The following is a 114,942-nucleotide window of genomic DNA, read 5'->3' as shown; positions in this document are numbered from 1 at the left end:
GTGCTTTCCTGGCCTTTAAGAATATTATTGCTTTTTAGAGGGAGTGGGAGGGAGAACATAGACAGCAATAGGGCCACTTTCCCATCAAAGGTGGGGGACCAGAAGAGATGGATTTTTTAATACTGGTCAGTATAACAGGAAAAATAGTCACTATCACCATATGGATTTACTCCTATATTAAGTCATTTTACAAATAATTTACAAAAGAAAGGGATAGTGAAAAACAACTTTACAAATTTTAACAAGTATTAGCAGAACTCTACTAAAAACCACTGAATTATACTTTTCACATGGGTGAATTTTATGGTATGTTAATTATATCTCAAAGTCATTCATATATATATATGTATATATATGTAATACATATATCTCTGTATATGCATACAAATAGATGAATTAAAACAGCAAACAATTTCAAAATTTTCCTTGTCTTGAAAGTGTATGTACCCAAAATGGGCAGCTTCCCTTCAATGCAATGAAATGCTCAACAGCTGCTTTGTGTGAAGCTGGAACTTAACTCATGAACTATGATTGCAGACTTCAAATACATCTCTAATAGGCTCTAGCTTATCGTCGTGTCGGGGGGTTTTCTGGTTTACTGTTTTTTTTGCACTTGCATTGTCAGCATGTAATATTTTTGATGGCTCGTAATTTTGTGGAAGAACAGCCATTTTCTTTCTCCATAATTTTAAAACATTTTCATTTTTAGATTTATAAGAATGACCAAGCCAATGAATTAAAAATTTTTTTTAATAGCATCTGTTTCCCTCCAGTCACCTTTTTTACTCAACTGTCTTCAGCATGTCTCCACTTGTGAAATGTAACAAACTGTATCAAGTAAATTTGGGGACATAAGCATCATAAAAGATGAAAGAATATTGTCACACCACCTTTTAGCAAAACAGGATGATCCAGGTTTTTGTCATAAATATTTTGTGTGATGAAATCCTTCCCGTTGAATGACTTTACTAAATAATGACTTAAAATACCATATTTCATTTCTGTTTTTAGAAATATATTGTTCATTTACCAATTCTGGAATTCGAAAAAATTCATCTAGGAAAAATTTTGCTAATGTGACCAATTTCCCCATCATCCTTAGAGGCTAGAGTGCTGCTGTGTGCCTCTGCATTCATTTTCTAATTTGTAATAAGTGAAATGTCTTCTGTCAGTTTTCTTCTCTTTAGTCATTATGGGTGGAAAATGAAAAATCCTGAATTCTTAACTGATGTCTCTAGACTTCTTTTATACCTTCTTGAAAGATGATAATCAGTATTTTGGGCAATGCAATGTGGAAACTGAAGGATGATATAATGGCGATATTTGTTTCATTGTATCTTTTAGGCAATACCATCATTCTTCCTTTCTTAGTATTGTTTGGCATAGTTGGGAATAATTGATGAGTAATGAAATAATTTTTAGGATGATGAAATAGCAAAGTTTTTCAAGATATAGGAAAAATTAATTCATCAAGATCTCATAATGTATTTTAGATTTATGAAAGAATCCAATGAATGTATGTGGTGATTGCAAGATAGAATGAGTTTTATTCTATTTTTAAAAAAAATAAGTATATTTCCTCATTGGTCCTTGGAAGCCCATTAAGAAAGAATAACAGTCATCAAATATTGATCCTTACAATTAGAATTATTCAAAGAAACTCAAAAGACCAAATTTGGCTTCTAAGGCTTCTGATGGTATATCAAGAATTAAGTTTTTGTTCTGCAAACCTGTGTGGCTAAGGGGCCGTGCTCAGGGTTAGTGCTCTGGACTTATGGTCAGGCTGCCGGGGTGGGGATGGGGCAGCAGTGGACGAGGAGCCAGGGCGACCTTCCACATATGGACTATTAGTTAAACCAAGAGACGAATGTATTAGTCTAAACAGTAGTCCTAGAGAATTAGGACATGTGGGGTGTCACCTTTTATGTTCCTGCGAGCTTCACTCACCAGGGATGTGAACTATGTCTCCCCTCATCTAAGGAGGCCCCTAATGGCAGGACAATATCCTTTCAGGCTGGGATTTCCCTTGGTGAAAATGATGTATCTCCTGCTTCTAAACAACTCCTGTGCTTCACTCAACTGATTCACTTTCTCAGATTATCGTGTTTCCCCAAAAATAAGACCTAACTGAACAGTCAGCTCTAATACATTTTTTGGAGCAAAAATTAATAAGACTCAGTCTTATATATTATATATGACCCGGTCTTATTTTACTATATAGTAAAATTTACTTAATTTACTTATAGTAAAATAAGACTGGGTCTTATATTAATTTTTGGTCCAAAAGACGCATTAGAGCTGATTGTCCGGCTAGGTCTTATTTTCGGAGAAACGGTAGCAGCGCCTGGGTGCATGGAATGAGCAGGCTTTGGAGGTAGCTGGACCCAGGTTTGGAGATAGCTCGAATCCTGGCCCTGCCGCCACTCACCAGCAAGTGACTTAGTAAGCAAGTCACTTCACAACTCAGAGTCTCTGTCCTCATTTATAAAGGGTGGGCGGGGTGATAGTATCAACTCACCGGTGTATTAGGAGGTAGAAACCAGGAAACTTAAGATTTAATGTATGTAGTGAGAGGCTTTGTTCTGGGCCCTGGGGGGGACACAGATGAAAATGACACTTCTGCCTCAGAGGGCATCCTGTGTGTATGTCGGGAGACTGGAGAACCTGAACCACTGGGCCTCCACCTCACAGAATAAAGGCCTGACCATGCATCAGGTGATAGAAGGGGGACAGATGAGGAAGGGACACAAGGAGCGAGTGGTCAACCTGGGGTGGAGGATGTCAGGTCTACCCAGATAGACAGTAGGAAAGGGCATTGGGGGACATGAGTGATCATCATGGGGTAGCTGCTTGGCACACAGGAAGTGCCAAGCCCAGATGAGGCGCCCATGTCCTTAGGGAGAGCTTGCTCCTATTTTTCCTACTCGGGCTTTTGCCAGGATAGGCGTGTAATACAGCCACCGTAGCTGTGTCATGGGTATTATCCATGGGGTGGGGGCAGGCAGGCTCTGAGGGGCTGGGCCTCCACCCCACTCCCCTCCCCCCCTCTGCTATTATCAGCTGTGTCCAGATGGTCACAGTCTCCTTAATCTGCGCTAATCGGAGGGTAGGGGCTCAGCTGGGACGTGGGCCTTTGTGCTGGGCTGTGAAGGGCCAGCCAGCCCCAGCTGAAAAGACCGCAACACAGACAGGGCCCTGGGGCTTTGGAAAATGGGAGGGGCGTGGGGCTGGCTCTGTGTTGGAGGAGATGCAAGGAGCACATGAGAACTCTTCAGAAGGCAATCTGAGTGCAAATGAGAGGAAGCCCCAGATGGGGTCCGGCCAGCTCCTCTGTCCTCCAGGCCTTGGAAACACAGGCACAGAACCTGAACCACTGGGCCTCCACCTCAGAATCTGTGGCACCTTTTGTTTCCTCTCTTCCTCTGAGCTCACCCCTCGATTAGACACAGGAGCCTAAAAAGGCATTTGTACTGTCCTAGTTCTTCAGGTGGTAGGAGCACAGATATTTTATTATTCTTAAAACAACAAAAATAAAATAATCTTTTATGCACGAAATATTTCATAATTTTTTTAAAAAAAAATGTCCACGCTGCTATTATGAAGATAAATGAGGTAAAATAGGTGTTTTATAGAGTCAAAGCAGGGGGCAGCTACTTCTCCAGACAAAGGAGGCTTGAGCTGGAACACAGACCCAACCTTTGAATGAGGTTTTATTTCTACAAGAAAGGGAGGCAATAAGTGAAGAAGCTATTTACATGGAGGTGCCACGAGGGAAGCAGAATAGTGAGTGTCCCTTCTCTCTGCCTCCCGACTCAGGTCGTCCCACTGTGAGTCACCTGCCCAGGCTCTGGACAATGGTGACGCAGCCATGGGAGCTGGTGCAGCGCTGCAGGGACGGCTGGGCCTCCACCTGCCCACTGCTGGGGTCAAAGGTGAAGACCCTGGCGGTGCTTTCCCCATGCTCATCCCGCCCACCAAGGATGTGGACCTTCCCGTCACACACAGTCACGCCACAGCTCTCCTGGGTGAACAAACAGAAAGACAATCGGCTATGGGGTCCAGCCTCTGTGCCTAGCCAGCCAGACCAGACAATAAAACCCACAGAATACGAGCAGGCACTCCGAATGGTAGACAGGAAACTGGATGGAAGGCAGGAAGCTCTGATTTGACCCTTACTAAATGAATAGCCTCAGACAAGTCCCCTAACCTCTCTAGGCCTCAGTTTCTTCATCTGCAAAATGAGAACAATAGTACCTTCAAAAAGTTCCTTTAACAGTTAATGGGGTTAAGCATGGAAAGCATTTTACTTAGTGCCTGGGATGCCGGAAGCACTCCAGTAACAACAATTAGCACCACCGCCACCATCTTAAGATCTCAGACTCAGAGAAGCCAGAAATCTCAGGCTCTTAGGATCACCGAAGGTCGGAAGGGGAAGGGCCCACCCTTGCAAACACAGCCCTACATAGTTTTTGTAGAGTTTCAGGAGAGGTGACAGGTGGGAGAGGTGAGGAATACAGGGGCCAGAGCATCCAGAACATGGGCCTCCCTTCTCTGATGTCACTGGGGCAGGGGAACTTACCAAGTCCCTTCTCCTCGCCCCCCAGCCCCCCACAATAGGCTACCAACTGGTGGCCTTTAGGACAGGAGAGAGTGCAGGGTCATTCAGAATAAGCCACCCATCTGCGGCTACAGCACTTGGGGCTGGGGTTCCAGGCTCTGCATTAATGTAACTGGTAGCCTTGGGCTGGGGCCTCAATCTCTCTAAGGTTAGTCTCCTTACCTGTGAAATGCAAGGCTGGCTGTCATTGTGAGGACAAAGCTAGAGAACTGGAAAACCACCTGGCATGGAGTTAAGACACAGGACTCACTACCTCAGAAGTGCTCTTCCCTCTCCCGAATGGAACCAGTGCCAGGGCCATGCCCAGGAGCCTCCACTCACCACAGGGCTGGGGAGGACAGCTGCCTCCCTCCAGACGTCTGCACCAGGGTCATAGGTGAAGATTTTGCTCAGGAGGCCCCCTACCACGTAGATGGTATCCTCCAGGCAGACGGCATCAAGACAGCGCTGTGAGAAGGGGGCTGGCGACCGTAGGCTCCACCGGTCCTTCTTGGGGTCAAAGCACTGCACCTGAGGGGCAGGAGGACCAGCAGTGGTGAAAACCCACCCCCCAACTGTCCTGCTCATGCACTCCCACCTCTCTGTCAGGGGGACTCGCTGAACACGACGTGTGCCTGTGCCTGCCAGGCCTGACAGCACTAGTCTGGGAGGGTATGACGGAGAGACTCACTGTCCCTGGCCTCGACTTGCTCAGTCTAGTTCCACCTTCTGTCCTATACTCCTGAACTCCCTGTGTCGAAAGCTTCCTCGTCTTCCGAAGTCCAGTGGGAGGTCTCCAACCCAGGAGATGGCGATACCATCTGCATTAGTGCTACAGAGGGACCTCAGAGCAGGTCCCCGTGGAGATGTGTTCCCGGCTGCACACACTGTCAGTCAACCATCTTCCCGCTGCTCTAAGGGCATGACAGGATTCCAGCTGGCGTGTCGCAGCTCCCATTCCCACAGCTGGTTAAGACACCTTTCACAATTCCTGAGGGTTCATACCTGTACCTGCCTGCTTGCCATGACTTCCTGTGTCAATTATTTCTTTGGAGACCCCCAAAATGGCCTATAGCAAGTCAGTGCTGCATGAAAGGGTACTGAATGGGGGCAGTTCCCCAGCCAGCCCCAGGCGGGTGTGCAGGAAGAATGGAAGCAGGATAAGGAGGGGCAAGTGATCCTGGGTTGGAAAGATTCAAATCCCAGGGCCACAGGCCTGTGAGGCCGGCAGGGGAGGGAGAGAGCTGCCATGACGAAGATCAATTTTTACTCACAAAAAAGCCTAAATGTCCAACAGAAAATTGGGTTAGTAGACTAGTTCACCCACCCAGTGGCCTATTATAGACTCAAATGATGGCTGTGAAGAGTTGCTAAGCATGTGGCGTGTTTCTACTTAAAGGAGAATAAAAGCACAACGCAAAATTTTACTAACAACACAAAACTAAAACAAAAGCAAAAGTCAGTTCAGAGGAACCCTGGAGGCAATACACCAAAATATTAATAGTAGTTATCCTTAGGTGGGGGGATTATGGGTGATTTTTATTTTTCGGTTTCTCTGTATTCTAATCTTTCAGTAATGAATGTATTTTTTGTTTTGAATGGTGGAAAAACATTTTCATCCCCCTCTTGCCCTGGCTTAATTTTTAATCAGTGAAACCATATGGCACCAGTCCACACTTTCGGGCCCAGCTGTGCAGCTGACCCGCTGTGTGACCTTGGGGTAGTCTCAGAACTCATTTCCTTGCCTCAAACATGAGGCTTACTCCTCAGAGATGTTGACTGGACTGAGAAAATGGACAAAAACAGGAAAGCGCCGGTTCAGGGCCCACGCACAGCAGGCTTTCCAGCACCCTCTCCACGCCCACCTTGTCCGTGCTGACGCCGTCCTGCCCCGCACCCCCGATCACGTAGAGCTGCCCGGCGCAGGCTGCCACGGCTGCTGAGCTCACGGCCTCCGGGAGGGGCGCCGCGGCCGCCCAGGTGTTGCAGAAGGGGTCGTAACGCTCCACGCTGCGCAGGCGCTGCAGGCCGTCGAAGCCGCCCACCGCGAACAGCTGTGGGTGAGCAGAAGCCGGGGTGCCCCCCAGGAGTCAGGGCTGGCTGCGTCGGGGGCCCACCGCTTTGGGATGTGTGCGATGAGCTATTCCACCGCAGCCTTAGGGCCAGGCCTCCCTAGGACAAATCCTACTGCTGCCACTACCCTGTTTCTGAGCCAACCTTAGCAGATTTCCTCTCATTAGTCAGGGATAATGAGATTGCTCTCTAGTAGGATGAGTACTGAATGCGGAATTGATCTGTAAAATACTTGGCACCAAGCTGATGCTTAATAACAATAGCTAGGAATTAAAGGTTTACCACCTTAACTGAGTCTAAGGAGCACTTTGATTGGCATTTCTGAATTGGGGATGTAACTTACAAAGATAATTGGCAATGTCTTGTGGTTTCTTTGGTCTTAAGTGGCACAATCAAGATGAAAACCTAGGCTATTTGGCCCCAGAGCCCACACCCTTGACCGCTAGGCTATATACTATTACAGTAATTACTATCAGCATTGGCATTATTATGTGTGACCTTGGGCAAGTCCTTTCCTTTCCGAGGCCTCAGATCCCTTCTTACAAAGACAGGGTCTTAGAGGCCTTCCCTAAGGGCGCCCGTAGATGTGCACCTCGGTCCCCAAGGCAGCAGCTCCTGCATGCCCCTACCTGCCCCTGCACGACCGCCATCTTGTGCCTCCACCTGCCCTTGTGCAGTGAGGCCACCTTGATCCACGTGTGCAGATGGGAGCTAAACATCCACACATCACGGCTGTTGATGTGGCCTCCTAGGGAAAGAGAAGCAGCTGTTGCCCCAGAGCCAAAGGCAGGGCTAAGGGGAGATAGCAGGAAGGACTTCCTCCTGGGCTGGTGTGAGACTTCGGGCCTGTGACCCAGACAGTATGCTTTGAACACGAGGTGGGGAGGTCTGAGTTAAGAAAACAGGCAGGGACTCCTGAGGGGAGACGCCCAAGAGATTCAGGGAGAAGGAACTAAGCACTGGGCACCCTGTGGTGGCACCCAGGCTCTGTGCTCAGGGAAGCAGAGAGGGGGGGACTTTAGAATTCTTCTGAAGGTAAGAGTGTAAAGGATACCCAAGACAAACATCAACAATGTGCTGGGGCGGAGAGAAAGCAGGGCCACCAGCTCTGGGAGGGAGGGGTAGAGGGTAACCCAATAATCATGGCTCACGTCTGCTTTCACCTCCATGACAGCAAACTCAAAGAGGCTTAAGAGACCAGGAAGGATCCGTTGAAGGTCACATGGCCTTCACTGCAAGAACACTGATTAGAGCCAGAGCTTCCAGCCCCCAAGCCCAGCATTGGTGCTCATGACAGGCACAGCACGTGCCACGGGGCCAGGCACTGGGGATGCAGGCTGTGGACTCTCCCTCCCCTCGTCTTGCTGCCCTGGGGTTCCTGACCAGGGTCTCATCTCTCAGGAGTAGCCTCCCCAGGGACAATCCTGACAGCACCCCTCAGCCTGAGCCACATCCGTTTTGTAGCCCTTGCCTCTGTATTTCCGGCGGCACCCAGCAGCGGCGGCACCCGGCAGCGGCCCCACATGTTGCTCAAAGGCAATCAGTGGTCAGTGATAAATGGCCTGGAGGTCTCTGAGGCCTTCCTGGCTCATTCTCATCCTTCCCAGGCACCCACAGCTCCCTACAATATCCAGCGCAGTCTACCTAGGCCTGGAGTCAAAGCCTCCCTGAACTGACTCCAGACTCCCTTTCCTGCCTCATCTACCATGGCTTCCTGTCCTGTCCCAGATATACTCAACCTGCACTTCAGAGCCCTGGGGATCCCAGATTCCTTTCTGCACTTTCCTACCTTTGTTTATTATGCTAGTCCCTCCGAGTTGGGCCACATTCCCTGAGTGGAATTCCCCACAGAATTCTGCCTGGTCATAAAGTGAAGTCCATTCCCCCTCTCCAGGGTATTTCAGGGGAGCAGGGACTGTGTTTTATTCTGAGTCTCCAGGGCCTGAATTTCAGGGAGGACACAGTCTGTGGTATCAAGCAGATACAGTATATGTTTTTTCTAGGTCGCCAATTTTGAGACAATGGGGAAATTCTTAACCTCTTTGAGCCTGTTTTCTCATGTGTGAAATGGGGTTATGGAGAGAATTAAATGATAAGGTGCTTAGCATAATTCAGGGCACACAGTAGGCTAAAGAGACGTGATTAACACTAATATGAATTGAAGCTGTCTTTACTGAATAAAGGGCAGAATCACACCAGTGATTGGTTCTGCAGAACTACATACCATTTCAGCCAATACAACTAGGTAATCAGGAAAAATACCACCCTCATCTCCCAGTTGGAGGAAGAAACAAAGGGCGGTTGGAGGGAGGGGATGAGCCAATCCCATGGGGCTCCCACTTCAGCCCTGCCCTCACCGGAGATGTAGATGTCATTGCGGAGAGCACAGGCGGCGAACTCTGAGCGCATGTAGCCGGGCAGGCTGGGCAGTGGGGTCCAGTGCCGGCTTTCTGGGTGGTAGGAGTCTGCGAAGGGCAGCTTTAGGAGCCCCGTGCGGTCACAGCCACCGATGACCACGATTACTTCAGCGAGGTCCATGAATCTGGCACGGGGATAAGCCCAGTACTTTTTGATCCACACCCACGTTTTGGCCCTCTCTCACCCTCTCATTGACCACATACGGGCCTACTGCTCTTCCATGCCCTTCTGCCTCCCTCCTAACCCCCATGCTGGATTCCGTCACCTCCAACCTTTCCTCTGGCTATTGACGGGACGAGGGTCACTAATCCTCACCCCATTCTACTCACCTCTAAGTGACAGAAAAATAATCTTGACATAGTCCTTAACCTTAACTAGAAAAATCACCTGGTTTAATCTTTATGCAAGCTCTACTAGGCAGGGATTATTATTCCCTTTACAGAGGAGGAAACTGAGGCTCACAAACTTTAGCTTGCCCGAAGTCTTGCAAGCCAGTAAGTGAAAGAGTGAGAATTCAAGCTCAGGTTTATCTGACGCTAACCCATTCTCTTCACCCTTTTGTGACCTCCGCTCTAATGCTGCTGCCTCTCTCCGCCTATAACCATCTAAATGTATACCCTAATCACTAATCCTTCTGAACCAGGCTACACACCCTTTCCGCAAAGCATTTTGCCCTCCCACTGAACCCTCAGGCTTCTGACCCCACCAGAAGTCCCAAACCCTTTCATTTTAGAAACCCATTGGTTTCCTACCTAACTGCTTTGACAAATATTAAACACCTTCTTTGTACCAGGCCCTGTACTTAATTGGAGATAAAGTGGTAAGACCGAGGAGTCCTCGTCTTCTATCCCTGGAAGGATGACAGACCATCTTGGACTGCTCCACCCAAAGTCTCCCAGTGTGTTCCAGGCTGCCTATTTATATACCTTACTAATCTGAGCTCCCGGAACATATAGAGTGTTTCCAAATCACTCTAGAGGCCCAGGCACGCAGCACAAGACCTGCACAGGGAGCACTCAGAATTATGAATGAATGAGCAAAAGAAAGAATGTGCGTAGGGTGTGAGATCCCTGCACCTCCCTATTGGACTGTTAACTCTTCAAGGACAAAATGTCCAACACTAAGCCTAAAAAATATTTGTTGAATGAATAACTGCATCTCATTTAAGAGGTACTATTAAGTCATTGAATTAAAGGATGATGAGTGGTTGAAGAAAGCGGGAATAACGATGGGCGAGAGGCAAGAGGGCTGGGGGGCATACCTCCGAGGCCGGGCCCGCAGTGCACAGGTCTCTCGGCCCAGGATGAAGCAGGCACGGGCCTCGAGCAGCAGCGGACGGCACTCGCCGCAGGCCTGCAGCAGCTCGTCAGCCTCCACCTTTTCCAGGAAGTATTCCGGCGCCAGGAGGGGCAAGCGCACGTGCTCCAGCAGGCGTCGCAGCTGCCCGCATCGGGCCGGCGCGTCGTGACGCACCCAGCGCATGGCCGCCTCGAACACGGCCTCCTCGCGCGCCACGCCCAGCGCCGGGTCGGCCAGCAGCGCTGCCACCTCGTCAGGCGCCAGCTCCAGGAAGTCGGCGTGGTGCGCCACCTCGGTGAAGGCCTGGCGCAGCACGTGGCCGCAGCGCTCCGCCAGCGAGGCGAGCGAGAAGGCCGCGGCCACGCGGTGCAGAGCCAAACTATTGGCTGCGCGCAGACGGCCCTCGAGGAAGCGTGCACAGGCCTCGCGCAGGCCCGCCACGCCCAGCCGCTCAGCCAGCGCCAGCACGGCGGCCGCCTCCTCCTCGGCGCGCAGCCGCACGCCCGCGCCGTACACGTAGTCTAGCACCACAGCCAGCGCCGCCGCCGTCCCCGCTGGTCTCGTGCCCGGTGTCTCGGGCACCACGGGCACCACGGCCAGGCCGCGCTCCAGGCGCCCGGCCGCGAACAGGCTGTGGAAGTAGGCGCTGCCCGCGCTGAGCGCAGCTCGGTGGCACGGAAAGTCGCGGCCGCCAGCGCGCAGCACCACGTCGGTGAGGGTGCCGCTCCGCCGGTACGCGTTGAGGGTCTGCAGGACGCGCTGCGCGTGGCAGGAGCCCGCGCACGGTGCCTCGGTGCCGAGCTCTGGCTCCTCCCGCACCCGGCCCTCCAGCATCCTGCTGGGTAGAGTACACAGACAGCATCGGGAAATCCACGTGGTTGGGGCCTGACAGAAGGCAGGCGGCCCCTCATCACAGGCTGCGTGAACGTTAGTGGTGTGCTTGCATTCATTCAACGGCTCTTCCTTCCAGCCACCCACCCAGATCCTAATGGCTGCAAGGATCTCGTTTCTGCCCACCTGAGGGGCGAGGCACTGCCTTAGCTGGAGCACCTTCTCCCTCGCTTATCCCACTTCAGCCACATTACCCTTCCTAGTCTTCAAACTTGCTAAGCTGTTTCCAATTAGTATTGACAGGAGACAGATGGCACACTCTCAACTGGGGTCATCTGAGGGGAATCTAATAAAGGAATGGTTTGCAAAAGCATAGACAGTGTTTAGGGACTCCTACCAGGGATGGAGCAGTGCCACATGGCTACCAACGCTAGGGAGCCTTTACCTCTCCAGGGTCTGAACGGGGAGGATTGGGAGGCTACTAGAACCTGCACAAAACATCTGTATAGGGAGAGCCCCTTAGAGGAACTGCAGCCTTTGGTAAAGGGATTCAGGCTACCCAGGGAGACAGAGTGTAGGTCGCGCGCGGTATAACTACCTCCTCCTCCTCCTCACCCATCCTGTCTCCTGCGGATCTCCCGTGGGTGCTCCCCATTGCCAAACCCTGATCAGTCCTTCTGTTTAATACCTGCCCCTCCCCCAGCAGCACAGTGGTCAGTACCTATTCAAGGTCGAGTGAATGTATTAAACAAGTATTTGTTGAGAGCCTTTTCTGTACCAGGCAGTGGTCCCTTTCCTCCTGGAGTTCACAGCTTGGCGGGGGTCCCATGGGAAGTACAGAGTATTATGGGAGCGCTTAGAAGATGCACTAAACCCAGGTGGAGGGGAGTCAGGCAAGGCATCCTTGAGGAGGATAGGTACAATTAGCCAGGTGAAGGGAGGGAAGTGGCGGGAGGGTCTCCAGCTGAGAGAACAGCCTGTGCAAAGGCCCAGGGGGATGGAGGGCAGGAGGTTAGAGCTCCCGCTGAGACGGAAGTCCAGCCATGTCTGTTTTCAAGGAAGCACCGTGGGGAGGTAGAAAGAGCCTGGCTCTCAGCACTGATCCAGGTTCTAATTCTGCCTCTAACACGGCCTCTCCGTGACCTGTGCAAATCATTCCTCTTCCCTGTCTTCATCTGAAATGGGCTCATAATGCCTACCTCACAGGGTTGTTGTGACTTTGACTCTTAAATGGAATGTATGAAGAGTGCTAGGTGCATTAGCACCAACTCAACAAACGGTCCTTACATTGTTCTTACTCAAGAGGAAGGGAGCACACCTAGTTCCTTTCTTGTATATAATTTCATTTGATCCTCACAACCTGAAAAGTTTCTTTAGAGCCCCACCCTCTTCTTTTTTAAGTTTGTCACGAGGAAACAAGTACACAGAAGGAACCTGCCCTTCAGAGGTTGGTGTGAGGCTTAAAGGAGGAGTGTTTGTGAAATCTCTCTACACACTAAAGGGCTGTACCGTGCCCTGTCATGATTTGACCATTATGAACATACAGCCTCCGCTTGCACACCTCCAGGGACAGGGAGCTTACTCTTTATGTGGCAACATACTCTAGGGGAGCACAGCTCTGGCCTCTGCCCCTTGTCTCTCCCTCTGTTCTCATCCCAGCTGCTCTGCCTGCTCTGAGACTGCTCTGCCCTGGAGGTCAGATCTTGCCCAGGGTCACCCTGGCTTTCACTGCTCACGCTGAGGTCCTCCGGGGTGGTGGGTCCCCTGCCTCAGAATCTCAGCACATGAGCATCCTGGTGGGCAGGGTCCCTGGAAGTTAACAGCTTTGCCCAAGTAGAGGGGACAGGCACTGCGCCTGGCTCCAGACGGCATGCCTAGCCGCTCAGCCGCATTGCTAGAGTGGGAGTGTGTTGCACGCAGCAGCCCAGGACCAGTGGAGGGAGGTGAAGGAGGTCATCAGAGCGTGCTGCCTCATTCTGTCCTCTCAGGACTGAGAAAGCAGCCCCCCTTTGAGCTGAGATCCAAGAGAGCAGGTCTCATCAGCGTAAGGAGGGACTTCTCCCTGCAGAGATGTGCCACGGCAAAAGGAGCTGTCTGGGGTGATGAGGACATCGCCTTCTGGGAAGTGCACGAGTACTGTTCCATTCATTTTATGGCTGTCTACTGCTCTGGGCCCCGGACACAGGGACAGCAAACCCAGTTTCCGCCCTGGGCATTCCCAGTCTGGGGGCTGGAGGGCACCTAGTTGGAACACGCAAGGTAGGGATTCCAGGCAGCGCTCCATCTGGCATTGTCCCATCCCTCCTCAAGTCATAGGTCCGGATGCAGACTCAGGGACCCGGCCCCTAAAAGTTGACATGCCACCCTGTCTTTTTCTCATACCCACACCCTCGCCAACATGCTCAGCTTTATAGACACCACAGCCAGGACAGCCCTGGGTCCTAAGTCCCACCCTGGATGTTGCTGTCACTTACCTGGCCACACCCTCTCCCAAGTGCCCCCACAGCTGCTGCTCCTGCACGGGCCACTCCTGTCCTGCCCTTGTACCTCTGGCAGCCGTGGTCCAATGTCCCTGCCACTCTGCTCAGACTGCCGCTCAGGCTCAGCTGTAGGAGGACAAAGGCACTGGACGCCAGACGGGAGAGGAGAGGGGGAGGGGAGGAGGGGACACTGGGCTTTTGTTCCACTCTGGGACCAGCCCTGGAAGGGAGGGAAAGGGAGAAGGCAGGACTAAGCATGGGATTGACGGCGTGCAACTCCAGGTCCGTGTGCCTGGATTGGGGTGAGTGGGCACTGGCTGTGCCCCTGACTGAGGCACAGGTATGAGGGTGTGTTTGTGTGTGTGCAGGGGAGTGCCTGCCCTGGGGAGACGGTGTGCAAACGGGGGGTTGTGAGCACGCAGGTGATCTCGGGTACCTGTGTGAGTGTGGACGTGCATGGGACTCGGCCACGGCGTAGCACTGGGGTGGGTGTGGAACCGTGTAGTGGCAGATGTGACCCAGAATGTGACTGCATGGCTTAGAGGCCTAGGTTTCCTTCTGCCCTGTGTGACACTGTGCTGTGTCTGTGTTCCTGCTGATCGCAGACGGGTCACTGTGGGACCGTGCATCTGCTATGCCTCGCGTGTCCCTGCCTCTTTTTCTCTGATTGTTCGTTTCTGTGTCTGACTGGAGTCTCTCTGTGGACAGTGGTCTGTGCATGGACAGTGTGGTCCTTTGTGGTATGGGCTACGTCGAGGTGGTTTTCACTCAACAGTGCACCTGCTGTGGAGGGGGCGCAGTGGGACAGGAGTGTCCCACAGTGGCGTCCTGGGCAGGCCTGGTTGGGGTGGAGAGAACGAGGCAGCTCTGGGCTGGCCTGGCCTCCTGGAGCTGGAGGGAAGCGACTCCATAGGCTGGTGCTGCTGGATCATTTGCTGCCTCTACAAAGGGCCTCAGGGCCTGGTATCCGTGGAGTGGGTGAGGGGATCTGGCTTCATGCAGGAAGACAGTATTTTGGGGGGAGATTGCTTTGCCAAGAGCCCGCATTGGCCTGGGGCACCTATGGCCCATTCTTGGCACTGGCTTGACACACCCCACGGCCCTGGGCAGATCATTGCCACCCCCGTGGCCCGAGTTTCATGTCGGCAGGAGGGCTAATAGAGATTCCTGCTCTAACTGCCATGTGAATATACCAAGAGCAAGGTATATTCTTCCACTTATTTGTGTGTTCTTCAATTTTTCTTCAGTGTCTTGTAGTTTTCTGAGTACAGGTCTTTTACCTCGTTGGTTAAATTTATTCCTAGGTATTTTGTATTCTTTTTGATGCAATTGTAAATGAGATTGTTTTCTTAATTTCTCTTACTGATAGTTTGTTATTGGTGTATAAAAATGCAACCAATTTCTGCACATTAATTTTGTTTCCTGCTACTTTACTGAATTAATTTATTAGTTCTAATAGTTTCTTGGTGGGATCTTTAGGGTTCTCTCTATATAGTATGTCATCTGCAACTAATGAGAGTTTTACTTCTTTTCCAATTTGAATGCCTTTTATTTCTTCTCTGATTGCTGTGGTTAGGACTTCTCAGATGATGCTGAATAAAAGTGGTGAGTGGACATCCTGGTCTTGTTCCTGAGCTGAAAGAAAAAGCTGTCAGCCTTTCACCATTATAATGTTAGCTGTGGATTTGTCATATATGGCCTTGTTGAAGTATGTTCCTCCTATCCCTACTTAGCTGAGAGTTTTTATCATAAATGGATGTTGGATTTTGTCAAATGCTTTTTCTGCATCTATTGATATGACCATGTGAATTTTATCCTTCATTTTGTTTATATGGTGTATTATGTTAATTGATTTGCGGATATTGATCCAGACTTGCATCCTGGGGAAAAATCCTACTTGATATGGTGTATGTATGATCTTTTTAATGTATTGCTGAATTTGGTTTGCTAATATTTTGTTGAGGATTTTTGTATCTATGTTCATCAGGGCTATTGGCCTGTAGTTTCCTTTTTTTTGTAGTGTCTTTGTCTGGTATTGGTATCAGAGTAATGCTGGCCTCATAAAATGAATTTGGGAGCTTTCCCTTCTCGTGAATTTTTTGTAATAGTTTGAGAAGGATAGGTGTTAATTCTTCTTTGAATGTTTGGTAAAATTCACCTGTGAAGCCATCTGATCCAGGACTTTTGTTTGTTCGGAGTTTTTTGATTACTGATTCGATTTCATTAGTTATTATTGGTCTGTTCAGATTTTGTTTTTTCCTGATTCAGTCTTGGGAGATTGTATGTTTCTAGGAATTTATCCATTTCTTCCGAGTTGTCCAATTTGTTCAATGTCATTGTTTGTAGTATTTTCTTATAATCCTTTGTATCGCTCTGGTGTCAGTTGTCACTTCTCCTCTTTTATTTCTGATTTTATTTATTTGGGCCCTCTTTTTTTCTTGATGAGTCTGGCTAAAGTTTTGTCAATTTTGTTTATCTTTTCAAAGAACCAGCTTTTGGTTTCATTGAACTTTTCTATTGTATTTTTAGCCGCTATTTCATTTATTTCTGCTCTAATATTTATCATTTCCTTCCTTCTACTCACTTTGGGCTTGGTTCTTTTTCTAGTTCTTTTAGGTGTAAGGTTAGATTGTTTGAGATTTTTCTTGTTTTTTGAAGTATGCCTGTATTGCTATGAATTTTCTTCTTAGAACTGCTTTGGCTGTGTCCCATATATTTTTGGGTCATTGTGTTTTCATTTTCATTTGTCTCAAGGCATCTTTTGATTTGCTCCTTGATCTCATTGTTAACCCATTCATTGTTTAGTGGCATGTTATTTAGCCTCCACGTGTTTGTGTGTTTTTCAGTTTTTTTCTTGTAATTCTAGTTTCATACAATTGTGATCAGAGAAGATGCTTGATATGATTTCAATCTCCTTAAATTTATTGAGACTTGTTTTGTTGCTGAACAGATAGTCTGTCCTGGAAAATGTTCCATGTACACTTGAAAAGAATGTATATCCTGCTGCTTTTGGGTGAAGTGTTTAAAAAATATATCAATTAAATCCATCTGGCTTAATGTCATTTAAGGCCACTGTTTCTTTATTGATTTCACTTTCAGTCTGTATGTGTCTTTTGATTTGAAGTGAGTTATTTTGTAAGCAGCATATAGGTGGGTCATGTTTTTTAATCCATTCAGCCACCCTGTGTCTTTTTATTGGAGCACTTAATCCATTTACATCTAAAATAATTATTGATATGTATTTATTGCCATTTTGTTTATTGTTTTTGGTTGTTTTTATAGTTCTCTGCTCCTATTGATCTTTTCCCTTGTGGTTTACTGTTTTTAGTATTTTATTTGGTTCCTTTCTCTTTGCTCTTTGTATATCTTTTGTCGGTTTTTGGTTTGTGGCAGCCATGAGGTTTATGTATGTCATTCTGTATCTATAGCAGTCTATTTTAAGTTGAAAGGCATTTAAGTTCAACTATATTCTGTAAAGACGACATTTTTACTCATCTCCTCCATGCTTTATGTTTTTGACATCACGTTTTAGATTTTTTTGTGTTGTGTATCTCCTAACTACTTATTGTAATTTGAGTTTGATACTTTCATCTTTTGACCTTTGTAGTAGCTTTTTAAATGTCTCATTTCCTGTATTAAGTTTTCACCTGTGAGATATTCCCCTTTCTAATATTTTCTTATTTCTGGTTATGGCCTTTCCTTTTCTGTTTAATGAAAACCCTTTAACATTTATTGTAAAACTGGTTTAATGGTGACAAACTCCTTTAGTTTTTGCTTGTCTGGAAAACTCTTTATCTATCTTTCAATTGTGAATGAGAATCTTGCTGGGTAAATTATTCTAGGTTGCTAGTTCCTTTCTTTCAGTATTTTAAAGATGTCCTGCTGCTCCCTTCTGGTCTATAAAGTTGCTGCTGAGAAATCAGCTGATAACCTTAGGTGGTTTCCTTTGTATGTTACTCATTTCTCTCTTGATTCTTTCAAGAGTATCTGTTTAACTTTTGCCATTTTAATTACAATATGTTTTGGTGTGGGTCTCTTTGGTTTCATTTTGTTTGGAACTCTCTATATTTCCTGGACCTGGATGTCTGTTATCTTTTCCAGGTTAGGAAAGTTTCCCGCCATTACTGTTTTTCCCTGAAAATAAGACCAGGTCTTATATTAATTTTTGCCCCATTAGGGCTTATTTTCAGGGGATGTCTTATTTTTTCATGTACAACAATCTACCTTTATTCACATACAGTCACGTCATCATTTTCTGGAACATCGTCATAACGTACTAAATGCGTCTGTCTGTCAGATCTTAACTGGGGCTTATTTTTGGGGTAGGTCTTGTTTTGGGGGAAACACAGTATTTCTTTAAATAAAGTTTCTGTCCCTTCTCTCTTGTCTTTCTGAGGTCCCTATAATGTGAACGTTTGAGTACTTAATGTTATCCCAGAGGTCCCTTAAACCATTCCTCATTTTTAATATTTTTTTATTTTTGCTGTTCTGATTGATTTCCACTAGCCTGTCTTCTGGGTCACTGATCTGTTCTTCTGTGTTAGCTAATCTGCTGTTGATTCCTTCTAATGTGTTTTTCATTCCCATTATAGTATTCTTTATCTCTGATTCGTTCTTTATTATACTTTCTATAGTTCTCCCTGAGCTCCTCCATTCCACTCTCAAGTTTGCTGAGCATCCTTATGACTGTTTGAATTTTTATTGGGCAAATTACTTATCTCCGTTTCCTTAGTCCACCCCCCACCAACCACCCCGGGGATTTTTCTTGTTTCTTCATTGATATTCTTTCTTTTCATTTTGTTTGACTTCTGTTTGTTTATATGAATTAAACAAAATAACTCTCCTACTCTTGAAGAAGTGGCCTTACGTAGTAGAGACCTCTGTGCAGGCTGTATGTGCCGGTGGTTTTGGCAGCCTGGTAGGAGCCGAGCGAGAGTCTCTGGCATGGAGACCCTGGCCTCCTGAGAGGAGTGGTTCCAGGTGGGGAGGCCAGGTGTGTGTAGTAATATCCTGTTGGTTGTGCTTGCTCCTTTGTTCAGGGCCGAAATGCGCTTGGGTGATGCGTCTGGGAACACACTGAAGTGACCTGGCAGGAGGCCAGAGCACCTGAGTACAGCCGCCACCCTATCAATGTGGACAGGGACACAAACAATGGTGCTCATAGGTTCCTCTGGCCGGGAGAGTTCTTGCAGCTCCCGCAAAGTCCTGCGGCTTCCTAGCCTTCTCTATTCCATCTTCTCCTGTTTGTTGTTCAGATGCTGTTTGTGGAGTCCTCAGTTGTCTCGTAGGAGTAATTGCTTTCTATGTACACGTGTATGTTTGACTTTGCTCATGGGAAAGGGTGAGCAAAAAGGGAGTTTAGCATCGTCCTGTGCTGCCACCATCTTGGATCTCTAGATTCGGGCACCTTTGTCTCTGTAATTGGGAAGGAGGGGCTGAAAGTTCACGCAGGGCCCTGGAGGCAGTGGAGGGTGGGCTCAGCCTGGAGGAGGGCTCACCTGCTGAGGTCCCAAGGAGGAAGGAAGGAGTCTACAGGGTATGCTGGCAGGGGAGGAGACCCGTTTCCTGTTTCCCTGTGAGTGGGCAGTCAGGCTGTCCTTTGTAGACAAGGGGAGGATGGCAGGAAGGTGGGGTTCTCAGTAATCCTGCAGGTCAAGGGGCAGGGCCTTTCCACTCAGAGCTCCCAACTCCCTCTATCCCCTCCTGAAGACTCGACTCAACTTGCACAAGTCTGAACAGGAGCCGGGGCCATGTTGGCCAGGGGTGATGACTGCACAGGAAGCGTCTGGCATGAAAGGTCAAACCCATTCTCCTAATGTGCCTGCCAAGGCTGGAGAGGAGGTTGTGGGGCATTTTGGGTAGGGCAGTGTACTCCACCCCTGACTCAGCTGTTCCAGGTTTCACTTATACTCCCTTGTGCCCAGGGAGAGGCGGGAGCTGACCTCTGCCCCAGGAGGGGAAGCACTTGGCAGATGCTCAGTAGGGGAAAGGAGGGATGACTCTGTCACAGTACTAGAGGTTAATATGGGGGGCCCAGTCTGGGTTCTGACATTTGGGAGGGGTTTCTCTTCCTTTCCTCCAAGAAGGGGCCATAATCACTCAGATCCCAAGAATTCTATCCAGAAGCCAAACTCCTACTTGGCAAAGAGACACATCCCTTGGCTCCCAGAAAGCACTGCATTTATTTAATGCAGGCTGGTGCTAGGGTTGAGTTCCCTACCCCCGCCTCCCCTCTTAGGACACACCCAAGATCACACAGACTCTTAGGCCAAAGATGGGAATTATAGACCTGCACTGACTCCATTGCTGCCCTCCTTCACGGAGGGCAGAGGCCAAGGACTGAAAGACAGGAAGGGACATCTGTGGCTCCAGGGGCTATTTGGGTTTTCAGCCCAGGTCCCCCATGGTGCCACTCTTCAGTCAGGTCCAAATCTCTGAGATGTCCAAGCCCAACCTCTGCCATGGGGGGAAGGCATCTCCCAGCTGAAGGCCTGTCCATCCGGCTGTCGGCCAGGGAGCTCAGAAAGCCTCCACGTGGCTGTGAGGGGACCTCCTCGTCCCACTGCCCATCGCTGCATCGGGTGCAGGAGCCCGTCCCATCTGCCATGCCATGCTCACCCGGTTACGGATGGCATGCACACACTCTGGGCGAGGCCGGGTAGGACGCTGGCTCTGCCTATTCTAAGCTATGTGGCCTTGGATGGTCACTTTACTCCTCCAAGACCGTCTCCCCCAGCACTATGTGGGGATACTGGTCCCCAACACCAGGCTATTAAGGAACCCCCGGAGCCCTGGTGAGGTGGGAGAGGGACTCACCCATCCTGCCACCCTCCTGCTCATTTCTGAGAATGGCTCCTCCTCAAATCATGGGGGCTGAATCCTAAACCTAGCGAGCTCTGCTCCCACCCTCCCAATGGCAATTCAGAGATGACGTGTCAAGATGGCAGCTTTAATCACTGTGGCCTAGGCCCCTCACACTCCCTCCACTGTAGGCCACCAAGGCCACACGCCCACCCATGACCATACCCAGGACACTTTTCCCCAGTGGCCACTGATGTGAGAACTGAGGTTGTGTCAGTGCATCTCCTGGGCCACTCTGCCCCAGGGGTCTGCTGGACACTTGGCCGTGTTCTTCTGGCCATCTCCAGCTGCTCCTGGGGGCCATGGCTCAGGCCTTCTCCTGGGGCAGGGCCAGCAGCAGTGGGGGCTGGGAGGCTGGTCAGGAGGAGTGTCTCAGCAGGCTTTCCTCCTGAGCTGAATCTCCTTGTGCTTTGAGACTGACGGAAGAGCAGAGCTGCTGGGGGCAGAGGCCTAGCCCAGGCCCTTGAGGCAGGAGAAACTCGGAGAAATCAGCTGCCTCCTCACAGCACGGACAGGACAGTCATGCGTGGGCATCCACATCCTTCATTGCCACAGGGGCATGGCCTGGCCCAGCGACCCATCAAAGCTTGCAGACCAGGGTGTGAGGGAGGGTCTCAGAGGAGGACTGGGCCCCCTACTTTCCAGAAGAAGGAGCCCCAGGCCCGCAGGGGCACCTGAGAGGCTGGAGTCCTGGCCCGACTGGGCTCAGGGGCGAGGAGCGCCCCCTCCAGGAGAGTCCATGGTAGACAAGGGCTGGAGCCCACGAGGCGGCTGTGGAGCCAGCTCCCAGAGCACCCCGAGTCCAGACGCTTCTGCCAGCTCTCCGGGTTCCTTGATCTCCATCTTAGGCACAGCCTGGGAAGAAAGGTCTTCAGCTAATGGCCACTCTGGTCTATGAGCGTCTTGGCACGGCTGCCAGTCCCTCGGGGGCCCACAGGGGTGGTGGCGCTGTTGGCATACGTGTCGTAACTGTTGTCTGAACACACAGAGAGCTCATCGGACACCTCTATGCCGTCGCTGATCTCTGTTGGGCCAGAGGGAGGGAGAGTGTGAGCGGGGGCAGGAGAGGGGTGGACCGGGATGGCTGGCATCATTCGTGGGAAGGGGAACCGCAATGACCCACGTACTTGGAAGCTGATGAAATCACTGCGTTCAGGTTTGGTATTGAACTTGGTATCCAAGGCCGTCCTGGGTGTCTAGTCTCCCCTGCACGCCACCTTCTAGCCACAGAAACCCATCTGCACCCTCCTGAGCATGGCACCCAGGTGTTTCCTTTCCTCAGGGCCTTTGCATACTGGTCCCTCTCTTGGGAGTGACCCCCGATCAACCCCTCCTGGTCTTAAAATCTGGCTTCCTTCCTCTCATCTCTGTTCCTGCAGCCTCCTGAAAGCACCCCTGGCTCCCCCCAGGCTGGGATGACCCTGCCTGTTTCCCCTGCCCCATCATATCCTATACTGTCACCGTGTGTGGCCCCCAGCATCTGGAGCACTTCAAGGACAGGGGCGAGGTCTGGGCATGTGTGTTCCCAGTACCTGGCATAGCACTGGACATACAACAGAAGCTCAGGAAAGGTCTGCTGAGGAGGGCTGACCGCACCCAGAGGAGATGCAGGTGGCTTGATGGGGTGCAGGGGCCCTGGAGAGGAGCTCTCAGCCTGGGGGGAAGATCGTGGCTGACTCCCCGGAGCCTCCACTCAGAAGGCGCTCAGCGAGTGGCCTTGGGGACTGTAAGGGGGCGGGTCTGGGTGGGCAGAACCGCCCTGACCTGGGGGTGGCCTCCTGCCTTCCATTCCTTCCACCTGCCCCTCCCGACTGCTCTGGGCCACGCACAGTGCAGGGGCTTGGGGACTCACCCCTCCTTCATGAGTTCCCTAGTGTGGCCAGAGGGCTATGGGGCTCGGGGAGGCGCTCCAACAAAGCCTCGGTGCACAGGGAAGGCTCTCTGGAGAAGGTGGGTTTTCGAGCAAAGGTAGGAGGAATGTAAGTGCCCCACAGGCAAGAATCTGTACCCCAAGCACCTAAAACAGTACCTGGCATTCATCTCTTGGAGGAATAAGCGAAGGAAGGAGTGACAGTAGATGGTTACACTATCCTTGATCCTTGGAGCCAGCCCCACCAAAACCAGTCACCGCATGGGGCTCTCTTTCGTGCAGAGTTTACCAAGCACCTCTGGGCCCAGTGTGGGCTAAACCTCACAGGTACCCGGTGATGCGGTGCTAGCCCATTACAGACGAGGAGTCCGACGCCGAGGGAGGTGAGACAGTGTACTCTGGTTCCCACAGCTAGTTAGGGATACAGCTGGGATTGGAATGCAAGGGCATCGGCTCCTAAATACTCTAAATCTCTCCTGTTTCCATGTCCACATCTATCACCTGAATTTCTGAGATACATTCTGGGAAAACGCCGTGTGAACGTCTGGGAAAGGACTGACCACATCCGTTCCTCACGGCCCTGCTGACAACCTTGATTGTGGACTTCCCAATGAACTACTGTTTAAGCCACCCACTTTGGGGTACTTTGTTATAGCCCTACCACAAACGTGGCCAAAGACAAATCTGCCACGACCCTCCCCTGCTGTCAGAATGAAGCCCGAGCCCCCCGTCCCCCCACAAGCTGTAGGGAGTGATATTTAGTTCTTGGTGCCCTTGCAAGCAGTGTTCCCTCACTACCTCCGAACACGTGCTGTCTGCCTAGAATGCCCTTCCCTCCCTCTGCACCCGTCACCCACGCCTCTCCTAGCCATCATTTCCATTTCAGCTATGTCACCTCCTTGCAAAGTGGGTTCCAAAACCTTCCTCATTGTCCCAGGGAGCTCTGACTCTCTCTCCTTCTTTGTACCCCCATTCTGGTTCAGCACCATCTGTTCAAGGTCTAGGGACACCCAATTTTCCATGTATTTGCTTATATAGCTGCCTCCTCCATCAGACTAGGGCTGGCAACAACAGGGGTGAAATCTGTATGTGGGGTCCCTGTATGAACAAGGCAAAGGGGGATGGGCCTTCAAAGCAGACTCCTCCCCTCACGCCACCCCTGCCCACCACCCTGGGGGCTGACAGTGAGCTGCAGGATCTGCAGTGGATGACTGTCCGTGGAGGGTGTGCCTCCGTGTGTGTGGATGTCTGTATATCCGTGTCGTGTCCCTGCATGTGTGTGCACGTGTGGGGTGAGTGCAGGGCGCGGAGCCCAGTGCCAGCCTCGGCCTGTGTGTGGCTGCGTACCCGAGAAGATGAGCTTCTCCTTCATGATGCTGACGTCCCGGCTGGCCCGGCGCACGGCTGCGCTCAGCATGATCTGCTCAGGGTTGTAGCTTCGTATGCCACCCAGGCGCCACCTGCAGAGACGGCCCTGTGAGCACTGGGTCCTTCCCTACCCTTCCCTGGGGCAGGGACCTGCCCACTTCCAGCCTCTCTGGATCTGGCCTGAGAGACCAGCAGGACTCTTGTCTGACTATGCAGATGGGAAAACTGAGGCCCAGCGATGGGCAGAGCTGGGCCTTGAATCAGATCAGAGTCTGCTGACTCTCAGCCAGGGTTCTCCTGCTTCCCTCTAACGTCCAGAACCCGAGGTCAGCTCCCCTTTGCCCAGGAAGACGTTTTGGGGTTGGTTAGTTCTGTCTCAGGTGCCCCCAATTATGTACCTGATCCTCTTTGGCAGGGATAAATTTGGGGTGGGGGATGGCTTAGCAGGAATGACTGATGACCTGCCCTGGGTACACCCCAATCTTGGGGAGTCCCAGGTCCTGTCTCCTACGGCTCCACCATCATGACCAGGCTGAGCAGAGCCAGAGGAAAATCCCAGAGAGGACATGAAGGAAAGCAGGGAGGTGAGGGGAGATGGCAAGGGGCCTGGCTCAGAGCTGGTCTTCACAGGTTGAGAGGCAAGGGTGTTACAGAGACTTGGGGTGAGGTCTGCTGCTACTTTGTTCTAACAACCCTAGAAGAGTGGGGTGCATGATCCCTAACGGGAGGCACAAGCTGGGGTGTTGATCCCTCTGATGGCCAAGGCAGGGGCCAGGCGCAAGTGTGGGTGTGGGGGTGTAAACTGAAGTGGACGGAGAGGTGGGGCTGCACAGGGCATGCAGAGGCCAGGCAGAGCCGGCACGATTTTTCCTGTTGTTCCTCTGAACTAGCCCCAAATCCCTGGCTCCTGAATTAGAGACTTTTTCTGTGACCTGGACAGAAGGATTCACTGGACCCCCCCCCCCACCCAACCCCCACCAAGAGAAGCGGGGGGTCAGCTTGGAAACAAGAACCCAACACCCCAGGGCACTGAGCCCTGCTGGGGTGGATGGAGGGAGCCCAGACTCCACAAGAAATCACTTGTTTCCAGATGGGGTCAGCGCAGCAGAAATGGACAGATGGACAGGCAGATGGGTGGGTGAACGCTGCAGACAGACGAGGGGAAAGCAGGAGGCAGAGGGGAAGGCGGCCTGCTCTCTGGCTGGGCTGGTGCCCTCCGTGTCCTTGTGGGCAGTGAGCCAGTCTCTTATTTACCACTGTGTCTCCGACAGCCAACCTCAATACCTGCTTGTGGGGGGCGGGGGGCCCTAAATACCTGTTGAGTGAATGAGTGGAAGAATGAGGCCCACAGGAAGTGCTCTTTCCCCCAGGCTCCCCCTCCATCAGGCCTCTCACCTCCAGGAAGACAGTGATCCTGCCTTGACTATGTTGAGCGGGCCCAGCACTTCCGTGCCAGCACCTGGGCCATCATGGCCACCTCCCCAGCATACGGGGCTGTGTGCCACGGCCTGACTCCTTGCTCAGGCCCAGCACAGCACCTGCCAGCCCGTGTGGATGTGTGCCTACTGAGAATGGGGGAGGGTTGCGTAAATCCCCTTCACTGAGCTCGTCCCACAGCTGGGGAGCACAGAATTTCTCCTGGAAGCAGGTCAGTGAAGCCCCCTGACCACCCAGGAGGTCCCAAGGCATTTGACCTCTGAGACCTAGGTCTCATTTTGGAAGTTAACATTAACCCCAGGAGGGAAGCAGCAGGCGAGGGTCTCTGCAGCCAGGCACATCTAGGACACTGTGAGACCCTCCCCAGGGAAAGTGGGGGAGGTTGTGTGTATGGGGGGGGAGTCAGAGACAAAGTGAAAAATAGATGAGAGAGACACAGAAAGATAAACAGAGAGTGAGCTATGGGAGAGGCAAACCCAGAGGTGGGGAAGGCGACAGACAAGAAAGGCGAAATGGACTTGGTAGTGTGCGTGCTGGGCAGTGGTGATGGCCCTGCAAGTGACGGGGACGTGGGGTGCCCAGGCAGAGCCCCTTCCCAGAGGAAGACCCTTTGGAACAGAGAGAGGCCAGGTCAACAACCTGCAAGGAAACACTGGTTCCCCATCTGCAGAAACAGCAGGAGGAACGGAGAGCAGAGGGGTACACAAGGCGAGATGGGAAAAGAAGGGAGGCTGAGGGAGGATGGCTCGGGAGGGACGGAGGTGTCTGGGAGGGTGATGGTGAGGGAGCCTGACCCAGGCACAGCGCTCAGTGCAGGTTTTCAGAGGAACTGGAGAAAGCGGTGGCGAGGAAGAGGGAGGAAAAGGAACAGCAGGAGGGAGACCACACCAGAATTACCTGATCAAGTGATAGCTGTGAGATGCCAGAGTGCAGCAGAGGGGGAGGTTGGGGAGAGAGAGGAGGGACATGCGCCGGGTCAGAGCGGTATGGGACAGAGAGAGAACATCAGTCAAGAATAAAACCCCTTCCCATTGGTTCATGGCTGGTTGGGACCCCAGGCTGGCCCTCAGCCCTCCCCTGGGCCACCTCCCCCTCCCCACTGCAAGCACCATCCCAGCTGTTGTCCTGAGGGGTCGGGAGTCTCCAGCATGGCATGACCAAGTGCTGAGTGCTGGTGGGAACCCAGGCCTTGGGTACCAGGTGAGGAGACAAACCAGAGAGGAGCCACCAAAATGCATCAGAGTCCACACAGCAACTCACAGCAGAGGCTGGCTCTGGGCTCCCAGCTGGGTGCTCATTCCAGAAGCCACCCAGCTCTGGGGCACTGGGAGTCCTCCTTCTCCCCCGCACAGGTTATCTGGTCAGGCCTTCTCCTGGCCCAGGGCTCAGGAGGAGGGTCACCTGTCTGGGGTGGGAGCTGGGCCTGTCTGGGGGCAGGGAAGGCCATGGAATGTGGTCAGAGCCTACTCACTTCTGGAGCACGAAGATGCCGACGATGAACGTGAAGGAGATCAGGTCGGCGGTGACCCACATGAGACAGTACTCGTCCGGGGGCTGTAGACAGATGGCCCGAGGCCAGCCTCTAGTTATGGCCGGTCCACACCAGGCTCCAGACTGAGGGCCCACGGGCAGGAGGACCTGTCACCATTGGGGTGGGGCAGGGGAAGACCTGGAGGAGTGGGCGCTGTGGGCCTTGGTGTGTGTGTGTGCATGAGTGCACACGTACAGGAGCAAAGAGATCTGCGTGGTGTGCAGGGTGGAGCGTCTGTGTGCTTAAGGAGGCTCAAAGCAAGAGGTGAATAATGGAAGACAAAGGGCAGCCGGTTGGTGCAGTTGGTTAGAGCGCGGTGCTCTTAACAACAAGGTTGCCGGTTCGATTCCCACATGGGCCCCTGTGAGCTGCGCCCTCCACAACTAGATTGAAACAACTACTTGACTTGGAACTGATGGGTCCTGGAAAAGCACACTTAAAAAAAAAAAAAAGTTTAAAAATAAAACAAAATAATTAAAGACAAATAGATGAGTCGAGGGTGCAAGGTGACTGCAGGTGTGAGTGTGTGTGTCTCTGTGTGGGTGTAAGAGCACATGTATCACTGCAGGGTGGGGAGAGTGGGCGCTTCCCTTCTAGGGCGAGTGGAGAGGGTGCCAGGAGCGCAATCTGGACCTCAGGCAACTGGAGGAGAGGTGGGGCAGGGGCACTTCCTGCTGTTGGTCAACTTCTGTGACCCCAAAATTCAAGTGTGCTCATTGCTACTGCTGCCACAGTGTTATTGAATCTCATTCTGTGTTGAGCCTTTGGAGGTTTTTAAGGACAATGGGCAGGCAGATGGACTGGCCCCTCCATAACCTGGATCTGATTTACTGACCCTGCCTTAGCGGTAACGAGACCCTCCATCTGCCTGCACCGCCTCAGAGGGCGGCAGTGGGAGCACAGGGAAGCCGAGGGCTCCCCAACGCCCCCAGTGGCCGAGCTGGGACTGGCAGTCAGCTCCATCAAGCAACTGAAAACTGGTTCCATTCGCTGTAATCTCAGGACATTTTTAAATGTTCTCCATTCTTGTCTTATTACCCTTTTTCTAATGCCTTCCCTTCCTTTAAAACAAAATATAATAAACAACACCCCAAACCAAAAGACCCAAGTAGTTGGGCAAGACTACTCTAGGGGTCTTAGGTGATATTTTCTCCCTGTGGGCCGGGCCCAGGTTCCTCCCACCTCCCAGCACCCCAGGGCAGACCCCGGAGGCCATGAAAATCCTCCTCGTGCCTCAAGCCTGTACCCCTCCCAGCACTCCCCCCACCCTGAGACCTCACCAGAGCCCAAAGTGTGGAGCCTGCCCCCCCCCCCAGGCCTGGGTGCTCCCCCCAGGTGCATACTGGCCCCCAAGAATCCTCCAACTCACCATGATCCAGAGGGGGTTAGGCACCTGGGACAGGGCATGGGAGTTGTCAGAGGTGACGGATGGGACGCCCGCGCACCACATCAGGGAGAAGAGCCACGGTGCGTTGACCGTGTAGAGGTTCACACTCAGGTTCCAGGATGCGTAGTCCCTGTGAAGCAGGCGGCAGGCTGGGTGCTATGCAGCCCTGGGCCTCTGGCCCAGTGGGGAAGCTGGTAAAGCAGGGCCCCTTCACAACCTAATGCCAGCCTCACAACTGTCCCCAGAGGAAGGATTCTCCACTCACTCCCAGAAGGGCAAGCTCAGAAACAAACCCAGGTCTGCCCGACGCTCTGGACCTCTGCTCTGACCCAGGAGCTCCTGTGTGTCTACCCCTCTGCCCGTGTGTGTGTGTGTGTGTGTGTGTGTGTGTGTGTGTGTGTGTGTGTATGAGACAGGAATGAAGGAACTCAGTCCTGCCTCCTCTGGGTGAGCGGGGGCAGGTGGGATGGGCACCTGAGCTCCTGGCGGGACACCTGAGTGTAGCGCAGGTTCAGCCACTGGATGTGGCCTTTCTGCAGGCTGGTCACTGCCTCCTTGGAGCCTGACGTCTGCTGGAAGCCAGGAGCCACCTTCCGCACAAAGGGCCTCTGCCTGCTAGGGAGCCACATGACCTGCAGGCAGAGATGGGGCAGCCTCAGGTTTCCCATCTGTAAAATGGGGTTAGTGTGTGTACCCCTCCTCAGAGCACCTGGAAGGTTTAAGAGACGGGACCTGGCACACGGTGAGAGCTTACATGTAACAGTCATCCCCCAGGGGACGTGGTCCCAGCCACGCCTGTGAATTGCTTTGGCAACAAGCCAGGGAGCTTCCCCTCTAGACCCTTGTTATGATGAGACTGATGACCTAAATGTCAGTTACTGTGCACGTGGCCACCAGCATCTAGTGTGCGTCACAAGTTGGCATGGGATTCCTCTAATCTACAAATATTACACAACAAGAATGTGGGCAATGCTTCGCGGAAATAACTGTTTGGGAGAACCTGGACCTGCTCCTGCCCTTTGTACGTTTTAAAGGACTTTCTTGTTCCCCTCCTGTCCCCACGATGACCCCACCAGAGAGGGGAGGGGCATGCTACCCCCATTTTCCAAATGTGGACTCTGAATTCTGGAGAGGGGACCCAGTGAGTCTCCGCTGATGTCCTGCTCCAGCCAGGTCTGGGCTCCCAGGCAGGGCCGGGCCTCACCTGGTGCTGGGGGAAGCCTGAGCGCAGCAAGGCCTCCAGAGTGATGTTCAGGAAGCTGCCATGGAAGGGGTGCTCCCGCGGAGGGTCACGCAGGCTGAGCAGCAGCGTGGCATTGCCCTTGGCCAACTCCAGGAGCTCCACGAGGCTGCAGATGGACTGGTTCTGGACCTCCCTGTGGTCGGAGGGTGACAGGGAGCTGGCCGTCCAGAAGGGGTCCGTCTGGCGGAGACAAGGACACACATGGCTGCCTCACCAACCCTGTGGGGGCCTCCATGTGCCTTCCTGGCCACTAAGCATGGAGACCCCCGAGCTGCCAGTGTGTGTGCATGTCAGGCTGACTGATGGCTGCGGCCCTGTGGGGCTTTAGGACACCCCAACCCTAACCTCTCTACCCCACACCCTGCTTCCCAAAAGAATGATTTGCTTGGAACATAGCCCAGCTCCCAGCACATTTCTCCTTTAGTATTAATAGCATTTCAGAACAGAGAACCAACCTCCCTTTAGAGTTTTACAGAGCTCACAATTTTAACTGTGGACTATTGTCACCATCCACTTTCTCTGGTGGGGGACACAGAGCCAGCACAAGCAGTGACAACCATGCTATGAGGGCTACAGTGGCAGGAGTCCCAGGAGGCTGCCAGCCAGCCTGGCTGTGAGGGAAGCTCGGGCAGTGGGGGTCACCTGAGCTGATGGCCGCCCTGGCCCTCTACTCCATGGGGTCCCCGCCCGTGCTTTCCATGCCTAGGACTGGGACAGGTGCAGCCAGACCTTCAGGAACCACTGGCCAGCATTGAGCCTCTGCAGGACAGTCCAGTTGAGCATGGAGGCGGGCCTGCGGGCGAGCTCTGGGAACTCGTCCTCCACGTTGGTGGTACGCCGCAGAGTGGCATCGTGCATGAGGAAGGGCACGCCGTCCAGGCTGTAGGAAGGTGGGGCCACTGAGTCACTGCCCATCCAGGTCCCCCACCTGCCCACAATAATCACCCCCACACACACACACACGCACACTCCTCCCGCCCACTTACACCAACGCACCCCGGAGCCCAGGCAGGCCCCGCCCCTCTCGGCCTCAGGTTCCCTGTCTGCACAGGGAGGGCACTGGACGGATGGGTGACTCCATCAAGCTTTCTATGAGGGGCAGATGGGGTGGGGACTGCTGAGGACGGAGGGCTGGGCCTGATCTCTTAGCAACCTTGGAAGGTAAGTGCCACCTCATTTGATAACGGGGAAAAGGAGGCTGGAAAAGGGAAGTACCCAGCTCAAGGCCCACAAGCCCGTAAGCAGTGGAACCTGGCTTAGAACCCAGCCCATGTGACGCCATAATGAGAACAGTGCAAATGCAGGCCCCTTTGACACTGTATTCCACCATCGTCCTGGTCTACTCCACTGCAGCTGCCAATAGCCTGTATGGTACCCTAGTGTGAAACAGTAAAAGGCACCTGTGCCCCACCTCCTCAGGGTATGTTACCACCATCTACTAGAAAGTTTTGATAAATCTATAATTCGATGATCTACACTGGGAAAGCGTCCTCACCTATGTGGTGCCCTTGTTCAGTACCCAACCTGTGCAACTATACATGGCAGCCCTGCCCCTCTCCCCTTTTCAGAGATAATCTGTTAGATTGGTGTGGATTCTTCCTGCCCTTGCTACTATCACACATATATCTACTTGTAGAAAATGTATAAATCATTTTCATGTGGTCTTTTAAAATATAATTGACATCACAGTGAATGTATTGCCCTTCAATGTGCTTATTTCACTTATCAGAGTGTTTGAGCTCCATCTTTCTGAGCCCCGCAGATCTAGTCTTGTTTTCATATGGAGAAGTCCCAACCTGCTAACCCTGCTTGAACCAAGAGCATCTGTTCTTTCCTGTATTTTATGTCCTGGAGTTTGGTACAGATTCATTTTCACAAACAGGGTGCCTGTTCTGCAGTGGATAATCGAAGCCTCTGCCCTCCCATCTCCGAGGCTCTGGGACCTGAGGTTTCTCCCGCAGAAACCCGGATGTGGATGCAGTGGGGTTGGGAAGCAGTGCCGTCCTCCCAGCCCAAACACCTACCTGATGGTGACATCAGCTTGTAACCCATACAGCTTCTGCTCTAGGGCTTTTCGGAAGGACATCAGTGTGTGCTCTGGGGCCAGCTGGGGGGAAAGGAGGTGGTGATGGAGGAGCTGAGATTTAGCTGACGTACACCCACTTTCCCAGCCAATGGAAAATCTTCCATGTTGGGCCTGGTTCTAATTCCAACTCCTCCAAGCAGTAGCTTTGTGACCTGGGCACCCACACAGCTTCTCTGAAGCTCAGTTTCCTCGTATGTGAAATCATGCCTGCCTCACAGCATTTGTTAGGGGGACAGGGCGGCAGGGGTGGTTAGAGTTAATGTACACAAAGGTGGGGTGGGAGGGCTTTTTTTTCACAGTCCTCTGCCTTATGGCAGTCTTGGGCTGGGGCTGAACACCAGGTTTTCCCCTTGTTCTACCCTGAGTTCAGCTGGAGATCCCGGAGGGAGAGGACACGGTAGATAGGATGGCAAGATGTCAAAGGGGTAACCATTTTCTTCATCTATTCAGTCATGACAAGACCACCTCTGAGACTGTTGCCTGGATTAAAAGCCCTTAGCATGCTGTCTGCTATACAATAAGTGCTTAATAAATGACAGTTGCTCGCCCTACAGCATATATGTCAGAAGATTCTGGTTCTAGCCCTGACTCTGCCATTAACCAGATTTGTGACCTTGGGTGCATCTTTCTCCTACAGACCTCAGTTTCTGCATTTTCCCCTTGGGAGCATGTATTCAGTGTTCACTGAGGGTTCTTCAGTTGGGAGAGCTGCAGTTCTGTCTCCCTGGTTCTGTCTGGTGTGAGGACCCTGTCATACCCTTTGCTGCCGCTGGGGGTCAGCACCATACCAAGGATTGGGCTAGGACCAGGAAACCAGGGAGGGAGGACTCCTGACAGTGAAGGGGTGGGGTGGAAAGGGTCCCCATAGCTGATCTCATTCCCAAGACATGCTCATTCCCATCCTCTCTCCCTGTGGCCAGGCTGTTCCCCAACATGTAACACACGCCCCTCCTCTGGGAGGCAGCCTGGCATGGCAAGGGCTTTGGAGCTGAGAAGAAGCAATTCCATTTCCCAGTCACTGACCTGGGCCATGACCTCATTTTGGAACCTCAGTTTCTTTAGCTATAAAATGGGCTAATGTTATCATAGGTGAGATAACACATCAGCGGTCTGTCTAACATGAGTTCCATTTTTCCCGTTTCCCTGATTCAGAGCAGCTTTGGGGAACATGCTGCCTGTCTCCCAGTCAAGTGGGCTGTGCGAGGTCCCACCTAGAGGTAGAGCGGGACAAAGAGGCATCTAGAGAGAGGCATGGATTCAGCGGAGTTCCCACCCATCTCATCTCTGTCCTTTGGCCAGCCTCCCATGAGTGACCACCCAAGGTGCTTTCACTCTCTCCTGCCTGGGCTGGGGCTGCAAAAAGGTAGGGGCAAAGTCTCTTTCTAAAGGCTTTTGTCAACTCAGGTCTCCTTGGGTTAGGAGCTGGCCTCCTAGAGAGAGCCACGGGAAGTTGGCCCTCTCTGGCCAGCCTTGGGAGTCCAGGAGGACGCCAAGAAGCATGCAGGATTCCAGGGTGACTTCTTAACCCTATCTCAGGGCTCCCACTGCCTCGGGCCTAAGCCCATGTGTGGTTCTGCTGTCAGGAGTGTGTGAGTGTGTGTGTGTGTGTGTGTGTGTGTGTGTGTGTGTGCTCGTGGGGTGGGGGTTGTCACAGTCAGGTGGGCAGGCCACTGTGGTTAAGAGTCTAAGCTTTGGAGTCGGTACGACCTAATATTACTGCGCACGTGAATGTCCGTGCGTGCACATAGCACCCAAGGGCGCACGGACAGCACCCCCAAGACAGACGTGCACGGGGCTCCCCACAGATGTGTGGGCCCAGAATCAGAATCTCCCACACGGAGGGCGTTCCGGGGACCAATGCGCAGCTACACACCGGTACAGACAGACACACGTGCCATCACAGTGACACGTGGCGGAGTCGTGGCAGATACCTTTGCCAGCCCCTCAGAAAATACAGGAATGCAATCAGCCAGATGCACAATGTGTGAGATTCTACAGGACAAGTGATTGTTTCTTCAACAAATAAACAGCACGCAGAACACAAGGAAGGGGGCTGTTACTTAGAAGACATGATTTGTAACAAGTCAATTCTAGAAGGATATTTTGGAGACGATAAAGGAAAACTGAACACGGATTCAATGTTAGGTAATACTAAGGAGTTATTCATTTGGTTGGGTGTAATAAAAACGTGGTTGTGCTTATGTCCTAAGAAAGTCCTCACGTGTTAGAGATACATCCTGAAGTACGTACGGGTGAAATGATCCGATGGCTGAGATTTGCTTTAAAGTATGACAGCAGAAAAAAAAAAGTAGGGCGATAAATGAAACAAGAATGGCAAGAGGCTGATAGATGTTGAAGGTGGTATTGGGCCTTACTAATGCTATTCTTCACTAGACTCTCTTTCCATTTCTGTGATTGTTTGAAATTTTTGTACCAAGAAAAGAATCCATGCTGGGCCACCTCACTCCTTCCCTTGCCCCTCGTTCCCCACCTCAGCACACCCGCAGGTGCCCTCCTCCAGCCTCCAGAGCAGGGGGGTGGGGATCTGGGTCATGGACGGATGGAACAGGAGCTCTCATCTTGGGCCCCGCTGCCTGGGATGGCTGTGCTTCTAATTACCCTCACTATAGACAGGGGCGTGAGGCTCAGGGGACAGGTGACCCCCAAGACATACAGGCAGCATATAGCAAACCTGGACCCCAAATCCACATCCCACCAATGTCAAAGCCATGGCCTTTCCAGCTGGTTGCCTCCAGGAGGTGCCGGGACCAGCAGCAGTGTGCTGGGAGGGCACCAGGCTCCAGCTCAGGGGCACAGGTCTCTGAGTTTTATCTAGAAAAGGGGCACAATAATGCCCACCACATACAGTGGGGGAGAACTTAGGGTGATTCGCAGTCCTGTCAGACTCAACACCTCCTTTTAAAAGTTACTTTGTGTGGCCACCTAGACTACTCTAAAATTGAACGACACGCGTGGAACTCCCAATCATTGTGACAACAAAGAAAAGCTCTCCCAAAGTCCACACGCGCCCCCTGAGGGAGAGGAGTTGTACGGCCTCTCACTCAGAACCGACAGGTTCAAGGACAGGAAGACCAGGACCTGAGAAGGGGGCAGGTCTGTCCAAGGTACCAGGAGGGTCTCCCAGGCCCGTAGCTGCACGCTTCACATGTGCTAAGTCCTGCTCCACAGGGCCCTCTTGTGAAGGGCCCACGGGCAGACACTCGGGCACTCTCCTTATCCCAGGGTACAAGATGAGGAAAGCAGCACAGAGAAGATAGAATGGGTCCGGGCTCCCACAGCTGCCAAGGGGCCAAAGGAGCCTGGCTCTGGAGAATGCCCTCTCCAGGGCCGGGTCTACTGTGGGGTCACAGGGGTGTCGGTGGACAAGCACGTCTCTTACTTTCACTCCTTCTTCTCTCCATTTCAACCCAGTTCAACTGTCTTCCCTTTAGCAGTGGGCTCTGAGCTACGCCCTGCCTCCCCTGCCCCCCATAGCCAGGCGGGTTCTCCTCCTGCCTGGCCATCGCCTGTGGGCCCTGCTCTTCCCCCTACATCCAGCAGCTCTCTTTTTCCTGGGCCTTCCTAACCCACAACCTGGCAGTGTCTGGAAAACCCTCCTGTCTTTCCAGCGCCCTCTTGATAAAAGTTACATCGTTTTTAGCAAGATGCCTTCTGGGGTCTTCAGGGTTAGAACCCATCTAAGTTCTCCAGCGTTTTCATCAAACCTTCCCACAAACTTCCCAAAAGGGCTAAAAATTGTTGCTATTCTTATATTACATGTATTATATGCATTTCCCTACAAGGTCTTCCAAGGAGATAGGTCTTTGCTTACCTCCCCCTAGAATGGCAGCTCTGTTCCTCCCACCCCAATCTGTTAGGGCCCTCCGTGGCACTCACCATGGGGGCCCCGCGATGGCCAATGAGGGCAGGCTTGGGGCCCAGGTCCTTTTTCTCCATGATGCAGGGGGAGGAGATGGTGAGAGGGGCCAGGTAGAGGGCAAACACCACGGCAAAGAAGGTGCACAGGATGGCCACCTGGGAGGCTGCAGACACAGGCTGTGAGCACTGTCTGCCCAGCGTTGGGCTCCCACCAAGCCCCACCATGAGCCCTGGGCGGGGGGTGGGGCAGGACCCCTCTTCCCTCCACATGTCCTGACCCAGATGCTCTGAGGGGAGCGCCATGGGAAGCCCCCATCCTTGCTGGGAAGGCGACCCTGGCCTCTAACTCACATAAACACACCAGGATGCAGAAGAGGAAGCAGGAAAGGCTGACGGAGGCTGCAGCCCCCCCATGGAACCCAAGGGCCACGCTGAACGAAACTCCCCACATTGAGAGCGAGGGCCCCACCTCATCTGCAGGACGCCCAGGTAAAGTCTAGGTGCAGGCAGGACAAGCTGGCCTGGGACTTGAAGGGCATGGAGAGGGCAGGTCCTGCCCAGTTGTACTTACAGGACCGCTCTGCCCGGGCGAACTGTCCCGCCACGATCCAGGAGAGGGCAGTGATGGCAGCCAGGGCCCCTATGTGCAGGAACGGTGCTGCGCCCTTGTGTGGGAAGGGACAAGAGGGACCGCTGACGCCCAGCCATGCCAGACCCTTTGGTCACCAACATCCCGATGGCCCATCTCTATCCATGGAGCAGGCAACTCTGTCTAGGAGGAAACTGGGAGTCTGGGGACTCTGGACGATAGCACCCTCCCTTGCTCCCTCTGGGCTTTGGTCTGAAGAGATGGGAGTGATAAAAAGGCAGTGCCTTGTTCTGAGGGTTTGGGGGGAGCAGCTGCGACAGCCCCAACTCACCTGCAGGGAGATGAGCAGCACCTCCCACTCGTCCTCCCACAGCTGGGTCACGGCCGACATGGCTACCACTGTGGACACCAGGATGGCCACCAGTGCTATCTGGAAGGGGGAGAGCCAGCAGACAGGGGGTCAGAGCAGGGGTGGCTGGACAGCCCGCAGGTCCCCAGTGTGTCTGAGAGGGGAGCAGAGGTAGAGAGGCAGAGGGAGAGACCGAGAGACGGACGCAAGAGAGGTGAACAAAGCAGGGAAGGGGGGAAGAGGGAAGAGACAGGCACAGACTGAAAGAAGCCAGAGAGCCAGAGACAGCAGTGAGAGGCAGGAGGAGGCAGGCAGACCCAGTGAGGGAGGACCAGAACGCAAGAGAAACAAGGGAGAATAGAGAGCATACCAGGTGGGAGGGAGCTGGGCGGGGCTCAGCCCCAAGGGTGTGAGGAAGGAGGTCACCCAGCCAATGGGGGGAGGGCGCTCTCCAGCAGGTCACATCCAAGGCCTTGCCCAGCCCTGCCAGCAATTTGCAGGGAAAGGCTGACTTGCCTAGACCTCAGGGGCAGGAGGCTGAGGAGCCAGGTCTCCTGCAGTGGCCTGATACCCAGCACAGCCCTACACAGGCTCACAGGGGCTCTTCAGGCTCCAGCAAGCCAAGGTAGGGGGCAGGGCTTCTGTCCCACCTATGCCATTGCCAAGGCTTGCTCTCAGCCCCAGCTTCCAAGGTTCTAGCTTCTAATGTATCATGGGGGCTGCCCTTGCAACCACCTCCTGGAGAAAGCAAGCACAGCTCTGATGGAAGACTAGATGGGACCTTCACAGGACAGAGATCTCTGGGGACGGGTGGGATCTCAAACAGCTAATGCAACGCCAGATGCTCCCCAAAAGTGAAGCCTGGTTTCTGGCTCCTCAGCCCACCCCCGACCCCCGCCTTGAGCCCTGGCTCTTACCTTCCCCACACTGCCAGGCAGGCCTTCCTAACACCCAGGTCACACCTCTGTCCCAAAGCCCCTAGCCTGCTCCACAACGGGCCAGCCAAGGCCAGCACACTGTGCCCTGACTGACCCTAGGGCATGCCCGAAGCTGTTCCATCTGCCAGTCAGGCCCTGTCCCTCTCTCTCTTCCTGCAGTGCCCCCTCTCAGCAGCATCCTGAGAACCTGCCAATGACGATGGAACAAGCTCTTAATTGAGTTTCCAGGTAGTGAGGGCAGAGACGGGCCGATCCATCTCGATTTCCTGCCAGGCAGGGAAGATGCCTTCTTGTCTGGGAGGAAGTTTGCCTTTGCAGGTTTGCCATGCCAGCCTATCTGCCTGGGAACAAATGTTCCACTAGGAAACAGTAACAAGGCTGAGATGGGGAGGGAGGGGCTTTTCGGCTGTGACATACCACCCAGGGTGGAGGGTAGAAATGCAGGTCAAGGTACAGAGGGCCCACAGGTGCCTAGGAGTGGGGAGGCCCTTCCTGTTTTCTTCATGTTTATACTCCTAATGTCCCAGGTGAGGTATTATCACCTTCATTTTAAGCATAGGGAAACGGGGCTCAGAGCACAGGGTTTGCTTGGTCATGTACTTTGAGGGGGCAGATCTGGACCCAAACCCCATCCCGCCAGTCTCAGAGGTCGTGCTCTTTCTGGGCTGTGCTGTTGCAGTGACGGGAGACCAAGCAGTGTCCTAACCGTCCACTGGAATCCCCCCAGTGTGCAGGCTCCCTGCCCCCTGCCAAGCAGGCCCAGGGCACAGCAAGCACCTCTGAAGGGACGTTTCTGAGAGCATCTTATGGCAATATTTAATTGCTAGTGGAACTACTTGCAATAAAACTAATTCCCCATAACCCTAATGCAATTAAACATTTTGTTCTGAATTTTGCAGTTAAGCATAATGGTGTAGTGGCACCATTATGCTCAGCAGCATTGCTGCAAGTCTGTGGGATTCCCCGCCCCCCACATGTCCACCCTGCATCCCGACCATGTGACCACCATTGCTCAGATCTGACTGGACAGGAGGAACCCCACCCAGAAGGCCCACCCACTGTCCTCTGAGTAGGCCTGTGATGCCAGAGGCAGGGATGGGGACACAGGAGGTACACCCGTGTGTTCAGTGAGCCTTGCCTGGGTGCTGGGACTCGAAGAGTTGGAACCCAGCCTTACAGAGGTGCCACAGGTTGGCTTGTTGGGGGTGCCTGGAATCTGGGTCCTGCGGTCCAAATGGCAGATGGTTGGCCAAGGCTCAGGGCCACATGTGAGTCATATCCATCAGTCAAATCTCAGCTCTGCTGCCAACGGGGATGGGGTGGGGTGGGGGGCGTTAACCTCTCAGAGCATGATTCCTGAGAGGTGAAATGCGGAGAGGGCCTGCCTACCTGAGCGGGGATTGGGGAAGATAAAGGAGAACGTGCAAGGGAAGTGCGTAGCACAGTGGTCGGCCCCCAGATAGCAAGTGCTCACTAAACGTTAGTGGTATAAATTTTTTAAGTGGGCACCACATCGGAGGAACAGGATTATTACAAGGAATAAATGAAGTACGATGTAACGTGCCTGACACATCGTCAGTGCCCAGGAGGGATGGTCATGACGAGCACAGAGCCTGACGATTCCTGGGCACCTCCGTCCGCCAGCCTCCCCTCCTCAGGACTCGGGGGAACCAGACTCTCAAGATGAAGATCTTGACGAAAACATAGTACAAAACTGCACTATTTAAAGCAGTATGATACTCGTATAAGACCAGAGAGATAAACGAAAGTAAATAAAAAGCTCAGAAACAGATCTAAATACATAAAAAAATCAGAATATGACAAAAGTGGCATCTCAAATTAGAGGGAAAAGGATGGATTCCTCAATGGAGAGTTGGAAACAGTGGGAAGCCATCTAAGGAGAACAAAGTTCGATCACACTATATCCCAAAATAACTTCCAAAGAAACAAAAAATTTAAATGTTAAAAAGAAGTAGAAACATAGAATTACCAATGCTACCGAGTTTTTTGTAATCTTGGAATGGGAAAGACTTTCTTGACACAAAATCCAGGAGCCATAAAAAGAGATGACAGATTCACATTCCTAAGAATAAAATATATTCCTATGGCAAAAATACAACAAGCAAAGTCAAGTGATGAGTGACAAACTAGAAAGAATTACTTGCAGTTCATCAGCCAAAGGGCCAATTTTCTGAATCTATAAAGAGCTCCTGCAAATTAATAAGCAAAAAGGGGAAAAGATTTGAAAAGACAGTTTATAAAAAAGAAAGTACAAATGACTTAAGTACATGAAAGACTGACTCAAACTCATCATCCGGGAAATGCAAATCACAAGTACTGAAGCACCATTTTTCACCCATCGATTGTCACAAGTCAAGAAATCTGCAAACACTACAGGGGCAAGGGTGGTTTTATAAGCACAGTTATAGATTGCCCAGGGAGCACGAAATGGTGGCGCTTGGTGGCAAGGAGGCCATTTGGCAAGAACTATCCCAATTCCCGAAGGACATCCTTTATCCAGAATTCCCCACCCAGGGCACTGCTACATTGTCCTGGCACTGAACTGAAAGCAGCTGGGATGTCACTGGGCCCATCAACAGGGGCTGGCTAAATACCTCAAGACCCAGGGATTAGATGGGGGTGGGGGGTGGGGTGGGGGATGGGAGCAGGGGTGGGAAGTCGATGGGAATCTCTCAGTGTACTGAGGGGAAGGCGTTCCAGGAGTTTTATTACGGTGCAGAATGGAGGATATAAGTAGGCTTGTATTTAAAGAAGAATAAAAAGTAATGTGTATCCTGGCATATACTTAAAATATCTCCGGAAAGATAATAGGGAGATTTACACTGCGTACTTTTTTGTACCTTTTAAATTTTGAACCATGTCAATGTAGTAGATGGTCAAAAATTGGTTAAAATAAAAAGAGGATAAGGAGTCCTTAGAATCTTTATATCAGATGATAGAATCCTGGAAACGGAATGGTAGAGCCAGCCCCTACTTGAATGCTCTGACCCCAGGGTGCTCCCTCCCTCCTGGCACAATGGGTCCAGCTTCGCATCAGCGCTGCCTGGAAGGACTTTCCTCGTGCTGAGATCTCAGGGCAGGGGGTAGAGGGGAGAGGAAGGCAGGGCTGGCACCCAGAGCTGGCCCCAGCACAGATGAAGGATCTGGTCCCCGCCCCCCAGGAAAAGAGTCCCTGCAGTGCTGTGCCACCCGGCTGGCTCAGTGCCTCTCTACCAGGATCAAGCAGTGGTGACCCAGCCTGCTGAGAACCAGGCATGACCCAGAGGAGGTGACCAGGGTGAGTGCCAGCCCAACCACGGCTGCCAGCTGGTACAGTTCTTTCAAGTGTCAGCTTTGCAGCCAGGAGAAGAAAGGGCCTCACAGAGGGGACTCCACAAGCCCAGAGGAGACCTCCGGATATAGTGACAAGGGCGGGGGACCCCAGGGTTGCTGGCTGCTCTTCATCCCTGCAGGACTTCAGTCCCAGGGTCTGATTCCTTAGTTTCTGACCTCGAAGGTCCCCCGGATGCCCACAGGCACCTCCCACTCCACACAGGACAACTTGAGCTTCCTATGTCTTTCTTCGGGTTTCTGCTCCATGACCCCGTTTTAGCTGGAAGTGAACCCCTCCCCTCAGAGTCACTCTGGATCCATCTCGTTGGCTCATGGTTATTTCTGGAGTTTCTGCCCCTTCTTAAAACAGCATGCCCACTGTCAGTCAGGCACCGGGAAAGAAAAGATGGCCCAGCCTTCCCTGAAGGCCCAGGTGCTCCTGGAGGAAGGGGCTCGCTCTTGGCCAGCTCTGTGCCACCCCTGCGCCCACTGGGGCCTCCAGAAGAGTAGGTATCAGGCACATATATTCAGCACCATGTGTGCAATGAACAGGAAGAACGCTGCAGCTTAGACTGTATGAAGCCTTCCTGCTTTGGGCCCAGCCCGGAGGAAGGGGCAGTGGGACACAGAGATGGGCAAAGCCAATTCTGACCTGCAAGCAGCTCCCAGACTGGGGAGGGTTGGGGTCAGGGAGCCCGATGGAAATGGACAACACAGATGCTTGGGACTGTGGTAGGCAGCTTGCGGGGCTGGTGGAACCCACGCAGCCTGTGGGGTGGGGTGGGGGGGACACTAAGGAAGGGTCCAAAGGAGAGAGAAAGGGAGGCAAGAGTGAAGAGAGAAAATAGAGAAGAGGCAGACATGCTGGCCGGGCATGAGTTGTCTCCTGTGGCAGAAGCAAGTGGTGACCTTCCCATGACGGCAGCAGGGACACAGCAGCAGGGGCCAGGCATGTAGGGCTTGACGCTGGGTGCGGGAGTTTGGATCAGCCAGGGAGCAATGGGAGTGGTGGAAAGGACTTTAAGCTGGGAATATCACTGGATCGGGGTTTAGAATGAGCTCACTGAAGAATGAAGAGAGGGTGAGACCCGAGGCAGAGCCCAACCAGAGGCAGGAGCTGTAATCCGTGCTGGTTAATTGCACGTTACAGGGTTAGGATCCTGGATCGCCCACGTATTAAGCGGGAGATCTTGGGCAAGTTACTTAACCTCTTTGTACCTCAGTTTTCCCAACTGAAAAGTGGGATGACATTGCCCACATCATAGGCCTACTATGAGGGTGAAATGAGTTAACACCGGCCGGGCTGCGAGAAGAGCTCCAGGCACACAGTGAATGCTCAGTGCTAGCTCCTAAGCAGTTCTAATCACGACCCAGAGGACCCAGGCTCCTCTCTGCTTTCCAGCCACCGTGGAGGCAGCCCTTACCTTGTGCAGCCAGTGCAGGTTCATCTGCTGCCCCACAGCGATGTGACACAGTGCCAGGACCTGCAAAGGGGGGGCCTACAGTCAGGCATCATGTGTGACTCAGGGGTTTCCGCCACTTCCCCAGACACCTGTCTCCCCACTGCTGCTCTGGGCCTGGCCCCGAGCAGTCAGCAAACCCTCCTAGCCGGCCATGGGACTGGCCGCCCAAACCCAAACCTGGTCTCCCCCCAGAGTATCCCAGGTCTCCAGGCTCCTCCTCCTTTAGGATTTCTCCCTTAAGAGGTCACTGGGCCCTGCGGTACTTGGACTGCTCACTTAATGTTTGGGGAGTTCCAGGCCTCAGGAAGCTGAAGCAGATTTGAGCCTCGCCCCCAAGGAGACCCCAGTCCAACATGGGACTGAGCTGAGTCTGAGGGCGTAGAATACTGGGAACAGGAGCCAAAGCAGAAGTTCCCAGAAGAGGAAGTCTGCAGTGGGTCCTAATAGCGGGATGGCTCTCGCCGGGTCAGAGGAAAACACTCAAGAATGGGGCAAAAGCAAAGTGACCTCCTGAACCTTGAAGGAACCAAGGCCCAGAGGTGCAGCAGCCCCAGAGGCCCAGGTAAAAGCCACTTTAGAACAGCGTGGGCCCCTCCATCAGCCAGCACGGGCCAAGCCTCCCTTCACGAGAGCAGGGCCACCTGCCCTCTCAGACAGCGCCATTACCAGGAGGCCCGCGATGTAAGTGAAGGCGGCGGCTGTCGTCATGAGGATGGGCACAGACCAGTCACTCCAGTAACCCATGCGGTTATAGAGGTACCTGCAGGAGGAGAAGGGGCCGGGCTCAGACCTCTGCCCACCGGGAACAAGGACGGAAGTTCCCTTGGGCCGGGCCCAGGGCCCTGCCCACTCCGTAAGGATATCACTGTGCCCCTGGTCATCAGCCAGGCCTGTTCAGGGATCGTGGTGGGCACCTGGGCATGCCAAGGGCACAAAGAAGAAGACAAATCCCCATAGACACAACAGTTCCACTGCCCAGACCGTGGCCGATGCTTCCAGTGGGCTTCCTCCCTGTGTTTATCTATTTGTACACACAGCAAAGTTGGCACCTGCTGCCTAGGGCGTAGTGGTCAGAGTTTGGGCTGGGGAGGGAGGTGCACGCAGATTCGAATCCCCACTCTAGGAGGCAGGGACCCTGTGCAGGTGACAGTTCTAAGATGCCACGGATTGTGACATTCATCTCCATTTCAATATTAAAATGTGAAAATAAGGGGTTTTAGAATTAATAAAATGCCCTTCACAGGGTTTCCTGAGGATGGGGAGGGGCACGTGCCAAGTACTCAATCAATTCTCTTCTTCTAACAACACAAGCATTTACTGCCATCAGAAAAGTCCTAAGGAAACGTGATTTGTTTAACAGCTGCGTGGTCTTCTATTGAATTAATGTACCATATGTAGCCAATCTCCTACTAACAGCAATTAATTGTTTCCAATTATTCACTATTATAAGTTAACACCAAGAAAGAAAAATGTGCACGTATCTTTCTGTATTAGTAATTATTTCCTTAGGATAGACTCCTAACAAATAGAACTATAGAACCAGAGGGAATGAACTTTTAAAGGCGCCTGGTAGATACCACCTTGTTGCTCTCCAGAGAGATTGAATCACCACAACCTCCCTGTACAACTGGGGAAACTGAGGCTCAGAGAAGGCAGCAACTTGCTCAGGGTCATCAGAGAATCTGAGCTGGTGCCAGCTGGGCAGTTTCAGGACTGCTGCCATTTTGAGCCTTGGCAGAGGGCCGGGGGCAGGGGGACAGCAGGAGGACACCGTGGGGCATCTGCCTTCCTCTGTGCCCTTCCCTGGCCGCCACCCTCAGATTCCAGGGGAAACTCTACCGCCGGGAAGATCACTGAGTGTACTCTTCTTACTGTATAGTTGGGGAAACTGAGGACCAGAGAGGGGTAGTTCCTGGTAACTGCTCCTGAAAGATGTTTGGGCTCCACTTGTTTCTCACTTTTGCAAAGGAGCTCTCCTGGACAGCAGCAGCCCAGATGGCCCCGTCCTGGCTTTTGGCATCCGGCCCTGACCACATGGGTCACTCACATCTTCTCACTGCGCGAACGATCCCCAGAGACTCCGGAGACCGTGAGGGCTGGCCCAGGCTCTCCTGAATCCCAGCACTGACTGCAAGAAACTGAGGTGACAGGCTGAGGGAGCTGCAGTGTTCAGGCCATGCTTAAGTCCCAGACAGGCCTTCCTTCTGCAGTCTTCCCGACAGAGCCAGCACCCATCCTCCGTTTGAGCCACCCAGCAACAGGGAGCTCACTCTCTGGGAGAGTGGGATGGCTCTGTGCGCAGCATGATACAGTCAGTCAGGCTTACGTCCCTGTCCTAGAACTGTGTGCATTTCGCTGTGTGACTTTGGAAAGGCCACTCGACCACTCTGAGCCTTGGTCTCCTCAGACTGTCCTCAATATGTCTTTTTGGTACTAACTGGTTGTGTGGCCACAGGTGAGTCCTGCCCCTCTCTGAGCCTTAGTTTCCCCATCTGTACATGACAGGGGTGGACCCATTGATCTCCCAGGCAGCAGACCTCCAGTTTGGCAGAACTAGCCAGGGCTGCCGTGGAGGGCTAGCTAGCAAGGAATGTTCCTGTACACCCACAACAGTGCCTGGGCTGTGGATACCTGCAAGGATGAATAATTGATTTACGGCATTTAATAAAAGCCAGAGGCCACCTCTGGGACTCAGCGGGGGCTCAGGCTCATCTGCCAGGCTGCCGTGGGACAGCAGCACGTCCTTTACTCTCTCACAAATAACAGAGGCACAGCCCAGGGCCATGCAGCGGGGAGTGGACACCTGACTCCACGAGCAGAATCTCCAGATCGTCACAGAATCCTAGAACCATGGCCCACCAGTACCCACCCCAAAGTCCTAGGAATCACCAAGTCCAACATCATGGCCCCGTTGCAGGCCGGTCTCCCAGGAAGCAGCCCTCAGGCTTCTGTCGAGCTTTGAGCCCTCTCAAGTGCATCATCTCATTTCATCCTCAGAGAGGCCTGAGGAGGTGGGAGGCACCCTATTTTACAGAAGAGGACACGAAGCCTCGGAGAGAACTGGAGACTGGCTCCCAGTCACACTGAGCTGAGGCTCTGACCAAAGGAAGACACAGCACTGAATGGGGAGTGAGGACGTATGGCTTCTGAGCCCCAGCTCTGCCCCCAGTTGACTGTGTGACCTTGGGCCTTAGTTTCTACACTTGTCAATGGAGGAGTTCCCACGAGAATTCCAGGTCCTTCACCCCCTCCCATGGCCTTTCACTGTTTGACAAAGGCAGGCAGTGGCGGTTGGGGGTGAGATAGAAACAAGTGCTCTCCTGTATCGGCATCGCACTCTGACAGCCCTGCCCTCGGACCTGGGGCTGGCGCTCCCAGAACCATAGCATCTGCCAGCCCTGCCCAAGGCCCCGTTCAGAGAGTTTCGGGGTCCAGGGTCCGGGGCCATGTCGTCTGCTGAGGCCCTGGGCTCTCTGGGCCTTGGGGTCCTTGTGTACCAAGTGGGCCTCTGGCTGAGCCCCCGGCTGAGCCCTGTCCCAGCCTTCCATTCCTATTTTCCAGGACAGCCGCCCCACGAAGGAGTTCCCTGCTCTTCCCAGCTGGCCTCAGCTCCTGCTAGGCTTTGTCCTTCCCAAAGCCACAGAGAGCGAGCGGATGGCAGAGCTCTGAGGGCCGGCCTGGGAGAGAGGCTCACACCCAGGCCCCCATCCCTCCCCCACTCACCAGTTGAATTCGTCGTAGTCATTGCGGACTTGCCACCAGAAGTAGAGCCAGCTGAGTGTGAGGCCAAAGGTGACCGTGAGGAGCAGGAACCAGAGGCGTTCCCACTGGAAGAGCAGAGCAGAGAGGGGTCAAGGGGGGTCAGGGGCCGGCCTTCCAGGCCACCTCCCACCCACATGTGCCCGTTTCTCCCCCTTGGTAGCCAAACCTGCCTGGTAGGCATTGCTGCCCTCTCCATACTAGTGGGGGGGATCTGTGGCTCAGAGAGGGGCAGTGACCTGTCCAACATCACAGAGTCACTAAATGACGGGGAGTTAGGAGCAGGGTCAGGGGTCTATCCCAGAGCTGGGCCCTTTCCGCTGCAGCCTGAGGCCTTTGCAGTGTGTGCCAGTCTCCTCATTCTGGCGATGGTCCCGGGAGCAAAGGCCACGTCTGCCCTGAGCTTTCCACTGGCAGAGTGATCAGCAGTCTGTGAGGTCACATCCCTCACCCGCTTCCCTCCTCACATAGGCTACAAAGCAGGTATTGTTCTTACCCACCTCCAACCAGTGCTGCTGATAAAACCACTGAGGCCCAGAGAGGCAAAGCAACTTGCCCAAGTTACACAGCATGTTAGGATTAAATACCCCACCCCACCCCCGTATTTGAGGAAATACACTAGCCCCTCAAGGCGAGGCCCATCTGTCTCTTGCAGAGGTGGAGGTGGGGGCATCTGACCCTCTATGGCTGCTTCCCAAAGGGCCAGCTTAGAGGTCTGCAGGCGCTTCCGCTGAGCCCTTGGGTTTATCCTTGCTTTCATCCGCCCCCTTATCTCAGAAGCACAACAAGCTTGGACATCCTGCTCTCTGGGAAAACTGCTGAAATCATCAGAACAAACCAACAGCCCTTAAGGGGAAGTCAGTGCTGGAGAGAAGCAAGACCACCTTCCCTTGAGGGGCTGGAGGCCTTGGAGCTGCCAGGCATCTCTCACGTGGGCACACTGCCCAGGAGGCTCCTTGCCGGGCTCCCTGTAGTTCACCTCCACCCTCACAGGATAGCCAGCTCTGAGCTACAGTTCTAGCCCCATCTACCATCTTGATGGCGCCTCACTGCTTAGCCAAGCAGGAGCCCCCTCTGGGGATGCCCCCTCATCCCTCCAGCTTCATATCCCCTACCAGTTCCTTCACTCTGGAAGGGCCACTACCCCCGGGGTCTGGTCACCTAACATTCCCATTCATCTTTCAAGTCAGCGCAAGTGTCAGCTCCTCTGTGAAGCCTTCCTGGACTGCGCGCTTGCCGCCCACGCACCCTCTTTGGTGCTCCCACAGCATCAGTGTCCCTGTCTGTAAACTCACACTCGGTACACCGTGAACCTCTCACATGACCATGTCTCCGAGACGACAGCCCTGCATCCCCTTGGGTTCTGTGAGGACTGCCTCCATCTACTCCCTTAGCATTACGGCTGTGAAAAGAGGAGGACACCTCCACCCTGCGCTGCCAAGAAGACCACAGTGGAGTGGTTACGCGTAGTATCTGGAGCCAGACTCTCTGTCCACGACTTACTAGCTGTATGACCTCGGGCACTGCAAGCTGATGCAACCTCTCTGTGCCTCAGTTTCCCCCTCTGTGAAATGAGGACAATAATAGTACTGATCCATGGGGCTGGTGTGAGAATTAAACGAGATAATACAAGCCAAGTACTCAGAACCATGCCTGGCAAGCAGTCAGCATTCTATCAGCATATCTGTAAGTATGTTCCACCCTCCCCCAGCATGCAGGAAAGACCCTCAAACTCTGATGACTCATGACTACATACACTGAGCACTGCTCCGGATGTCGCCCTGGGAAGGAGGGCTTGAGCTTGGGTGACAATTAAGCAGCTTCCTCCACTCACTGTTATGTGAGAAGCCAGGCCACCTTGCTTGGCCCCACTTTGTATGTAAACAGACATGAAGGTGACAACACTCTGAAACTGTCTTTCCGGCAGGTGGAGGGGGCTGGCTTCTCAGAGAGTAGGCCACTGGTGTCTGCCCCACCCAGACACATAATGGCATAAGCCCCGGCTCTAGGCCCAGCCTTGCTCAGGAATGCAGGGCAAGCCACGTGCACTCCAGGAGCAACGGATCCTTGGCAGCCACCAGCCAGAGAATGGCTGGGATTGTCTGGGGGAGCAGAGAAGGGCCACAGTTCAGTCCCGCTTCCTGTGGCTGGGTCACGGGACCCTGGCGCCAAAGGGGCTGGCCTACACTGCCATGTCTGAGCCAGCACCCCCACCCTGGCTGGTCTAGCATTCCGCCCCCCGACTCACTTTAGTCCTTGTAAGAGTCCCTCTTTCTGCCTCCAATTCTTATTTGCTCACAATGTGTTTGCCCCCATTTCCTGCAGAGTGCAGCTGGTGGGTCTCAGGCCAGCTTGAACACCTGGGTCTTGCAAGACTGATCCACCTCTTCTCATGTCATGCTCCAGCCCAAGAGCCCCCCTGGCCTGAGCCCAGGACCCCCTCTGCCCCACACATGTACTTCTGCATGCCACGCACCAGATCACCCACAGTCTCCCAGACAGGCGCTTTCTAGCCCCAGGCCTTTGCACAAGCCATACCCTCACATCTAGAAAGCAACCTGGTCCACGGGCAAACCCCCTGCTGCCTGGGGCCTTCCTTATGCCCACAGGGAGCGCTCCCGTGCCCCATGTCTGCAGGGCAGACACCCTGTAGCTCTACAACAGTCTCTGTGTGTCAGTCCCCCTGCTGTACTGTAAGCTCCTTGAAGAGCTGGGTGGTCTTCATATTCCCAGGGTTGGGTGGGAACTTAAGAAAGATTTGATAATGAAACAGTCAGTGAGGAAACACCCTTTCTCCTACCCCCACATGAGACCACCCACGCAGGAGAGGTTTTACTGGGGGCTTACCACCCGACCCCCACACAGGAGCGCTTAGTCTTCTGTGGACCCCGAGCTGGCAGTGGCGAGAGGCCCTCTGCCCAGAGATCGCTCTACCTCAGCAGGGGCAAGGCCACCGAGCCTTTGGCCAGTGCACAAGGTTCTGCGGGGGCCTGCGCGAGGGGTGCGCCTCGGCCTGTGATGGGCCTGTCCCAGGCAAGCAGCTAGGAGATGGACAGGTGGTGGCACCAGGGCCCTGGGACAGGGGTAGTGTCACAGGTGTTGGGAGATCTCCTGTGGCGAGGTGCGATGTAGGAGCCAGGGGCAACGCTGGCAGGTAGCCAGGAAGACTGCAGGTGTCAGGAGGGCCCACAGCAGACAGGGGTCTTGTGCACTAAGAACCACTGCCCTCCCTTGGCTAGATCCTGAGAGGAGGGCAGGAATGAGGGGCTGCCCCGCCCTGCCCCTGGGAACCAGCCAGGGTGACAAGATTAGAAGTGACAAGTGAGTGAGGCACCCAGGGCATGGCAGGATGAGGGCAGGGCCTAAGCCATAAGGAAGTAGAAACCCCATTATCAGAATTGGGAACGAGTTGGGGTTGGAGGCCACCTAGGGATGACAGTCCTGGGAGCTGCAAGCCAGAGGCTCCTTGGCCACAGGGAACCCATTGACGGGGATGAAGAGGCCCCAACGCAGTGGGGAGGGAGAAGCAGTGGGGAGGGAGACAGCGGGTGACTCTAAGAACAATCAGAGGAAAAAACTGAATGGCAGGGGCTGGAAGAGGGGGAGGGGAAGGCAGGGACCTGCGGGAGGAAGTGGCCCAGAGAGCAGCTCCACTGACAGAGAGGCTCCAAATGGCACTAAGGGTCCTTGTCAGGGCGCGTTACAGGAGGGGCCTGAGCCTGCTCTGCCATTACCCAGCCAGCCTGGCCCTGCTCCCAGGGGACCTGGGCTCAGGAGTCAGGAGAGGGCCGGTTGGCCCACTGGCGCTCTGTCACCTCTCACAGTGCCTGGGGGGATTTATTCATGGGTGTTTATCCCCAGCTGAGAGCAGAGGAAGACACTGAGCCTCAGAGAAGGGCCACCATGCACAGCTGAGCAAGTTGTGGACCCCAACACTAAAAAGTGCCACTCATATTCACCATCAGTGTGCGCATGTGTCATGACGATTTTCCAGCAGATGTTGGTCAAGAGTCCTGGTGAAGGGGTGCCTTTTGCTAATTTGCACAAAGGCTCAATCTGGGTGAGTAGAGGTGACTCAGCGGTTGAGCAATGTACCCAAAGTCACCAAGTGGGGGAGGAGTAGAGGTGGGATTGAACCCAGATGTCTTGACAGGAGGCCGTCTCTGCACAGTTCTCCCCAAAGCCCACCCTTGCCCACTGGGACCAGTACGGCCACCCCAGGCCCAGCTCAGCTTGCTGGGATTCCCCTCTCTCTGGGTCCAGCCCCTCCGACCCCCCCAGGGGCAAACCTCTCTCTCCTTTGTGGAAGCCCTCTCATTGCTCCAGCCCCCAAAGATTGCCTTTCCCTGACTGCTTCTGCACAGACTCTTGTGACCCACCAGTTTGACCCTCAACCACATTCTGAATTGTAGAGATGGAGAGAGCCCAGGCTCAAGAGACAGACAGACCTGGCTCTGCTATTTGGGCAACTTATTCAGCCCCTCTGAGCCTCAGTTTCCTCACCTATAAAACGGGAATGATAACGCCTACCTTCGAGGGTTTATATTAAACGAGGCGATGTATGCCAAGTGGCACACAGTAGGAGCATAATAAGGAACAGCTCACTGGGCTGTGGACTCCTTCAGGGCACATGGTGGTGCTCAGATATGGTGTGAGAACGGAAGCTGTGAATGTGACCGTCTCCCAGGGAGGCTTTAGGGCCACCAGTGGACAAAGCCATCATCCAGCCCCAGAATTAACCTCAGGCTGAGCCTGGGAGCCCCAGGGAACCAAGGGAAGGTGCTCCTGTGACACCCCAGCCTCCTTCAGAGCCTTGCAGCTGCTTGGGAGCAGGACAGAGGGCAGGCAGTTTGTAAGCTGGTGGGTGGAGTAGGCACGAGGAGGGGCTCCGAGCAGCTGGGGAGGGGACGGGCCCCGGCCAAGGATGGGCTAGGATGCTCCCTCACTGCTCCACAGGTGGCTGACAGCATCCCAGAGGCCCCAGCCCCAGAGGCTGCGGGCATTCAGCTCCACACCCTCTGCCTCACCGCCTCCCGTTCTTGCCCCGACCCTCTAGGAAGACGAGCCCCTCCATCCTGTGCCCAGCAAGTGTGCCAGTTTCCCCAAGGCCACTGCTTTCCTCACTGTCTCATGCTGATTGTACGTCTTCTCACCCTTCTTTTCCTCTTTCCCACCCACTCCAGAGCCTTCTGTGTTCAGAGAGAAACGTGTGCGGCAAGAGCTTCTCAGCAGCTGGGGCTCACTCAGTCACCCAGACGGCTGCAGCCATACACCCAGGACCTACACAGGAAGCACGGGCACAGGTCCTGCTGCTGCCGTTGCTGCCCCAGACTGTGGCCCCAGACATTGCTCCCACTGCTGGGGACCCCGCAGGGTCTGGAACACCTCCCCTCGGTCCCCACACAGAACCTGCGTCGGGACAGCACCTGAGCAGCAGCCACCACCCCAGCCTGGCACCAGCACAGACTTCAGATTCACAGAGTCGCAAAGCCAAAGCTGTCTGGCTGGACTCCTGTTTCCTGTCTGTCACCCCTGGGAAAAAACTGCCTCTGCAGCCTCCAGGGCAGGAGTTCACCCTGTTTCTGCTCCCACAGCTCCAGGGATGGGCACTCCCCCTCTGGATGCTGCCCGCTCCTCCTCTGGACCAAAGGTTGTAAGACAGAAGCCAGATAGGGGCAGGCTGCATGTGGGAGTCCAGCAACAGTGGGTTTGAGTCCCAGAGTGACCACCTACTGAATGGGTGACCTTGGAGAAGACAGTCATGTATCTTCTGTGAGTGCCAGTGTCCTGCTCTGTAAAATGGGGGCAGCAGTATTGGCGTCCCGCGCAGAGCGGGCCAGGAGGACCTGCAAAGGGTCTGGCGACTGGAGGGCAGGAGGAGTTATTTCTCTTTCCTCTGCCCCTCCCTGAGGCGCATCTGAAATCTGCCTCCTTGACCGCCACTCTTCAGCTGGTTCTCTCATACCACACAGAACAAGTCCCACAAAAAGGCAAGAAATATTGAAGTCAAATGACCAGATCGGCCCTTCTCCCCACTAGCCGCGTGGCTGTGGGCCAATCAAGACCTCAAGCCTCAGCTTCCTCTGTTCACGGGGATGACATCACTTCTACCTCACGGGAAGGCTGCCAGGCCCGAATCAGATTACAGATGGAAGCTGTAAGTCGCCAAATCCACGATCGTTCCTGTAATTATCATCTCGCGTCTGACAGACCTTTAATTATGTGAAGACAGTGATCAAGGCTTCCCCCGCCCCCTGCTCCGCATCAAAATTTTCTGGCTGCTGAGGACAGCCAGTAGATGGCCCATTCTCGGCCCAGGGTGTGTGCCGCGGTCAACAGAGGCAGAGGTCAGGTCTGGCTCTGCAGGAGCCGACGTGGATGGAGGAAGAAGACCCTGGCATGGCAGCCACCCCATCTCATCTCACAGCCCTGCAGCGCTGGCTATGGAGGACAGAGCCCTACGTGAGCGCTTCACAGAGCTGGGGCGTACTCCTCAGAGCCCTCTACTTGCCCCAGTTCATCTCATCCTCTCTAAGCTCTGCAAAGCAGGCAGGATAGTTAGAGGAAACCAGGGTTCAGAGAGGAGAAGTGACTCGCCCAAGGTCATAAAGGGCAAACATAATGGTGGAGCCAGAATTCATACCTAGCTCTGGGTGTCTCCAGTCCCCAACTGTGCCAAATCAACAAAGAGCAGGACGTGTAATTATCCTTGTGTGACAGAGGAAATAGGCTCAGGAGGCCTTGCCCAAGGTCACACAGCAAGACACAGGCAGTGCCAAGGAGGCATCCCTGATTTTCAGATTTAGAAAAGATTTCAGAGATCATCTTGCCTTGTCCTCGAAAGGTCCAATTAAGAAATGGAGAAACTGAGACCCAAAGAAGGGGACTGGCCTAGAAGCATGGACACAGGACTTGTACATGGTAAACTGGTACAGAAATGACAGAGAACCCAACAGAGGCTGTTGGGACATCTGGACATCCATTTGGTAAAACATATCATTAGACCCCTACCTCACACCCACTACCAAGCTAAATGCCAGTGTCTCCCCACCACACTGCTTTCTTCCAGGCATTCTACATACGTGTGCTGACCCTGGGATATAAATCAGGCCTGGACTCCACTCTGAGCAACCCTCACAGATGACTGACCAGCCAATAGGCAGTTCCATTACTAGGAGCGAGTGTGACAAACAGGAATGCATGGGCTGCTTAGAGCACACCGCTGCTTATGGGAGGACGGAAAGTCTAGAGGGCTTCCAGGAAGAGGGGATGCCTGCAACAGAGCTGAACAAAATGGGCTTGCTGGGATGACAAGGTTAGGGAGCCTTGATTCAGGCAGAGGGAGGGAACGGAAGGTGCAAAGGCGCAGAGCCAGGAAGGTTTTGTTTGGGGGAACTGGCTTCTTTTCTTATGGGCTTATAAAGGCTTTCTCTACGTAAGACTGCTAACTTTCATGTATAGTGTATATTTTTTCTTATTTTATCAGTTGACTTTCATTTTACTTATCATGCTTTTTGTATAAAAATTTAAATTTTTATGCAGTCAAATGTATCTTTTCCTTTATAGGTTTTGCCTTTGGTATCATGTTTAAGGAATGTGGCCCAAGGTTATATATCTAACTCATATTTTATACTGGTAATTTCCTGGCTTCATTGTCTACGTTTAAATCTCTAACCCATCTATCTAGTATATCCATCTGTCTAGAGCTCCAAATGGATGTCTACGTGTGTGGAGAGAGAATTGAAAGTCTTATTACTAAAGCATTAAGATTAGAATTTCTTTTACTTTACATCTTCCCAAGTTGCTTGAATTTTCTCAACAAATGTGTGCTTCCTAAATAGAAAAGAAGTTTAAGAATAGGAAAAAAAGCAACACATTTTAATCCATCTGGGATTTATTTTGGTTTGAGGTAAGAGGCAGGGATCTAATTTTACTTTCACCAAATGGATCCTTCGGCTGTGCCTACACCACTTGTGATATTTGCAATAACTCTCACGTGCGTTTAGTACACAGCACATTCTCAGATGTGTGTGGATTGTTTCTAGGTTGTCTGGTCTGCCCGGAGGCAGCCCTCTCCCCACGTGACGACTCTGGCTGGCACGGCCCCTTTCGTCTGGCTAAGCTCTGGCCTGAGACACCCCTGTGGTCTTGGCTCTGTTTCGAGGTCCCTGAGTCTAACTGTGCCCTCAGTACCACACAGCCCTGCAGAGAATGGAGCGTGAAATTGAGGGGTACCTAACAGGTCTGCCCACCTGCGGGCCAGATCTCAGGTACCCAGTTCCTCCAATCACCAGCCTGTTTCACCCTCATCAAGTTCCAAATGGGAGGACTGTTGCACAGAAAAAGCTTAGGAAATGTCAGCTGGGAAGGGTACAGGGAGCTCCTGGAAGGGAAGGATGGGCAGGTCCCAGCAGGAATTACTTTGGCCCTGACACGGGAGATTTGGGGGAGGGGAGGTGTGAGGAGGTTTGAGATGTATGACAGCATTAGGGCTGAGCAGGCAAAGGGATTAGATCCATACCCCAGCCAGCTCCTGACAGCCTAAGAGGCTGGATTTATTTTTCTGGGCTCCAGACAGCAGGGCACTTAGGAGTCTGTCTGCCCTTCTTCTGTTGGGGGGCAGTCAGAGCCACCATTAGGCAGGATAATGGAAGCAGGCCCAGCCTGGGACACCCTGTCTCTCCGCCCATCCTGTGGGTGGCACCGGCCCTCAGGAAGACCTGAGCAAGGTGCTGGAGGCCCTTAGGAGCATTACCCCAGAGCTCCTCAGAGGGCCCTGCCGAGGCCACAGGGCGGGGGGGCCACAGCCCCTGCTGATCCCCCACCAAGCTGTGCCACCGACACTACCCAAGCAGCTGCTCAAGGTGGCCATGAGTGTCATGAACGAGGCTTAGCCGCTTCCCCTGGAGCATGAATGGCCATGCCAGGTACCCTCAGCACCATTGAGAGAGGAGCTGGGTGGGGTGTGGGGGTTTCTGAAGACCAGAGATGGCCTGGTTTTATCACAGAGATAAATCCTCAGCTTTCCGCGCGGCAGCTATCCCGGGCTCTGCCAGCCTCTCCTCTCTCTCTCATAGATGCAATAATGTCATCTCCCGTTTTCTCATCCTCTTAGCAACCCTGTAAGGTTTAAAGGATAAAATGGGGTGTTATCACCCCCATTTCAGAAGTGGAAAAACTGAAGCTCAGAGGGCACCTCTCTGACATGTTGGGCCCCTTTTCCCCAAAGCACCAGAGATGGGAACAGCCACCCCTTTGCAAGTCTGTAGGGAGGACCATTTCCCCCCAAGGTTGGAGCACTGGTCCCTCTGGGATAGGACATGAGGCATGTTGCTATCCCTATCTAACTGCACCCTTGCGGCATGGACTTGTACCTCCATCTAACCCACGAGCAAGCTGAGGCCCAGAGAGGGCCTGGCCTTGCCCAAGGTCACACACTAAATCACTGGAGGAGGCAGGGTAGACTTCAGACTGCAGGTCCCTCGGCCAGGAACGACTGAGCGCTTCTGGCTGGCTCCAGGTACACCCTGGAGCCCATCCCAAAGGCTGCTTCATCCAGGGAGCCCACCTTGATTCCAAGTGGGAATCCACTTTTCCCTGCCCCACATCTCTGTCACAGGCATACATGGTGTTGACAGAACAGGGAGGTAGGGAGACAGCTGGGAATCCTTCTGCCCACTGGCAGAGCCCAAGCCCAGCTCCAAGGATAGCCTGGGAGGTCCTGCAGCTGAACCAGCACCCTGCCCTGCCCGCCACAGCCAGGAGCAGGGGAATGCGGCACTCCCCTAACTCCTGCGACCTCACTGGGGTCCTGTTCTACACACGATTGGCACCATGGCGGGCACATTCCCTACTGCTTCCTCACTCGCTCTTCAACTCACCACTCGGTCATCCCTCTGGTCCTTGCCTGAGCCCCTCCTGTGAGCCTGGCCCTGCCCTAGAAACAGAGTCCAGTGGAAGACACAGAAAGTCACAACCCACATGGGCAGCCCAGGCCCAAGGAGCTGCTGGAGCCCAGGGAGGGAGGGAAGAAGGGAAACAGGCCTGACTTTTTGTTGGGGGAGGGGGGGAGTACTTCTTAGAGGAACAGACATTTGTAATTATCCCTGAGAGGGCGAGACAAGAGAGAAAGAGGATTCCAGGCAGAGGGGACAGTGTTGTGAAAGGGTGAGGTGATCCTGGGAGGCTGCAGGGGCCTGTGTGGAAGGGGGCAGAGGGGTGCTATGGATTTCCGCACAGCAGGTGTCTTCCTGCTCCCATAGTAGGATGCAGACAATTGGGGGCGGGGAGATTTATTTTGTCTGCATTTCACCCACTAGTCTTGGACTCCATTGAGACCACTTTCCGTCTCTCACTCACCACGGGCCACAGCATGGTTGCCATCTCCAGGAATGGCCTCACCCAGCCAGGCTGGAAATCCTGGGATGTGGGAGCTTCATCAGAGACTCTCAATCTCTTACACAGTCAGACCTCCCAGGTGTCTGTAGAACCCCTCCCTCTGCTCCCTCCTGCATCCCCCTTCCCCAGGCGGAGGCCTCAGCCTTTCTCATCTGGCTCCCTGCCCTCCCCACCTTCCTCACTGTGCATTCTCCATGATTTAACTGGAGTGGTCCTCGCACAGCCCAGGTCTGACTGGGCTCCCACCGCCCAGCACAGAGGACAGGCTGCTACCGCCCAGCACAGAGGACAGGCTCCCACCGCCCGGGTCGGAGGACAGGCTCCCACTGCCCAGGACGGAGGACAGGCTCCCACCGCCCGGGTCGGAGGACAGGCTGCCACCGCCCAGGATAGAGGACAGGCTGCCCAGCACAGCTCCAGGCAACACCCTGCCCTCTTCACACCAGAGTCACACTGGGGTCGAACGGTTTTCAGTTCCTAAACACATGACTCTCTATACACGCAGCTCCCTCTGCCTGGAGCACTTCCCCACTCTGGAGTGACAAGACTAACTCTCTCAGACACCAGCTCAGGCAAGCTTTGATGCCTGGGGTTCCCCCACCTCCACCCCCCACCACTTGGCAGTGATCACCTGGGTGGTCTGGGTATGTTGGTCTTGTCTGATCCCCCAGCCACCTGAAAGCTTCAAGGGAGGGGGACCAGGTCTGATACACATGTGACCCTCTCTGGGCCCAGAACAGATATTAAGACAGGTTTGTTGATTGAATAAGTAACCAGTGCATCCCAGACAAGCCTGGTATGGAACAGGGGAGAGGGCGCAGGACCGGGGGTGCAACTAAGGGCAGTACAGGCTGTGCCTTCAGCTCCTCAGCTTGAAGAAGTCACCAACTCTTCCTGGAGCCCCATCTGTAAGACGGAGGGGGTCACACAAGCTCAAGATGGCCTTCCAAAGGGAAACTACTCCAGAAGTGCAAGAAAGCTGGCTGGCACAGTCTCCTTCAGCATCAGGCTGGGAAATTCTTCCAGGCATCTGACCTGTATCCCTCTTGCCACAGAGAAGCTGGTTTTGACACTGCTGCCTCCCATAGACGCACATCTTGGGGGGGGGGGGGGCTATGGGGACGGCCTGAGAACTGTCTTCTGTCCTGCCCATCCCTTTCCTCGCTATGGAGTGAGCGGCCTCCTGCTAGGCTCTCCCCCTCCCTGGGCTGGGGACAGGAGAATAGGTCATTTCACCTCTTAGTCTCCGGTTTCCTTATTTGTCAAGTGTGTGTCCTGCGGGGAGGAGACAGTGTGAGCAAACTGTACTGCAGGGCCAGAAGCTCGTCAGGGAAACACGAGGAAACAGAGGGTCCCGAGTGTGACATTCAAGACCCTCCCTATCTTCTCCCACTAGTCCTGGTCCCGTGCGCTTTCTCCTCCATCAGGCAGCTTCCCACGTCCTCCCCGGCCCTCCTTTCTTCTCCTTGTAAGCTCTCATGTAAAACCACCCAGACTCAGAACACACGAGTCCTCCTCCAGCTTCCTGAGGTTCTTGCTGCAAATCTATCATGGAGCCCAGGTGTGACATGGTGTTAAGCCTCGATTTCTCCTTCCATAAATGGGGCACCACAATTAAACATGCCCCAAAAGGGTGTTATAACAGTCAACAGGGCAATGCATGTAAGCCACATGCTCCCTGCATACAATACACACTCAAGTGTTAACTGTAACTCTTACTCTCACACTTTATTTCCCAGCGTGCCAATGAGACGAAAATGCTTCTGTGGCTCACCACCTGTCTTTCACCTCATTTCACAGAGGTTGGCTTCACAGAAGAACTTGACCCCAGGCTTCTCTGATTTGGGAGATGCAGGGGGGTCTCCCCCAAGAGGACCTGAGGGGAGGCAGTGCTTGGGTGGGGTGGGGGCCAGGAAAGAGGTCCCCAAAGGAGGAGAGGAAGGTGGGGATGAGAAGAGGCGCAGGCCCAGAGTCGGGCTCCCTTGCCAGGGGCCTCTCCTCTATACCAGGCCCCATCGTCTCCCCTTTCCCAACCCAACCTGTGCTCCCGGAACTCACTCATGGGCTTCAGCTTGTTTGGCAAAATTTGCAGAGCACCGCCTCTGAGCCAGCCCTGACTTCGAGACACCAGACAGCTGTTTCCTTCACTGTGTCAGGCCAGGGAGACCAGCCCCCCATCTCAGGGGAGGGAGGGAGGGACGAGGGAGAGAAAAGAGAAGAGCAGAGAGAGAGTGAGAGAATGGGTGAGCGGACTGAGGCTGGAGCCCAGGAAGTGGGAAGGGAAGCAGGAGCAGAGGGAGTGACGGGGAAGAGGGAAGGAGGAAGCCTGGGGTCACCTGAGGGGAGCTCAGCCCTTCCCACAGAGGCCCTGCATCCAGAGCTGCTGCAAAACCCTCTCCCCTCTCCCAGGCAAGCTGGCGTGTGGCCTCCTGAGGCCCTTTCTGCTTTTGTCCCAGACCTCGTACCCCAGACTGTGGCATTTGCAGAACCTGCACTGCTCGGGCTCCCAGTCATCTCAAAACCGGTCTCAGCGAACCACTTCCTCCACCCTGGGCCCTGTGCTGGCCACAGCCAAGACCTATCACTTCCTGACTCTGCAGCCTACGACTGGCTGGCCCTGAGCCCACCAGGGGATGTACACCTGGGAGATATGTATGTCCTGGGAGATACACCTTCCTCCAGCATCTACTCCAACGGCCACGGGGCTTCCTGCTTGGGAGCTCAGCCATCCTTATCCTCCTTCCTTGGCCTCAGCTGTCTCCCCACCCTCCAGCTCCACCCCCACCATGAGTGTTTGGACCTACACCGCTGGGCCAGAGCTCTGCCCCTCACCAGCTGTGTGACCGCAGCCCAGTCACTGACATTCTGGCTTCAGTTCCCTCACGTGAAATGGTGGCCACGAAACCTAGCTCATGGGCTTGCTGGGAGAAATACGAATGGCAGTGTGTCAGTGTTCAGCAAAGCGCCTGGTGCAAGACACAGCGGGTGCAGGTTGGCTGCTGAGCTTCTGATTTTCCCAACACAGGGAGGCCCTGCTGCCTGCCCCAAATCTCTGGGGAGAACGGAGCTCAGCATAAAGCAGAGTGGCCGAGGACTTCTAAAGTCTTAGCCCAACCCCGCTTCCATTTCAGAGATGGAGAGGCCAAGGGTTGGGAGTCAGGAATGACTGGTCTTAATGACTAGTCACAGCTAGCACTGTGCTGGTCACTTCCTGTTGCTATGGCATGCCATCCGCCCAGCAGCTCCTTGAGAGGGGTGTAGACTATTTCACAGGCAAGACAGCTCAAAGTCAAGTAGGCACTGTGAATGAAGAAGGGGCTGTGACAAATCGAACTAAAAGGAACCTCACAGGGTGATCTGATCACAAGTTCCTAACTGGGCAGGTCATGGTGGGGAGTCACATCCTAGGCCTGTAACTTCTTTAGAAAAAGGTTTATCTTTGCCTTAAGCGAGCCCTGTCCACTGTTTCTGTGCATCTAGGTTAACACACCTTTGAAAAGCCTCTTTTCTGGACCCCTGGGAAGAGTAACCACCCTCAAGAGAGCACATAATCGATCCTGTAATCTAATCCCCACCGTGTGTTCTCCCACCTTCATGTAATCTTTCCTCCTTAATTCCAAATGCATTGAAGAAGCTGCAAACCTGTTATTCTCCAGAACATTTGAGATCTTGTTTCCTGGCACTGTCATCAGTTAGGCTCAAATCCACTCTAATAAAAATTCTCTACAAGTTTGCACATTTCTTATGTCGACAGTACAAGTAGAAGAGGCACAACTGGGAACTGAGGTCTGTCTAACTCCAGCCTGCATCACTGTGGGGGAGACCCCATATGTAGAGAGAAAAGGCTGCCCCAGCAGTGCGGGGCCCTGCCCTGTGGCCTTGGCCAGGCCCCATCCTCTCCCTGGCCTCAGTGCAGCTCATGGCCTCTGTGCTGAGAGTGGGGACATGGCCACGCACGAGGCCAGGAGCTCACCAGGTGGTACCTGCTTCTCACCATGTGGGGATCACGAATCCAGGCTCCTGACTCAGTCTAGCATTGTGTCCCTCACCATCACAGGCAGAGAAGGAGGGCACACAGGGGACACTCTTCCCCAACCTTCCTATCCAGACGGCCCTGTGATGCCTGCTCTCTGACCTTCAGCCGCCACTCCCACCCTTGGCATTCCTGCCTGTTTTGGGATGGGCTGAATTTGGAGGCTGGCTGCTTTGTACAGACAAGGAGAGAAGAGGAAAGTTGTTTTTCAGGTAGCAAAGCTTTTAGATAAACACAATTTATCTCTCGCTCTCCATTCCCTCTTAAAGGAATTGGGTTCCTTCAGAGAAGAAACTAGATTCACTGGCTGATAGCGCCCCAGGGATGAAGTGCAGCTCAGAGTCTGGACAGTGGAGCTGAGCACCGGAGGAGGCTTTCTTTATCTGGCTGAGCACCTGCTGCCAGCTCTGGCAGGCCTGTGGCTCAGGTGACTGAGCCCTGGTGCCAGGGCCTCGCCCTCCCAGCTCCTAGACCCCCCTCCTCGCCCTTGTCTCCAGGCACCCCACCTGCTTGCCTACGCGTCTAGATCTGCCAGCAAGCTGAGGACTTCTGCTCACCTTGGAGTTTCTCCCCTGGAGCGCCCCTCCCTGCCCAGTCCCCATGCTGTCGGAGGGAAGTTACCAACTGGCTGTACCCCATGATGGGATGGCCATACCTCCCTACTCAACGGGACTTAAGGATTGCCATGGGCCCATTTGACAGAGGGAGAATGGAAATCCAAAAGGGGCACTGACCGGTCCAGAGCCACACAGTAGGGGGACAGAGCTGACACCCCTCCCCCCAGGCTCTGGGGCTCCCTGGGTCTCTTTAACCCAGTCCTAGGGGGGCTCACCGGTGTGGTGTCATCATGGGAGCGCTGGTAGCGTTTCCAGCGACAGCCGTAGATGCCTGTGAGGCAGGAGAGGCACAGCTGGGGCTCGTAGTACTGCAGGGGCTGGTGTCTCACCATGCTCGTGCCCGAGGCCCTGGCGCCCGGCCCTCAGGAGCCCATGGAGGCCCCAGGCTGGTCCTGCGGGAGGAAGCACAGGTCTGTGAGGGGGGGAAAGTAGGGGGTCAGTCCCACAGAAAAGGTCATGGTAGCCTCGGTCAGGGTGAGTCAGCCTCTGCAGAGCTCTGCATGGGTCCCAGTCCCACCTGGAGTCAGAGGCACACCCTTGCAGATCTCCCAGGACAGTCCCCTGACACCCACCCCTGCTCGACCCACAAGCCCTCCTCCAGCCGCACTGGCTCAGCACACGCTGCTGCTCCCTCTGCCCAGTGCTCTTCCCTGAGAACCCCATGTGGTGCCCTCTGTCCCCTCCTCTCCTCAGGTCTTTCCTCCAATGTCCTCGTGTCAACCAGACTTTCCCAAGTCACCTTCTGTAAAACTGAAACTCCTTCCCACACTCTCTCAGCCATTTTTAGCTTTATTCTCTCAATCATGTTCTCAAACGTAATTTACTTACTTTGTTTCTTGTCTGACTGCCCCACTATAATGTGAGTTTCATAAAGGCAAGGATTTTGTCTGTTTCATCCTCTGTTATGTTTCCAGGAGCTAAAACAGTGCCTAGCACATCGTAGACTTTCCAAATAAATGTTTTAAAATAAATGATCATAAAAGCTCACATGTAGTGAGCACTTAAAATATTCCAGGCACTGTGTGAACACTTTATATTCATTGTTCCATCTCACTGTCACTATACCTGGCAGGGACTGTGCCCTAAACCTATTTGATAATTGAACAAACTGAGGCTGAGAGAGAGAAGCGGGGCAGAGCCTGGCCTGTGGTCACACAGTTGGGAATCTGCTCTGGTGCCCGAAAATGTTCATTCCTTCAGGCTCAGGGAGACCCAGCCTGGTGGGGCCCGTGGGAGGTTAGTGGAAGAATGGCAGGTGTGTTTCAGCTTGCGATGCCACCAGGAGCAACTGCCCCAGCCCTGCTTGGTGCCCTGGAGATACCTGCTGGGGCTCAGCCTCCTGGCGCCAGCAATGGCCAAGTGTGGCCCTAGGCTTGGGCACCTCACACACCCTGATGTCAGGTATTATCTGATCCTCAACACCCACCACTGTTATTATTGCCCCATTTTACAGATGAGAAGCCTGGGGCTCAGAGCTGCAAAATGATTTGCCCAAGGAGTCTGGACTCAACTCCTGGTCTGTGGAACTCCGGAAACTTGAAGCCATTTGTTCTGGATCAGACCCCGTCCTAGGCCCTGGGGACAACGTGAGCAGAACAGACATAGTGATTGTCTTAGGACCCTCGTAGCACTACTGAGGGGCACGACCAGCCCCTGACTAGGCACCAGGCACCGTTCCAAGTGCTCCATGCACTAACTCTAACAGCAAATAATGGGGGATCATTATTTCTTTATTGAGATATAATTCACACTCCGTAAAATTCACCCTTTTAAAGTGTACAATGCAGCACTTAGCATATTCAGTTTTCAGGACCGTCACAAAGTTGTGCAACTATCACCACTATCTAATTCCAAAGCCCTTTCATCATCCCAACAAAAAACTCCATACCCATTAGCAGTCACTCCCCCACCTACCCTCCTTCCACCCCGGCCCCGGACAGCCAGTCATCTACTGTCTGTCTCTACGGATGCGTCTAATATGAACATTTCATATAAATGGAATCACATAATACATGCCCTTTTGTGACTGGCTTCTTTTACTTAACATAATGTTTTCAAGGTTCGTCCATGTTGTAGCATGAATCAGTATTGCATTGCCTTTTAGGGCTGAATAATATTCCATTGTACAGAGATACCATTTTATCCATTCATCAGCTGATAGACATTTGGGTTTTTAATACTTTTTGGTTGTTACGAATAATGCTGCTGTGAACAAGTTTTTGTGTGAATGTATGTTTTCATTTCTCTTGGCTATATACTTTGGAACGGAATTGCTGGGTACCTGTGTGTAACTTTCTGCGGAACTGCCAAAGCCATTTTCCAAAGCAGCTCCACCATTTTACAGTCCCAAAGTGTTATCGTTACCATCCCCATTTTACAGACGAGAAAACTGAAGCACAGAAAGGTTTAGCCATGTGCTGTAAGTCACACAGCAGAGCCAAGTGGTCTGGCTCCAGGGGCCTTGCTCTCACCCAGGGGTTGGCAAACTAACTTATGGGCTATATCCGGCCAGCCACCTATTTTTGTATAGCCCACAAGCTAAGAATGGTTTTCTACATTTTTAAATGATTTAGGGGGAAAAAATCAAAACAAGAACACATTTGTGACACAGGAAAATTATATGAGAGTCAAATTTCCGTGTGTCCATAAATAAAGTTTCATTGTCAAAGGGTCAAATTCATTCAATTATATGGCTGCTTTAACTGTCACTGCAGCGTTGTGTAGTTATGACAGAGCCCGTATGGCTCACAAAGCCTAAAATACATACTGCCTGGCCCCTTCACAAGGAATGTTTGCTGACCCCTGCAGCCACAGGCCTATCATGGCTCATAAGTGCAGCGCAGGATGGAGAGAGTAGAGGGAGGCCGTGGGCATTTACTGTGGGCAGGGAGGGTCAGGGCATGCTTCCTGGAGGCAGCACTGAGCTGAGGCCTGTGAGATACGCTCCTCTGCTGCCTCTCTCTAAATACCCAGGGCTGTACCACAGGGGTGCGCTGGGCTTCAGACCCACCCACAACTTCCACCTCTGGGCCTCACTCACAGCCTCTGCCGACCGGCCCCTGCCCCCACTCCCACCCCCACCAAACGCTATCCTCAGCACAGGGATGGTAGCCTTCAGTCTGAGCCGGGAGATGCATTAGGGGCTTGCTGGGAACACGGACTGACCCGGTGCCTCCTAATGGCTGGGAACTGTCTGCTGCAGCCGCCATGCCCATGGCTCCCTGGGGACTGGTGTGGATCACGGTGCAGCTGCTGGGGATTCTCTGAGCCAAGCCAAGCCCAGGCCTTGGGGGGACAGTAAGGCATGGGGATGCTGCTGTAGGCGTCTTAGCTCCTGTGGGGTGGGGAGGACTGGGGAGCAGATGGGGGATGCTCTCAGCTTTACTCAGCTAGATCGCACCCTATGCACCCCCAGGTTAGGGCCCCCACTATCAGGCCAACCACCATATCTGCCCCCACCTCCCCAGGAAGGGAGGAGGCAGCTGATACGTAAAAAGAGGCCTGGATTCACCCCGTGTCAGCCACTGACTTGCTCTGCGGCTGCGGCCTCTCAGCTCTTCGCTGAGCCTTGCTTTCTGAATGTGAAAAATGGGGTAACAGCCTTTGCCTGGACTTCTATAGGAAACTGGTTGCAGTGGGGCGGCGGGCCAGGAGGGCACGTGGCTGCAATGACTGAGGTACAGCAGGTGAGCGTTCTGTGAACAGGGGCCCATACCCAGGTTCCCTGGCCCTCACATTCCCTTCTCAGGACCCCAACCCTGGGACTAGTTCCCATATGTCCTCTGCCCTCCCCTGCTCCCCCTCCCCCACAAGTGAGCATTACAATCCACTAAGGAATGGAAATTCCATTTCAGATCTGGAAAAGAGGGAAGGAGAACTGCCTGCACCAGGCTTGAGTCCAGGACCCCGCTGATGGCGGCTCTTGGACGCGCCTCACCCCAGACGAATTGTCACACTACTCATAACTTCAGGGGCATCTTTGGGAGGCAAACCTCTTTTCTTTCCTCTTCATGTTCTCCTGGGACCATCTCGTCTACTCCCACGGCTTCAGTTACCAGGCGCAGCCAAGGCCACCCAATCTCTACCTCTCCATTGAGATAGCAGGCTCCTGGCTGTCTGGGGGTGGGGGTGGGGGTGGGGTGTCACCCAGGCCCTGCAAACCCAGCATGGCCCCGCTGACCTTCTCACCACCCCCAAGCTGCTTCTAACATCTCTCAAAGCCCTTTTCTCACCATTCCCTTGGCCACTGCCCTGGGGGCAGGGGGGGGGGGCGGCGGGAGGGGGCACTGCCCACCAATCCAAGCTCTCACCTGCAGCCAGAGTGAGCTTTTTAACAGGCACATGACCGGATGGGGCCTGTCCAGCTCCTCCAGCCTCACCACTCCAGAACTTGTCCCTTCATTTGATTGACACTTCATGACCCTTTGACCCTTAGCTCAGATGTTACCTCCTCCAGGGAGCCTCCCCTGAGCCCTACACTTGGTTAGAGTGCTCCCAGGCCTCCCATAGCCCTGGGCATCGCTGACTCTTCCTGGGCCCCCTGTGCGAGTACTGTGCATATGTCCCTTTCCCCCATGGGCTGGCCTGAGTTATTCCCCTGTCCCCAGTGGAGAGTCCAGGGCGGCAGAGGAGGAAGCACAGGGGGCTTCCTGGACTATATGCCCGAGGAGGCCTGGAAGGTCTGCTAACAGAGATGGGCTGTTCACTAGTCATTAGGACAAGCTTCCAGAGCCCAGACTCTCCCTCCTCCCCCACTCCCCTTCCTGCCAGGCTAATGGCATTACTTAGGATCAATTGATTTCTCCAAGCCGTCTCCCAGGGCTGCTGATATCAGCCAAGTTCCCAAGACATCCCCTTCCTGGAGCTCCTGCTGGCTCTGGGACAAGAGGAATCCCCCACCACTGGGCCTGATGCTCGTTCCAGGGCCCCCCCCTCAGCCCACAGTCCCGGTTTCTCTCTGAATTCCTGGTCCCTGCCCTGAACTTCCAAAGCCTCTGGTTTACACAGGGAAGGGCCTTCCAGGTGTCCAGGACTGAGATGCAGTGAGCACCCACTATGGAGCTTGCAGGGTCCTCTCCCACCCTGACATCCCGGGAAGGCACCTGACCCACTTCCCTGTTCTTCCTCCCTCCTGTGACCGCCAGGCTGCCAGGCCCTTACTGCCCCCAGATCCTGCTGCCTCTGGCCCCAAGTCCACGCCCTTTCCTGAGAAAGAATCTCAGGCCAGGTGTCAGGGCCTGAGTTCCAGCCTGTCTATCTCACCTGACTTGCTATTTGACTGCAGACAGGTCACTAGCTCTCTCTGAGCCTTACTTTACCCATCTGAGAAATGGGAAGTAGATGGAGTAACATATAAAGGGACCCAAGGCTGCGACAAAAAGAAAGAAAACGGGGCAGCTGGTTTGCTCAGTGGTCAGAGCGCAGTGCTCATAACACCAAGGTCGCCGGTTCGATTCCCACATGGGCCAGTGAGCTGTGCCCTCCACAACTAGATTGAAAACAAGGACTTGACATGGAGCTGATGGGTCCTGGAAAAACATAGTGTTCCCCAATATTACCCAATAAAAATGAAAAAAATAAATAAATAAAACACTGATACATGCTACAACATGAATCTTGAAAAACATTATGATAAGTGAGAGAAGGTAGTTACAGAAGGTGGTGTGGGGCTTGCTGGGCCCACACTGAACATTGTACCTGTGTCATCTTTTGAGGACAACCTTCCAAGTTGAGTGTGACAGGCTTCTGTTAAAGTTTAGAAACATGGGTCCCAGGCAAATCGATGAACAAACTGTCGTCCATCCAGACAATGGAATATTATTCAATGAGAAAAAGAGATGCACTATCAAGCCACAAAAAAACATGAAGGGACCTTAAAAGCATATTGCTAAGTGACAGAAGCCAATATGAAAAGGCTACATACTGTATGGTTGCCAGGGGTTAGGGGCGGGGAGTGCAGGGGATTTTTAGGACAGTGGAACTATTCTGTATGATACTGTAATGACGAACACGTCATCCTACATTTGTCAAACCCCATAGAATACACAACACAAAGATGAACCCTAATGTAAACTAAGGACTTTAGTTAATAATATTGTATTAACGTTGGCCCATTAGTTGCAACAAACGTCCCACCCGAATATAAGATGTTAATAATGGGAAACCGTGGGGTGGAGGAGGGAGAACATATAGGAACTCTCTGTACTTTCCGATCGGTTTTTCTATAAACCTAAAACTGTCCTTAAAAATGTATTTAATTTAGGTATCTATAACGATTGATGAATAGATAAGCAGACCCAAGACATTAAGTGATTTGCCCAAGGCTAAACAGCTAATGGGGCAGAAGGATTTGAAACCAGGGCTGCCAGTCCTAAAATTGTTCCACAGTACCAGCCCCACCGGGGGTGGGGGGTGGGGTGTGCCCACGTTTCTGCCGCCTTCCATGTCTATGCCAGCTACAACATCTGGGTCACTGCAAATTGCACCTCTAGGGGCCAAACTCAATATTTTGGTTGGCACCAGGGGAACAGGGGCATGGACTGGAGCCATGAACCCCGGAGAGGAAAAGGGAACCCCCACCCCCACCCCACATCGGGCACAGGGCTCGGGTTGGCAGAGACCTGACCCTTCCCAGCAGCCTGCCAGGGCCCCAAGGAAGGAGGCAGGACACGCATACGGAGAAGGAACCGCTCCCTTTCTTGGCTGTGGCTGCCCTCACTGGGGCCTCAACCCCAGCCCAGCCCTGGGACTGACAGGCTGAGGTTGAGCTCAGCCACCAGCAGGCGGGGTGACCTCCCCCTGGCCTCTGGCCTCGGCTTTCCCAGCTGTATCACGGGAGGACCTGAACACTACCAGATGATCTCCGAGGACCTTTCGGGCACTCAGCTTCTAGAACACTTCTCCCCCTCCTCTCTCCTCATTCCCAGGAGAAAAGCAGAGATGGGACAGCACAGGGAGGAGGGAAGGACCATCCCACGGTCCTTGACCAGTCTGAAGGGAAGAGCCCCCTACATTCCTCGGGGCCCTGAGCCTGCCACTGACTGGAAAAGTTAAAATAAGGATGAGAGCTGCAGGGAGGCCTGCGACAACTTTAGAGACCTCGTCACCCTCAGCCCCAGGCCAGGTGCCTCTACCATCTTTGACAGAGACCGAGGTACAGGAGTCATGGCCTGAGTAACTCACAGTGATGACGCCAAACTTCACTGAACGTAAAACTCAAGGCTTTTAAGGCCATAGTGACTCCTTGCCACCGTGTGGGGAACATGGCCTCGGAGCAAGACCAGGGGCTCCCTGTGGTCCTTCCTCACTGCTTTGCCCATTCCGTCCCAGCGTAGGTGTGCCTGTGAAGCCATCTTAGCTCTGGGCCCCTCTGCCCATCCTTCAGGCCTGCAAACTCCTCCTCCTGTCAGCTCAGGTGGCCCCTCCTCCAGGAAACCCTCCCTGCTTGTGTCAGGGTCTTCTAGACCCACAGCTCCTGTGCTCCCTTGGGTCCTAGCACTGATCACTGCACAGCGGCTTCCTGGGGAGAGTAGGATCTAAGCGGAATTCAGAAATAAGGGAGGTTTGTAGCCCAAAGGGAAGAAGGGGGCTCTAGGTGAAGGACTAGCACACGGAAAGCATGGTGGCAGGGAGTGGGGAAGCAGGGCCTCTCCCAGGGCCAAGGGTGTCCCCAGGTTCCAGACAGCAAGTTAGCCCCTTGTGGGTTCCATCTGGTAGTGGTGGGAGGTGGGGGGTCTGCTGCCAACAGGGTCCTCCTGCTCTCTGGGGGCTCAGGGTCAGCAGGGAAGCCCCGAAACAGCTCATCAGCTGGGCTGTTTCCCCCAAACTAACAACCAAACCCAAATGACAAGATAAATCCCTGGTGAGGTGTGGGGGAGGTGTGTGCTAATTCTGGGACTCCCATTCTCTGAGGCCTGAAAACACTAGAGAAATGTGGGACCGGCCAATCCCAGACCCCTCCCTGCCACCTCCAGCACAGCCTTAGCTTTTGAGGCACGCTCACAGATTGGCTCTATTTCTCGTTGTATGGGCCTCATCAGATAGTTTGAATTGAGAGATCTGGGCTGCCACCACCACACTGTGGCCCTGGGCAGGTCACTCCACTTCTCTGGGCCTCCGAGAAAGCCCTAGATTCTACCGAAATCGGGAGAGAAGGTGGGCTGACACAGGGCAGGAAGGCAGTCTGTCACTGAGGCAGCTGCCAGCAGAGAGAGGTTGGCAGAGGAGGTGCCTGGTGGGAGGCCTGGGAGGGAAAAAACGACAGGGTGGGCCAGCACTCTGTCCTCCTGTCACCTGTGCTCATTCTTTGGGAAAAAGGTACTCAATGGCTGAGGCGGGGGCTCAGCAGGAACCCTCAAAGTATCAATCATGTCATAATTAGGGCCATTGATCTCTTTCCAAGGCCGTGTCAGAGCCTCCCGCTTACCCGCTTACCCGACACTTGGGTCCTGAGACACCTCTGACTGCTCTTCCTCTGGGGAGCAGGCCAAGGCTGACGCAGCACAAGGCAGGCTGGCTTCACCCCAGACGTGAGCTCTCCAGTTCCTCTGCCCCTCCTGCTGCCCTCTCGCAGGAAGTGTTCCCTGCTTCTCCCAGGGAACTGTGGTCTCTGGAACCATCCGTCCCATACCGAAGGCTCTTTAGCTCATTCAGTAAATGTTTAAGAAGCTTCCACTCTGTGCCAGGCACGGCTGGGAGCCAAAAGAGATTCACAGAGAACCAGACATGGACCTTTCTTTGAGGGGAACGACCTCATGGAGAAACAGCAGCTACAATGATAACCACATGCCCAGTGGTTTCCAGCTGATAAAGAGCCTCCCCACACACTGGCTCATTGAAGCATCTCGCCAGCTGCACAGGTAAGTACCAGATCCTCCGTTTACAGAAGAGGGGGGAAGGCTGGTGGAGGTCGGGATAGGGCTGTTGAGCCACACCCACAGCAAGGCCCTCGGGGGACAGACCCGCATGTTTGGGGCTACAGGCTGGACAGGAGCCAGGATGAGGACCCCGCCCAGGGGCCTTGGGTTTTCCTGGTACAGAAAGCACCTGTCTTTCCCAAGTCAGGGCTATGAGCTTGGGCAGAGTAGTCACCAGGTGTGACCTGACCTTGCCTAGAGAGCAGAGCTTAGCATCTCAGACTCAAAATCTCCAGCTGCAAACTCTCTAAACCAGAGTATTAGAATCACCTCACTCAAGACTCATATAATTATGGAATCCTGGTTTAACCCAACAGGAATCTTGGAACTATCCCTGGATTTCAGACTATTAAAGTCTTCAAATGTCAGCACCAGGAAAGCCCTGGAGCCATTCCATCCAGCCTCCCTTCCCACGCAGAAATCCCCAGGATAGCTCCTAGACGTGGTTCCCCAGCAGACTGGCCTGCACAGGCTTGTATACTCTCTGTGACAGGCCCCTGCCTCCCTGGAGGGCCGAGTGGTTCCCTCCTTAAGCAAGGACTGCAGGAGGGCCCTCCGACACAAGCAGCCTGCCCCCTGCCACCCGCCCTCCCCCCCAAAGAAACCCCCCCAAAACTGGCACTGACAGGTTCTTCCTGAAGCAGGCAGAGTGAACAAATATCCCCAGGGCCTCTGGTGGGGCCTCAAGGGCCAGCCCAGGGCCTGGTAAGGGGGGAGACTCTCCCATCCTCTCACCCTGGGGTGACACCCCAGACCCTCCTAGGAGCCAAGTGATTCTTTCAGGCTGGCTTTTTCCAAAGCCTCTCCCTGAGTCCCAGGGAAGGGGTGGGGGGGGGGGGTGCCCGAAAGAGAGGAGGAGAAGAAGGAGGAAGCTGAGTCTGGCAGAGACTTGCACGGAGCAAACTTGTCTCTGACTAGTTTTTGCCCCTGAGGGAATGGAAAGCAATGATTTATTTTATTTATTTATGTAAAATGAAGTTATTATACAAACAGCCTTCCCAAACAGGCCCTGGGGTGAGAAGAGAAGCCAGTCCTACCATTTAAGGAGTCTCTCTTGCTTCCTTCCAATCACACCTACCTGCCTCCCCTCCCCTCCCCCCCTGCCCCTCCTCACACTGCACTGCTCCGAGCGCCCCACACTACCCACCTTCCCACTGCCACGCCTTTGCTCATACTGGGCCCTCTGCCAGGAAAGCCCTCCCCATCACCCCATCCTAACAAATGGACCCTGTGCAAAGCTTGGTCTGACACCCCCACGGAAGCCCATTGCCTCCTCCCTTTGTGCTCACATCATCTGGCAGAGCTTGGAAGACGTGATCACAGGCCTCTGTGCACAGTAATTATCCGCTTCCGCGGCGGCCTTGCCCACCAGGCTGAGAGCTTCCCCAGGCAGAGACTTCTGATCCACTCAGCCAAGCTTTCCTGAAGAGCCACAGGGTCTGTGGCCCTGCGCCGGGAGATGGAGACGAGACAGCTCAGTCCCCACCCCTGCTGAGGACTCACTGGGCAGAGAACCCGTATTCCTGCACTGGGCCAGCACTAAGGAGGCGCCCGTTTATTTGTCAGTCAGAAAACCTGGTTAAATGCGCAAAAGAAGGAAAGAAGGAACCCATCAGAGCCTCTTAAAACCACACAATTGCAGGGCCACTTAGGAGCCTGGTCCCAATTCTGCCTCTGAATAATAATTAGCCTTTCCCTATTTACAGAAAAATTAAGTTACTAAAAAAAGTTTCAATTAAGTGTTTTCAAAAAAAAGTTTTCTCTCCCACAATTTTTTCTTAAACCTCTGCTATCTGCTTGTACGTTTCTGTTCCTGGTCTAGTATCAGATGCCCTCAGATTTAGCACAGAACATCGATCCTCAGGGTCATTTCCATCTCTCTTCGTCATGGTGTTCTGTAGAGAATAGCAGCCCCTCTTCTCCCAGGCAAGTCTGAACACCTGGCACCTAAACTTTTCTTCCCCTCTTTCAGATTTCCAGGTTTCCCTTCAGTAATCACAGAAAACCGGCCTTGTGTGAATGGTGAGGAAGGAAGTCCCCGGAGCCGGTCACCAGCACACCTTGGAGTTTCATGCCAATGGCATGATTCAAGGCTTCCAATTCCTTTGCTGAAGCGTCACTCTCTAGAAAATGTGTACCCAAGAGCCAGCCTGCCTGGGTTGGCAACCCAGTTCTACCACTTACTGAGCAGATTCCTTAACGCCTCTCTACCTCAGTCTCTTTATCTCTAAAGTGGGGATAATAACAGTGCCAACCTCATGGGCGGCTGTGAGGATTAAATGAGCTAACATACACGTAAGGTGTTTAGATAAATAAGTACCACGTACACTGGAGTAAGCAAGACACAACTCTACGCAGAGCTTCAGGTTTTTTTCTTGCCTATAAAAATGGGACAATAATCCCCGTTCCCCCTGCCTGTTTTGGGTAAACTGTACAGTGCTGCCCCACGGGAGAGGCAGACATTGTTTTAGAACCCAGTGGGCTGCCCTGTGTAGCTTGTCTCTAACTCCTCTCTCCCCGCCTCCTTCCTTCCTTCTTTTTTTTTTACCTGGAAGAAGGTACCAGTGGCTGTGAGCTGGGCCCCTGGGGTGTCCTGTCCACGGAGTTGGTGATGTCACGTCACTGGGAGAGCTGCGGGGACAAGGGGACACACTCGTCAGATCACTCATCAGTTCACCCTGCCTTTTCCTTTCCCACCTGACCCTTAATGAGCCCTCATCGTGTGCCCACCTTGTGTTGGTTGTGGGGCCCAAGGATGGGTCATATCTAGCCCCTGCCCTAGAGAAGTAGCCACGCTGGTGGGTGAGCGGTGTGGGTGAGTTGTGGGCCATGAGACCCTACACATGCAGTCCTACCTCCCCACATGCTGCCCACAAACCAGCCCCAACCCCAAACCCAGTATAACCTGCTCCCTGAACCATTCTTGCCCCCTACCCCAGGACCCACGGACACATGATCCAATGCCCAGCCACCCTGGGGCGAAACCTGGGGCTGTGCCCAGCTCCTGGGGGGCAGAGGCTCTTTCGTGCTGCCCAGGGACCTGCTTCTCCGGTGGTAGCCGCCAAGCCAGCTGTTCTAAAGCAGCCGCTGAGAGAGGGCCAGTGGGCTGGAGGCGGGATCTGGGCACCGCAATTATGTGGCTGACTTCTGACTCATGCACCACCTCCCCCATCACCAGCTCTTAACAGTCCTCCTGCCCAGGAACTGGGAGGAGAGAGGTGCCAACAGGCCATGGGGAGAAAAGAGGAGGGGAGGGGATGGGGCTCCGGGGCTTCAGAGGATGCTGCCACATTGCCCACCAGGGGACATAGGCTGGCAGTGCCAGAGGCCTGCCTAGGTGACCCAGAGTATCAGAGTCAGAGCCAGGGCTGGGACCCAGATGTCCTAGTGCCCTGCAGACCCAGGGCAGTGGTGGCTCAGGCCTGGTGCCCAGCCCAAGGCCATGCCAATGAGAATGCTCTCCAACTCATTTCGGCCCTCGAATCACACACCAGCAAGAAACACACAGCTAAGAATCAGGAAGGGGGCAGAGCTGGGCTCACAGACAGCCTGGAAATGACATCCAGCTACTGGAGACAGACTCTGGGGCACCCCCAGCCCTGCCTCCCTCCACCTCCAACCCCCAGGTTTCTCACAGTACCCTGAACGTACTGCACTTTACAGTTTACAAAGCACATTTATTTCCTTCATCTCCCACAGTGATTTTAAGACCTAAGTGACAGAGAGAATATAAATAAAGCAAGGCTTCTCAAACTTGAATGTGCAAAGAAATCAGCTGGAGATCTTGTTAAAATGCAGTCTGACTCAGTAGATCCAGGTTGGGGTCTGGGATTCTGCATTTCTGGCAAGCTCCTGGGTGGTGCTAGTGCTGCCAGGTCCAGGGACCACAATTTGAGTAGCAAGACCATAGCTGTTAACAGCACGGACACTGGGTTCAAAGTGCCTAAGTTAGAAGCTTGGCTCTTCCTGTGTGGCCTTGGGCAAGTTACTGAACCTTTCTGTGCCTCAATCTCCTTATGTATAAGACCACCACCATCATCATCATATCATCCTACCCCATAGGGTGGATATAAGGATTAAATTATGTAAAATGCCTCAAGTGATTATTATTTCTAATTTTAAAATGGAACTATGTCCTCTGAGAGCTGGACATACCCAGCAAGGTGGCAGAGCCAGAATAGAAACCCAATTCTCTTAATGTAAATCCTGCAATACCAGGGTGCCACAAAATGTCAGAGCCAGCAAGCCCTCCCCCCACTAGACAGACATGGATATTGAGGCCCAGAGAGGGGCCGGGAACTGACAAAGCCACCAGAAAGTTGGTGTCAGAAACCCCATTCCATGACTCTTGGCCTAGTACTCTTTCGATCACACCTCACTGTCCTTCAAAGAAGAGAAAATGTTACAAATTTGCCCTGGGGAGGGTCCCAGCTCAGCTGTCAGCCCCCACCTGGGCAGCAGATACCCTGGAAACCGGATGTGGGAATGACTGGATGTGGAGGCTGCCCCCACGCTCAGGGCCCAAGCGCCCTGTTCTCTCAGAGCCCTGCCCACCAGGCTGGGTGAGGAGGAGAGTCTAGCATTCTCCTTCCAGCTCCATCTCCTACCTCCAGTCTGTGGCACTGCTCAGCCTCAGGGTCACCCATCTGGGGTCGCAGGCAGAGGGTGGCACGGCCCACGCCTGTCTCCACCCCCACCTTGGCTTCCCAGCAGGGGGCCAGAGGGAGCCTGTGAGTCACTTGAAGGAAGTGCTCAGCCCCAAACAGGAAGTGGCTCTTCAAGCAGAAACTCCCTGCAGGATCTCGCCAGGGCCCTGTCACAGGTGTCCTGGGCAGCAGTTGATGAAGGAAGGGAAGCTGACTGGGGCATAGCAAAAGCTACTCAGATTTTACCTGAACTCAAATAGGCCCCCTTCCTCTGCATTGTGAAAGTTGGCCAGGGGGCTTCTTCTCTGCTGTGCAATCTGAGGTAGATCAGAACCCTTCCTTCTCTGAACCTCAGTTCCTTCATCTGTAGGAGATAGGGCTGCACTACAAGACTATTATGGCATTTCTACAATGAAATGAAAAATTGGAGGAATAAATATGGGTTTTAAATAAGTGAACAAACGCATATATGGATGAAATGAATGAATGACTGCGGATACCTAGATTTAAACTCCAGCTGCTGGGAGAAGCTCAGCCCATCCTTGACCCTGAGCTGGAATGAATGGGTTGGAAATTCATTATCTTACTTGTTGTTATTCATCTTCCTTAAATGTATGTATATAGCTCATATTCATTTCAATGTTTAATATTAAAAGTATTTTGGGGAACCTCCACACTGCCTTCCATAACGGCTGCACCAGTCTGCATTCCCACCAACAGTGTATGAGGTTCCTTTTTCTCCACAGCCTCTCCAACACTTGTTACTATTTGTTTTGTTGATGATAGCCATTCTGACTGGGGTGAGGTGATATCTCATTGTGGTTTTTATTTGCATTTCTCTTATGATTAGTGATGTTGAACATTTTTTCATATGTGGTATATAAACCAGAAACAACAAAAGAACAAGACAAACAAATGAGAAACAGAAACTCATAGACACAGACAATAGTTTAGTGGTTACCAGAGGGTAAGGGCGGTGGGGGGTGGGAGATGAGGGTAAGGGGGATCAAATATATGGTGATGGAAGGAGAACTGACTCTGGGTGGTGAACACACAATGGGATTTATAGATGATGTGATACAGAATTGTACACCTCAAATCTATGTAATTTTACTAACAATTGTCACCCCAAAAAATTTAAAAAAAAAAAAGTATTTTGGGTCTTTATTTACAAGTTTGGTGACATTTTTATGACCAGAAATATGACATAGGAACTTAATTCTTATTTATATCAAGGGTAAAATTGGTTTTATGTCATTTCATTAAAGTCGCAATTTCCAAGAAACTAATGACGATCGTCAGGAAGGACTTAACGATATCTGTTTCCCAGTAATGCGGAGCAGCTTCTCTTTTTTTGGCTTTTCTCCCTGCTCCAATTTGTCATTCTAAAAGTACTCATGAATTAGTGTGATTCACAGTAAATGCACATGGTGTCTGGGGAACACCTTACAGTATAGTAGTCCCCCTTTCCACGGTTTCAGTTACCTGCGGTCAACCACGGTCCAAAATTATTAAACAGAAAATTCCAGAAATAAACAATTTGCAAGCTTTAAATTGCGCTCCATTCCACCTAGAACAGGAATCATCCCTTTAGTCACTTCGTAGCCATCTAGTTACCACTGACTATCATGGTCTCACAGTGCTTGTGTTCAAGTAACCCTTATTTTACTTAAGGCCCCAAAGTGCAAGGGCAGTGATGCTGGTAGTTTGAATGAGCCAAAGAAAAGCTGGAAAGTGCTTCCTTTAAGTGAAAAGGTGAAAGCTCTCAAATAAGAAAAAAAATATTATGTTGTTTTGTGCTAGTCTGCTGAGTGACCACGTTCACATAACTTCATTACAACATATTATTATAATTGTTTTATTATTAATCTCTTACTGTGCCTAATTTATAAATTAAATTTTACCATAGGTAGGTGTAAGAAAAAACAGTAAATATAGCTGACGTTTGAACAGCATGGGTTTGAACTGTACAGGTCTACTTAGGTGCAGACTTGAAAAAAAATCCCGTAAGTATAAGTGGACCTGCACAGTTCAAAGTCATGTTGCTCAAGGGTCAACTGCATTTTTAACCCACGGTTGAGAACCTGCGTAGGCAGAGAGCCAACTTAAGTAATATGAGGATTTTCAACTGCACAGAGGTCAGTGACCCTAAACCCCAAGTTGCTCAAGGGTCAGTTGTATAGGGTTTGGTACTATCCATAGTTTCAGGCATCCACTGGGGGTCTTGGAACATATTCCCCACGGAAAAGGGGAGACTACTGTATTTAACAATTCATATTATTCAAGTCAATGTAACATGAAGTGTGATACTAATTCTTTACATTGGCAACTCGATAGGACAGTAAATACTAGAACTGTCAATAGTTTCCTATTTATAAAATCTTCAAAAATTTGAATTAATATTCCATCTCTGTTTACATCATTTTATTTTAAAATATGATATTCATTAATTATGATGTGTATAGTTTTGACTTCTAAAGTATTTTCAAGGAATAAAAATGATTTTTGGAAATACAAATTTTCCTTTCTTTATATTTACTTTAATTTACATTTTTGATGGAAATACATTCACATTCTATATATACCCTTTCAACAGTTGCATTTTGTTTTTAATCCTTTAGACTATTACCATCAATACAGAATTTTCAAATGATATGAAAATCTTGATTATAACAATTACAGTGATCTTGCTAAGATGAAGACAATAAATATATTTTATGAAATAGTATATGAACTAAGTCTTATTACTCATCTGAACATTAGCAGCCCTCAAAACACCCAGATGTACTAATAATTAAATTGAGTCTTCCTTGATATTTTGTCACTTTTAGTCATATAAAACCATAACTTGACATATACATTTCAATTTGCATTATGAAGATGTATTTGTCAATGTGGAAAAAAAATCAGACTATTTTATTGAATAGTTTCTTGGTGTGTTTTATAACCTTCAGATACCTGACAAAGATATAGGGACCTCTATTTGTATTTTTGTCTTGGGCCCTGCAAATTTGGGGCCAGGCCTACCTGTCCACTCTCTGCCTGCCAGCTGTCACTTTTGTGGAGCCCAAGCTACCTGTGCCAGTCACTTCCCCTTGCTGAGCGTCACCTGGGCTGCCAGTGAGCCCTGTTGTCCCCAGAGTCTGCCTTTTAGAGAGCGCTCTGTACGTGCCTAGTTACAACGTGGGCCTTATTTCCAGACCTGACTCGAATGCGCTCAAGGGCAGTGACATGACCCGCCGGGCATGTCCCACACCCCTGCGGCTCCTTCAAGTCCCTTACATTCCAGCACCACCTGTGAAGGGACCCGGATGGGAGGGCCCAGCAGCCTCTGGTCCACCAGGCTGGTAGGCCCCTGGCTATCAGGCTAAGTGAAAGGCCTGTGGCCACCACAACTGGTTTTCTCCTCCTCTGCACCCTGACTCAGTCTACATCTACCCAGGCCCCCCTCTCCAGCCCCCTTACTCTGGGCCTACTGGTCACAGTGACCTCCCCTTTGGGCTAAAGCCACCAGAATGCCCCTCTAGCCCCTGACATCCAGGCTGACAAGTCTCCGGGCTGACACGTTCCCTGCCCACCACCCTTCCTTCCTAGCATCTTTCACAAAGAGCTTCCAGAGGACCGGAACTGGGTTCTAGACGTGGGAGCAGGGTCGAGGAGAGAGCAGGAGACTAAGAGCAAGAAGCCCTGGGTCCTGGGCCTGGCTTGGCCACTGAAAGGCAGGTTGGCCTCCTCTCTAGGCTCAGGGCCTTCATTTGTCAGACGGCGGGTCTGCAACCAGCCCAGTCTGCTTTGTGGGGTGATTCAGATAACCGAGCAAGCAGGATGTGACAGGGCTTTGTAAACTGTAAAGTGCTGAACCATGTGACCAGGGTCTAACGCATCTCTCTTGTGTTTCCTACTCGGCCTGACGTAGGCAGAGTCCATTGACCATGACACTGTCCACCATTTATGGAGGGGCTGGTCGTAGCCTTATGCAAGGCCAAGATTTCTCTGTCCGTTCTCTCACATACTCCTCTTAGCCTCCTATTGCAGCACGTTCTACAGATGGCAAAACAGAAGCTCAAGGGGGTTTGGGTCTCTTGCTCAAGGGCACAGCTAAGCAAGTGGCAGAGCCAGGATTCATACTCTGTCTGACTCCCAAGCCAGTCTAGACAACATAAATCCCGTCACCAACACACATTTCCTGAGCTCTCCTGTGTGCCAGGAGAGGCCCTGAGGCCCCGGTGGACAGACCTCCTGCTGGAGGAGCCTAAGGTCTAATGGTATACAGCTGCTACAGCTGTATGAACAAAGGAGGCAGGAGCCGGGGGAGGGGCCCAGGAGGGCCTTGCTGCTGGATCAAAGCCATCTTCCAGCCTAACCCAGTGGGGACCCACCACAAACAACAACAAATACCTGGGAGTAAGCACATTTCTTTCCCCTGCACACCACCCTGGCCAGCCATTCCCTGCCTGCTTTGGGGCATGGAGGACAGGGAGGGACCCTAGACATTTCAGACCACTTCCTCCTCTGGGACTACCACCCTATGTCCACCCTCACCCCTGGGGTCTGCGGGTTCCCCAGGCTTCAGGATAGGGCACAGCCTTACACTGGACTAGACATTACGCCTGGAGAAAGCAGAATCCTGCCTGCCCATCTGAGCACAGAACCCCTTACACAGTAGGTGCTTAATAAATGGTTGCCAGATGGGCTAATGACTAAATAGCAGTGACTGACCACTCCTGTGCCTGGCTCAGTTCATTGTGGCCATGGGGAGGCTAGTTCAGGTTCTGAATCAGATGGAGCCTGAAGGCCAGAGCCAAGCTGATAAAGGGTAAGGCCCTCATGTAACCAGCCATGGGGCAGGGAGCAGATCTGGCCCTTTCACCTCCACCCTTTTGCTGTGTGATTATGGGCAAATCACTTCGCCTCTCTGGGTATCAAAGTGGTTAATATTATGTTGAAATCATCTGATTTTAGGTGAACACCTACAAAGCTTTGGTTAGAAACACTGAGGCTCAGAGAGGGGAGGTGACTTGGCCAAGGTCACACAGCAGGTGACGGAGTCTAGACTAGTACCCAGGCCTGTTATGTTCTGTGGGGCTAGACTCCCAGAGGCCACATTCTCGGTGATATTCCTTGTGATATCATGGGGCAGGGAGAGGGAGGAGAATAGTTGAGGCAGGTTCTATCACGGCCAACCCAGGCTGACATCACCACTTCAAGTCATCAGAGCCCTGGAAGTGCTTCTATTTGTTCATTCCTAAGATCTGCTGACCAATATGAGTTCCATAAGCAATCCTTGAGCACCTTGTATGGAAAAAGCCCAGGAGACACAGTGGGGTAGGGTGGGCTAGAAAGAAAAGCCAAATTCAATTGAGGTGGGGACGGGCCCCCGGGGCCTCAATTTCCTCCGTGGGGCTCAGTGCCTCCATGGCCCTGACCTAACTTTTGCCCATAGGCTGTGTGCCATCCCCTGCTCTTCCGCAACCCCTCTGGGCCGTGCAGGCAGATGTGGGGGTGGTACAGAGGCAGACTTCTCTGGAAGGGGCTACCGCAGGGCTCCAGCCCAGGCCTGGCAAGGCTGGAGAGGTTGCCTGAAGCCAAGTCGTGGGGAGAACCCTGGGGGCTGGTGCCTGGTTTGCCAGGCTGTGTTGCTCTGTCACGTTCTGTCTCTGGAAGCTGAGAGACAGTAAGCCAGCATCTGGGGTTGGGGAAGCAGTGGGGGGCACAGGGCAGTTCTCAGAGGTCCTGCCTCTCGCTGACCAAATAATCCTGGGACACGCATTCTGCACCCCTTTCTAACAGGTGAGCAGAGCGGTCACTGATTGGTGCTTCCTCTGCACCGGGTCCTCTATAATCAGCTCTGTACATACTTGACCGTGTATAATCTGCACACAATCCTCGGGCGCGGCATCGTCATACTGCACCCACGACCACTGGTGCTCCTTACCATTCTGGAGCACCCTGGGTTGCATGGTCCTGCCCAATTGCCAGCACCTGTGCAGGTACATGGGCAGACAGCCCTCAGGCTCTCAGAATCCCCTTGCCTAAAGCCCAGCAATCCCCCAGAGTCCCCTTTACCAGCGACCTGGTGGGTGGAGGTCTAACTTGTCCAGCACCCTTGCCCCTGGCACAAAGCTCTGGCTCCACATCCCCACTCTAGGGACTAAGCCACGTTCCTCGAGGGGCTTGACGTGAACCACACTCTTGCTTTTCCTTCTCTTTCTGGTTCTACTTTCCCCAGTCTCTTAAGTTTTTTTTTCCTCTGGAAAACTTCTGACATGAATCACTGACATGAACCCTGGTCTCAGGCTCTGCTTCTACATCACCCAACCTATGAGGCAGGTGCCACTCATTTTCCCATTTCAGAGATGAGAAAAGTGAGGCTCAGAGACATAGTTGTCAAAGATCCCCCTTGTGGCAAGACTTAAATTGAGGTCAGCCCAATGCAAAGCCTGAGCACCGACCCCTCCGTCCACCACCAGCATTATCTGAGCCCATTTACGTCCTTAAACCCTGTCTCCTCCTGTCCATCTGAGCTAACTTTTTTTATTATTATTGCAAGGAAAGCAAGAGAATCGGATGATACAAGGGGGATGACTAAGTCTCGGATTCCTCTGTTGGCTCAGATCCTGTTTTGGTCAATCCTTGTGAATCAGGGCGGGTCTGACATTCTGGGAATGCAGGGAGACTTCAAACCAACTTCATGAAAACAAGTTGTAAAAACACTGGCTGCCACTCAAAGCTGCCGGCTGATGTGCTTGGCTCCACAGAGTTGGATTAAACAAGTTCACAAGAAGGGAACACACAGCAGGAAAGACTTAGGATAGACCCAGAGGAAGAACTTCCTAGTAACTGGAAGTTGGGCCCAGCCTCCTTGGAAGCAGATGAATCCATGTCCTGACCTTCCCAGGCCTTTCTAGTTTTAAGCGTGTATGAAGCCACTTCAGTGAGCAGCGGAGACACAAAACTACCGCAGGCCAACGCCGCCCAGCCCTGAGCTTCAACCACTGACCTGGAACCTAGTTTATGAGGATGCTCTGACCTGATGGGCCTCCTGCCTCCTAGGAGGTCAAAGTCTCCATAGGTGAGGGCCCCAGACCCATCCCACCCTGAGAGCGGATGGAGGCCCTGGAGCCTGGCGAAGCTCAGGGCAGGCCTGAGGGCCATCATGCCGCCGCCTCTGCCCCCGCTTTCCACAACTATCCCTCCAGGAACAGCCCCCACCCCAACACTCCAGGAGCCCGTGTCGCCACAGAGGCCTATGGCAAGTGTGTATAGATCAGGTCTCACCCTCCTCCTCCTGCCTCCAGCACCTTCTCTCCCCACTCCAGGCAGCAACAAACAGGGCCGAGTCTCACCCTTTTATCCCCTCCACACCTTTCCAGCTAGCACTCCCTCTTTTTCCTTCCTTCTCATCCAAACTCCTCAAAGAGTTGTCTACACTCACGGCTCCACTTCCTCCTTCCCACCTGCTGCAAACCCACAGCCTCTATTCCCACCAAATTCCACCACGACTGCCACTGCGTAAGCCCACTGGACGGTTCTCGGCCCTCCCCAACTCTGTGGACCTCGCCCTCCTTCAGGAAACGTCCTCCTGCCTGGCCTCTAGGACACCAATTCCTCCAGTTTCCCTCCTCCCTTTCCAGCCCCAGCCCCAGCCCCAGCTCCTCTCTCTGCCCAGGCCCCCGCTGCTGCTCTTTATCCTAAGCCCCTTCCCCTGCCTGGCCTTCACATTCTCCTTAGGCGATATCATCCGCCACCCCTGTCTCCGCCTAGACCAAGCTCCAGGCCGAGTACCCAATGAACCTCGGGTCACCCTGCCTGGGCATCCCATAGGCATCTCACATCCAGTGTGCAAATGGGAACCCATTGCATTCCCCTAAACCTGCTCCTCCCTCTTCCCCCATCTCGAGTGACCTCCATTCTCCCAGTCTTCCAGGCCTGGAAGGTGAGAATCACCCTCCCCACTTCCCTCGTCCTCAAACCCTGAAATCCCATCTGGCACCAAGCCCTGCTCTATTCTCCACCCCTTCCTCTCATCTCTCACCAAACATCCCTCACATCTTGGCTCAAACTGCCCTTGTGGGAAGCCTTTCTTAACTCTGCCGTCAGACCTGGGCATGCCTTGTCCTGTTCTTGAGTGGCCCAAACAGCCCTCAGTTCATCAGCCATGTTAGTGTCCAGTTGCATGGACACATCCCACTGCCTCCGGCTGCCTCCGGAAATGCAGGGGCAGCGTCTGACCTGACTCAGGGTCCCAGCACCCAGCCCGAGCTTCGCACAGAGGGGCCTCCAGAAAAGGATTCCCAAACCTGGGAAGTTGTGTTTCTGCTGAATTTTCCCCACTGGTGAGGTTTGGTTCTCCCTGCGGCGCACAGCCCCACCCTCCCTTTGCTCTGCCCCTCCTCAGCACTTAAAACCCATGAGAACTTGGTCTAGTCTCCGTTTAGAGGCATTCTAACCTGCCTGTCATTTACAAGGAGATCACATGGGGCCTAGAGGGAGATAAGGGGCCCCCTCACATGCGTGCAATTGCTCACACAAACACGTACAGGCAGACATAAGCCAGTGCACAGAGTGCAGATTCAGACAGTCCCAGGTAAATAAACACGGGCACGTGGCACAAGCACATGGCTCGGGAAGGTACACGCAGATGTGCAGACAGGCCCACAGGAGCACAGCATCCTGGAAGCGGCATGGACTTCGGCCACTGCCTCCCTGAGAGCACCAGCCTCCAGACATCATGGGCCCAGGAGTTAAGATTATCTTGGCCAGGGCTCAAGACTGGTTCTCAGAGCTGTCGGGCAGGGGCTCAGGGAGAGGGGGCAATAGCCCACAGGACAGGGCACAGCCCTGGAGGAACTCTGCCCGCTTCAGCCATTCCTTCCCTCTCAGTCGCCACAAACTCTTCCTCCAGGAAGCCCTCCGTCATCTCACCCTCCCTCTCAGTGCCAGGGGAGGAGGCTGCCCCCAAAGGGGACCCTGCCTGGATCCCACCCCAATCTTTCCCTTGGGCCCCTTCTCATATCCAAGGGGAGGGCTGTACCTGCCCAGTCACAGCTCAGAGCTTTTAGGATCAAGACACCCTCCTTTCCCCAGCCCTCGTCCTGCCCTGCCTCCAAATCCCAGCTCAAATGTCCCTTCCGATTGACCCCGGCAATTCCCTTTCCCAGATGAAGCATCATCATCAGAGAGAACTCAGCACTGGTGAATTCATTCAATCCTCCAGACAAGTTGCTGCTGGGGTCTGTGTTCTCACGATCCTCTTACAGATGAGAAAACCACGGCTCAGAGAGACAAGCTAACCTTCCCAGGGCCACACAGCTGCTAAGCCCTTCTTTTCTTTCCTTGAAACCATGTTCCTAGCCACGACCTCCCTCCGGAGGGAGCACTCGCCTTTGAGGGTGGTTGGGAAGAGGCTTCAGATGGAGGGGTGGGTGGGTGGGGGGGTCTAACAGGGAGGCACGCTGCCCCTCCAGAGCACCAGTCCCCACCTGAATCGCAGGCAGCCCTGAGGGCCACTGCACCCGGCTGCAGTGATGTGAGGGGCCTGACATCCCCAAACAAGGCTGGCTCGTTTACTGTGGGATTTGGAGCAAGTCACTGAGCCTCAGTTTCCCCATCTATGATGAGAGGGGGGCTGGATACCACAACCCTTGGGATCTTTTCCAGTTGGACCCTGCAAGGCTGCAGAGTAGGGAGGGGTGTTGGAAGGGGAGACCATTAGGGGCGCAGGAGCTATTCTCCACAGCGGTGCTGGGGGCAGAAGAGGAGGCCCCGCCTACTAACCCAGAGTCAGCTGCTGAGCTCCTCCAGACCTGGTCTACCAAGACAGTCGCCCTCCAGCCCTCTACCTTCCCCTATAGGAGAGCTGATCTGAGCAGAGAAAAATCACAAAATACCCAACATACTAGAAAGTGAGGGAAAGCCAGCTAGGTTGGGAACGCATATCACACGCAAAGCTGATGCAAATGCCGCAGGCAAACACCTGGCTTTGAGCTCCATCCCTCTGCCCTCTCCCTGTACCCCCTAAGTCTAGTACCTCCCCAAGTCCTGCTGATTCTGACTCAGAAGCGGCTCTCCTGTAGGGCACTGCAGCCCTTCACACTGCTACCTGAGAAATGGCCAAGAACTCCTTGGGACCTATGGGATCAAACCTTGTATGTGAAGTTTTTGTCGTCCTGGCCTCAATGCACCTTCCTGGTTTCCCCCTGCTCACCTCAGGGTAGCCCCAGCCACCTGAAACTAAGTCCCTGCCCCCGGGGACTGCATTTTGCAACTCTACGCCCTTACACAGCTAGTTCTCTCTGCAGGGAATGCCTTCCCACTTGTCTCTGCTTGGTGAACTCCTACAGATCCCTCAATACCCAAATGGGAAAGGCTGCAGTTCAGTGAATTGGCGTTTGTAGTGGAAGTCAGGTCCTAAAGACAGCATATCATGAGTAAATTGCATGTGGTCAAAATCACCCTTACTTTTGATCATATATGCAAGTACCTCTTATCCATAAAGCGTAGGCACTATACTAGACAGTTCCCACGTTTTGACTCATCTAATTCTCACAACTGTGGCAGATTGTATTTCCAAATACATCTGTGGCGATCTCTCCCATCCCAATTGCTCTTCTTACAATGAAACTCTGACACTCTTCTCACGGAGAAGCAGGGTCTATGTCACCCCCTATCCCCTCCCCCGCGGAATCTGGAAGAGCTGAGGACTAATGGCTGAAGTGACACTATAAAACTTCCAAGGCCAGGTCACCAAACGTGATGCGGCTTCTGCCTCATTCACTGGGATACTTCCCCCAGAGCGCTGAGCCACCATGCATACAATCTGACTGCTCTGTGGGGAAGCCCAGACGGGCCACGGAGCGGAAAGAAGCCCCAAGACTACATGAAGAGCCAGAGAGGCCTGGCCAACCTCCAGCTGCTCCAGCTTGCGCTGCTCTAGCCATTATCTGACCGTGACTGTATCCCCGTGGAAAACCCTGGGCCAGAACCGCTCAGCTGAGCCCATCTGAAATTCCTGATCTATAGAAACTGGGAGATAATAAAATGATTGTTATGTAAAGTCACTAAGTTTTGGGGTGATTTGTTATGTAACAACAGTAACTGGGACATCTTCTCCACTTTAGAGAGGAATCTGAGCACAGAGAGCTTAAGCAACTTGCCCAAGGTTACAGAGCTAGTAAGTAACTGGTAGAGCCAGGACTTGAACCCAGGTAGTTAGTTTAGTCCCAGAACCCACACTATTCACTACTATGCCCTACTAACTGCCTCTGAGGTCTGACTGGTCTCCAGGCCCACAGCAGGTCCCAGGGAGTGGTTGCTGAATAAATGACAGCGGGAAGGAATAAGCAAATACAAGTTGAGTGAGCGAAAGCAGAGAGTGACCTCCCAGGTGCAAAGCAGGGATCTTAGACAAGCCTGCACCATGCAAATGAACTTGACATGAGCTCCTTGTCACTGAGGCAGCTCCAGTGTCCACAGCCGTGGGAGAGGGTGACGATCAGAGGTGCCTGTCAGATGCCACCTGCCTCTGCCCTCACAGAGGACCCTGAGCTCATCTCCCTGCTCCCCACCTCCCCCAACCCTGCACGTTGCAGAGTTAGACAGGACCCTGGAAAGCCAGTCCCTCCTAAGGACAAGGCCTGTGGATCCTGGGGACTGCAGCAGGAAGGTCCCCAGGTAGGGAGGTTGGAGACCTGGCAGGGCCATTGACTGGCTGTGTGAATTTGGGGAAGTTCCTACCCCTCTCTGGGCCCAGGGGGGCTCTCCAGCTCCACTGTTCTAAGACTCACCAGATGCTGAGCTGGCCTCGTAGATGGGGGTTGAGGTGAGTTTGGTTATGTGGGTCCAATAGTCCACGGTCCTCTAAATCCCCAAAGGGATCTGTCCCTAGAAGGAAAGTGGGTAATGAGAATGAATCCTACCGAACACTCACGGGAGCTGGCTGTGCACCAGGTGTTTTGACAAGCGCAATTTCTAATCCTTGCAGCAACCCCATTAGGCACAGGAGCAAGGACACAGGACTCAGATTTGCAACTCAGGTGATACTGGAAGCCAGGATCCAACCCAGGGCCACTCAACTTCAACACTCCCACCCTTCTCACAACAGCAAGAGGTAGAAGCAATCCAAGTGTCTAACAACGAACAAATGGATAAACAAAATCTGGTATATACACACGGTGGAATATCATTCAGCTTTAAAAAAGAAGGAAATCTTGTCATGTGCTACAACCACGTAGCAAACACGGGTGAGCCTGGAGGACATTATGCTAAGTGATACAAGCCAGTCACAAAAGAGCCGATACTGCATGATTCCACTTACGGGAGGCATCTAAAGTAGTCAAATTCATAGAAACAGAAAGTAGAACGGTGGTTGCCAGGGCCTGGTGGGGGGTAGAGGACAGGAGTTGTTGTTTAATGGGTATAGAGTTTCAGTTTTGCAAGATGAAAACGTTCTGGAGACCTGTTGTGAAACAATGTGAACCTAGTTAACACCCCTGAACTGTACCCTTAAAAATGGTTAAGACAGTACATTTTATGTTGTATGTGTGTGGTTTTTAAACACAGTTAAAAAAATTCCCATTCTGAGAGCAGAGAGGGAGGTTAGGAGGAATATGAAGGAGGGAAGTCCAGGCAGGCTTCACGGAAAAAGGGGCATTTGAGGGGGGCAGGATTTGGGCCGAGATGAATTTAGGGCACTACAGAGACTCCCGCCTTCAGTCTCCGCCTCCCTCCCAGGACCCAGCTGACTCCACCTCCCAGCCCATCACAGGCCTTTGAGATCTCCACACAGAAGCAGTGCCCCGGAGGGGAAGAGGCATTAGTCAAGAAGGGATTTCTTGAACACCTACTATGTGCTCCCAGGCCCACTTACTGGGTGACCTTGCGCTAGTTTCTGTCCTGCTGGGGCCTCAGTCTTCCCATCTGGATAATCAGAGGATGACCCACGATTCCTTTCGATTCTCCCACTGGGAATAACCTCTGAGGGGCAGGGCAGGTGGGAGGCACCAGAGAGGGGGACCCGGAATCAGGGGTTACAGCCTCATGATCCTGCCCCAAGCAGCCTCTGCCCATTTCAGAGGGGAATCTGAGACCCCCTCTCAGGAGGTTTCGTTTCATTCCAACTCAACAAACAGGAGCCTGTACCTACTATGTTTAAGACATACATTTTATGTCTATGTTTGTGATAGGATTATAATGCCTCCTCCCAGCCCAGTACTGTTTCTCCTACTCCCGGCTGCCAAAAGTGGAGCAGGCTCTAACCTGGGACAAAGCATGAATCGTTGCACTGAGTGACAAAGTCCTCATGTCCAGGGCTCTCTCCAAGAATTCTGACTCTCACCTCTTCCCCTGACTCAGGAATCCTTTGCGCCTAGAAAGAACGAGGGGGGGCCTGTCTTTGGTTCCAATGCCCGCTCCGCCAAGTACTAGCTGGGCCTCAGTGTCCTCATCTGCACAGCGGGGATAAGGACACCTCTCACAGTGCCCTGGTGAAGATTAGAAGAGTCAAGAGCACAAAGCGCTGAGCCCAGGGGCTGGCATACAGTAGGCGCTCAATAAATGACTGCCATCACCAGCTCTCTCCTTGAAGACAACAGCCATTTTCACTGATCTGTTCGTTCCTCTCAGAGGCCCACTTGTTTGTTTGAACTCTTCCCAGAAAAGAGTATCCCCCAAGAATGCCGGTGCTGCTCCCAGCCATCCCCAGAGAGAAGGAGCAGCAAGCAGCCTTGCTTGACGGTAAGAGTGAAATCATCATCAGGTGGAAACAAGAGAGAGGAGTCCGGGGAAACCCAGTGGCCACCCCAGCACCCTCATTCCCCTCTCCCTCCCCCACCCAGGAGGACCCACGGTGCCCCAGATCCTGCTAATGAGCTCCCTGGGGCCCTGCTGGGAGGCCTGATAGGATCAGGCTGCTACTTAAGTCGCACAAAGCCTTCTATTCTTAGCTGAGCAGGCCTAGCTCTTTCTCTGCAGCCGCTCAGCACTACCAGCCCCAGTCCAGGGGTGTGGGACTGGGGGTCAATCCCGACCACAAGGAGGGGGTGGGCAGCCCTGGGACCTGACTGAAGCCTGAGGCCCACATGAGGGGGCTGCAGAGTAAGCCCCCTAAACACACACACACCAGGGTGTCCGGGGGGCCTGCAGGGGCTGGATAGAGATCTGGCTCAGATGACCCCTAAGGTCACTTCCATGTCCAGTCTGGTTCCCAAAGTCTTGATTTCAAAGGACCAAGATTCTAAGGTACCGTGATCCGGTGCTTCTAAGATGTGGGAATAAAAGGATTCCATGGTTCTAGTGAATCAAGGCTCCAAGATGCCAACAAAGACCTGAGATGTTGGGCTTGTGTGCGCACCTCCACTTCCCTTTAGGAGGTAGAGGGTGGCCAGCTCCACCATGACCCTTGAGCCCCAGGGACTCAGCACTCCCGGCCCCCCCAGATCTGCTGGAGGCAAGAGTTCCTGGGGAACCTCGGGGGCACTGCAGGAGAAACAGGAAAAGGAGGAAGGGACAGGCTGATGACACGCTGAGGCCCACCAACACCTGACAATGGTGGGCAGGGCGTCCACAGGGCCAGCATACCCGTCAGACAGGCCTGGAGAGGCTGGGCAACCTGCGCAAGGTCATGGCTGGAAGACAGAGGAGCCAGGGGGAGTATGCCAGGTCTGGCTGGCTTCAGAAGTCATTCCTCACTCGCATTGCTCCACTTTAGGCCACAGCGTCCCAGGACCACCTCTTCCAACATTCCCTTTTAGACGGAAAACTGAGGCCCCGAGAGAAAGGTCAGGTGATCCAGGGGACAGGGGACTGGTGACAGAGCCAGGCAGAATCATTTCCACTGACTGTCCCCTATTCCCTGGCCAGGTCCCCACCTGTGATCCTCCTCTGGATTCCTGGATTCCCCGTTTCTACCCACCAGAACCAGGGCTCTCGGGGCAGGGCTGTCGCCTGCTCCCTCAGTCCCCAGCACAGCAACTGCTCCCCAGGTCATCTGAGGGATGAGCTGAGAATAAAGGGATAGGACAATGGGTCACAGCCTCATGCCCAAGGCTGGCAGCTGAGCACCACATGGTCAGGCAAGGGCTGACCCTGACACGTGTCAGGAACGTGCCCATGGGCACGTGTCAGGAATACTCAGAGGCTAATTAGCCAGCTGTCCATTAAGGAAAGCAAATAAGGCTCCACTCGGCTGGCTGTCACAGAGCCTGCTGTCACCAGCATAGGGAATCCAGCCTCAGCTTCCTCAGCCACTGGCCTGCACCCTGGGCTGCCCTCCCCAGACTCCCCCAAGCACCTACTACCATGTTTCCCCAAAAATAAGACTTAGCCGGACAATCAGTTCTAAAGTGTCTTTTGAAGCAAAAATTAATATAAGAGCCGGTCTTATTTTACTATAAGCCTGGGTCTTATATAATATAATACAATGCCTGGTTTCATATTAATTTTTGCTTCAAAAGATGCATTAGAGCTGATGGTCCAGCTACGTCTTATCACTGGGGAAACACGGTGTGTATCAGTTGCTCTTTTTTCTCCAACAGAGTTTTATAGATAATTTCGCACCTGATTCTCACAGCGCTGAGTTAGGTATCCTTTACCTCCCTTTTACAGGGACAGGGAGACAGGGACTCACCCCTAGGGCTGCCTGGCTTTGCCTGGGCCCAGAGTGAAGCTCCCCCACACCATGGTGATTTAGAGGCTCCTCTCCTGGGGTCATAAGTTGAGAACATGTCTAAGCTGCACGGACCATTTCACAGAGCTTAACACGTTGCGTATGGCGGGGTTTAAATCCCTCATGAAGATTCTCGTGATCCGTACGCAACGTGTTAACAGAAATTTCCTTTTCTTGCTTAGAGAGACCACAGGTCAAGTATCTAAAAAGCCAGTTTGTTTGCTCTGGGCAGGAATTAGATTCTCTGTAAACTGGTGGCCTACTATGTGCCTGGAACCCCACTGAGAGTCCCACCCATGGGGTGGTTTGATTTGACTTCACACCAGCCTTGTGAAGTTGGCTTAGGCTGAGCCTCAGAGTGGCTATGTCACAAATCCAAGGTTGCACAGGCATGGAGCGGAGCTGGGACAGGAACCCAAGTGTGTCAGGCCTTTTTAAGATGGGGGAGAACTGATGTTTATGTTCACCGGGCTCTTTTCTCAACAAACTGCTTAAGTTGACACTGATACTCCTTTAGAGCCTTCTCTGTGCCTGCCCCAGCCCCTCCCTTTACCCCGTGCTAACCCAAGCAGAGGGAGCATCTGTGATGCCTCTGGGTGCCAGCGGAGCCCAGCTGCCTGCCCCCAACCCCAGCCCTGGTGGGTCCAGAACACCACCCGGGAGCCACTCAGGAACAAGGGCATTGAGAGGGACACACAGACCCCTGGGGGAAAGGGTGCTGGGCACAGCCCAGCCCTGTCCCCCTGCACCCCATCCTGGGCAGGGTGGCTTTCACCAAACGCTCTGTGTGACAGGCTGCCGGCCTCCCAGAGCAGGTGCCCCAGGTTCTGTTGAAATAAAGCATCACCCACACCAGAGTTTGGAGTTGTCCCGATTGACACCACCCGGCACCAACTGGGAAATAGAGGGGATGGAGGGGTGACAGCCTTGTTCAGTCCCTCAGGCGCTATGCCCCCCAACACCCAGCTACAAGGGACACAAGCCTGTGAGCAGTATAGACAAGCTGGGGAGGGGGAATTCCTGACATGTGCTCCCACCCTTCCCCTGAGGCCAAACCCCACACTCTGCAGGCCTCTGGGATTCTGCTGGGGAGGGGGAAGTATCTGGCCCCAGCCAGCTGATTTCCCTCCTACTTAAATGCACACAGACACAAGAGTGCAAACACACAGCCTGAACTGCCTGTGCAACTTGTACATAATTCATGGGCTCCTCTCCCTCTGGCCTGGATAAAATGTACCCAGTAGGAGAAGCCACACAGCGACTAGTGAGCAGCCACCCCTTCCGGGAAAGGGGTGAGTCGGCCAGAGGCCTGAGGGGTTATGAAACTTGGACCGGTATTATTACCAACAAAAACGGTTTACATGCGTGGGGCTATGTCAATTTACCATATGCTTTCATAAACTGGATCTCATTGCATCTTCACAAAAGCCTAGGGTGGGAGTTACCATTGTGTTCATTTTACCGATGGGGAAACTGAGGCTCAGAGAGGTTAAGTAACTTACCCATTTTCACAGAGAAGGAAGAAGCAGAACTTCTCACCCTGCACCAAGCTGCTGCATGCACACAACCCTCAACCCCAGCCTGGCTCCACTCCCCTCTCCCCCAAATCACAGTCTGGGGCCCTGGCAGAGCCATCAGTGAGGACAGAGAGGACACCAGGGCATTTCATCCTGAGCTCAGTGGGCCAACCGCTGAAGGACGAGAGAAAGAGGAGTGAATTCCGCTAGCAGAGCCGGCCTGACCGCTGCCCCAGCAAACAGGCTGCCCCCTACCCAGGGTCCACTAGGGCACCCCAGTAGACCTGGAGGCTGGGTGCGAAACGGTCTGGTCTTCCCCAACACTCACGCCAGAATTCCTGAGAGCCCTTCAGAGCTGGAAGGGATGTGCTAGGTGACCTTGTCCGAGCACGAGCACGAGGAACCCAAGCTTCAGAGGCGGGAAAGACGTGTCCAACGTCGTCTAGTGGAAGAGTCCCCTCAGTCCACACACCTACCAGGTGCCAGCCAGGGACTGTGGCCACCGGTCTAGTCTTCAAGGCACTCCCAGTCAGGTGGTGTTTGGACCCTTAGGAGGTGCCCCAGCCAACCTCTCCAGCCCATCTCAAAAGACTGCCCCCCCATTTTCCTCCCTCTGTCCCTATCACCCCAGGCTCCTTACAGAGTCCTGAAGATGTAACCCACCTGTTGTTACCACTAGACTTTTGTTGTGCTGTTGCTCTTCCAAGAATGCCTTTCTCAGCTGACCCGAGCCTGCCCACCCCCAATACCCCACCGGTAACCTCTGCCCTCTTTGCAGGGCCTCAATCCGCTTCCCCCCTCTGCTACTCTCCCCACCCCTCAGCTCTGGGTGATCCCAGGGAAGGTCTCCCTCCCTCCCGCGCCCTGCAGAGCCTCCCCACAGCTTAACCTCCCTTATGACACCCATGCAGTCTGCCAGGGTCGTTGCTCCTGGAACTGTCTCACACACACTCCTTAGCACCCGGGACTACAGCTCTGCTGAACTGAGTAAATGTGTCGCACACCCACCACCACACAGACCCAGAACAATTTAAAAACTAATTTCTTCCTTTTAAGGCTTGTATTTGTCTTTCTTTAAAAACCCTTAGTGGGCACGGAGAAATGAAATGGAAGGTTCTTAGTCAGATGCCTCTTGGCATTTCCAAATGCTGGCTCTGTGCCTGGCACACAGTAGATGTCTGAGATTCCTTTGGTGGATGAAAGAATAAAAATATCTCCTCACCTTCCCCTTCTCCCTGCTGCCTGAAACTCCACCGTTATTATCAATTCTTCCCTGGGGCTAAATTCTGCTCCCTCTGATCTTCTCAAAATGCAAACAGCCCTGGTCAAGAAACAAGCTTTAGCTGGAGGCTTCTGTGTGCAAAGTGGGTTTCCCAGTCAGTTCTTCCTGCAGTGTTTTCTCTAGACTATTAGCCCCAGACCATGCATGTGACAAAGGCGTTGCATGTTCAAGCAAGCTTGGGGAAGGCTGGCTGCTCACTGTGCCACCTGTCAGGGATCCCTAATTCATGTCGACACATTAAAGGCCTTGGGAAGTCCTGCTGTGACTTACGTAACCTAGCATTTCTGGACTCTGTATGGCCATGTGTCCTTGGACTCATTACCATTCCAGGGAACTAGGGCTCCTCCGAACACAGTCTGGGAAGTGGGGACTAGATGGCGTGCCCAGGTCCACTGCAGGACAAGGTCTGTGCAGTCTAGGGCGTTGGTGGCTGGCACCCAGCCAAGGCCACACTTCCTTGCACTGACCATTTTACAGAGGCAGAGGTCTGACCTAAGCCACCAATAACGATCCTTTGTGACAGAAGCAGAAAATGAATGGGGCATCATACAGCTCACAAATGGAGCAGAGAAGAGGGAACAGATAACAGGCCAGGCTGGAGACCTCAGTTCCAATTACAAATACTGGGCTCACTGCTGGCATCTGGATAGGGGACCTGATCCTGCTGAGTTATGCTTTTATCGTCTGTGAAACAGCGATAATACTATTCTCAAGGGCTGTTGTGAAGATTCGTTGTGGTGATGGAAGCAGAGGCAGATGACACGCGGTAAAACCCTGGACTGGCACTTGCTATGTACATCATTATTTCCCTGCCTGCACTGCCGGGAGGGTGTGTCGTCATGTCTTCATTGATCACAAGCCACGGCAGAGGTCCCCAATCAGGATGGATGGATGGACGGTGGGGGAGATTAATCCCTAGCAAGACCCAGGACCAACAATGGCTGGCTGAACAGGCATGAATGAATGACCCAATTCGCAAGCCCAATTATCCCATTCTCAGTCCCCAACTGGTGGAAGCAGCAGATTAGGAAGGACACACACATATGCACACAACCACACACGCATGCAAGAGGGGAGAAGAAACTGGTTCCGGGCTGCTGGAGGGTGGTCTGTGGGCAGCAGAAAGAAGGATCAGGGTGAGAAGAGCCAGAAACTGGCAAAGGCAGAAACTCTTGCTGAACAGCCGCAGCCGCCGGAGTCAGTGGGTGTGAGGGCCCACAGGTCCCGGCACTGCCAGCAAAGCCGTCAGTGTTCCCAAGGCCCATCCCTGAGAGGCTGACTGGGGCAGCGTTGTGCAGGGAAAGGAAGTGATCAATCCTTTTCATGAAGGTTTCCAACCAAAATGATTAAAGGGTTGTTTTTAAAGGGGATAGTGAGCAGAAGGAAGGTTTAGGGGCACAAGCCTTAGCTGCCTGGAAAAATAATACTACTTACATAGACATTTTTAAGGTGCCTATTGTGTGCCAGGCAAGTGCTGTTAGGCATGGGCATGAGGGCACAAGGCCTCTTCAGACAGCATCACTCTGTGAAGACTAGATACACGAGGTGCCGGGTCGCTTGGTCACTCAAGGACAGAAAGGGAGGTGTTGGAGAGAAAAGCCAGAGACAGGAAGTCTGGAGGACCAAGCTAAATCACTACCTGACCTCGGGTAAATCACTTCCTTCTCTGAGCCTCCGCCTTCCCATCTGGAAAGTGGGCTGATAATAAAAATCATGACAACTACTGCATGGCACCAGGTACTGGACCAGAGGTTAAGGCCTTATCTCACCTAATGGGCACAGCCAGCAAGACAGCTGTTGCTAACTATCTGTTGTGGGGAATGACGGACCCTTTCCGATGAGCAAACTGTGGCTCAGCTGGTTACTCACTTGCCTGAGGCCAGAGAGTTGGTGGGAGCTGAATTTAACACCAGGTTTGTCTGATTCCAGAGCTCACACTATCCTTGCCCTCCCAAACAAGTCCCGTGCCACCTCTCAGATTGCCATGAAGATTCAGTGACATCATGGATATCAAAACGCTTTATAAAAGGTAAACTATTATGTGTCCAAAGCCAACAAGAAAGAAGTCTTGATTCCCCCACGAAACCAAACACGGAGGTTCACAGGGGCATTCAGAACTGGTTGCAACCCAGAACTCCTGGATTCCTGATCCCTCCACCTCCTGCATTCCTTAAACCAACTTGTCTCCAGGGAAAGGAGCCGGCTGTCTCAGAGCTCCAGCTAACGTCCCCAGCATACAGGTCTCCCCCTCAGACCAGAAAACTGCCTGGCTCGTAACCACCTGGCTCCCCTGTGCTCCGCCCCCAGACGGCACGGCCCATGGGGGCTCTCCAGCACCCCCACTGACAGGCTGTGGGACCTCAGGCCAGTCGTCTCATCTGTCCGAGCCCCGGGTTTCCCACGCACAACATGAGGGATTAAAGCACATTTCATGTGGGAAAGGAGCTACTCCAACAAGGGACTCAGCTGCCCTTGAGTTGGATGATGTTAGCTGGGTGTGGAGGAGGAGATTCAAACTCTCAAAATCCCTGGTCTGAGGAGGAAGGTGCTGCCCCACCCCCCAGGGATCCCAACTCACCAGCTGCCCATGGGAGCCCTGGTCTGAGAGGTAGACCCAGCTCCTACCACCACCGGCCAGCAGCAGGACACTAGCCTGCCTGCTTCCCAGGCTCTGGGGCCCAGGTGGGGGAGAGGTACAAAAGGGTCTTCCAGGGGCAGCCGGTTAGCTCAGCTGGTTAGAGCACGATGCTCGTAACACCAGGGTTGTTAGTTCTATCCCTGCCGCCAGGGCGAGCTGCGCCCTCCACAACTAGATTGAAACAACTGTTTGACTTGGAGCTGATGGGTCCTGGAAAAACACACTTAAAATAAATAAAAGTTAAAAAAAAAAAAAAAGAAAAGAATAGAAAAGAAGAAAAAGGGTGTTCCAGCTGAAATGTATACATCTTCACTGGAGAGACCGGGCCCTGGGGCACAGGCATCCTCACAGGCCTACTGTGGCTCAGAGAGGTTGCCAACTAGCTTCAGGCCACACAGCAAGACAGGGTCAAGTGGATGCTGGGACCCAGGCCTAGGTCCAACCCAGGGCTCTCTCCATTGCCCCAGAGTCATCCCTTTGGAGCACAGAGAGGAAGAGCAGTGTAAACAGTCAAGATGATGCACCAGCCCCACTCCACGCCGATCAGCAGATTCTGGCCATCGACAGCTGGGCCCCAAGCCACACGGTGAAAACCAACATCCAGTTGCTCCATTTCCTGCCTCACTCACTTCAGGTACTGACTGATGGGGTACATCTGCATAGACGATGGGCTCGGTCAAGAAGAGAAGGAGGTTCCAGAAGCAGCATCATGGATTTAAGTTAGACATAAAGAAGAACTTCCTACCTATTAAAATAGTACACAGAGAAAGGGAGCAGGATGATGGTGGTTATGGAGTCTCCTCAAAATACAAGATGCTATCTCATCCATTATATCAGTTTAGCGTCAAAACAGACCTAGAAGGTAAGTGTTACGCTCTCATTTTACAGGTGAACAATTGAGGCTCAGAGAGGTTAAGTGACTTGCCCAATGTCTTCAAAGCTCTGTTCAAAAGAGGCAGAGCTGGAATTCAAAGCCAGGACTGACTGAGAAACCCACAAACCTCCCTTCCCAACAAGGTCTCTGAGGATCAAGGCACAGCCACCCACATTCACGGCTCCTCCTCAGACAGCTGGGTGAGCTGCTGGAGAAGCCAGAACATTCCTGTCATGGAGGAGAGGGAGTGCTCAGCAGTGGCCAGCTCCAAAGAAAGGTCTCTGCATTCTAGGCCTAACCCCCCAAGACATCATACCCTGGGGGCTTCACAGAGGCTTTCCGTGCGATGTGCTCCAAGCCATCTCCCCAAAGCCCAGGCGCAGGCCCCTATCATGGGCTGCCCAGGAACCCCTGCATGGCCTCACATTCCCCTTACCTTGTCTTCAAAGGCTCCTGCGGGCCGCCTGAGCTCAGGGCAGCATGGCCCATTCTGGGGGTCAGAGGCTGATGTGGGCCCAAGAATGACCCTCCAAGCTGCCGATGGCCACCCAGCTCTGAGGAGAGCGTGTCAGGTGGCTCCATCAGGGCCAGCACATAGCTGGTGCACCTGAGCTCACCTGATACCAGCCTACCCATGACGTTTACCCCACTCCAGAGATAAGGCTGTCCCTGGCAAGGCCACCTGAGAAGCCACCTGCAGCCTGATTTGGGGGAGGAGGCATGGACCAAGGCAGGTCCCTTGGGTCTCTGCAACCCCACATTGGAGAGGCAGGCAGCCTGAGTCCTCCAGCCACATTCAGTACCTTGCGTGGCACTGCCCCAGCCCTGTGAGGCTGGCCCCCCTTCTACAGGTGGTGAAATGAAACGTCAGAGAAGCCAAGCCACTTGCCCAAAGAACCAGTAAGAAAGAGCCAGGATTCAAACCCAAGCCTGCCCGATTCTAGAAACTAAACCTTTGAGGGCTTGCTGTGTGCCCTGAGGGCAGCACGCCCCATTCCCTGAGGCAGCCTTAGGGCCACACCACCTTGCCTCATGCTTACTCTGCCCCCTTCCTACTATGCTGTTCCCGTCCAATTTAGACCAGTGAGGTCCTGGCCTACCTTCAAGACTCATTTCAAATGCCCCGTTCTCCCTGATTTTTCTCCTTCTCCTCGGAGCTCCTCCTCATGGCTGCCCAGGCTGGCCCGTGGGGAAGAAAACTGGACTGTGCCCTGACCACTCCCACCACCCCAGTCTCCAGGTCTCCTTCCTGCAGGGTAAGGACAACCTGAGTCCTTTTCCTCCCAGCACCAGGCGCAGAACTTTGGGGATGTCTGGTCCAACTGTTTTCTTTCACAGACGGGGAAACTGCAGCTTGCTATGATAAAGTGAGAGGCCGCTTCCCACAAGAGACGGTTTGCAAGACAGGACTGGGGGTCGGGGAGCGGGGGGGGGTGGGGGGGGGTGGAAGAGCTGACAGGTGAGTGTCCACCATGTGGCAAGACTGGGAGCATGTCAGAGCCTCCTCACTGGAGCAGAATCTAGACTGAGGGCAGTAACAGTCCCCTTCCTCAAACTAATGATCTGGCCACACGGTGCCCTCTGGGCTCCCGCGGTCTCACTGGTGGTGACGGTGAAGGCTATCACTTCCTGAGCACTTCCTGCTGGCCAGGCACCGTCCTAAACACTGTACATTGATTCACTCATTTACTCTTCACAACAACCCTCTGAGGAACTCTGTTATCTCCACTTCAAAGATGAGGACACCAGGCACAGAGAGAGTAAGGGGCACACTGTGTAGTTCCCCAGCCACATTACGGTGGCGTTAGGATTTCAGGAGAAAGCCTGGTTTCAGAGCCTGTGTTCTAAGCTCTGCTCACTCTGCCTAAGACGGACAGAGACACGGGTTGTTCAGCTGATCAGGCGGGAGAAAACTCACAGCCAGGGCCTCAGGACCAGCGGTGGGGGAGCTGGACAGTGGTGGGCATGGTGGACAGAGGCCTGGGCACCCGTCCGGAAGGAGTGCTAAGACATCTCTGAAGAGGCAGAGATGGAAAGATGCATACCCCAGAACTCCTCTCTGAGGACAGGGGTGGTTAGAAACTTTCGGCTTGTCTTTGGGGTAGGAGTGGAGACCCCCTTCATAGGGGGTATACCCAAGTAACAACAGACGGCAGGAGTGCCTTCTGTTTGCCTTTCCAGGTCCACTTCTCCGTCCTGCCTGGTGCCCCAGAGGTTGAAGCTAATGGACGGCACTGGGCCCCATGCTTCTGGTTTCTGTGTAGATTCACCCAATAGGAAGCCCCAAAGGGGGACTGGAGGGAGGAAGAGAGCTAGTTGAGGTTTTATTGCCCCCTAGGTCCCCGAGGTGGACAGGTTCCTTCTACTGCAGGCCACAACCCCTGTCCAGAGAGCTGACCACTTACTTCCTCTCTGTGCAGCTTCCTCTTGGGCCGGAACTGCTCGCAGGGGCTGCTAGCCCTGGTGCTGTGCTCGCCTTTGTTTCCCTGCTATACCTCTATCGCCTCAGCAGTCCACCCCGGGCGGTATGTGCTCTCTGGCTGGGCCAGAGCAGACCAAGCACTGTATCAACAGCCCTCAGAGCCTCCTCTACATACGCAGGGAACAAGCGATTACAGAAGAGAGGTTTGCAGGATGCCCAGGCCTCCACGCTCTCAGCCTGGGCCTGGCCCAGCACAGGGAGCAGGTTGGGCGCAGGGAGCAGAACCCTGCCAGCCAAGGGAGGGGCAGAGCAGAGTTCAGCTCCTAAGGAGGATGAGCTTAGTTTCTGAGCGCTCACTGTAGGGTAGGCGCTGAGCTTTATACACCAAGCGTTTCATTCACTTCTCAGAACAACCCAAGGAAGTACATCCTATTTATGCATTTTACAGAAGAGAAAACTGGTGCTAAAAAAGCTGAAATGACTCGCCTAGGGTCATATTGCCAGTAAGTGTTAAATGACTCAAACACAAGTTTTGATGCCTCCCAAACCTATCCTGGTAACTACCTTGAAATAATTTTAGTGAACTAGCTTCCAACAGAGGCCGCTAACACAAGCAGGGTCAATTATTGGTGAGGGCCAGACAGAGGCCTCTAGTGTCTCCCCAGTCCCCTCCCCTGGATGGAAAGGAAAAAAAAAAAGAGCCATCTGACATTCTTCAGCTCTCCCAGGTGGGACGGGGCCCCAAGCGGGCGGTGCAGTTGGGTGTCCGGTTAGAAAAACAAGCCGTTTCAGACAAGGCTTCATTGTTAGGGAGAGGCTGACACTTGGGCCATTAAAACAAAACCAAGCAAAACAAAATGCTTGCTGCTTTGTCTTATCTCTTAAGAGACAAGGGGGACAGGGAAGGGCCCCAAGACTGGGTGTTGACCCCTCCCTCCACCAGCCATCTCCGAGACCCAGCCTCAGGTGGCTCTGTCAGGAGAAATGGCACTGTGGGGGGAGGCCAGGGCCTGAGTCCAGCCTGGCTCTGCCTGTGTCTGTGACCGGCTACCGCTCACTGCTGACGTGTCAGGCACCGCGCTGCTGCTTTCTGTGCATGGCCTCATTTGGTCTCTGTGGCCCTTTCAGAGAGAGATTGTTGTGACTTCTATTTTCAGATGAGGACACCGAGGGTCAGAGAAGACACCCCCGCAGAGAATTGCTGGAACCTAGGTGTAATGTCTTGTAAAGTCTTTCCCCATCCCTGCTTCTCCAGGCAGGGAGGTCCCAGGGAGAGCAGTGCCACAGAGGAGGGAGTTGGGAGCTCCTGGGCGTGGAGACGTGCAGGTAGCATCCTGCGGAAGCTGTAGGAGGCCTGCGGCAAAAGGCGGCCAGGGATTCTCAGTCTTGGCTGCCCGCTGACGTCACCTGGGCTGCTTGACACAGTAGCGATGCCTGGGTCTTGCTGGGAGGGTGGGGTGGGGCCCAGGCAGGACTTTTACAAGTTTCCTAAATGATTCTAATGTGCGCAGCAAAGTTTGACAGCCACAGGACCAGCTGCCCACCGAAGCCTCTCCCACCTCACAAGCGCCCCAAGCACACGTCCTGAGGGAGAAAAGAGCTTTACTATTCTGGCCCCATTTGACAAGAGGGGCAAAAACCAGGCAAAATATACTGGACAAGGTTGTGTCCTCAAGTCCCCACAGCCAGCCACAAGTGCAAGCAGCAGAAGGGGATACTGACTTTAGGACGCCTCTGGGGTGACCCCCTTTAAGGTACTTGGGGGGTCCTGGCTCCCTTGTCAGTGGAAAAAGAACTTTCTTTTGAGCCTCTTTGGTGGGAGGGTGAGAGGAATTCATCATGACGAGGTTTTTTTAATAATAGAGTCCTCTCATTCAAAGCTAAACAGCTGCAGGATTCATGCTGGAAGACCACCTCTGCTGGCGGGTGTGCCTCGGGAGCAAGAATATAAAAGAACTCTTAGCAAGGCCTGTTTATTGTTTCCTGGAGGAGATTTGGTCCCAGGCCTGGGAAGAGCTGGGACGATCAGACCGCAGCCCACACTTCCTCTCCACCTGCCGTCTTGCCTTCCTTGTGCCCTCAAAGGAGAATGTCACAGATGGCGAGACAGCGTGAGGCGGTGGGAAGAGGGAGGCCTGTGGAGTCCAGCAGACCTGGGGTCTGCCCAAGCTCTTCCCTGGCCAGCTATCCTGAGACAGGAACCACTCCCTCCCCTCCGAGCTCATTCCTAGCATGGACCGCACAGCAGTGCCGAGGTGCAAGGTGCGTGCGTGTTCACGTATGCACATGCGTATGTTAAAGGATACTTTCAAATTCATCTCCAGAAAGCCTTTCCTGACTCCCTCCCCACCCAGTACTGGACACCCCAGTCCCTGGCCTTCCCTGCCACATTCTGTTGTCACTGTTCCTGTGTCTTCCCCTCCTCACTGGGCCATTCATTCTTTCATTGCACAGAGCAGCTGCCCTTTCCCTGGGATTCATTCCATATGCCCTTCCCGAGTACCTCTTCTCTTTGAGGTGCTCTGCTAGGTACTGGAGGTATAGACAACAACAGCTAATGTGCATTGAGTGTTTATTAAGTGCCAGGTATTTTCCTGAATGCTTTACATGTACGAGTATGATTCACTTAATCCTCACCACAACCTTATGAAGTAGGTGCTATAATTGTCCCATTTTACAGACAGGGAAGCTGAGGCCCAGAGAGGTTAAATCATTTGTCCAAGTCATACAGTTAGTGTGTGCATTCGGGCTGTGATTTGAGCATTACCCTACACCACCATCCACAGACAATGATACGACCGGTCCCCACCTCAGGAGCTCACTCTTCACAATTTGGAAGTTTTATATCTGTGTGTTTATTTAATGTCTGGTTGCACCACAGACCAAAATTTCTAATCATGTCATATTGTGTGTGTGTGTGTGTGTGTGTGTGTGTGAGAGAGAGAGAGAGAGAGAGAGAGAGAGAGAGAGAGAGAGAGAGGAACAGAAATGCCCAAATGAACAGAAATTCCCTTTAAGGAAGGACTCCCTCTGCCCACTCTGCCCAGCACCTGCTAGCTGGACCCAGACGGCTCCTCCCAACTGGGTCATTCCTGCTGCTAAGGCCTGAGAATAACCTGGTCCCTGGACATCCTGCTCTCTGCCCTCAACTTAGCTCAAAGTCTTCCACGTCTCTCAACTGCCTGCTCACTGGGAAGGTGGTAGAAATCACAGCTCTGTAAATCCCATCTGACACAGAGTCCTCCCTAGATAGCAAAGCGTCCTCCTCTGGGAAGCCCTCCCTGTCACCTGGCACACCCTCCCTTCTGGCACCATAGCTGGACTCTCCAATTAGCTTCCCACTGAGTCCCTCGTTCACAAGGCTACCAAGAGGATGGGCAAGTGGACTCAGGCTGACGGAGCACCTCCCTCCCATCGTCCCATTTAACCCGCACAATACCTACTAGCAGCGCCATTTTATGAGCACAGAGGAAAGCAGACCTACACAGCCCCAACCGACAGGCCGCAGTCAGTAAGTGAGGGCTACGGACCTGCAGAGGAGGAGGGAGGATTCTGCCTGCTTGGCGGGGACCCTGGAAGCTTCTTGGAGGAGGCATCTTCGAGCTGGGCTAGATTCCTCGCTGCTCCACTCCCACAGCCACCCCAACAGGAGGACAGGCACACCTTGGCCTACAAAGCTCTGGTGCCCAGTGGGTACTTGCCACCGCCCTGGAGGCTGCAGAGGGAGGAGCAGCGGCTGCCCTGCCAGCTGCCCTGCCAATGACCCCACTGTGGCCAGGCCAGCCTGCCTCCAGCACTGCTGGCCTGGCCTGGCCCAGCAGGCTCCCAATCACAGAGTCTTCTCTGCCCAGCTAATGACCATGCTGCGAGCAATCCAGGGCACCACCCTTCTTCGGGAAAGTAGCAGCTAACTACAGGGCCTGCTGGCCCAGACAGCAACTGGGCCAAGAATCACAGCCACCCAGCACACCACATCCTCTGGCCCTGAGGCTGTGGTCTCCTCCTCTACCTTCCAGGGTCACAAAGGACACTGCAGAAGCTGGCGCTCCCAGAGCTCGGACACCACCCCACTCACCTGTGGGAAAACAGAACCACAGAGGGGGACTGATTCACCCCAGTCACGCAGCCCTGGATGCCAGGCCAAGTGCTCCTTCCTGGGTCCCATGCTCACCCCAGCACTGCCTTTCTCAGCCTTGGAGAAGGAGGCTCATTTCCAGGCTTTTCACATGCAAAGTATGCTCTCAAGGTGCTGGGGCAGAGTTAAGGAGACAGAATATCTTCTAACAGCTATCAAGTTGTCTGTTTAGTCACAGATAGGACCTCAGGCTTGACTCCTCATTCCGCACTGTCCAGCTGTGTGACCTTGAGCAAGACAATGCACCTCTCTGAACCCCCGTTTCTGGGAGGTGACAACAGTTACCTCCCAGAGTTGTGAATGAGTGTCTGTAAAGCGCTTAACAGTGCCGGGCTCATGATAAGTCCTCAAAGCTTTAGCTACTGTCAGTATCATCACCATAGTATTACTAATGAGTCTGAGGATGCATTCTGCAATCTGTAAAATAGGATGCAATGGCGGGTGTTATTTATTACTGTGAAGTGTTGAAGAGTCCGAGGCAGTATGACCAGAGGGTTGGGTAATTCAGGAATGTTTCTTGGGTAATTTATGACTGGAGTTGGGCCTCGACATGTGGAGAGGTGAACAGAAAAGAGGCAGGGATAGTGGTTCTGACAAGAGGAACCCCACAAGCAGAGGGGCAGTGATAGGTCCACATGTGGTGTGTTTAGGATACAGGGATGAGCAATGAGCCAGGGGTCCATGCAGTGGCTACAGTGGGCAAGGCTTTGAATACCCCAAAAAGGGGCCTGGTCTCCATCTTACAGGCCAGAAGGAGCCTCAGAAGGTTCGGAGTGGGCACTCCACGATGCTTTCTGAAATGTGAATTCTGTCTGACATTCAAGGTCCTCTAACCATCTGTCACTCACCCCTCTTCTCTATACCTCACTAACCCAATAAACCCTAGCATCCTCCTCACCTCTCTGCTCACTACCCCATTCCGTCTCCCCTGCTGTGAGCTCACCCGTGGTTCACATGCATGATGAAGTACCCTTTCCACTAAGTACCTGTCGTGCCACGTGCTTTTCATATATGACCTTACAGTCACCCATAACTCCTTGCCTTTTACAGAGGAGCAAACGGAGGCCTGGCAGGGTCAGGTATCTTGCTCATAATCTCACAGTGAGTACATGACACAGCCAGGATTCAACCTTGAACTGATGTCTACAGCAAGTTGCCTCTAGCCCCAGCCAGACACCTTCCTCCTTGATGAAGCCTTCCAGGCTTACTCCAGTCCTCGAGGGCCTCGCCCTGACACTTCTCATCACCTGTTTGGAATCAAGAGACCCTAACTCAGCTAGCTTGGTTTCCACTGTTTCCTGTGGGTCCACCGGGCCCCCCAACAGGAGGGAGCCAGGGTTAATAATAGGTCACTTTCTTCCCATCCTGCCTCCCTCTCCCCATATCCAAGACTTCTTATGGCACTAACTAGAACTACCCACCTCCTAGGGGTGGGAGGGTAAGGAAGAGGGTTCAGAAACTCGGCTGGGCACAGAGCAATTTCCTTGAGCCTGCCTCCCAGCAATGAGGGGACCCATAAATTATTCACTGCACCTTTGTGCCTAAGGGAGCTCAGACAATGAGCCAGAGGGAATGAACACCAGTTCCCCCCAACCCTGGCCCTGCGGTGGGAGGTCAGAATCCAGATTCGTTACCAGGGTCCCCGAGCAGATTCTAGAGGGCTATGAGACCAGGAAAGTGGCACAGGGGAGCCTGACACACAGGAGTCCCATCTGAGCAAGCCTAGGTCTGTGCGCCGGCAGCAGTAGCCTGCATCCTAAGGCAAGTCTGAGAATTTTCCCATATTTTCTGGTAAAAATTTAGGCTTCTTTTCCTTATAGGGAAAGAAATAGATATTTGGCCAAGCACTGTATATTTATATTCCACTTAATCTTCACAACAACCTCATAAAAGAGGAATTCTAATGTATAGAAAAGAAGCTGGGGCTCTGATGAGTGATTTGGCCAGTGTCACATGGCCAGTGGGAGGTAGAGCGGATTTATGCCCACCTGGTCTGTCTCACTACTATCTGCCCATGCCACTTAGCCCACCCAATTAATTGTGAGCTAGTCACCACACTGCCTTTTCCATCTGGGTAACTTCCAGGGCACCTGGTATGCAGTTGGTGCTCAGTTCCTGAAGCAAACTCAAAGGCCCTGGGTAAGTGGTTTCACCTCTCTGAGCCTCAGTCTCCCACACAAGGTAGTCATGAATAACAAGCCCAGTCTTGGCAAACACAAAAACTCTTTAGCACTTGACAGTGTGCCGGATACGGCCCCATTATCTGAACAGATAACACACAGCCCACAGCCTGCCTTGACCCCATTTTATAGGTGAGGCTGGGAACCATGAATGCATCTGAGAGGTCCCAGGTGGCTCCCCAGTAATGTTATGCCACACTCCAGGTTCCTTCCATCACACCATGAAATGAGATCACAGGTGTGAAATTATCTCATCAAAGAAGAGCTTTGTTTAGAGGCAGGAATTATTAGGAGAATTTGAATCCCCATGGATTACATGGGGAGGGGGAATCCCAAGCCCCTCAGTCACCTTCTCTTGAGGTTTCTGGACCCCTCCACCCACAAGGACTGAGTTTCCAGCCTTCGGGTGACCTCTCCAGCCTCCTCCACCTCCCAGGTGCTTTCCAAGGTGGTTTCCCCTAGACTCCAGGAAGCTGGGCACAGCAGGGGTTAACTAGTCCCAGCCAAGGCCACAGGGCTCAGACCTGGGCCATGTCTCCTCCCCCTTCCAACCCAGAACAAGAGCCTACAGAGTCCAGGCCAAGCCCTCTTTCACAACACCCCTCTCCCTGCACTGCCCCGGGGGGGTAGTAGAAGGAGCCCCTGCCTGGGAATCTAGACACCTGGGACTGTGCCCCCCCACCCCTGGCCCTGGCAGCCCCAGCATTGATACCTAAAGCAAGCCCTCCCCTCCTAGGTCAGCAGCGTCTTGCAGGTTCCTCTGCCAGGAGAGGCTAAGGTCAGACCTTTAGTCTGGGCCAAAGGCTATGGGGTTGCTGGCATGTCTTGGGCCCCAGCACCAACCACACAGACTCTCACAACAGCCTCATACGTAGTCACCCTGACCTCACATCAGGGCTGGGGAAAACCTCAGCCACCCACCCAGAAGTTGCTAACTGGAGAGGCGGAATGGATACCTTGAAGGATGTCTTTTCAAGTGTACCTGTGGCTCAACCCCTCACTCACTGCTTTAGGACCTTGGACAACTGGCACCCCTGGATACCCACCCCACCCTTAGTAACGTGAAAAACATGAGCTGGATGAGCCCTGAGGGGACTCATCTCGTCCATCTCGTCCAACTTGGGGACCTCTACATGAGGTTCCCCAACAGATAAACTGTCTCAGGACCTCCAGAGTGCCTTAGAGACCCTAGAGTATGGCAGGCAAGGGCCAGGGGCCGCTGTTCACCGGTCCTGGGCCCACAGGAAGGGAACTGTGGAAGTAGGAAGCTTCCCACCTCTGCCCTCAACTCTGGGTCACCTTTCCTGGGATGTGACATACCCATGGAGTTGGGGGGGAGGAGACCCGAAGAAGCCACCTACTTCCAGCCTCAGGATCAGTTCTAGGATGCCCCAGTGGCCCCATCTTTACCCCTTCCCCCACCTCCTATCTAGAGGCTATCCACTTCCTTTCTTTTACTCTTCAATTTCTGCTTCTTTCTCTCTCCACTCACAGCCTCCTCACAGTCTCATCCCCAGAGTGGAAAGAGCAGGGTCACTCAACCCCGTTGAGCCTCAGTTTCCCCATCTGTAAGAGCCCATAAATGTACAGGACACCTTCTATCCCACCGAGTTATTAGTGAGCCTTAATGAAGGGACCACTCGGGCAAGGGTGGGGCGCGGACCCGCACACAATGGGCGCTCGATAAGTGCCCGTTTTCTCCCTTCCCGACTCCCTTTCCCGCGCCCCCTCCTAGCCAGTTCCAGCCTCAGCTAGTGCCCGGCATACTCCCGCAGCTGGCCCCGGCGCTGCCCGGATGGGGTCAGAAGCCGTCCTAGCCCCGGCATCCGGGGCTCTCTCACCTGCAGCTCTCGGCTCCCGCCGGCCGCCGGGGCAGAGGGGCCCCTGGGTCCTCTTCGGGGCAAGCGCCAAGCCCTTCGCCTAGGATGGCAAGTGGTAGCTTCGACTCTCAGCACCAGCCCGGTCCGGCTCAGTCCGACTGTCCAGCCCGCCTGGGACCCCTCACGCGGCGCTGAACCCCGGCCGGGGCTTCCCGGGAGCTCGCAACGTCCCAAGTCCGAAGCAGCACCGGGTCGGAGGCAGCTAAAAGTCCTGGTCTAGGGGAGACAGAGGCTGGGGGCGTCCGGGCTCCTTTGCACTCAGTCGAGGGCTTGGGGACACCCTGCGTTAAGCCCGGGCGGAGAGCTGGGGACTCCGACACACACTATAGAAAGGCTGTGAATAAGCCCGCAGCCATGGACCCGTAGGGTGGGCCAGGAGCGTCTCGCCCAGGTGCACTGGATCAGGGTCGGGGGCTACGGGGGGGGGGGGCGGCCACGACGTGCCGGACTGCAGGGCTGAGAGCGTCCCAGCGCGGAATCCAGGGCCGGGGCAGGCGGGGTAGGTCAGGACGCCTGCGAGGAGCAGCGGCCGCCAGCGCCGGGCGGGGAAGTCTTCCTAGGTCCAGACTCGGCTCGCTCTGAAAAATGGGGGAGACCTCCGTGCGGCAGCCGACTCTGGGGCTCCGCACCGCAGCTCCACTTCCTCCTCTTCCCCCGGCTCGCACGCCGCTCGCTCAGCCTCGCGCCGCAGCCGCCGCCACCCCCGCCGCTGTCAACGCGGTCGCCCACCCCCGCAGGAGCTGCGGCCCCAGCGGAGCAGAGCTGAGGCAGCGCCGCCCAGCGCCTGAGCGCAAGCCGGCGCCGCCCCGCCCGAACTGGGCGGAGTCAGCCCGAAACCCCGCCCCCTCTCCCGGACCAAGAATCCTTTCCTCGGCCCAGCAGCAGCCAATGGGAGAGAGAGTGGGAAAAGAACGGAGCTCTGCGGAAAGTGGACTCTACCTCGGAGAGGGCGGAGCCGATAGTGGAGAGGTGCGGCTGGAGCGGGGACAACGCAGGGGGGTGGGGGACTTTAAAGAGAGGAGCTGGAGGAAGGGTAGCGTGGGGACCCGGATGGAAGGAGAGGTGAGGAGGACTGGATTGTCTGGGACCTGAGCCCGGGGACCGCCTTGTGTGGGAGACGGGGAGTCATGGGATAGGTACTGGGGTCGGGGTAGGGAGAGAAGCTGGATAGAGGCGAGGTGGGTTATCCAGGGTAGTGGAATCCACAGGGAGAGTGGAGCCCTCGGGACACAGCTCTCACAGTAGGTCTTCTACCTCCCCAACTTCTGGGGCTCAATGCGAGGAGGTGAGCTTTGGATGCTGTGAAATATTCAGATTTCAGGAAGCGGTGAAAAATTAAGTTTTTGAAAATAAAGAGCAGATGTTTCTTAAACATTTTTCTGCGGGGAGGAGCGTCGTTATCAGTTTCAAAAATATGAAGTCAAGAGCAGAGGTGCGTGAGTGACCTTTATGCCCTCTGCTGCTCCTCCCCTCCAGCCTTAGGGCTGGAGCTGTGTCTGATTTACATCTCCCGAGGCTCCAGCACCCTGCGCAGGGCGAGGCACAGAGCAGGCACTGGAGGGTTTTGATGTATGAAAGAGTGAATGTTGAATGTGCTTCTGGAGCCATGTGAAAGCCACTAAATGGCCTGGGAAGCAAAGGAATGGAGGCCACACAATACAGCTTTTCGGTAAGCCTCACACCAACCTTATGCAGTAGATACCCCATTCAACTGATGGGGACATCAAAGCACTTGAGAGGCAAAGTGATGTTCCTAAGACCATAAAGCTGGCACAAGAGTCTATCCACTCATCATTACCGCATTCTGGGGTAAAGCTGTGTGGCTTTGAACAGGTTACTGGACCTCTCTGAGCCTCTGGTTCCTCATCTGTAAGGGCAATAAAAATGCTGCTACTTATCAGGGGCTGGGCAGGCACCAGGCTTCAGAGAACAGAGGGAAGGCTTATTCCTGGCAGAGGAAACAGCACAAGCAAAGGCATGGAGTCTGAAAGAACGCCTCTGGGGACCCCTTGCCTATTTTGGGGAGATTAGAAGAGGCTTCCTTGAGGGAGTGACAGGCAGGCTCAGAAGTAGGGGTTAGCTAGGTTAGGAGAGAGCCTAAGTGAATGGACAGTGGTCTGGGCAAAGGCTAGTCTGGACCAAACCCTGGAGGTGAGGGAGAGCATTACTTTGTTGGAGAACCCAGACAAGTTCAGGGTGGCTGGAGCTCCCAGGGAAGGAACAGCAGAACTGATGGGAAGAGAAAAGTGTGAAGAAGCAGGTGGAGCCAAACAAAAGGGAGTTCAGACTTTATTCTAAGGACCGAGAACTCTGTTAGCATCTTGCTCATGACCCTGAACCCAGCAAGGTTATGGGGAGGACTCAGTCTTGAAGGCCAACTCATTGGCTGCCAGAGAGATTGCCCTGGGAAGTTTTTAAGTCAGGTATTGCTATGGGAAAGACAGAGCTTTGTAGGGAAACCAAGTAGCATGATAACACTTAAAGCCCACAGGAGGCAAATGATATGGGGCCTGCATGAGGAAGGGTTGGAATCCTCCGTGATGCCTGGACCCAGGGCTCTGTCCTATCCCCTCTTTAGAGTGCAACAGCCTTCGAGTTGGTTGGAAGAATAAGGAGGGGACTGAGCTGGTGGCTGAAGTCCAGGCTGGAGGGGTGCCCTCTGCTAGCCAAGCCCAGGGGTGGGGGATGGGGAGGTTGGCCCCAGGAAGCTCCCCCTGGTGCCTGCGGCCTCATGGCTGGTAGGAGGCTATTTTGCCTCTAAGTTGAGCTTGGTAATGGTGCTATGAAACCTTGTGATTTCTCCCTCTGTTTAGAACCTTCTGTGGCTTCCAGTTGCCAGCAGGATCAAGTCCTAAGTGTCTAGCCTGGGGTTCCAGCCCCTCCATTATTGCTCTCTGCCAACCCAACCAGCTTCATCTCCCAGTTGCTTCCCTCTCCCCTCGCACCAGACGTCTTTCTGTGCCAGGCAGGATGCAGTCTCTTGTGTTGTTGTTCCTGCTGTTCCCTTTGTCTGAGGGACTGTGTTCCCCTTCTCTCCTGAGTCAATTCCTACTTCCCTCTGGACTGAAGGGAAGAAACTATGGGGCAAATGCCCATCTGTCCTCTTCACTGCTATGTTCCTGGAGCCTAATACATAGTATGTGCTCAGTAATTAATTGTTGAATGAATGCTCAATCTCTCAAATCAAGTGTCTCTTCCTTTGAGAAACCTTCTTGGACTCCCCCAGGAAGTCTGCCATTGGTGTGGAATCTCTCAGCTTGAAGACTCTGTAATTATGTCTTTCATGTCTAGTTGGCCCCATGGGCAGGGAGCCCCTCCGCGTCAGTGCGCCCCCACCCACTCCCAACCAGCAGAGTGCCAGCAGTCCCTTGTAAGCCCTCAGCACTGGAAGATGAATGAGGCTCTCAGAAAGCAGTTCTCTGCCGCCCCTGCTGCGAGAGCCTCCTGAGCAGGTCAGATGAGCAGAAGGCCAGAATGAAAAGGAGGCTTTCAGAACAGACCCTCCATGACCCCTGAGGCCCAGGGTCCCCTGGAGGTGACGGGCAAAGAGTTCTCAGCCGCCCACATTTGCCCTCTGGCTACCTTCCCAGGGGGAGGAAGTCTCCTGACCTGGGAGAATCCGGCCTTTCTGCGGCTGAGAGGCCCACGAAGCAGTGTGACAGAGGCATGGTCATGGTGGCTTGTCTGGGAGGGTGACTGAGGGCTCAGAGGCGGCTCTAAAGCTGGGCCTCTGGGGCAGATAGAAAAGGCCTTGTCAGCCCGGTGCCCCGCCCCCGCCTTGTATTCTTCTGACCAGAGTGGGGATTAACTATGAAGCTACTGTAGCTTCAGGTCTGTTGCACAGCTTCCTACGCTCATCACAACTGAACATTCGCTTTTGTGCCTACATTTATATTAGGAATTTGGTATTCTCTTCCTTAATAGAGCCACCAAATTATATAAGACTTCACACCCCGTGAGATCTACTTCCAACAAATCCTTACCATGCAGCCACGATGCGGGCACTGCGCTGGGTGCTGGCGAGGATACCCTGGAGCATCAAGCAGACGCGCCCTGCCCTCCTGCAGCTCGCCGTCTGCTGGGGTCGGCAGCTCAGCTGACATCATGGCCTTCACGCTGTGGCCTGCTTTCCTACCTGTCTGCCTCTGCCAGCCTGGAATCCTTTCCCCAGCTCTCCTGCCTGCATGGGCCCCACTCGGCCACTGGAATTTTCTTCATCCTTCAAGGGCTAGTACACAAGTTGACCACTGTGGGAAGCCAGCCTGACTGCCCGGTGGGAAGCATCCTCCATCCATCGGAGCCAGTGACACTGCAGGCTCTTTGTGCTTCCCTTGGGACACGGATCCCCTTGGATCATGGGTTGCTTGTGGGTCAGTTTTCCCACCAGAATATAAGCTTGTAGAGGGCAGGTTATGGAGTCTCGTTTCTCTCTGCCCCCAGGTCATCCTGCATTTACCAATAATTCAATGTCCTGGACCAAACTTTGGGCATCCGGGGATGGGACAATTAAGGAGCCCCAAGTCCCAGGGCTTTCTGCCATGGTGTGTGCAGAGCGCCCTGTGAACACAGAAGACTGCAGGGGGTGGGCAGAGTGGGGTCCAGGGTGGCTTCCCAGGGAAGGGGACACTTGACTGGCTCTCTAAGAATAAGCACAATTTGTCAGGATAAGGAGGGAAGAGTCTTCTAGGCAGAGGGAACACTGAGCACAAAAGCATGAAAGTGGGAACAGGCAAGTGATAGGTGAGAAGTCGGTGTGTTTGGGGGAACAGGAATGACACAGGAAGGAAGAAACTGAAGTCACACAATGGAGCAGTTAGGACACAGACTGGACCCATATGGCTCAGGTTCACCTCCTGGCTCTGCCATTACTAACTGTCATTGCTCTGTGCCTCAGTCTCCTCACCTGTAAAGTTGGGACAATACTAGTGCTTACTTCATAAGCTATAAGAATTAAATGAGCGTATTTCTATTAAAGCCTACGGTAGTGTTGGTATACGGTCAGCCCCACTGTGTGTCTGATGATTAAGTTGGAGCAGGAGGGGCAGGCTGAGGCTCTGTTGGGTGGAGTTTTGAATTTGGACTGTATTGGGAGGGTACCAGAGCATTAAGAAGTGGGGTGAGGGATGAAAGGGAGGAGGAGGGGGCTTGGCTCATATCCAGCCACACTCCTCCCCTCCCTGAACACCCAGAGGGCTTCCTGTTGGCACCCTGCCTGCCTGTTTCCCTCCCTGACCTGTGGTGCTCCCTGTGGCCGTGTGGCATCAATCATGTATAGTGGGAGCCACCCCAGCACAGCCAGGAAAACTTTATGGCACAATTTATTGTGAAAGGAGATCAAGGAGAGTCCCCGAGGGGGTCCAGGGCAAGCATCCAAGCCCCAGCTGGCCTGAAAGGATGGGACCAAATACGAGTGTCTGTTGAGTGGGGAATGGACGGGGGTGGGAGGATGGAGGGGTGACAAAGTCACTTGCCTGGACTGGAGTCAAAGTTGGATGTACAGTACTTGGGTGCGATGCTGTGGGCTTGGGTGCCAGACTCATGTCCTAGCCCAGTCACCTCCCATCTCTATGCCTCAGCTTCCTCATAACTAACATGGAGATGAAAACAGTGGCCCCTCAAAGGTGGTCCAGATGAAAAGAGATCTAGTGTTCAGTCAGCCAGACCAGATGTAGCACGGTGTGTGTGTGTGGAGACCAATGTCAGTTCCTTAGTACCAAGGCAGAAAGGTCAGGAGAGTCCGTGGCTGGAAAGGTGGCAGGGGTCGTGTCACACACAGTCTCTGTCACTGAATTTGGCTTCTGTGCTGAGGGTAGAGGGGAGCATTGGTAGGGTTGAAGCAGGGATAACAAGGCGAGCTTTGCTCTTCAGAGCTTACCCTGGTTGCTGTTTGAAGAAGTGACTAAGACATGGGGACCACAGCATCGGGGGGCCTGTTTGGAGGGTCTGATGACAAGGGAAGATGAGGGTCTGAACCTGAAACATTTAAGGGAACCTACGGATCGTCTGTGCGGGGTGAGGGAGAGAGTTTGGGGGTCTGGGGCTCAGGAGAGGGGCCAGGGCTCCAGGCCACAGCCTGAGACAGCCTTTGGGATGAGAGGTAAGTGGCCCCAGGGAGCGAGTGGGCTTGCGAGGAGAAAACATGAAAACCCACAGGGAGAGGGGTGGGCAGGGGATGGAGCCCAGGAAAGAGCCAAAGAAGGATTGGTCAGAGAGGGCAGAGGAGTACCAGGGCTGAAGTGTCCTGGGAACGGTTCGCAGCCAGGCCTGAGGGTGGCCAGGAGAGGTGGAGGCAGGAGCAGGCTGCGCTTGGAGCAGCTGTGGGCCACCCTTCCCAGGGTAGCTGGCAAAGGGTGCATGCTTGGGTGGCAGCGGGAGGAGGAGGCAGAGCTGGAGTCTTTCAGAGGAGGCCCTAAACCCTGTGGGAGAGAGGAGGTAACCGGTACGCGTAATGGAGAGGAGGGCACTGACCTGAGACTGAGAGGCAGCTCTTCTGCTTCCTGGACGACCGGCGTGGGCATGGAGCAGGTGAGGAAGATGAGGCCTGCAGGCTTCAGTGGAGCAGGAGGTAAAGGGTCTGCTCTCCAGGGAGCCGGCCAGGTGGCGCAGGGGCATGAGGAGAGCTGAGAAACTGGGAGCCATGGCTGTGGGAAGTGGAAGGGGAGGAAGTGGGAGCCATAAACCTGGGGTGGCCCGTTTCCCAGCTGGAGGGATTATTGGTGGCTTCAGGAAATGCCTGTGTCAACTTAATAAAAAATGATACCTGGCCCCCTTCTCATTCTCCTGGATTCCTGGTCAGACTCAAGTCTGGACAGGGTGGGGAGCTTCAGGGTTCTCTCTGACTCGGATCCTACGTGCTCCCTCCGCTCCAGTGGGAATCATGGCGATCACACAAGTAACTCCAATTTATGCTTTACCATCACCTCCCGATGCTCACAAGAGGGGTTGTCTAGTTTGGCCCCACCAATGTGAATTGCCAGAGTCTGTTACCTGTTGGATTGAACTCCCTGTCAGATTTACTTCTGTGTCTCCCTCCATCACAGTGCAGGCCAGGGTCACAAGCAATAGGCTGCTTCTCAGTACCTTTAAAGAAAGGCAAAGGGGACGCCTTCATTTGCCTGCCTCTGCTGCCCCCTGCTGACTAATACTGGTTGGTGCAGAATAATAGTACCAACCGCTAACAACTGGAGCGCTGGTTCTCAAACTATGGTCTCAGGACCCTTTTTTACACCTAAAAATTATTGCGGACGCCAAGAACTTCTGTGTATATTGGTATTTACATTATTAGAAATTAAAATGGAGACATTTAAAAATATTTAAGCAGTTTAACAATAACAATCTTATTACATGCTAACATTTTCATGAAAAATATATTTTGCAAAACAAAAAATTATTGAGAAGGATAGCATTGTTTTATATGCTTACAAATTTCTTTAATGCTTGGACTTATAGAAAACTGCTGCATTCTATCTGCTTTTGCATTCAAGCCGACACAATATATTGTTTTGGTTGAAGTCTATGAAGAAAATACAGGCTTACACTGATAGGTAGTGAGAAAAGGGAGGGGTACTTTAATGGTCTTTTTAAATAATTGTGGCTATTCTTTTCTGATACTAACCCAAACTCGACAAATTTCTTGAAGGTTAGTTGTTATTAGAATCTAAAACCATATCAATGAAATTTTCTCACTCAGTTACATTAAAATCCATTGGCCTCTTTTGTACTTTGAACATGTCTTAACCATGCATGATTTTGTAACACTGGAGAAAAACATGGTTCACCAAGTTATGCAGATCTTTCAAATATTGGTCAATTTCAGTATATAACATTTAAAAAGTCAAATTCATTAATGTCACCACTTATCTCATCAGAAAAGTTAAGTACAGGCATACTTTGTTTTTTTGCTCTTCACTTTATTACACTTCGCAGATGTTGTGTTTTTTACAAATTGAA

The 114,942-nt window shown here is 53.2% G+C and overlaps 2 protein-coding genes across 14 annotated transcripts; both read right to left on the bottom strand.

Moving 5' to 3' along the window:
* Nucleotides 1-2,577: 2,577 nt before the first annotated feature.
* KLHL35 (kelch like family member 35) lies at nucleotides 2,578-20,478 on the bottom strand. Of its 2 annotated transcripts, none has more exons than XM_019726462.3 (7): nucleotides 13,693-20,478; nucleotides 10,350-11,225; nucleotides 9,028-9,212; nucleotides 7,300-7,418; nucleotides 6,463-6,651; nucleotides 4,940-5,128; nucleotides 2,578-4,021 (listed from the first exon to the last, which is right to left on the bottom strand). In XM_019726462.3, the coding sequence occupies exons 2-7, from the start codon at nucleotides 11,219-11,221 to the stop codon at nucleotides 3,833-3,835; spliced, it is 1,743 nt and encodes a 580-aa protein (XP_019582021.1). In that variant the 5' UTR covers nucleotides 11,222-11,225; nucleotides 13,693-20,478; the 3' UTR covers nucleotides 2,578-3,832. The 2 variants fall into 2 exon arrangements, with proteins under 2 accessions (XP_019582021.1, XP_019582022.2); XM_019726463.3 differs by adding an exon at nucleotides 4,781-4,839 and having other exon boundaries at nucleotides 3,872-4,021; nucleotides 10,350-20,478.
* A 148-nt stretch (nucleotides 20,479-20,626) lies between these two features.
* Nucleotides 20,627-107,781, bottom strand: GDPD5 (glycerophosphodiester phosphodiesterase domain containing 5). Of its 12 annotated transcripts, XM_088791560.1 has the most exons (20): nucleotides 106,954-107,717; nucleotides 86,187-86,283; nucleotides 72,303-72,385; nucleotides 61,055-61,231; nucleotides 45,756-45,859; nucleotides 42,699-42,792; nucleotides 41,994-42,053; nucleotides 36,281-36,379; nucleotides 35,932-36,025; nucleotides 35,379-35,524; nucleotides 31,420-31,502; nucleotides 30,125-30,275; nucleotides 29,357-29,575; nucleotides 28,627-28,784; nucleotides 28,135-28,282; nucleotides 26,706-26,788; nucleotides 26,132-26,146; nucleotides 23,777-23,889; nucleotides 21,687-21,779; nucleotides 21,445-21,583 (listed from the first exon to the last, which is right to left on the bottom strand). In XM_088791560.1, exons 4-19 carry the CDS (start codon nucleotides 61,169-61,171, stop codon nucleotides 21,712-21,714), a joined length of 1,752 nt encoding a protein of 583 aa, XP_088647686.1. In that variant the 5' UTR covers nucleotides 61,172-61,231; nucleotides 72,303-72,385; nucleotides 86,187-86,283; nucleotides 106,954-107,717; the 3' UTR covers nucleotides 21,445-21,583; nucleotides 21,687-21,711. The 12 variants fall into 12 exon arrangements, with proteins under 12 accessions (XP_019582014.1, XP_074191854.1, XP_019582015.1 ...); XM_019726455.3 differs by lacking the exon at nucleotides 21,687-21,779 and having other exon boundaries at nucleotides 20,627-21,583; nucleotides 106,954-107,711; XM_074335753.2 differs by lacking the exons at nucleotides 21,687-21,779; nucleotides 106,954-107,717 and adding an exon at nucleotides 96,812-96,832 and having other exon boundaries at nucleotides 20,627-21,583.
* Between the last annotated feature and the right edge of the window lie 7,161 nt (nucleotides 107,782-114,942).

Source organism: Rhinolophus sinicus, chromosome 14 (genome assembly GCF_057876585.1).
Source record: "Rhinolophus sinicus isolate RSI-liver-muscle chromosome 14, RSI-T2T, whole genome shotgun sequence".
Classification (NCBI taxonomy): Eukaryota; Metazoa; Chordata; class Mammalia; order Chiroptera; family Rhinolophidae; genus Rhinolophus; species Rhinolophus sinicus.
This window is presented reverse-complemented; position numbering and strand designations above follow the sequence as displayed.

Excerpts from the sequence above, each read along its gene's own strand:
- KLHL35 (XM_019726462.3), bottom strand. The coding sequence starts at position 11,221 with ATGCTGGAGGGCCGGGTGCGGGAGGAGCCAGAGCTCGGCACCGAGGCA. Across the intron at positions 7,419-9,027 it reads CAATGACATCTACATCTCCG|GAGGCCACATCAACAGCCGT; the intron begins GTGAGGGCAGGG and ends CTCTTTCCCTAG. Across the intron at positions 6,652-7,299 it reads TGGCGGTCGTGCAGGGGCAG|CTGTTCGCGGTGGGCGGCTT; the intron begins GTAGGGGCATGC and ends GCTCACCCACAG.
- GDPD5 (XM_019726456.3), bottom strand. The coding sequence starts at position 61,171 with ATGGTGAGACACCAGCCCCTGCAGTACTACGAGCCCCAGCTGTGCCTC. Across the intron at positions 29,576-30,124 it reads CTGGCCAGTGGTTCCTGAAG|ACGGACCCCTTCTGGACGGC; the intron begins GTCTGGCTGCAC and ends TGTCTCCGCCAG. Across the intron at positions 26,789-28,134 it reads CTAACCCCCTCTGGATCATG|CCCCCGGACGAGTACTGTCT; the intron begins GTGAGTTGGAGG and ends ATCTGTCTACAG.